The sequence below is a fragment of the Strongylocentrotus purpuratus genome, unplaced genomic scaffold (assembly GCF_000002235.5).
Source record: "Strongylocentrotus purpuratus isolate Spur 01 unplaced genomic scaffold, Spur_5.0 spur5_scaffold_6, whole genome shotgun sequence".
NCBI classification, from domain to species: Eukaryota; Metazoa; Echinodermata; class Echinoidea; order Camarodonta; family Strongylocentrotidae; genus Strongylocentrotus; species Strongylocentrotus purpuratus.
In genome coordinates, this window is record NW_022145612.1 from 51,228,545 (window position 1) to 51,372,723 (window position 144,179).

Consider the following 144,179-nt stretch of genomic DNA (forward strand, 5'->3'; position numbering starts at 1 on the left):
TTTGTGGGACTGTCATAAGAGACGAAACATAATTTAGTTTTGAAAATACATATATCTTCAACAATTTAATTTTGCCAAACATCGTTAAATCTCGTTGCTTCCACCAACCGATTAGTCTTTTGATTTTGCTCAAAATTTCCTTATAGTTCAAATCATCTTTTATTTTGGAATGACGTGCGAAATATACCCCTAGGATCTTTATATGTTGTACCCTATGTCCAAAAAAAGGTAAACCCGGCCTATCACTTTCCTCTCCTAACCACATAAAATTTGTCTTATCTATATTTATCTTCAATCCACTTATTTTTTCAAAGTTTTTGAAAACTTTCTTCACTTTATTAATTGAATCCATATCTTTTAAAAACAATGTAATATCATCTGCATACAAAACTTGCTTTATTTCTTTATTCCCGAATCCTACCCCTTTAATGCTCTCATCTTTCCTAATATAACGAGCTAGTAATTCGATAACTATTACAAATAAATATGGAGATAGGGGGTCGCCTTGTCTTACCCCTCTATTAATTCCAAAATATCCTGTTGAGTGTCCCCCGTTCATCACGCAACTGCTAACATTAGTGTAGAGGGTTTTAATCCAAGAACACAAAACTTTACCAAACCCAAACTGTTCCAAGGCTTTAAATAAAAGTTTATGGGAAATGCAATCGAAAGCCTTTTCAAAATCTACGGCAATTAAAAAGCCTACAGGCTGATACAAGGACTGAAAGAATGTATCATCAATTAACCGAACCGCTTCCCCAATATTCCGATCTTTAACATAGCCCACCTGATCGTAATGAATAATATCCTCCAATACCTCCTTTACCCTTGTAGCTAATACTTTCGACAATATTTTATAATCTACATTTAAGAGAGTAATTGGCCTATAGTTTTTCATGTACAAAGGGTCTTTGCCTTCTTTCTAAATTAGTGTAATTACCCCCTGTCTCTGTGAGTTTGATAACATTTTTGTTTCAAAACCTTCATTAAAAGCCTTCATTAAAAGCCTCCATTTTTCCCTAAAATTGGCCAGAACGTGAAATAAAACTCAGTCGAGAAGCCGTCATTGCCTGGTGATTTGTTCCATTTCATTTCCTTTACTGCCTGATAGCATTCTTCCAGTGTTATTTTGCCTTCCCAATACTCTTTATTTTCTTTACTTAATTTGGGTAATTCATTTAAGAACATATTTTCAATATCCTCTGTAATTTCACCATTTTTACATGCATATAAATTCTCGTAAAACTCCCTGATAATCTTCAAAATCCCTTTGCCATTCCTCACAGTTTCCTTATTTTCATTATATATCTCCTTAATCACACTTTTCCTTTTATTTGACTTTAGTAATTGTTCAAAAAACTTTGATTTTTTTTCTCCTTCTTCAGACCATTCTGTCCTTGAACGGACTTTTAGCCCTTGACGTGAATAGTCGAAAAGCTTCTCTAGTTCCATTTTTTTCATGTCAATTTCATCCTGAATACTTTTATGACAATTAATATTGATCGTCAATCGATATTCCAGGTCTTTAATTTCTTTTTCCAATTTTTCCATGTGGACTCTTCTGAGTTTTGCTCTTTCACGGGAGAATTTCATTATATATTCTCTTAATTTCAATTTCATAAAATCCCAAAATTTAATTTTGCTCGTTATTTGATTCCGCCAAGTTTCCTCTATTTCAGAAATCTTCTTTTTTACCCCATCTACAAAATCTTTTTCATTACATAGACTACTATTAAACTTTCTAATACGATTTCCCATAAACAAAACTATCGACTAAATTGTTAAATTCTATTCTAACTCCAGCATATAATCTAACTCCAGATTATATTGAAACCGGTAAATGTATTCTGCCCTCTTGAGTCTGGATGTGTTAAGACTTCAATCTGTTTGACAAGGAAACGACACTTGTATTGAAGTGGATCTACTGACTTTTCAAATACATGCGATCACTTAGAAGCATAACGAAACCGAAATTGTTTACATAGAAAGTTTCTTGTCAGCATTGTAATATGTATTTTGGAAGATGATTGGTTATGACTGTATTATGACCAACATTTACACTTTTTCACAGAAAGTAGGCGTGGCATAGATATTGTCAGTATCGTACAGAATATGTAGTATTTTTCTGTAATTATTTCCGTGTTAGGTACTTTACTAAATTTGATTCTCATAATTGTCATTAGCGATCAGGACTGTGGATTCATAGATTCATAGATGCCTCTATTGCGTCGTGTTTCCAAGGTCGCAAAAGGCGTAAATCCATAACATTGCGACGATATCGTCTCAAAAGTCATGATTGTAAAACGAATTAACTTTCATATGTAACTTGTAGGTTAATTTGCATTTGTGTCTTTTGTTGTTGTTGTTGTTTTTTGTTTAATATGTAATTGTTTATCATTGTCTTTTGTTTGTTATAGCGCTAAGAGACTTCGGTGGTAAGCGCTTTATTAAAGCACCATTTTTATTATTACTATTATTATCTGGATTAAGACGGATTTCTTACATTCCTGACGAAAGAACCAAATTAACCTATAATCTTTTTACATATAGTGCACACATTTACACAATCATTGTCACAACTTGAAACACGTTGTAATCCAAAGACTGAGTAAAAACTTGTTTTAAAATTTACATATACCAATGCATGATCAAAGATTAATGTTAACAGTTATTGAAAGAGTACCAGTGATTGGGGACAGGTACTTTAATAGAGCACATATACATATTCTTTTAAATGCAGATTATGCGTTTCTAATATATAAATCATTATTTTTTTATCTTGTGAAAGACGACTTAGCGCGTACTCAATAGTGCTGCGTACAAATACATATTATATTGTGCCGAATGCACAAATTGTCATTGGATATGAATATTGAGTACCTTCTAGCGAACTCAAAAGTAAGGCAAAGGATGTAGCATAATAGAACGGCGTGATATATGAACACCTATACAACTAAAACCATGATAGAGAAGATAGCTCGTTATTTGAGGCCATTACGTATTTATTCTTAGATGATATTGATGTTATTTTTGTGTTCATTTTACGGTCAATGAGAAAGAAGAGATTACTTATTTTTCTAGATTATAAAAGTAAACAGCGTATTACACCCTTTTCCAGAACAAATTTACAGAAAGCAGTTTCAATAGTCATGTGCGTCACCATTTGAATGGAGCGAACATTACAGTGACATGTTACATTATTCTAACAAGATTTCTGTAGGCAAACGATAGGCTACTGAAGTTACCCTTTAGCTGATTTCTTGAAAGTCTATACAATCGTGTTTTAGGTAAAAACTTTTAGTTTACCAGCAAGCTATCAATGACTACGACTTTGAAAGTAAGCAAAGGCAATCCACTTCGTTTTACCTTGTAGAAATATAGAAATAAAACCATTTCATCATATTACACCATTAAAATAAACAGAATTTTAAACAGAATCTTACGTACACGGCATCCAAAGAGTTCGGCTTATTATAAGAATTTAAAAAAAAAGGAACTTGATTTGGATCCAAATCTATTTTACATTAATGCTCTTTTTAACTTCGAAACCTAGTTTACTTTGAGTTTCATTACAACCAACATATCATATCGCCGTAAACACAGTTGTACCGTTTGTACACTCCAAACAATGGTATTATTTAGAGTCATTAAAAGATTCCTGAACTTGTCACCCCAGCAGATAACTTTAAGGTGTTCGTATAAACATGATTTGATATCTCCTTTAAAAGTGTTAGTTTTTACTTTTCAAAAAGATCTTAAAACTCATATAGCAGCCGATGTTGTGACAAGATTTAAACAACTTCTCGGAATCCCTTTATCCTATCACGTTTTATGTAAGATGTTTATTTTTTTCTTCTATTTATCCTCTTTCGAGGGACTTTATTTGTTCATATCATAAAATAACAGCTATTTACAACATTGTTTAAATACAGAATTCATGCAGTTGTAACATATCATACATAGTACAGAACATGAAACTAATGTGACATAATTACTAACTAAAATAATGAAAACATTTTTGTAACTTCGTTTGTATCGAATTTCTTTTGATTACATTTCATATTGAGATAGGTACGAATTTCCACCTTTAATTCTTTTATCAAATATACAGCATGTATCCTGTGCTTTTCACTTCCAACAAATAGTTTCTATAGATAAGATGTTTATGCTACACAACGTGGCTTCAATGTTGAGACGGTTAGAGCCTTCCCCAAATATCATCTTCAAGTTAATATTGTGTCAAAATATAACCGAGTAGTGTTCAGTATTTTTTCGGAAATCGGCTATAGCCTTTAGGAGACAAATCTTTAAGACTAAATATTAGGCAATAAACCCTTCAACAACAAGTAAATTCGAATTTGAAAAGTTTTGAACAAAATAATTATTTAATAAAATAGGTTTTTTTTTTCTTGGTCTAATAAACATCGACGTACAATGCATCAACACTGAAAACCTCATCCTTAGGCAAGGTTGGTGTCTGTCTTGCTTCTGGAGTGGCCTTCAAGGTATTCCTGGTGGGTCCTTCATCTGGCATTTCATAGAGTGGGATCTCCTCTGCATCATCTCCTGATCCTGACATCTTCACATCGTCATACTGGTCCCCTTTCTGAAGGGTACCCATGATCTGCTCGTGTTGAGTGATGATAGCATTGTTGCCATAGAGATGATCTGAATTGGAAAATCTATCAAGAACATTTGATGTTGACTTTGACTCACGATTAGCTCCACTCAATTCCATAATGGAAGTGGCATACTCTGAACCCTTCCCAGATCCACCTTTAACCGATTCGTCACGAACTTCAGGATTCTCCTGTTTAATCGATGCATTGCCAGTGTCTTTATTTTCTCTTCGATCTTTCGTTTTCTTACACCGCAGAACGATAATGATTACAATCAATATGAAACTGAAAACAGAACCAAGTATGGCGATAATCAGGGTTATATTGCCATATAGGAATGTCGATGGTCTTTTTTGCGTTGTTTGTTTCAAAGAAGTCGTTGGTAGCGTAGTCATGGGAGAGGAGGATGGCATGGGCTGAGTTGATAGCATGCAGGTGATCCTCGACTCGGTCTCAATTTGGAGATAGAATTCTGAATTAAGCCTGTTTAATTCAGTCACAGAAATCACCTTTATTTTATCTGGACTTGAATTGTTTGCTGTAATGCAGTTAGAACATCTAATGACATGTAAATAATACGTATGAAAGATAATTCGAGTATAATAGTCATAACATTCGAAGGTTGCCGAATCATTCTTTCTGATGTTAGAAATGTATATATTGTTAGAATCAACACGTTTATCGTTGGTAACACCTTGTGTAAAACGAGAATCATTGATGAAGACACCTTCCCAGTTGGCAATTAATGTTCCATTTCTGTACCAATTCTTGTAGTTATCATACAAACCATCAATTCGAGAGCAGCTTAGTGTGATTCTATCTCCGATGTTAGCTAGTATAATATCACCTTCCACTCTGCATGCAAGATCCACACAGAAAAGCACAACAATCACAGATACAAAAACACAACACACCTGCGATCTTGCTGCCAGGCTTGTAACACGCACACGTTCTTGTGAACACATCACCCCAGTACTTCGCGAATTGCATTGGTTGCCGGTGACGTACCGCATTATGTACAAAATCTTAGTTTTAACTTATAAATGCATTCATGAATTGGCACCAATTTATCTGCAAGAATTAATCGAGGAATACAAACCCTCACGCAATTTACGGTCATCTTCACAATTAAACCTCGTATCTACTTCTGTGTCAACTCTCTCTTATGGTAATCGCTCCTTTCGCAAAGCTTCTGCTGAACTTTGGAACAAATTACCTTTAAATGTAAAAAACTGTCAAACCATTAACCTATTCAAAACTAGTCTCAAGACACATTTATTCAAAATTGCGTTCGATGATTAATTATCTCTGTTCACTTTGATGTGTATTCCATATGTATTGTTATTTGTAGGTTTATTTGCATTTTTAGTTTTGTATAAGTTGTAATTGTATATCAGTCTATTTTGTGTGTATAGCGCTTAGAGACTTCGGTGGTAAGCGCTTTATAAGTAACGTTTTTATTATTATTATTATTATTATTGCAGCCAAGTTTACAAATAATAGTGAAAAATCCAAATCTAGGATGGGTTTTCATCGCTACGAAACAAAAATGTCAGATAGGTTTTCCTCTCAGTAGCTGAGAGTATTGCGTTGATTCGTTAAAGACGGTGAAGTATCACAAGGACTGTTTTGACCATTGTCTGCATTCGATGATAATAGTTCCTGAACTCGATGGTGTATAACGGAAATAATGTTTTGAAGCAGGTTGTGATGAAAAGTGCGTGCACATGATTGGGCCGATTTGAAGAAGGGAATATTTTCCTTCTTCCGATAATTTTGTCATATTAAAACATCGTCACGGCACATCATCGAAGTACCTATTTCTATTTTCCATCATGTTTTGTCACTTAAGTGGCGTAGTATTTCATTTCCTGTGCTAGTTTCACTATTATACATGTATTGTAAAATAAATTAAATTTTCACTTTGCTTGAATCGTACCTCCAGATATCAATGATCAGAGATAGCAGTGATCTTTTGTCAAGATCATTGCGATTCTCAGGATGTCGAATATATTTCTAACGATGACCTCAATACGAGTCCCAGGGGTCTCAGTCAAATACAATTAGTCTACTGTTAGCATACGTCACAAAGAAAATGCATATGAAGGGGTGTTTTTTTTTAATTGGACATTAAGGTGTTCGCAAACATCCATTTTCATTGGGCCATTTTCATGAAAAAGGGTACTTTTTCAAAATGATTCAAAATCCTGCTGTACGCGCCTGTATACGCGTTTAGGGTTATTTTCTAGCCCTCGGGGTTTGCTCCTGTGTGGCCGACAGCCACGGGAGAGTCATGTAGCGAATATCTAGCGCGAGTCGGTTTGAAACGATCTTAAGATCATCAGTAGATCAATATGGATGCCAACGATACCGATATATTTTTTTTCAAAGATAGGACTTAATATGATGGCTGTGCATTAAACCCATTTGGAAGTGTAGGCTACAGGTTGATTCTCTATTGAAATAAATGTTTACTTTGTTAATTTCACATCAGAAGCGCAATTTGATTTATTTTACGCTGCCAACAACTTAAATCGTAATCCCTATCGCACTTCAAAATGCTCAAGGGTTACAATTTTACAATAATTGTTTAGGAGTACACTTTTTTGAAATACCCTGTTAGGGTGTGAATTCGGAGAAAGACCACGCGAAATCCTCATTTAGGGTGTATTTTAGTTTAAGAAGAAATCCTCGTTTAGGGGGTGTCTGGAAAACCTATGGTCACGCATGCTTACAGTTTTTCTACATGACTGAGACCCCCGGGTACGAATCCCAGTCATGATCCTCTGTTAATCATCTTGGTGATTTATTAGTCTAAAAACACTTCTGTAATGCAACGAAAATCACGTTTCGTCATGCCTGAAGTTCCGCGGCAGAGCCCGGTTCCAAACATCTCGCAGAAAAAAATAAAGATACCCAAAATGCTGCAGAAAGCTAGAAATTCATATTTGTATCTCGTTTGTTATTAAAAAAACGATATGGCAACCAGTCAATATACCCTGCCCTCTTGAGACTAGATGTGTTAAGACTTCAACCTACTTGACAAGGAAATGATACTTGTATTGAAGTGGATTCATCGATGCCACCATACAACCACATACTATCACTTAGAAGCCTAACGAAGCCAAGATTGTATAGAAAGAACCTTGTCAATATTTTTATTTGTATCCGGCAAGATGCTTGGTTATATTATGACTCACATTGACACTTTCTCTCGTGTTTTTCTGTAAGTACTTCCTTTTTAGGTACTTTACTAAATAGTCTAAGGATTCATAGGTGTCTTTTTTAATATTTTCTCCGTTGCATCATGGTTCCAAGGTCACAAAAGACGTCAAACCATAATCAATTTTGGGGTATAAGGGCCTTCCAATGTCTAAACATAGTATACTTTTCGCTTGGAGGTTTCCCTTTTGAAGGTGCCCCCTTTTTTTCCTCCAGAAAGTACCTTTTTTTTTGTTGGAGCCTCCGCCCCTCCCTACTTTGAAAGACGCTCCGTTTATTTCCGTGGAATGCGCCTGCGCAGTTTTGGCCAAAGGACGGATCGCCTTATCAACAAATAGGAGGCATATTGCTCCAAACTAATGCAAGGTCTCCTTAGGTATACGAGTTCATGATATGGACCATATCATATGGTAGTCCATGTATCCCAATTTCATACTAATCTGAATTTACATCCTTTGAAAGAGATTCTAGGGGTAGCATAATCATTCTTTTTGAAGGCCAAAAGTACCCATATTACTGCAAATTCATGGACAGTCTTCTCACCTTTTGGAATCTCTCTATGTTTGTCCATGTCTTTAAATTGTATTTAAATTCAATTTCACAGCCTTTCAAGGAAATGTTTAGGGTAGGATAATCACTCTTAAAAGAATAGTCTTTGTGTTTTTATCTATGGCAGTTGAAATATTTACAAATTTTTGCAAATCATTGACCGAAGTTCTTGTACAATACAACATTCTTAGAAACAGAGACAAAGCATACTTATATTTTGTTTATAATATAGTTCTATTTTATTTTCAATAAATTAACATTCTATTGCCTATTTAAGATACCAAGTATCATTTTAAATTAAAAATGTATTATCAATTATCATATTTTCATTTCAAATGTAATAATTATCACTACTGATCAATATTTTTCAAGTTGAAAGCTGGTTTGACAGAGTGGTATGATATATAACAGTTCTACATTGCATATTCAACATATATTGTCGATACTTACTAAATTAAAACATACAAACATTAATGCGTAAGAAATGTGCCGCTTATTTAACTTAATCATCATCAAATTTTTCTGCGGGGTAATTTTTAATGGCAGGGTATTTTACCGTCATCGCTTCCCCGTACATAGAGCGATTTCCGAAATAAAAAAAATGTATAAAATCATCATCACGCGCGCACCATGCAGTTGGTGATGCATTGTGGGACATGGCTGTCGACACATAGGGACATTATGAATAGCAGATGGCATTATAGGTTAATATGAAGTAGTGTCAGTAGAATACCCTGCATGCCTTTAATCAAGAAATAAAGTTATATTGAAGAGCAGGAAGAGTAACAGCTACATCCTTGAATAATGAACAATTATCAAAATGTTGCAATTGTTGTCATATAGCATCGATAAACATAAACTGATTGTCTAAATTTCTTTCAAATAATGAAAATATACTTGTCATTGGCCTGTAGATATCTTCGCGAGATGATAACTATGAGGACCTAAAATACATTCGTGGTTTAATTAAAAATGTATAATGATTGCCTATAAATTAATCGGAAAGTAAATAAAATTATAATACAAATTGCGAAATCGAATAATGTCCGTAATTGATGATTATTAATATTCTGTATAAGTGTATAATGCTGTAATAAAACGATACGTTACAATACTTCATTTTTATTGAACATTTATCAGGTGTAATGTTAACTGTTAGAGTTAAACTCTAAGCATGTTTTAAATGTATTCATAAAACAGAATTGTCACGTACGCCAATTTGAAACCCAAGTCAAAAAGGTCTAAAAAATGTGCAATAAAACCACTGCTTTGTCCGAAATAACACTTACCATCAACAAATTAAATAGTCCGTGAAATAGTACCTGAAATAATGCAAACAAACATTAGCACCATTTCAAAATTTAATCAACCCGTTGAATACTAAGATAAAATTATAAACTGAATGAAATCCATATTTTTGAAGATAAAGGTTAAATAAAAACGTTATCGTCTCTAACGAGTAGAGGTGCAGATTTTTAATGAATCTTTGCATTTTTTCATACACAGCATAAGATCTGTACAGAACATTTTACACAAATACTCCACTTCGTTTAATGTGTTACATGTCCTTTTAGAGTTTAAACAAAATTGAACTGGTAAAGATGACAATTTTATTGATAGAAAAATAGAAAAAGGAATAAGAGATAGATTAAAAGAGGGGGAGAGAAAGTAGAAAGTAGAAAGTCTACAAAAGTAGAAAGACTTGCTGAGATGGTTTATACTGACAAACATTATCGTCAAATCACCTCACACATTAAAAATTAAACATTACAGTCGAAACTTGAATGAAATCAAGAACGTGATAACATATGCGTATTTATATGTGACAGTTATAACATATTCCTGAACCTACGACTTTCTCTCAATGATGCCACTGACAATGTATGGCACAGAAAGAGCTCAGGCTAAAAGGAAATCACATAACATGTGCAGTTCCAGCTATTGACCTTCTTTATACTTAATATAGTCTACTCTTGTGAAAGGTAGTCACTGAAAATAAAATGCATAGCTAAGAACAGGAGGACGTGGGTGTTTTTTTTTGGGGGGGGGGGGGGGCGGGATGGGGGGGGGGGGAGCAACATCATCATTTAAATCAAAATCTTTGTCGGGCAATGTAGTTGTATGCAAATTTGTAAATCAGCCGACCTAAAACCTCCCCTCCCTGTCCAATATGTAAATAACACCCTGGCCTACAGAGTGTAAATGAAGTCTGTTAATTTCTATATCTATATTCATATGCAATTATATTTGTTAAGTATATATGTTGAGCTTCATTCGTAGGATTGTGTATTTCTTTTTCTTTGTTCATGTATCGATATATCCTAGGACAATAATGAACTGACAAAGGACATTTCGTCTGTTGCGAGCCAGAAGGATATTGGGTCATATGCTGTTAGAAAGCAGTAACGCCCTTCTGGCTTCCAGAAGCCAATCTTGCGGTATATGACTCTTCTTAGAACCTGTCATTATCATACATCCGACTCCCTAGATTTTTTTCCGTCGTCGAAGTCGGTACCGAATTGGGGTTGAACTTGGAGATGGTGTTCAAGCCCTTTTTGGAGGGTTGGTTGTTGGGTTTCCACGTCGTGGTCGTACGGGTATTCATCGTCGACGAGAAGCGAGACGTCGAAGAATCAAGAGAGACCCGCAGAGACTCGGGGAGGCAGCAGCTGAATTGGGCCCGCCATTGGCGTCGAACTTGGGGTTGACGCACGCAGTAGAGCATGAAGATGAAATAACCCTGAAGGGAGTTGAGCACGGTGAAGATTCCCTGGACGACCACGCTAGTTGCTTGGATCAACGACAGGTATCCTACTGACCACGTTAATCCTGTACAAAAAGACAGACACAATGAGAAAATGCGTAGTAATTAAAAAAAAATGAGAATCATCCAATATCTCGTAAGTTCAGCGGCTCAACAGTAGAAAAATGGCATTTACAATCATAATCATTTCATCGGTCTATGCACTTAACTTATGGAAAAGTTTACCTAACTTTATATCAATGGGTATTTTAAAAGTTGATTTTAAAAAGGACACCTGTTAAATTTAAGAGAAAAACCCCAACTATTTATTGCAGCAAGTTCTCTTCTAAATCAGGACTTGTGCAAAGTACTTACATTTACATTAACACAAATATTAAATTACATACTTTCACTACGTGATTTGTGAAATGTTTAAAGAGAATTCGCTTCAAGCGTTGTGATAATGAAATATGAATATGACAACTAATCATTTAAATTTATGTACATTCCATACAGAACAGAGAGGTGGTTATGGACTTCTATTTTCAACGTATCTTTGTCGAGGATTAATTTCACCGGGTAAGTTAGAGTATTCCAATCGATTTGTATGAAAGAAAGATCACAACAATTGTTATTGTCTGCAATCGGGATAAAGCTATTCGATGAAGGTGTGCTTCTAACAATTCCTTGAACTCACCCATGAGGAGGAGAATGCATACGGCGTTTTGGAATCGTCGAACTCGTTGACGTCGCTCGGCCTTCTCATTCTGTTGCTTACCCCTGACCGTCTTAGTGAGTCGCTTCATGACCAGCACAAAGACAACCAAGTTGAAGAGGAGGATGAGACCAATTGGTATCAAGAGACCACCCACCTGGGGCCAGAGACTCACGAAACAGCTGGGAAAGAAGATGGTTCACAAATGTAAAGATGGTGGGATGTTTGTTTGCCATTCCGATGTCGATATATTTGTTGGGTATATGTAACGAAAATAGAATATGACGAGTACGATGATGATCATCATTATAACATCATCATTAATTATCATCATCATCATCATCATCACCACCACCACCATGATCATCACCACCACCATCCTCCTTCTCCTCCTCCTTCTCATCATCACCTCATCAGTGTTACCGTTATCATCTTCACAGGTAACATCATCATCTTCATCGTCACCATGTTCATCAACATCACGACCACCATCATCATCATCATTATTATCAGTCAGACTTACAAATCTGTCTGTGCGTATGTTTCCCTTGTGACTCCTGCTGTAATGAACACTACGATTGCAGGTAAACCTGAAAGAAAATAGTTTAAAAACGATGAGCACCAACAAAACTGTTTCAGCACATCAAGTATTTGGAGAAGGAATTGTCATCTTTTGCGGTGTAATGTATCGCAATTCATTGACAATTCGCACCTCTTCAAATCAAATGTTGTGAAAATTAACGAATTTAATTCAATTATGGACAAACATGGGAAGGCAATAGTAGGTAAATGACAACATGTCAGCATCACTTAAATACGTTATCAATAAAAAGAGAGAAAGAAAAAAGATTATGCAGGTAATGAATAATAAACGTTAACGATCAAATGGTATTTATTTAAATTCTAAATGCAAGGTTTAGTATAACATCAAATATCTTTAATTTGTTGATGAAAAATACAATGCATGATCGCTGATATTACTTTTTTGCAATTAAACCAACAAAAATATGGATCCTATTTCTGCTTACCCCATGCACAAAATGATGCCTTGAGGATGAAATTCGAGACGTAACTATCCACGACCCGCACAAACATGAGATACATGTTGAAACCCTCGACGCACATCCAAGCCAGCGACGACAGCGTGAAAAAGTGCAACAACCCTGCTACAATGCTACAAGGAACGACGTCGACCTCGACCACGCCACTCTCGGCGTCGAGAGCGATCATGGCCAGGAAGGTGACGTAGAGACCGAGTAAGGAGAAGCAGAGACAGAGTAGGATCTGGTTGGGATTCTTCATGCGAAATTTTCTAGAGGAGGAACAAGAACATTATGGTGAAACAGTGAGTAAAGGTTTGCATTTCTTGAATTCGTGATCTGTACATTGTGTGTATATGCTCAACAGAAAACAGATGAGAAACTTCCTGAAAAAAAAAACATCTCTGGGTTTATATGATCACACAGTCATAGTTTCAGAGAAATAGCAAATGCCTTAATTCAAATATTACATTTAGATCACCAACAAGATCTTTCTTCATATTATATTTGTACGAATATCATGCTGATTTAAATGAATGTCTCTTTTTCGTTCTGTTACATTTTATTCAATTTATTTTTTAGTTCACTTTAATACATAGAAAATTTGGTCCAGGTATGTAATAGGAACTGAATAAATTTGAAACGTTCGGATTTTCGACTCGGTTCTGGAGAAATAGGTAGAAATATCAATATGAAGATATGTCTTGAACTTCTAAAATTGAAAACTAGCGTTGAAGAGAGGCATACATCATCGGAGTAAATGCAGGAATGAAGTAACCGCTTGAACTGAAAGTTCGATTTCGGCTTGCAGTTTATTCTGAGAGGAAGGCAAAAAACTGAAATGCGTCCCAATGAATTCGGCTTTTTGATTACTATAGGGATATTTACTATTAATCAAACTTACTGAATTATGAAGAGAGAGAGTGAGAAAAGGAGAGGGAAATTAAAATAATTAGAAACTGAGTCAACTGACCTATTACTCAAATACGTTATGATGGTGATGACCAGTCCAACAACAGACATGGAACAACCGACATAGCTGAGAATCTCCAAGATGTAGTCCTCTTTATCAGACAACGTAGAACCACCGTAGATGTCCTATGGTAGAAAACAAGATGAAAGATATGCAGGTAGAGAGAGAGAGAGAAGTGAAAAGAACGGGAGAAAAAGAGGGGGAAGACGAAGGAAGAAAAGAGAGAGAGAAAGATGGAGACACAGAGAGAGAGAGAGAGAAGAGAGAGAGAGAGAGAGAGAGAGAGAGCGAGATAGGAGTAAAATGAGATATTATTTTTCAATACAAATTAACAGATTGTATAGCTTTTTATCATGCATCGACATACATCTAACATTTAACTTCCAAATCTGAAATTGTATTGGTTTCTGCATTGGCGAAATTCATCATCTTGCTGGCTCTCTTGTATTTTCAATCAATCACATTCTTAAAAAAAAGAAAGAAGAAAAACATCGTGCACACTAACATCACCATACTTCTAACTTGTTTACCCTTTATGTACGATATCTTCAAAACAATTTTAATTGTAGGCAAAGGTATATATGCATGAAAAACATGTGTAATGTTTCAAGTTTGTATATAAAAACCTGTCTGGTATGTATACAACTGTTCCAGGGAATAAAAACCAAAGACTGATCACACTAATCTTTACCATAAGAACAGCGAAGTTAGTGAGATGGTCGCATTGGCATACTGGTCTGGAATCGGTGCTTGTATTACTCAGACTACATCCTTCTGTTGACCAATCACCAGTCCCGTTATTGGCTTCAAAATCCCAGAACACACAGGTTGCATTTGTAGCGTTCTAGAATAGTAAGAGTAGAGGATCAGGATTGGTTAAAGTATATCTTAAGGCCTCTAACCTCTCAGGAGAAGGTACCAAATACCTTAGGTTGCTAGATGTTTACCTACAATGCGTGAATATTCACCTGCTCATACTTAAAATAAGGAAAGAGAATCATGAAATTATATATTTTTAAATGACAGGTTAAGGGAAGTCGCTGAATGGGAAGGAAGGGTTGCGGGGCGACTGTTTTGGCTATAACGTTATAAGATGTGATATTTGCTGACGTTGAGGGATATCATCCCTACACACCTCCCCTTAACGTTCGTCTACAACTCTACATTAAATTGTAAATCTTTGAAGATGACTCCTGGTAATAATTACCCTAAATATAGAAAGTGACTTGTAAGAATTGTATTTTTATCATTCAATTTGATAGTTTAGTTAAAGCCAAGTATTTCCTTACACTATTGAGCGGTTTGAATGAAACGATAACGGGTTCTGTTAATCCATTGATGACCGATCCTCCAACAGTGGCTGAGATTACCGGCGAGTTCGCTGCTCTGTATGAACCAGTGCTGTTCTCGTTCACAGCTAGGCTAGGAGACTGGAACAACGCGGGATCAGCGAACGTAGTGAATGAACACCTCACATTGTCACCGGTACTTATGATGTCGCCGATTTCAGACGGGAGTGCGATGAGGGCATCAGGTTCGTCATCGTCATCCTCGTCGACCACAGATTCCTTTCCAACAATCAGTTGGAAAGCGTCTGAGGCTAGTTTGTCGGAGCCCTCACTGACGGTTAACGAAGCAGAGAGGCCAGATCGAAGCGTATCGGGTGAAAGTTCTATTATCTGTTTAATTAAGTAGATATGAACTATTATTCAACTAATATGAAATATAGCATTTACAACATTATTCTTGTGAACATACTTTGTAGTTTGTACTGGAATACGACAAAAATTATTTAAATATTCCACGAACGACATCGACAGATTTCAACAGAATATTGGCTTTAATAGGGCAGATGAGTCAAATTCCGTCGAATTCATTCCATAACATTAAAACTAAACAATATGCAATCTGTGTTTGCTACGGTTCTTACGTTTTTCTCCGTTTTCTATGTGATCAGAATTTGATGTTCCATTTCTCACATGAATTGAAACACACTTGTTGTTAATAAATAATCACAGTAGTGGTGATAATTTAATACCTGGACAGCTAAATTATCTTCAACCCTAGTGAATGTGCCATTCGAAGCGGTGACGTCTACAAGGAAAAGCTGATCCTCTAGAGAGGCGATGGCACGGCTTGTCGCTCCACTATCAGTCTGCGCACCGGCAAGTTCATCTGGAGAAGCACTCAGAATGTTTTGTACGGTCTCAATCACAAAGACACAGACCTGTTGAAATGCAGGTTGATAAAGTAAAGCGATTTACAAAAGGAAACGAGCTAAAAGGGCTACATTCAATGCTGTCTAATCTGTCATGTTTCACTAGAGGGAAGGGAGTGGCAGGATGTTACTCCCCTCCTCAAAATTTGAATTGGCGAATCAGTAAGCATGTCGGCAAGTTGGTATATATTTTAGCTTGTATTAATATATGAAGACTTATGCTGATTCTGTCTTTGAGCAAAACTGAAAGTCACATTTCTCTTCAATTCGTCTGACGGAATTTACGACTTACCCTACCCGAGTGGAGTGACGTCAATCAAGCCAAATGAGGGACCTTTGTGCTATGGAGAGCATTGGTAAATACAAGGTATTACAAATGCGAGACCGTAGATGAGACTTTGACTTTCTCCTCTTTTTTGGAAATGTTATTAGGGACACTTGTCTCCGTACCCTTGTGACTGTAACACTATACTTATTCCAATTATGTTCATTACAGAAATCTTTTAGACACACTCGGGAACGCTTACCGCTGGCTCTGGTGATCCGGCTTCGGCGATGTCCTGAAGCAACCTCGATGCAGACGCAACGCCTTCAGATGTCAATGACTCGGTGGATGATGTCAGATCTGATGTGGCTTCAGCGATGTCGGCAACGTTGTCTATCGTTACCGGAGTCTAAAATGAAATCGCAATAGATTATCAAAGTGAGTCATGGGTAATGAGTTGTATGACACATTCGACAGTGACAATTTCGACTTCTATGGCTCAGATACATTCTTCAGTTTACCGGAAAACGTCTGAGGAAGGTGTCTGAACCATAGACATCGAGCTAAGCCTTAAAATAAGGTAGACCTGGGCAGCTTGTCTTAAAAACGTTTTCGCTGACGTCTTACTGAAACATGCAAACACGCTTTTGAATAGGATGTCGGCGAACATATACTTATGGCGGTTTTATGAAACGATGCTCTTATTAATATTTTCAATGTTTTGGCGTGAAACAAAGAATATTTTCCCATTCTGTACATAATTAAGTGGTGAAAAAGAATGCATGCTATTTGAATGCGGAATAATTTTGTTTACGGTGAGATGAAAGATTAATGAAATATGAGCATTGTATGTTTTGGCTCTAGAATGATAGATATAAATGTTGCATCAAACTCACATCTTCTAGTACAATCAGACGTTCATCAGCTGTCAGATTTCTTCCACAGTTATCTACAGGATCCCAGTAGCTCGGTGACAGACCGTCTCCTACACACCGAGCTCTGCCGATAGGCTGGCCATCTACATATAAAAACAGACCAGACATGATATTATAAAAACAAGGGTTTGAAATTACAACAGTAGCATGAAAACGAATGTATTGTTTATTTACTCAAGATTGCAGCTCGGTCACATCGTCCGCCAAACCGACTCAAAACCTAACCATAATGGACAAAATCTGGGCAGGTTATTTCACTAATTTAGATGAATTTGTTATGCATTAAAGCTCACAATTGTTACATTGTATTACCGATACTAGGAGAAATTAGGTCTGATACATACAATTAAGTTTATATGGCGAGCATAATCCAGTGGAGAAGGCTTCGGAGTCGACGGGTCCTGTCGTAAAGTTTTCAGCACCATAGGGAGACATCCAGGTGAGGTAAGGGCATGTCGCTGGGAAAGAGAAAAACAAGAATGGTTTTGTTATCTTCAAGACTAAGAGTTCCGATGTTTGCACAGAGTGAAATAATATATTTTGTGGTCCGAGTCATTTATGGTGATTGTTATCTATAAAGTCACTTCGTCACCCTATTGGTTATTGACCATTTATCATGTCACTTCGTCACCCTGTTGGTTGTTGACCATTTATAAAGTCACTTCGTCACCCTGTTGGTTGTTGAACATTTATCAAGTCTCTTCGTCGCCCTGTTAGCTGTTGACCATTTATAAAGTCACTTCGTCACACTGTTGGCTGGTGACCATTTATAAAGGCACTTCGTCACCCTGTTGGCTGGTGACCATTTATCAAGTTACTTCGTCACCCTGTTAGTAGTTGACCATTTATAAAGTCACTTCGTCACCCTGTTGGCTGGTGACCATTTATCAAGTCACTTCGTCACTCTGTTGGTTGTTGACCATTTATAAAGTCACTTCGATACCCTGTTGGTTGGTAACCATTTATAAAGTCACTTCGTCACCCTGTTGGTTGTTGACCATTTAATAAGTCACTTCGGTACTCTGTTAGTTGTTGACTATTTATCAAGTCACTTCGTCACCCTGTTGGTTGTTGACCATTTAATAAGTCACTTCGGTACTCTGTTGGTTGGTGACCATTTATAAAGTCACTTCGTCACCCTGTTGGTTGTTGACCATTTATCAAGTCACTTCGATACTCTGTTAGTTGTTGATTATTTATCAAGTCACTTTCATACCCTGTTGGTTGTTGACCATTTATCAAGTCACTTTCATACCCTGTTGGTTGTTGACCATTATCAAGTCACTTCGTCACCCTGTTGGCTGGTGACCATTTATCAAGTCACTTCGTCACCCTGTTGGTTGTTGACCATTTATAAAGTCACTTCGATACCCTGTTGGTTGGTGACCATTTAATAAGTCACTTCGTCACCCTGTTGGTTGTTGACCATTTATCAAGTCACTTCGGTACTCTGTTAGTTGTTGACTATTTATCAAGTCACTTTCATACCCTGTTGGTTGTTGACCATTATCAAGTCACTATCATGTTGGTTGTTGACCATTTATCAAGTCACTTTCATACCCTGTTGGTTGTTGACCATTTTATGGTCACTTCATCACCCTGTTGGTTGTTGACCATTTATCAAGTCATTCGATAACCCTTTGGTTATTGACTAGTTATCAAGACAATTGTTTCCCTGTTGTTTGCTATCCTTTTATCAAGTCACTTTGCCACGCCGTTAGTTGGTAACATTGTATTAAGTGTAAATCACTTACTTGTACTCATCACAGTCACTAGGTCTGGATCCATAAATCCATCTGAGTCCTCGGCTTGTGATAGAAGGGCATTCTGAATCAGGGACAGCTGTAGAAGTTCGTTGTCTGTTCCGTTAGTCACGAAGACAATGATCTCGGCGACGACGATGCCTGCAGTCAGCGCATCAACACGTGCTTCCGGCGGTGACGAAAACCCAGCAGTGTTCTGAAGACCGATATTAACCTGGGAAGGAAATTGGGTCATGTTACTTAACGTTATGTTCATTAATTGTATCCCTTACCTTTTTAATTGCTAATTTATATTTAGAATGCAGCATACGAACTTGATTTCATTTTCTCTCACATTAAAGACCCATTTTATTTACTTGCTTGCCAATAATAATTTTAGATCGGTTATTTGGAACATATTTTTAGTTCCAAATGTTATGCCTTTCATTCTTCACTTGAAGCACAGCTTTTTAAGGGGATCTATTTTCAGGAACTTTTCAGGAACTTAACAATGAAGATATCTGTAAATCTGCTCATTCAATAAATTAAATTTACTAGAGATCACCACAGTGAAGAAAATAGTGACACTTCATACTCACAAAATTCTGTATTATTGCTGCTGTTTCGATGAAATAAGCTGAATTGGGATCCGCCAAACTATCTTCATATATTAGGTCGAATGAAGCAGTAACTATGTAATTTGTTACACCTTTGAAGACATAATGAAAAGAAGTTGTTTAAGATCATTCACAGTATGAATTAATCAAAGTTTAATAAGATCAATGAACAAATTATGTTACTAGGATAAAATGCACTTCCAAAATTGGATATGCCTTTCAGAATTATGATCATGGTGTTTTTGAAGTATTTCGGAGCAGATTAGCACAATCGTATTCATCTGCTCATTTTTGGAACGCATGCTAAAAAGTACCACAATATCACACTCATTGCAATCAAAGAAGCAGAACTGCAGAAGTATCCTAACGAAAAATGAAATGTTTTCTGCTTTTAGAATTGTTAGATGGGTAAATGCTTGCGAAGAATTTGCCCGTAATCCAGCATGCGGGCATGACATAGTTTAAAATGCAGAGATTATGATGTTTTTACATAATGCATTCAAGTATAGCTGGCGAACATGGTATACATATATCGCTTAAGAAGATATTTCGATAGTGCTTGCAACTGTTTTAATCAATCTTAAAATAATATAAACAAATTACATGATTCAATTACCTGTCATCGTAACCACGGCTATATTCGTCTCCTCCTCATCCCCATCTGCCCCGTAACCAATGCAGGAGTAGTAGCCCTGGTCCAGGGGGAAGGCTGGGGAGATGACCAGTGGTGATCGGTCAGCATTGTCCAAGAGGATTTGGTCTTTCTTTTTCCATGTGAAGCTCTCGGCGTTCTGGAATGCACACGACAGACTGATACTGGCGCCGTATTCTATCTCTTGGGAAGCGGGATGCCCTATCACCTCGATGGGTTCTGAAATAAAATAGTGATTGAGATCATTTTCTCTTTTATTTTAGTAAGAATTGCCCTGTAGAGAGAAGAGACAGAGGGGATAGAGAGACAGAGAGACAGAGAGAGAGAGAGAGAGAGAGCGAGAGCGAGAGAGAAGGGGAAGGAGAGAGAGAGAGAGAAAGAGAGAGAGAGAGAGAGAGAGAGAGAGCGAGAAAGAGGGAGAGCGAAAGAGAACGAGAGAGATACCTACATGTAAAAAATAACTATTGTAGTCGACAGGAACTAAGGAACTATGATACAAAAAAGAGCAAAACACTGAAGTTAAAATCCTGTGACTGTACTTAAAATCATTAATTTGCAAATACTTACCATTCTGAACCACCTCTGTATTGCAATTGATACCGGTAAAAGTCGATGGACATTCACACTGGTATGCTCCGTCACCTGAGGTACAGACCCCTCCGTTCTGACAGGGTGATGAGAGGCAGGGGTCAACAGCTGGTGGGGAGAAATTTATGGAGTTACATTTTTAAAATGTGACATAACAGATCAAACCCATGCTTAATTTTAATTATACCCGTTGAAAATGAAGCGCCGTTTCAATTGCGTTACTAGGGTGCTTTCACAAACAAGACGAAAGCAAAGACGACGGGAGAATTCACTCAACCGACATCGTCCTGTACTATGCTCCCGTCTTCATTTGTAACCTGTATAAAGAGCGCTTTCGCAAACACGACGGAAGGCAAAGAAGAGGGTAACCGGTAAGCGAAACAATCAATATGCGCATGCGCGAACCAGAATTTTCTCCGTCTTGTTGATTTTCACGACCGTTCTAGTCCATAATAGCGTTCGTTCCCTAAACACGACGGAAGAGCTGTATCGCCGTACAATAGACCATTTTCGTAATGTAACCAAATTGAATGCACAAGTCTTTGTGAAGTGTCTTAATACATATTATTTTATTCACCTGATAAGAATAATAGTATTTCAATAGACAGAATCCGAACTGCACACATTAATTGATCTCGGTTGAGTGAATTCTCCCGTCGTCTCTGCTTCCGTCTTGTTTGCGAAAGCGCCCTATTGCCTATGCTAATACGCCTCTGAAGGTAAAAAACTCAGGCGTCAGTAATTCAACGCAAAGTTTGCACTGTTCTTGAGCTATGACTTTTAATATGACGTCACACTCACATGACACGTGCCACGCACCATTCACTGACGCAGTGTTTCGTCAAACAAAATGATGTCTCGTGCTGTTAATACAATCATGTTTGTTTATGCTCTAGTGAAAGTGTTCTCATACAATGATATCAATAGTGATAATACATGTAGAATAGTGTCACATATACTACGCAATGAATGGCAATTGATCATCCCGAGTGGTTATTTTGTAAATCATGTTATATATGTTTGCAGCACAACAAAATATTAAGATGTACTAAAGAAATCTAGGAAACAGTCACGAAGAGCAAACAAAAATGAAGAAAAAAATACGCATAGAATAACAAATAGCATATAAACACAATATCTGGGAATATAAATAGCTGAAATACAAAAGCAAAAAATGAATACGCGGCTTGCGATCTATTCTTCTACTTCATCTCACATACCTCGTGTAATGCTTTCATCTGATTGCAAAAAGTAAAAAGATTATGACGAGTAAGATGAATCATGTTCAATACTATAAAAACACATTTTTGAACGAATGTAATATACCAAATGGTATCCATGTAATGGTCTTTAAGAGTCGGCATAAATAGCACACATGTCAGTATCCTGTACTTAGCCATGAAACATCTATCAATACAATCCATATCATTTTTAGATTATTCATTCCAAATTAATTAATTTATTTTCATATTTATGTGAACCATAGTAACACATATCTCGAAAATGTAATACCCAAGTCACAACGCCACACAGATTCCATACGAACCGATGACCGACAAAAGCTCGGTTGTTTGGAATACTTTTTCGTTCGGTCTGTGTGATAAGTGTGACTGGCGTATAGTGAAGTACATATTTTGTTTGTCGTCAGGTAGTACTAGTTGTCACTGATTATTCATTCTGATTGCAATCCTCACCTTCACACGACATTCCATCTCCGGCATACCCGTCACCGCACACGCACTCGTAGCTCCCTATCGTGTTGATGCACACGGCATTGAGGTCGCACGCAGTGGTCGACGAACTGCATTCATCGACATCACTGCACACGACCGAGCCTGCGTCGCTCGCCGACACGGTCTCGTAGCCGGTACGACATTGGCAGGTATAACTGTCGATCTCGTTGATGCACTCGGCAACGCTTGGGCATGGACCAAGGGTCTCACAGATATCAAAGGCTAAAACGAAAATGGCGATTCAGAGAGAGAAAGAGAGAGAGAGAGAGAGAGAAATTTGTTTACACCTGTGCGAAATGATAATTGAATTCCGTCGGTCAAGTCGTATTGCTTATGTAGCAGTTATTGATAATTCAGTCAAACATTCCTAGCAAACTTTCTAGCACAATAAACGTTAACAGGCCATCATCTTCTCTGAACAGAAGTTGCCTAGGCCAACCGCTCATCTAGTCATTAGTTTGTTCAACCTAGCAACGACCTCCGTCTACATTCTTTATTTGTATTATTGGTATTCAACAACATAAGTTCAGGGGCGGATCCAGCCGGCGGCAAGGGAGTGGGCCCAATTCGTGAGGAAGAATATTTAGCGGCGACTAAGCCGGCCGGCCGAATAACCGAACACACACACAAAAAAATGACCATCTTTTCTAAAAACCTATTTTTCGGCTAGGGGCGGGGCCCGACCCCCCCCCCCCCGGCTCTCCTCGGTCCGCCCCTGTATAAATTACACCGCCAAACCATTTCTAAGCTGATCTAATCGGATACTGGAGGAAATATATAGTTCATTTTTGTTTGTGCTGACCTGACAGTCTGGTATAGGTCTCATCTGTGTTGTTTGTGTATTACTAGGCACAAGAGACAGAAAAGTATAATAATCTGAATATATTACGAAATGGCATTCTTCAAATGCTGCATATCAAAAAGGTTTGGCCTAATTAGGAAAGAGACATACCTCCACATGTAGTCCCATCGCCTGAGAATCCTGTTAGACATTGACAGACGAACGAACCAACGGTGTTGATACAATCTGCATTCTCATCACAATTATTACCTCCTGATGTGCACTCATTAATATCTGAAAAAACGAAGAAAAAAAAAGAAAAAATAAGGGAATGTGAGGAAATATATTCCTAATAAAAAGTCATGAATTGAAACTAAATATTATCTCTACTGCAAAGGAAAGCATTCACACATGTATCTTTTTAAAATCTATATATATATATATCTACCTTTCTATTTATTTATTCACCTATCTATCTATTTCTTCATCTATTCATCTATCCATCCATCTATTTTTCTATCTATTTATCTATCTCTCTATCCATTTATATATCTATCTAATCATTTATTCATCTATCTATTTATTCATCTATTCATCTATCCATCCATCTATTTTTCTATCTATTTATCTATCTCTTTATCCATTTATATATCTATCTAATCATTTATTCATCTATCTATCTATTTATTCGTCTATTCATCTATCCATCCATCTATTTTTCTATCTATTTATCTATCTCTCTATCCATTTATATATCTATCTAATCATTTATTCATCTATCTATCTATTTACTTATCTATCTCCTACTTACCTACCTATCTATTTATTTATGTATTCATTTATTTATTTATTATTTCATTCATATTTCTATCTACTTATCTATTTCGTGGATCATGTAAACAGAATTGTTTAAAAGACGTACCTCTGCATGTAGTCCCATCGCCTGAGAATCCTGTTTGACATTGACAGACGAACGAACCAGCGGTGTTGATACACTCTGCATTCTCATCACAATTATTAGCTCCTGATGTGCATTCATTAATATCTGAAAAAACGAAAAAAATACCAACAAAAAAGGAATGTGAGGAAATATATTCCCAATAAAAAGTCATGATTTGAAACTGAATATTATCTCTACTGCAAAGGATAGCATTCACACATGTATCTTCAAAAAAACCTATATATCTATCTATCTTTCCATTTATTTATTCATCTATCTATCTATTTATTCATCTATTCATCTATCAATCCATCTATTTTTCTATCTATTTATCTATCTCTCTATCCATTTATATATCTATCTAATCATCTATTTATCTATCTATCTATTTACTTATCTATCTCCTAATTACCTACTTATCAATTAATCTATGTATTTATTTATTTATTTATTTATCTATTTATTATTTTATCAATATATCTATCTAGCTATTTATTTCGTAGATCATATATTTAAAAAAAGACATACCTCCACATGTAGTCCCATCGCCTGAGAATCCTGTTAGACATTGACAGACGAACGAACCATCGGTGTTGATACACTCTGCATTCTCATCACAATTATTATCTCCTGTACACTCATTAATATCTGAAAAAACGAAGAAAAAAAAATAACAAAATAAGAATGTGAGGGAATATATTCCCAATAAAAAGTCATGATATGAAACTGAATATTATCTCTACTGGGAAGGAGAGCATTTACACATGATCTTTTAAAAATCTATATATCTATCTATCTTCCCTTTTGTCTATCTATCTAATTATCCATCTATCCATCTATCCATCTATTTATCTATTTATTTATCTATATATATCTATCTCTATATTCATTCATCTATCTATCTATCTACTTGTATCTCCCTACTTACCTACCTATCAATTAATCTTATTTATTCATTTATTCATTTATTACTTTACTCATATATATATCTACATCTTTTTCGTGAATCGTGTAAAATTAGAAACGTACCTCCACATGTAGTCCCATCGCCTGAGAATCCTGTTAGACATTGACAGACGAACGAACCATCGGTGTTGATACAATCTGCATTCTCATCACAATTATCATCTCCTGAAGTACATTCATTATTATCTGAAATACGAAAAAAAATATATATATATATATATATATATATTCATGAAATGAAACAGGATATTTTCTTCTCTGGATTTACTAACGCATGTGGAACTGTTAAAGAAAACATTTACGCATCTATCTATCTATCTATCTATCTATCCATCAATTAATAATTGCTTATTTTCAGTCATTTGAAAAAAAGGGTACATTTAAAATATCTCGAATTGAATGCATTGTACCCCCAAAAAATGATATTGATTTATTTTGGCAACGTCATTGATCAAAGATGTCATGTATACCTGTACACGTCTCTCCATTTCCCGAATAACCGTTTCGACATCGACATTCAAACGCCCCGTCGGAATCGACACAGTCGGCATTAATGTCACACCCGTTCTCGTCAGTCGTACATTCGTCAATATCTATGAGAAGGTGGGATGTGAGAAGGGGCGGGCAGGAAGCACAACAAAACGAAACGTGGTTATGCTTGTGAAATGCGTTTTTTGGAACATGAAGACAATTAAAAATATAGGTATAGTTTTTCTCCTCACAACCTTTCTCTTCCTCCCACACCTACTATTTTTGTCCCTGTCCCAACCCCCTCCCTCTCTCCCTCCCTCTCCCTCTCTCTCTCTCTCTCTCTCTCTCTCTCTCTCTCCATCATCAAACCTGAAGCACGAATGAAGGAATCAATCAATCAAGTAACTCACCAATCCATCAATCGATTAATCAATCAATCAACCACTCAATACATGCACCGATCATTCTCCATTCATTTATCTCTAACCCACTTGTACACTATCTACCATCACCCGTATACGATCCAAGTGTATCGGTGCATTCAACCATCAAATGATAATAAATTAACTAAAAATACAATCAATCAATAATCGATCAATCAATCACATTTTCCCAATCATATCAATTCCAATCATTTCTCCATAACTTACTTGAACACTGTGTACCATCTCCCATGAAACCTGGCCTGCAGGTACATGTATACGATCCTATTGTATTGGAACATTCAGCCAGTAAATGGCAATCTGAGCTGCCAGTATCACATTCATTGATATCTAAAATAAAGAGACAGAATATCATCATATTTTGGGGGTTTATCTAATTGTGTCATTCGGATTTCGTGTGTGTATGTTTTATTTTTTATTTGTACAAACCATTTTTTCTGCTCGGTTCGTGCTTCCACCAGGGTGTTCTATTTTTTACTTTGAAAAACGTTATATTTTACTATTAAGTTGATTTACTGTATTTCATTTGTTTATATTCTGCTTGACGAAAGAGGGCGCACACGAGTTTCTGACGACACAGTGCAAACCCAAGTCAAGCCACTATCGATAGATAATAATGATACACATGTATGTAGTGCAATACATTCACTTTCAAAAAATCAAATACACTTGATGAAGTTACTCACGAGCATGAAAATCCATAGACAAACTTCATTCGAAATTTCAGTAAGGCTATATTTCACAACGGGTAGTATGGTAATGATATTAAAATTAACAATAATCATAGTAATAGTAATAGTAATGTTAAAGATAATAGAATTAGTAATACACGTGGTAGTATTTATACCAATATTACCTCTTATTAATATGTTACATCGACATTTTAAGTGTCACTGATAGAAAAACAAACAAATACTAGGTGTTCTCTGTATGTTTCCATGGTGACGATTCAGAACTGCAGATATCTTTCAGTAATGTCGTAAACAGCCCTTCTAAAAAGACTGTTGTTACAGAAAGCTTTTGACTTGTGAAAGAATAACACAGTCCTATTATTTGCCGGGTGTTAGAGAGGTATGTATCTCACCTTCGCACGTAAATCCACCTCCTGAGTAACCGTTCTGACATTGGCATTCATAACTACCATCTGTATTGACGCAGTCGGCATTGATGTCACAGCCTTGATCATTCGCTGTGCATTCATCGATATCTTCATATGAAGAAGAAAACAAAATGTACTCATTGATATTTCTAATCGCCATTTGTTCTGGTTGTACAAGTAAATTATGAATTGTGAAGCTCGTCAAAAATGATAAGTCCAACCCTTGTCATAAGTTTATGTGCATAACAGAAAAAACATAAGAGAAACAGAAGGGCGAAAGTTTGAAGAAATCTGACCAATAATAAGAAGGTTATGTATGAAGTATACGATCACTAAAACAGTGCAAATCTTAAATTGGCAATTTAATATGTGGAGTGTGACGTAGACTCTGATAACTCCTCCGTTTGTCCTGTACAAAAATGTACTGAATTTATATTTTCTCCTAAGTGCCTTCTCATTTTGGACAATACTCTAAAATATATTATTATTAAAGAGAAAAGACCCTCCTGAGTCATACATTTGTGAAAATTGTAATTTTAGTCATTTTGTGTGCTGGAACAAATGGGGAAGTTGTCCGCGCTGTACATCAAATAGACATTACCGATTTAGCCAATTTGGACAGCCCATATCTATTGTTTCAAAATTCATAACTTTGTCAATTTTTGCCTGATTTCATTCAAACTCTTACCAGACTGTTTTTCTGATTCTTCTGCTTTCTTTCTGATATCCCTTAAAAATTTCCAATTCCGGCTATCCATTCTTTAATTTATCCCCCTGAACCCTTTATCCTCCCCTGCTTTTCTCTCTCTCTCTCTCTCTCTCTCTCTCTCTCTCTCTCTCTCTCTCTCCCTCCCTCCCTCTCTCTCTCTCTCCCCACCGCAACCCTCTATAATAATACTACTTTCAAATGACATCGATATATGATTTTCATGAATATCCCCGTAGATGAATTAAAACAAATATTAGAAACTTATGATCATGGGCAAAGGGTATTTATTAGACACGGTAAAAGGATTTTCATAAAGAATATGAAAAGAGGGAGACAACAATTGAAGTTATCAGATCTGGAACTCATTCTTTTCCCTCTCGATTTGAATTGTTGCTAGAGGGGAGGGTTGATGAGGTTTATCAATCCCACTAAAAAGTTGGGATACATTTATCGGGCCTGTTCTAAAAGTTCGGCCCATTTGGTGTGACCAATTAAACCTTTCAATGCAAATTGGTCTGGCGAGGCCCCTGTTTAAACATGTACTTATTTGTTAACAAAGAGCTACCAAAACAAATAACAGGAAAAAACATAAAAGAAACAAGAATTATCTACCTTCACATGTGAATCCGTCTCCACTATAACCTATGTCACACTGACACGTATAGCCCCCTGGAGTGTTGGAACACCCTGAATTCTCATCGCAGTTGTCAACACCTTCTTCGCACTCGTCATAATCTTGATTTGAAATAAATATATATTTAATCCATAAGCATCAAGGAATATATGTTACTGAAGCGATGCTACAATTCCTTGATTTAATATATCAAAGGAGTAATTTATAAAGACAGGATTTCAAGAGGCGTAGCCTATTCAGCATTGGGTAACATCGGTCGCACGTATTTCTCCCCTTGTAACCACATACAATTCGCCCTTTGACCTGGGGAAGATAAAAGCCTCCTGCCCCCTCTCGTTACCCCTGGATACCTTCCTGACTGATTGTTCCATCATCCCCAATTCAAACATTTCTATACCAACTGTGAATGTCATAAATCCAAACGCTAGTAATTTAAAGTAGTGTGGTTCACGGTGTATTAATATGCAATCTCCTTCACATGGTGCGTCAATAATACGACCAGTCGCTGACGCACTCCTACGCCAAGTAAATAACGCCTCTTTGGGAACGAGCACTACTTAGTAGAAGACTTACCTAGGACCGTCACCTGCAGCGTACAGCTCCCTTCATTCCCGTACACATCTGACGCTGTGAATGTAACAGATGATGTCCCCACCCAAAAGATCGATCCGGAGGTTGGATCGCTGATTGGTGTCGAGACGGGACTCTGAGAGTTGTCGGTCACGGTCGGTGGGGGCCACGAAACCGCCGTCGTATCTTGGTTGGGTTGGGCGTCGACCATGATGTCTTGCGGACATAGCAGCATCGGGGGCTCCTCGTCTGATCGAGGGAAGAAAAGGAAGTTAAGAATTGATTTAGCCGAACCACTTGAACTGAACCTGGTCATGATGAATGTAGTTGAAAGATTATGGCGAAACGGGAGGGGGGGGGGTAAATATCAAGGTGTTAATCTGACAGGATTTAGTTTTAACACATGACATTGATGCTGGGAATAGCTACAATATTATGGTAATATGACAAAGAGGACATTTTTTCATAAGTTCTCTTTCTCTATCTTCCACCCTATCTCGTTAAAAATAATAAGTAAAGCTTTTGAAATGTCATAGCGAATATTTCAAAAGAAATGCCTGACTTATCCACCTAACTCTCAAGAAAGGGTTTATCAATATAATTTTTAAAAAATATACTAATTGTCCCTTAAAATTACTTTCATGGGTTTAAAAATATCATTACACACTCACCTTCCTCTAAAGAAAAGGGTTCATAAATACCCATTTCCAAAAATATTCTTTAATGATTACAATGATAGTGATAAATTACACTGATAAATGGTATTAATATGGCACTTTTCCTACCTACAACTGTGATGATCACTGTACACTCCGCCGCGTTTCCCGCGCCATCCTTTGCGCTGAAGGTGATGGCAGAGGGACCTATCACCAGCCTGGCCGGGTAAGCCTCATTCTGGTTCATTGTAGGGTTAGAGTTATCCTGGACCATGGGAGGGGTGATCATGACATCGGCATACCAGACACCAGGATCAGTGGTGGTCGTGAAGTCTTCTGAGCAGATTAGAGTTGGAGGTTCGACGTCTGGGGAAGGAAGAGGTTGTTTAGGGGACTAAAATTATTATTATTATTATTATTTATTTATCTATTTATTTATTTATTTATTTAATTTATTTTTTTATTTTTTTTATTTTTTTTTTATTTATTTATTTATTTTTTATTTTTTTTTGGGGGGGGGGGTCTAGAGTTGAAATGATTTTCATTTGAACTGGATGCCAAGAAAGCTAGAGTGAGTATCATATTACAACCAGACAATATACTATACATTGATTTTGTTTTAATCACAGAATTTCCCCGACTTTTGGAAGATATCGCGCCTTGCTTCTTGATCATAATTTTGCTCAATTTGCATGCCTGTTAAATGGACGAGTCTTTGTCTGTCGTTTTCACTCAAGGTAATAAGGAGAAAAACCAATTATCAATGGAAGTTAAATGATTTACCAATGCATAACCGAGAATGACATAATCGTATACCATAGCCATACGAAATTTGATTTCGTCAACCTAAAACACTAACAGTTTCCATTGACAAAAGCCTAGAAAAAATGTCCCTCTGACCGATTTCCCAGAGGGAGCCGGGTCTCTTTTGAAGTACTACTTCTATAAATGAATCAGTTATCAAAAGCAAATCTAACTGCAGATCATTAAGGTTATAACAGAGGAGCTAAATATATAAACATTACCACGAACGACGATGACGAAGGAGCAGGTCCCGATGTTAGAACTCAAGTCGGAGGCAGAGACCTCTATCGTGTACTGCCCAATGGGAAACGTGGTCCCTGACGGGTAGGCGGGGCCGTCACTCAGGTACTGTCCGGAATTATCCACGATCTCAATATCATTCCATGTAACGACGGCGTTGTTCATTCCTGGATCGTTGGTCACGTTCAATGTTCCTGGACATGTGAGTCGTGGTGGTTCCGTGTCTAAAAGAAGAGCATCACCGAGATTTTTTAGAGCGTATTTAATGATTCTATACTTGAAGAAATGTCTGATACATAAATAGGTGTACGGTGCACTTAAAGTAGTTTTATTCTTAATTCCCAAGTCAATTATAAATGTGTTCCAATAATTACAGTGATATCTCTGAAGTCATATTCACTTACAAAAGTCGTATCATTAATTCATTTGTCAATTCTTATTTATTCAGGATCAATCCAAGTCTTTTAATATAATCTTCGCGACGCTGAGTTAAATACTACTTAATACAATTGAATAATAAGATAACATAAGGTTGGACAAAGTGTCATGTATGTAATATACATTATAAAGAGGTAAAATAACAATGCTGTATACGAAGAAGGCTTGCTCGTGCAAAAATAAAAGTTTTTTAGCAAAAAGAAGAAAAAAAAACACGGCACTCTAAAAGGTCAAAGCAAAAAAAAAGAGAACGGAAAGTAAGGTAATACATGTTGCAAACCTTCGCCTAAACACACTCAGAGCTAACGAAAATATGATAAAAACGAAAATCAAACAGGGTGTCATGCCAAACAGAGATTATGCCAGCTAATTTTTATTTGTTGTGTCCCCGTTTCTTCTCCTTTGAGTGAATGATTAATTATGTTTGTTAAAAGTGTGTTTGTTAAGCTGTAAGTCTCCGAAACACCGAAAGTACTTCAGATTTACATTTGTATTAATTATTTTGTTTTGTTTGCCTTTAGTGTTCGTGACAAGAAAAAGAATAGTTCCGTAATGTTTATTTTCATAAATTGTTCCCTTTTTGTTAAAGCCCTCTTTGTTCTGATTAAATCTCGTTGATATTATAAAAATAAAAACGACATCGTAATTTTAAAAAAGTATTAATAATAAATCAGAAAATATGTAAATTGGAATAGGAGATTCTATGAGATGTTCCGCAAGTAAAAAGAAAGGTAGAGAATTTATACATGTACGAATATCAGTGTATTTGCAAAAATTAATCTTGTTCATATAGATTTTTATCGTTCAAGTGTGACAAGATTATCTTGATCAATATCAATATGACCAGTGGCTTCATTGTCCGAATACCTTCAACAGTTACGAACACAGAGCATGCAGCACTATTCCCCTCCTCATCCACCGCCTCAAAGCGGACCGCGGAGACGCCAATGTAGACGCGATAGGAGTCTGGTAGGTTTAACTTGATGTCGCCTGAATTATCAGCGACTACGGGATCGTCGATGATCACGGTGGCGTAGTTCATCTCCGGGTCGGTCGACGTCGTGATGTTGCCCTGACACGAGACGGTAGGGCTTTCGATATCTGGATGATGACGATGATGATGAGGGTATTGAAAAATACACTACAGCAACTACGCATGCAAAACATCACATGACTATATTTAGGAAAAAGTAGCAAATTACTGATAGCAAAATTTCAAACTATATCAAATTGCGTAATTCACAAAGGCTATTAAGGCAAACTGCTATTGATACTATGGGAAACAGCAAACACAGTATCTCTCTTAAAAAACTGCAAAGCAAAGTATAAAACAGCATAGTTCCAAATACTATATTTTAGTCAAAAACATTGCTTACACTTTTGCGAAATCGTGAATTATATATCTTTAACATCAAACCCTTAAAAGTTACTGCTGAGACTTGATGTAGGAGTCTTGACGGCAATCAAACAAAGGAAACCAATGACAAAAAACTACAAACAAATTCTAATTACGGTTAGAAGAGGACTGGCACAACTCAAGTGTCAATCTGTAAATATCAAATTTCGCCTAATGAGAGCAATTACAAAATATCATTTTCTGTTGCTCGTAGAAAGATGATATATCACCCATGCCGGAATGGCCATTAGTTTTTTCTTGTCACCCGATTTGAAAATTCAGAACTCATTTTCACATAGTCTAAAATAAATTGTCAAACATGTCAGCAACTTTGGTGTGCTCCTCCCTCACTTCCAATATAGTCTAGCGATGCCTCTGAATGATATCGAGCTTCTTTAAAAAAAAAATGGCAAAACTGCTACTGCTCTATGCGAAAAGGATCATTTCTTTCATTTATTACGTCACTCTTCTAAGCAATAAGGCAAAAACATTTGAACCAATTTAAGCACTACTTTCAAGCTAGTGGTAATGGACATGCAAATGGACTACACTTGTTTTCACTGGGAGAAACGTGATAATTTTATGTTTCTCTTATATTCTCTAAACAAGTGGCGTATCGTGGGTCCAGCGAATGATGGGGCGTCACGAGGGGGGGGGGGGGCACTGGAAATACCAGATGGTTGACAGGCGACAGAACGAGAGTGTGTATAGAGTGAGGAAAGGGGAGGAGGGAGGGGGGGGTGGTCGTTTCTCATTCTTTTCAGATTGAATATCTCCTCTGTCTCTCTGTCTCTCTATCTCTCTCTGTCTCTCTCTCTCTCTCTCTCTCTCTCTCTATTTTCAATTTACGCAATTCCATTGAGGGGCCCCCGCCTACTGTGTCCCCGTAGAAACGTCACTGTAAAAAAAAATATTTAAAAACTATAAAAAAAAACTCGGAAAACCATACCTCGGCATGTCGGTGGATTCGATGAGAATGTCCCGTCACCCAAACACATCGTCGTTGCTGCACCTTCCAAACTATATCCCGTCTGACTGCAGATATACGTACATTCGGTTAGAGTTTCGACAACGGACGCAGATGGACAATAGTTAGGCGACGTCGTGTTGAATGGAAACCCATAGGATGGGACTACGCATGTTCCTGTAGAGTTAGGCAGAAAAACATAATTAGTGTAAATCAATAGGATTTTTTTTTTATTGAAATGAAATGAAGTTACAAAATAGTTATTCAACAGTTGCATAAGGGGAGTCATGCATAGGTACGTTTACACGAGAAAAAAATTAAAGCACTGCAGTCATTAGTATATGATAAACAAATATATATATATATATGTAATATTTATAAAATCTTATCATCGTTCATATTGTCACACATTTATCAAATATCTTGAGTCTACATGTATATCACAGTCATGGCAATTTTCGACTTTTAAACATGACTATTCATGTAAAGTAATTTCTCATTTTAGGTTTGTTTTATAATGTGATTTCGATACGAGTCTTTTTCAAATCGTTAACTTGAAAACCATGAAAGCTAAACTTTAAGTTCAACTTCAAGACAAATAAAAAGAAACGTAGACACTTTGTCCTATACTCGGTCAAGAAATTGAATGTACTTTTCTTCGTCCTTTATTTTTCAGCATGTGTGCTTAGTGTTGTGTACCTCAAGCGTCTTTCAAGACCTAACACGACACTCCCATCTGAATTCCAATGGAGACGTTTAAATACGGAGGTGAGAGCTGGCCCCCCTATGCTGTTATGGGGATCAGCATCGTTTTGGTGCTTGTGTATCCTAGATGTGGACTCTGTCTAGGGGACGGACCCAGCAGGTGGAGGGGAGGGGGCGGAATTACGAAGGTCATGACCCCCCCCCTTTTTTTTTTTTGTTGCTCGTCCGAGACTTTTGAGATTTGAATTCCTCTGTTTTATGCATGATAACCTCAATATTTGTTTGTTTTGTTTTGTTTTGCCTTACGTTGCTTTGTTTTGCCTTTTTTTTTCTTTGCTTTCAGATGTTGTTTTCTCCTGGGGGACAGGACCCCATCTTTTGTTCGATAACCCGTTTCATTTATTTTGGGCTCTCTAATAACAAAAATAATAATACAAAACTCTGGAGCCGCCCCTGCTGTATATGGCGTTGATTTAAAGTTAAAGCTGACTTTCTGTGAAACTGTGCGGTTAAATACGTCTACTTTCAGTCTTTAACAGACAACCTTGCGAAAGAAAAGAGAGCTAACGATGGTTGTTCTTACCCGTTGATGTAGGAATGTTTGGAATTCCTATCAGGGTGAATGTCAATCGATTGGAAAGTAATAATTCTATTTGACGTCTCAATCATTAAATCATGCTGCAGTAATTTCGATTGCGTGTAATTTATAATGTTACCAAAACAATATAATCAGGTGAGGTCTATGGAAGCTGAAAGCGAGTAATCCTTATTAGGTTTTGAGTTGGCTATATTATGTGCAGTTCGTATTTCGCAGGAGATTGGAGTTTGGATGTGACTGGAATTGAGAAGTGGGTACGTCGACGACGATATAGAATGTAACATGACCACCATATTTTATGTTTTATTGTTGAACCTGATTGTTGCAAGTTAATGTATTTTAGCGTGTGATTGCGTGGGCCGACAGGAAACAGTTCAGCTTACATCCTAAGCTGACGGAGGTCCCCCCCCCCTCTCCACCCCATCCGCCTCAACTGGGAGTTAACCCAGCTACGTATCGGATAGTGGTGAAGGGATAGGGATATGGGGGGGGGGGGTGGCGGAGCCTAGGAACTATAGGCTCTGGAGTTCGTAGAGTCAATGTGCCTCTTGGATACAGGAACGTTTATACTTTTCTCTATTTCGTAAACTGTGGAAATCAACTACCCGGTATTGTATCTATTGGCTGTATTAGAATGACAGGGAATTTGGTCCCGCCCCCCTAACAAAATATAGATAAGACATTAAAACAAAAATCAAATGTAGTATAAAGTGATCAATTAACGAGACAAGAGCAAAAGATCAGGTCAGACAGGTTTTTAATATACCAAACAGCGGAATCAAGCTTGACGATCCTGAAACATTACCCCCCCCCTTTGGGATCACTTTAAAAGTCCGCCCCTCCTGGATTTAACCCCACATTCCTGTGGCTACGCCTCTGCGTGTCAAGATGGAAAAGAGTCAATATGACCCGGATCTCCCCAGTCAACATGTTTGTTAAAATGTAAACTGACTTGAGGTTCGCTGTGTAGGTCTGGCCTTGGTGACATTAGAATTTTTGTCAATTTGTTTTTCCCCCTATACATTCTTGTGGTCTACAATATATTATTTTGTACATAAACCATTTATAAACGAATTTCAATAATAAGATTTTTTTTTAAATCGCTTTCATTTTATTCAAAGTAAGCCCGGTTCTTGAATAAAGGATAATGATGAAGGTCATATTTTTTGTTAAAGCAGGTGTATTTCAAGCACATGTTTGAAATACACCTGCTTTAACAACAAAAATATGATTTAAAAAAAATGTCTGATGTATTTTTTTGTTCGAGGAGGGGGATCATATTCGGCATACATTCGGCATAAATGTCTCGTTTGATGATTTTTAAAATTATTCCCTATAAATCTATAAACGAGAAGGACACCTCCCCCCCCCCCCCCCCCCCCCTCCTGAAAAAAACCTAAATTCCAGTTTGTATAAGAAAACGTAGCCTCATAGATACAAAGATATGTGGGTTTTACTAATACATAAAAAGTCTACTTAGACTTAGACACCCTCCCCCCCCCCCCCCTCCTGAAAAAAAAAACTAAATTCCCGTTTGTATAAGAAAACGTAGCCTAATACTATTAGAGACAAAGATATGTGGGTGTCACTATATAATACATAAAAAGTCTACTTAGAAGAAAATTATGTAATCTATAATTTTTACATTATCAATATAAATTATTTCACGGTATACGCCCAATAATCGTTAGTAAGGATTGTCTTCTGAATACAGCTTAGATTCCCTACGTTTTTACAATCGATTTGAAAAAACGCTAACTTAGTCATCATTATTGAATGGATATAGTGTTCTTTAATCAGAAAGACAACGTTTCGAGGTGAAATTCCAGGAATTGCTTATTAAACTTAATCGAAAAATACATTTAAATCAAAGAAGTGTGGGGCGCATGGCTTGTTTGGGTGTACACTCTTCAGAGCGAATCCCAAGTTGCAGAGAAAATGAAATATGAAACTCATAATGAATAAGTTTCTTCGTTTATTTTCTATTATTAATTGAAGAAAAAGAAAGTTCTATACCAAGCATAGAACCCTTTACACGCTGTACTCTGCATGCAGGGTTTGTTCATGAATCTTACACAGTACGATAAAAGACATTATAAATTCAGAGTTGCCATTTACATCGATAAAGAGATTACGTATAGACCTATATCTACGAAGAATTTTTTCTTCTTAAAGGATCAGAATTTTGTTAAATTATTTGTGTAACAATTATTATCATGTAATGTTTAAGATTTAAACAAAGAGGTATAGTGAAGAAAAATATGTTTGTCTTTTAAAAACGTAAATAACGACAACTCATTAACGGAAAGATGACGAACCCCGATGATGTCACTAATGAACAAAAAAATACTAAAAATAATCACATGTAAAAATGCATTTAATAGTGATATGATTGAAATGAATAGGTAATATCTTAAGAAGCATTTAGATCAATGATAGATGGACCTTTATTGAAAATATTATAATAAGTGCGGAGGGGGTGGAGGTGCTCGTAGATGAAGAGGTGTTGCAATAAGAGACGTGTATTGATAAGGTGTCTGAAGTCATGTTTAGACAGTGCTCGGCTGGGATGATTAGAACGATTGAATAATAACGATTGTTAACGATTTCATTTCCCCTGTCATAACAGTGCGGGGATGTATATGAAGGCAACACCAATGCGGAAATCACTTTTTAGGAACACAAACAATTTTTGATCAATTGTCTTTGATGTCGTATCATAGAAGAGATTCATCTGATCTGTAGAATTTATCAAAATGATCTTCTATTTGTATTATGTAATTAATCAAAACATAATTAGTTTATTATGTCTGTAGCCATTAGATCAACGGTAGATTAGAAATGCCATTTTATTGAGAAACATGAGAAGAGGAGGGGGGGGGGGTAGGGGAGGAAGGGAATGGGAAAAATTGAATACTTAAAACTACTGTAACGTACTAGTAAATCTTTAGTTTAAATTGCTCTTTTCGAAAGCTTTAAGTTCAGTCCAAATATTGATATAAGACGGTAGAGGGAATATAATATTATATATTGTAAAGTGGCACAGGCATGTTTGTAGATTAAATTATTTATCTTTAAATTATGGAATTTTGATGTATTTCTAAAACAACTAGCCATGGACCATTTGCACGATACAGCCTACATCACTATGGTACTGACTGTTCAGTTTTGACACAATGGTCGAATGATAATCGATTTGAAATGGAAGAAATTAAATATGATGTGTTACTTGAACAGGAAGAGGAAATTTGTGTATAGTTTTTGTGTCAATGCCCTTGAGCTTATGACCTTGCTTGTTGTTGTTGTTGGATTTTATGGCATTTTCCATCGTCGTTGGATGATGTTCGCCGATATTTTCGCAAATTTTCATCAACGTTTATATCGAGATACATGGCCTTAACTGGATAAAATAATAATAATAATCATAATCATCATCATATTAAATAATAACATTAATACCAATAGCAATGATAATAACAATAACAAAATTATTAATAATAATGATGATAATACCGATGTGATAATAATCTTAATCATACTTATTCTACTACTAATAATAATAATTATAAATGATGATAACAATTTGTCTGCGGGGCCTGCAATCAGTAATACCCCAGCTATAGCCAAGTACCTATTTACATCTGGATGGAGAGGGTCAAATGTGGTTTAATGCCTTGTCAAAAGACTTTAGTGCCGAGCTGGGATTCGAACCCTCAAACCTTGGATTAAGAGTCAAGTGATTGGCCCACTAACATGTATAAATTCAAGATGGGTTGATGAATTTTCAGGAAATTTTTTGAAATATCTGTGAACTCCAAGGTGCTCTTTTTTAGTAAAAAAAAAAGAAATTTCCAAAAGAACCTTGGAAATCTTGAAATCAAAATGAAAATGGATAAAATCATAAACTGTATTATACTTTCATACATTGTATCATAAACGTTTCATTTGTTTATATGTAAATGACTTTGTAATTAATTGTTGAAAGATTTTTTTTTGTTACGGGTTATTTTTCTGCTACATTATATCATGCTATAAACGAGTCTGATTCTCGATTTCACCTTCCGGGATTACTTTTAGATAAGTATTGCTGTTGTCCTTATCAAAGAAGGACACGAATAATCGAGTGCCACCATGATAAAAATATACAACCACTTGTATGCCAGGTGCCAATTTCCAAAATTCGTAATTAATGGTGATACAGTTATAAGTATCTAAAACATAATCTGTTGAGATATGAACGTGGCAGCCAGCAAAATTATACGAGTAATAGTGACAAATTAGTGTAAAACCCCCTCATACATTCTACATAAGCATGTAAGTCATGAAGAGTTCTCATTGAGTATGTCTATACTGGGCCTATGCGTGAGATTTCTATAGATGTCTGTAGTATTTCCTAGATTGTGTCTCTTGTTACATTCACAAACGGAGGAAGGCTTCTTCGGTTAACCATAGACCCGCATGTTCTTTCCTTACACTCAAAGGATGTCAACTTATTCAAATCGTTTCCAGTATACCTCTTGGATACCCTCCAACCGCTTCCTTGTCTTTTGTTCTCATGCATAACAAAGTATTAACAAGGAGCACTTAAAGACCACCATAACAAAAGCATTTTACCCCGTGTCTTACCTTGCACTGATGACGTCGTAATGACATAGGTGATAATCCATGACAAAGCGATTTGAGTGCGTAGCTTGGTGTCCATATTGATGAAGCCTGTTTATAATGCCAACAAAAAACAAATAAACAACTAAATCATTCATACCCCTTGTAATTTGATGAATTTGTGTTTATCGTAACTCATCAAGAAATATAAATAGGTACAAATCAATATTTCACATACTTACACAATTACAAAAATTGGTAAGGGTATAAATAATTTTGTTGCCGACTGTACACAATTATTCGAAATATTGTTCTGTGAAATATAGTTTTCTGAAGATATGTTTCAAACTGATGACATGGCACGATATCAGTCCAACATATTTGGGAATCCACGTAACAGAGAAAACAATTACCTAATAAAATGACCCATTTTCAAAATATAAAAATAAATTTGCTGAGTTAATTGACAGACACCATGTTTACTAAACCCGACTTACAAACAGTCGTAGCATATTTCAAAACATACACCTGTATACCCATAACCCATGAACATCGAACAGGCAAAAATCGAAATAATCATAATTTTGCTTGAAGATTTCCAATATATTTTCACTAAAAAATGTACATTTCGCGTCATTCACAGCAATGCGAATGCGACATTATTTTAAACGACCTATAGTATAAAGACTGTGTTTTGTTGTACACAGTTAGATTTATCCGAAAGAACATTAACAACAAAATTGAAATCAATCACAGGTTCGAATAAATCTGAAAAATTACTTACTTACAGTAAATGCCTAGATCCCACTTCTCTTTATTATTAAAAAAAAAAACTGTTTGAAGCTATTGGAGTAATCTGTTTCCGAATCAAAATATGAAAAGTGATGGCAGATGGGCTCGGGTCAATTAAGTTTACAATCTTATGATTATGAATTATGTGCATTCATGCATGCTCATACGTCAGAGTAGGAAATTTCCTCATCATATTAACTAGAGGCAAAATTCGGAATTCGGTATAAAGGTGAACTTTCACAATGGGTCCGATATTTTTACTTAATATACTAAGACTCCGTCAACATCGTAAAGGGACTTACTTTCAACTTTTGTCTAAAAGTGTCTGAAACGGGATTTCATTCACATGAAAATAAAACTAAAAACATATTTTAAAATATACTTTAACAAATCTTTGATTTGATTAATATCCAGTATAGAAAAGATATGCACGATTGGCATTCAAGACAGTATACGCATATTTTGCTTTATAAAATAACAATTTCTTTGGATGATTAGCGTTGATAAATTATCAGACCGTACTCAATGAATAACTTACCAGCACGCGGAAGCTCTCGGAGAACAAGTCTGTTGTTACTATCCTTCTGATGTTGACGTTCCTTTCACTTATAAATTCCTTTCAGTTAAAGGTTATTGCAATGACAGCTTTTCCTTGAAGAATACAGTCATCCGTATCCTAAGCAGAAAGCATATTGTCAGCAATCAAAGAAATGATATCTGTTTTTGATCCAAGGATAGTTGTTTGGCGATGGCTCCAAACCTCAAGACGCCGATTCCGAATTAAGTTGTCGTCAGCCGTTCTAATCGAAAGAATTACAACGTCTATTAACCCCAGCAGATTACTCCCGCTATCACTCAGTCGAAACCACTTAAATGATGATTAAAAATCAAAGAAGTTAACGACTGGTTTGCGAACAAAAATGTTAGAAAATGTGTACCATCGAAAGTGATCAACCCGAATGTTATACAAACATGTCTGCATGTGATATTGTCGGAGAAATGTTGTCTGAGTAATCAAAATCAATTGTTTACACAATCAGTCCGTCACGATAACGTTTTTTTAATATATTTTATTCACTTTTTCCCTGTAGTTTAATCTTCTTATTGACCGGTTCTACAGCCGTGATCGCTTGTCGATGTCGGTAGGTTGATGCTGATTTTCGTCGTAAAATTGTTCACGATCAAACGTGCTCGACGGACATTCTCTCATGTTATTGCTTGCTAAATCAGATTTGGGTTGGTTAACGTCGAGATGGGCACAGCGGGACCAGAACGTTCTCGCAACCTACGCAGATCAGATCTCTTCCGCTTGGGGATCGCTTTACGTTATTTTGACAACATTTCCTCGTCAATGTGATCTCATACTTTCCGCTGAAGTCTCCAGCTCACTTTCCAATTAGAGTCATTATGATATATTGTGTCTAGCAGTGGCATTTTCGTTTTTCTTCCCCACGTTTTCCCATGATAATAGTCCAAAACCAGAGTTTGTATGTTAAAGATGGATGCCCACACAGTGGAAAACCTCACATTGATAAACTTGCAGGAAAATCACTTCGTTATTTCCATGTGCGATTGTTATAGACGAAACACCGAGATAGAGCCAATTTATCTCTTTTCAGTTAATGACAATGGTACCTTCATAATGTCTTTAAGCGGTTTATTTACTTTACAAACAAACCGTTATTTGCGCTTTAAATAAAAAAATCAGTATGATGTTCGCAAACAGTCTCGATACCCACAAAGCGTCAAAAAGCAGCTTTATTAAAACTCGTCCCGATGTGTACTGAAAGCAAGACCGCTAAATCGGGGAACCGGTGACTGTGTATAATACGAGCGTTGGTTGAGCCCAGTTGTTGACATGGGCGTACACCCCAAAATTCTCTCCGTGACCTATCCCATTCATAACATGTTGAACTAATAAAGTCTCGTCAAATATACCCAGGACCTCTCTCCTATTTGATCCGATTGCTTTGTTTGCTAAAACGCTAGGTACAGAGTGGGTTAGGACTTTATATAGCCGAGTCTGAGGCTAAAGTGAAAGGGTTTTACCTCAGCCAGAATAAAGTATGTGGCGTAGGAATGCTAAACGTATAGACGTCCGATGAAAATGATGTTACGTAATCCCTGATGACGCATATGAAATCAATTTAAAAAATGTAGCGAATAAGCAGAATAAAAGCATTCACTAAAAATGTTAGAAATGTTAAAAATGAAAATGGTAGTTTTCGTAATCCAGAACTCAAAAGGTGTTTGATTACATTCAGATATAAACAAAATATTACTGTTCAGTTTTTTAAATTCATCCCGGCGTAATAATAGTGTCAAAATATGCCCTTGCTAGCAATAATTATTTAGTGTAAAAATGCATCCATGCTTTTCTCGGTTTCTAAAGGTATACCGGCGTACCCACCCCCTCCGCCATAAAACAAAGACAGACCTTGTATGTTACAGTGTAACAGAGAGGAAGATTACTTGAAAATGAGCTTTTGAGATTGTCTATATGCTTGAGTGCAGCTTCCGTCACTAGCGATAATTCATATGAATAGCTGAACCTTAAACCTTTTCTAACTTGACATTTGACAATCCTTTTTTTTTTGGGGGGGGGGGTAATATAGACATACACACTCTAACACTCGACACATTCACATTTTCTTAGGCGTGACTTATGTTCATATACTCGACAATAATTTAAAAACTTTAATAGGACATGTCATTTCGGTTTCGTTTGATATTCATGCAGGGAGGGGGGGGGGGGGGAGTATACGATATTAAAAATGTTGCCCTCCTTTCTATCCGTGTATGCGAGCGTTTGTGTGTGTGTTTGTGTCTGTGTTAGTTTGTAAGGAGAGGGAACAACCCCGTCCGACGGGATTTCCTCGCATGCGTATCGAAAATACATCCATTGTATTGTTGGAGGAGGCGGGCCGTGGCGAAACAGCAAAGGCAATTTGGTTATGACATGGAAGGACGTGATTACATTAAAATGATGATGATGTGATTATATATATAATAAAAGTAATAAACATAAAATACTACTAATAAAATACTAATACAACTACTGCTAGTAGGAGTACTACTACTATGACTGCTACTACTACTACTACTACTACTACTACTACTACTACTACTACTACTTCCACTACTACTACTTCTACTACTAATGATACAAAATATCACATTTCTTGGTATATTTCCGCTCAAAGATTTTACATTTTAAGGGGCACATTTTAAAAGTACGCAGGGTTTGAAGGGTCAAGTTTTAAAAGGGGCACGGGCCTCTTGTGCGCCCCCAGAAAAAAAAACTGCCATCGAACCACCATCCATCCAATCATAATTATTGTGTATCCTGCTCCGGCTGCTGCTTGTAATGCAGCTGACTTTGACATCACTGTTTCTCTCTCCCTCTCTCTCCCTTTCTCTCCGTCTATGTATGTCTGTCTCTCTGTCTGTCTCTCTCTCTCTCTCTCACACTCTCTTTCTCTCTTTCTCACTTTCTCTCCGTCTGTGTATGTCTGTCTGTCTGTATGTATGTCTGTTTGTCTCCCCCTCTCTTTCTCTATCGCATTATTGAACTCAGGAATCTGTCAAACTGTGCTAAAGTTCATTAGACTCACCAACGTTGAGTGGAAACGAGATATTGGAATATTGAGAGATAGAGAGAGAGAGAGGGGGAATGAGAGGGAGAGAGAGAGAGAGAGAGAGAGAGATCGGCAAAGGGAGGAAAAGAGCGAGCGGAAGAGGGTGACAGAGAATATGAGATAAGGAGTTAGAAATATGGAAAGAGACGGAGAGGAGAGAATAAAACAAGTCAACAGTGGATGGAGAGAGAACAGAGAGAGGGTGAGCAAGGGATACAGGCGGCAATGGCAGTAAGGGGTGGTAAGGGGAATTTGATAAACAAATTCCCGGTTCATAATTGAAAATACATTGACACAGAACAGCGAGAAGGAGAGGGGAAAGCGGGAGAAATTAGGATCGAGAAAGAGAGAGAAAGAGACAGACAGACATAAAGAGAGACATGCAGAGAGAGAGAGAGAGAGAGAGAGAGAGAGAGACGGATAAAGATAGACAAAGAGGCATACAGAGAGATATAGAGAGATACAGAGATATACAGACAAAGGCAGAGAGAGAGAGAGAGAGAGAGAGAGAGACGGATAAAGATTAGACAAAGAGGCATACAGAGAGATACAGAGAGATACAGAGATATACAGACAAAGGCACAGAGAGAGAGAGAGAGAAAGGCGGATAAAGATAGACAAAGAGGCATACAGAGAGATACAGAGAGATACAGAGATATACAGACAAAGGCAGAGAGAGAGAGAGAGAGAGAAAGGCGGATAAAGATAGACAAAGAGGCATACAGAGAGATACAGAGATATACAGACAAAGGCAGAGAGAGAGAGAGAGAAACAGAGACAGAGAGAGAGAGAGAGAGAGACAGAGAGACAGAGAGACAGAGACAGAGACAGAGACAGACAGACAGACAGAGATGTGGTTTGATTGCACAGGTTAAACCTGCTGAGGTCGTCCCAGAATCCCAGCATGGTAAGGATGATCTCACCGTGTCTCATTTCGTTTCGAAAGAAATTCTACCACATCAAGAGAACAAAGCCTCTGACAATGTGACAAATCGTGTTGAAAAATAAATGAAATTGTTGACATAAAACAAGTACGGAAGTTTGTGATACTTGTTTTTAATGTTTTAAGCAAAATAGTATCTTTAGTGGCATGATTGGTCTTGGAAGAAGATTTTATTTTATTTTGAAATTCATTTCTAGTGGGTGTAATGAGAGAGATCTCACGGGGTGTGTTTTCTTTTTCATCAGTCACGAAAGCGTAATGTACGATGACTATTGAGAACTTGTACACCTACTGTACTAAACTGGAACGGGGCTAAAGCGCATCACAATCACTGCGGACTGCCCCAGCCCCCCCCCCCCCCCACAAAATATATATAGGAAAAACACGATTAAAAAATAAAATTCATCATGATCAGCTACGCATGATTATTATTAAAACCACATGCCTAAAAAACGTGATATGATAAGAAATAAGTATTTTGTTATCTTATTAGTAACGATACTGTTGATGAACGTTTCACATTCTCTTTCGTATTTCCTATCTCGCCAATATTGCCCCCCCTCTCTCCTCTCTCTCTCTCTCTCTCTCTCTTATCTTTTTTTAAACAAAACTTCAACATCTAATCTTCAGTCTCCAACATGCTAACAAATAACATAGCTGGGATTCTTCAACTGACACTTTGGGGAAAAGAGTATTATCTTTCTTCATTTGGTTAAAAACCCACCATGATTTGAAGTGATCTAAATTAATTACTAAAAAAAACTTTCAATTGTGCCAAAATACTAAGCATACTTGCAACGTAAGTCTTATACCTTACAAAGTCATTTGCAGTCTCTGTACCATTGAAATAAATGCCACTCAGCAACGCATACAAGTAATCACATACATAGAATTGTTTATTCGATAAAATGTTCAATAAAATGCTCTATAAAATTCCACAACCAATATAATATTGCATGTATACGTTCTATTATACTCCAACTATCTATATCTGCACAATCTCACTAAACACTAACTACTTTCAATCATCTATAGACAAAGGAAAGGCTTAAAACTATGGCGTCTGCAGACTATTACAATTTTAAAACATCCTCCAGGGGTAGATCCAGGAAATCCAGGAAATTCTGTGAGCCAAACGGAGTTATTGACATTAGGTGTTGACTCTAGTGGTCTTAAATATCATTCTAAAAGATAGCAACCTTGTTGCATATGAATATATTCCAATCGTCCATATGATATAGCAATTGCATATGATAAAAGACGACAATTTCAGAAATCATGTTGTGCTGTAATCATGATTCTACACTCCTCTTTCTGAGCTTTACCATTCGTCGATATAATTATATTGTGAAGAAGATTGAAAAGACTTAAACAAATCAATATTTAGGTAACTTCCAGATCCTTAAGCGTCACCTTTTGAAATATACGAACGCTAAAATGCCATGTTACATGATGCGAACTTGATTGTGATAGGCAATACCACAGGGTATTAAAATTGCTTTTTGGGATGATTTCTCGAAAGTCTTTGCGATGTTGTCAAAGATGGCAGTATAATATTATATCTGTTTCCTGTTTATGAATAACATCACATGATTACATCATAATTGTGCGCTTAAAATGTGAAAGCGTCAGATTTGACAGAATAAAATACTTTAAGATGGATTCATGCTCTACAATACAGAAGGATACATGCACAAATCCACTTGCCTAGGTTTTACTGAATATATTATATGTCATTTGAATATATAATAATTAACATGTTTAAAACAGGGCCCGTTCACACTTCATCTACAATAGAGTATCATAATGCCTCTTGCACACGAATCGTCATTTGCCCGATGTACTGGACGGCGTCAGAGGCTGGTGCGGTCCGTGACGAACGGTGATAGAGTGAAATCACACAAACGGTGCTTGTAAAATGAATATAACAAACAAAGCGTCAATATTGGCGGACATGATATCGCAATCGTGCGCTACGGGATTTTCTCATCAGAAGTTCCGCCATATTAGTTGGACGATGAAATAAAAATGATTTCATCCATTAAATGGTGAGTTGACCCTGACATTACATTTACTTGAAAAAAACGCAGAGAAATAGAAAATCGGGTTCCAGTTTTTAAACAAGAATTATAAATAAACGTAAAGAAAGTTATAGACTGTCGCAGTCGTGAAGATTACTACACAAACTGAACCACAACAAAAGTCATGAGTTATTTTTCATGTGTCTGTACACACCATTTAACAATTTATGTTTTTTAATTTATGTTACGTGTTCCTTTAATGTATGATTTTAAACGCGTCTAATATGCCCCCTTCAAATCATCAATAGTCAAGAAGATTTGTATTTGTCGTATTGCCAAAACACGAAAAAGGAGGATCTTATTTTCGAAAACGTTGATAACTTTCTTTTTTTCCTCACGATTTCACTTTGATAATCAGAGTGGATTTACTCTTTGACCTCATAGCCTCTGCAATGTCAATGTCGGTCTGAAACAGCGTACTATACATGAGCATTTTCAAATAAATAATCCACGTAGTTAGATTATAGGCATTTTCCCGTCTTAACCGTGTCATAATACTAGCTACATATACTATATCACGCACACTTCCATCTTAGGGGATGCTCAAGGAGCCTAAATGTACTACAAGTACTACCTTTACCATGGCTTTAGCCCAGCTGCAATATGGCGCTAAAAGCATTTAGGGGATAACCTCCTACAGGTACCCATATACTACACCCGGGTGGAGAGTGGCAAAGTGACGCCACTTGAGCGAACCGCGAACCATGTGATTCACAGCCCGGTTACATAATCCAACAGACCACGACCCTTCTACCTATGAAGTTATGTAAAATGAATAAAATGTCTCACCTAACGGTGCAGTCTCATACTTTGACCCTGTAAATAACCGACAACGAAACTAAATACTATATCTAAAATTTCAAAAACAATCACATACGTTATCAATCTTTCCCCTAACACGGGCTAACCATCACGGATAACCGTGACAAACATCCCGACATGTTTTCTAAAAGCCTTAAATGTTAACTTAATGTAAAAATAAGAAAGTGAAGCGCCTAGATTGAATAAAAGCCCAAATATCAGCACCATAAATGAATACATATATTTTAAAAATGAAACTGAATACTATTAAACCTAAAGTCAATACACAACAATATCTAACTTCGTTAAAACGAAATACAGTACAACAAACAAACAGGGATATTTTTCTATCTTAATTTCCTTAATGTAAGACTAAATAGAATTGAACAAACAAGGAATATTTGAAATTAATCCTTTTCCCCCCTCCATCTTACTTGCAGGCCAATATAACTTCAGTACGTGACAAGGAAACAAATACCCATTTTGTTTTGTTTTTGGTAGATGTATAATTATCTTTGATATGGATATTTCAGTTCGTAGAAAATTACAAAGAACTGCAAAGTGATTTTTGTTCTGATTAGGATTAATAGCTACAGTATGATACATAGCCTATAAGCTGCAAACCCCTCTTCTTGAAGAGTCTTTTGTTCCATAACATTGTGTACGATAAACTGACAGTGCATAATGTAAAGTAGTTCAAAACAGGGGACGCTACTTTAACCCGAACGCAAAGACTTTCGAAAAATTAAACAAAGGCAGTTTCAATATCCTAATGTACGCCTATATCCCACATGAATCATTTTCGGATTACGTAATACCTCATGTTGTTCTTACATTCCATAAAGTGATGGGCAAGGATACTGAAATGACCTTAAATGAATATTCCGAAAGTCATTGTGATCGTCTTCTTTGCAATGTCATAGCTGACACTAAGCATAAACGTTAACATTACATTGACATTATATAATGACGAAGTAGGGAAAATATTGAATACATTACAGCCTCTTTTTTAACAAAGAACATAATTTATTCAACAGCTGCTCTTGAGTTTTGATGGATACACATGTACGAATCAACAGCGTATGCGTGGATTGATGCTTCGCATGTTTAGTTGATATCTTAATCGATGTACGTTTAAGTTTACTTCGACTTCAAGCGTGTGACTATTAGAATGAAGTTCTTAGATACATTTCAGGCTCGTATACTTCATTGAATGTTGTTCCTTACTACACCGTGTTCTAATACAAGCAATATTGCTATCTCGTTCCAACGAACATTTTACTTCCAAAATAAGTTACTACATACAAAGGAAAAATTCCGTCTCAATCAAGATCATCAATAATAAGGATGATAATGATTACCATGATATCTGTATACTGGTAGAGACTATTATAATATTACTCGATTAAATATTCATATCGGTCAGATCCGAAAATGGTGACTCCTAGTAGAGGTTCGGAAACTTCATTGGGCATCCATTTTGTTTTCTACTGCGCTGCTATCGGCTGAAGACGGAGTGAGCAACGTTTGCTCACTGCTTTTCGTTACCACTATGGCATCGAAGCTTAGCCGGACGGTGACCCTGCCGTCAGGGTGCTGCTCGCAGTGGTCCAGCAGCCGCTTCATAAGTCGGTCCCTGTCTGAGGTCGTTAAGGTCTGGTACACCTGGGCAGCGTTGGTGAGGCAGATGAAGTCCAGGAGAAGTTTTCCACTTTTTGAATCTTCCTTGAAGCACTCGGTGATATCTAGGTGGTAGATGACGTTCTCGATGTCGTACTTGAGTCCCAGACGTCGCAGGACACGCGTGACGTCGTCGCCGTAGCGCTTTTTATTCTTCGGGGTTTGCTTGTTCCGCTTTGGTTCCAGATCGAGGAAGGACTTGAATAGGTCGTTGTTCTCTGCAATCAATCAAATTTTAAACACAATATTTGAATATTTTTGGGGGAGCTAAACAACAAGCTGACAATTGTTTTTAATGCCAAAGAGGGTCTACTTCAGAACGCATGCCCATCATTAGGCCTATTCATGTACATCGAATTAAGACTTTGTATTATCAATGATGAATGTAATCAATGTTTGGTGTGGGACACATCAGCACAAAATTGATCTTTGTTTTACATCTTGATGTCACTTTCAACGAGCTTATCAACTTAGTTCGGATTTACAACCAAACAGGAGCAGTCACACGACCAAACAAGATTTTGGGAACAACAAGCTGGAACATTATATCAATAAATCATATTCTATGTAGCATAGAAATCCTCATTAATCCGAGTTGCATCTTTTGTGGGTGAAAATGTAATATATATGATAATTATGGAGCCACATCTTTTTCACATAATTATTCAGGCCACGTATAAGATATTTGAGAGTCACAGTCACTTTGATTTGATAGCAACTTGTCAAAAAGGGACAGTTGGCATTGAATTCTTGAAGAATGAAGGGGCACGAAGGCAAATGAAAAGTGCCTTAAAAAAATGTGTTGAAAATATATATATTGTGTGTGTGTGTGTGGTTTTGTTTTGTTTTTTGTTGTTTGTTTTTGTTGTTTGTTTGTTTGTTTGTTTGTTTGTTTGTTTGTTTGTTTGTTTTTTTTTTTTTTTGGGGGGGGGGTGTCTTCAGGCTGTAGACCTACCCTGAAGTTAGAAGAGTAAAGGGGCGGTATCCAATCAGTGATGCCGCGAGACCAGTTGCGGTCTTGTGTAAGTATTGGCCTTGATCCCAAACCCAAATGCGAAATCAATGTAATTAAATATCTTTCTTTCTCCTACTCAGGAGCCGCCAGGTCTGATGGCATTTAAAAAAATGTTTAAAAAAAAAAAATTCATCCACCGATTCTTTGTGCGTAATTTCATACTTCATGGTGATGCTGGGCCGTACAAACTAACCAAGTGTCCGGTGGCTTTGCGGGAACATCCCCACCCCCACACAACAAATATAAGAAGACCCCCCCCCCCCGCTTTTTTTTTAATTTTCAAAAATAAATTTTGTTTTCTTGCTTGTCAGGTCCCTGAGAGACCCCCCCCCCCAAAAAAAAAAAAAAAAAAAATAATAATAATAATAATAATAATAATAATAATAATAAATAAAAATAAATAAATAAAAATAAAAATAAAATAAATAAATAAATAAATAAATAAATAAATAAATAAATAAAAAACGGGTATTTAGGATACTAACTTTTTGAAGCTATCGTAATGAGCATCACCCCTCCATCAAGCAGTGCCCTGTAGTAGTTGCTGATGGTCGAGTCCACGTCTCTCGCGTGGTACAGCATCTGCAACATGTGGACGAAATGAACTTTAGGGAATGCGCCCTCCGCGATAAGTTGGTTCATGGTTGCCTGAAATTGAACAAAATAATTTAAATCGTGAATTCTCTTTTCCTTTCATGTTATTTTTCTGAAAAACAAACAAATATGGGCATGGGTATATATGCGAAGTCTAGTAGTCGAATGATTAATAAACAACAATGTAATAAACACAAAAATGACCGAAAGGGGAGAGTATTATCATAGTTAAATATTAAGGTATTTTAAGTTTTAAAGACCGCCAGTACTAGTTTGGCTAGCGGAGGGATTAGACCACACAGCGAGGTCGCTGACAGATGGCTATCTCATCAACTCAGCTCTCAAAAAACATAAGAAATAGAGGATCATGGGGGACCAACAGGTACCGATTGGGGAAGTTTTCTATATAGAGGGAGCAAGTAGCTACAAATAGGACAGTGGGGCTTTAAGTAATAATAATTGATCGAGAAACGGTGAGGAACGAGACATAGAAACGTATAAAGATGGATAAAATGGATAGGGGGAGCTCCGGAGGAAGAATGCGTGATTGAGAGAGAGAGAGAGAGAGAGAGAGAGAGAGAGAGGGGAGACATGTTTCAATAACACAACGTTACATTTATTATTGTTGGGGGTGAACAAAAAAAAATCCCGACCCATAATTGGCGTCACACGTACTTATCGGAACAAAGGGAGTGCCATTGATTTCTTTCTGTATTCAGAACGATCTGCAAATCCATTACTTCATCAATGCTGAACATTGATGGTTACGCTTGATAATTCCCCCAAAATATTTTATCCTTTTCATTTCGGTCTGAAGAGCGGAAAGACTTATAGTTACGAGGAGAAAAATCCCTTCACGATATCATCAGGTCTGCCAGTGAAAAAGCTATTCCTGTTTTCAAGTTCTTAAATTTGAATATTATTAAAAACACTTCATGCACAACTAAGTTCACTTTCCCTCACTCGAGATTTACATGGATTAAGTTTTCGAAAGAGTAACATTGTATAGTTTGTGCATATATTATATTGTAGTGATTTGCAAAATCTTTTCATACGCTGAGTTTCTACAGCTGATGAACTTTCAGAATCAGTATTTTGATACACTGGATTAAAAGTAAGATAAAATCGCATTAGTATAGGATTAACCTCAATTCATCGTTAAGATACTATCAGCTAACTTTGAAATAACAAACACACCATGGGTCAAACTTTGTCTGAATTCGGAAAAAGTCAAAAAAACAAATATCTACAAAAAGGTCTTGAAAAGACAGTGATGTTGGTATCAAACTTTGTCCGGCTAAAGGGGGCTAGGATTTACAAAAATACTTAATTGTTCGTTGTCAAACACGTCTATTCCAGTGGTTCATGCTTCTCATCAATTTGCGTCTCATGAAAGCTATTCCTGTATACTTTTTTCAACGCATTCATATTTTTTCCCCTTTGATTATGAAAGCAATGAAAACAGGGAAAACTGCACCACAATTATTCACCTTCCATCGCTGTTTGAAATACGTTTTGTGGATGACCGCACCCGTGTACCATACCAACTATAAGGGAAACGGGACCATGGTATTACGATTAAATCATTATCATGATGAATGTTATTTGGAGTCTTCACCAATTTGATTTGTAACACTCAGACTCCTTTTATGAATCATAAGGGATTCCGTCAATTTTATGTCGGTGCTTATATAAATAACAAATGAACATATCGGTTATTGGAACAGGCTTTTCCAAACATTCGCTCAACACAATACCTCACCATGTAATATAACTTGTTTTTCTTTTCTTCGACATCAATCCGTCTTTCTTGATAACAATCATAATCTAAATCCGTCCATAATTTGAGCAACATTGCTTCCGGTGCTTTTATGTTATTGCACCAATACCCGACGCTGTACATGAACATGCATATAGGGACATCGTTAAACCATTTTCTCTGGGGTTTGAAAAAATACTAACAATATTTCATGCAGTCTTCCCAAGCCCCCTCCTTAGCTGGTATTTCGTTGGTGAAACTGAATTTCGGAATTTGCGCACCTCCTTGAGTGAAACTCAATCGTCCGGCTGTTTGTGTTCCAAGTTAAGTAACTTTGCAAACAGATATCGCTGATGAAAAGAGGTTTCGTACCCTTAGTCCCTGAATACGGACCATCACTGTGTATTTAGGATAGGATAATGGCGAATAAATTCTACACTATTGAGCCTCGTTGATACCGGTATAAAAGAGTTGGGATCAGGAAAAGACATGAGCTCCAGAAATGCATAGGCCTAAATATTATGACAGGCATGAGTCCATTCCATTTTTAACCCCTCTTCCCCGTTTACATACCGAGTTCCCAACGATGCAGTCATGTTCCATTGTAGTACATTATCGGGAATGTAAGATGGGTGTTTGCAATTTGAAAACAAATCATTTTTATTTGTTCATAATACTTCTCAAACTGTTGCATAGAAAGTGTGAGATATTGCTTTTTATACATTTTACTCGTTCCTAACCTCAACATTTGCTGAAATGGTTTTATTTTTTGTTCCATCACCCATATTCATTCTCTATTTGAAAATGACGCACGAACACAATTAGATATATATATATATAAGAATGTTCATTTACATTATTAGGAATATTATACAGGCATTTGAAATTAGAAAATAGCAATGTTTTTTTTTTTTTGGGGGGGGGGTTTGGGGGGGGGGGGTCATGAGTTATCCCATTAGAAACGGTGGTATAGAGATATATATAGGTTTTACACATTAGTTACCTCAAAACCTTCTGTAGTTGCATGTATCCAGTCAAATGTGAACGATTTCAGTCTTTCGTCTTCTTCTATCCTCGCTTTAAATCGGAGAAGTTCGGAATCATTCGGCTCAACAGCGATCTGTTGCGTAAAGGCACTCAACGAACTCAGCTCGCGTAGAATTTGTACATCCATTATACCTGTCATGACAACAATATTCAGAGTAATATTATGCCGATTTTCATTACGAATATCAAGGTTAATCATGACAACGTGAGACAAGTTCCAACTCCCAATTAATGCAACAAGTAGTGACAAAACTCGTTTTGACCTTGTTAATACTTAATTTTGCCTTTCAGAACACCCTACATTGTTTTGGGTGTGGTTAATGTTATACTTGTTAGACCCAAAACCCTAATTACTTTAATGGTCACGTGAGTCTTGTATACCTACTCCGAGGAAAAAGCAGTGCCGCGATTCATTATCTATAAATCGTTCGTAGGTTAATGTTTTATGTATATCATTATAAAATTATGATATTTTCTCATGTATGTTATATTATTTTTATTTAAATTGATTTATACATCTAATCCAGAAGGATATTCACTCATGCACGAAAAGTAGCCCTTCTGGACATGGAGCTATGTCAGGCAAGGCTGTGCTGGGTATTTATACAACCGATATTCGTCCAATAACATTAAAGGGCAAGTCCACTCCAAAAATAGCTTACTTTCAATAGAAAGAAGAAAATTATTTTTGGAGAGGACTTAGCCTCTAAACGAAGCCGGTAGTTTTACTACAGTCGTGCCTATCTATGTGATTGTCATTGGAGCTTTTAAAGATAAACTCCAGTTCTGGTTAAAAAAAAAAGAAATTAATTCTCACAGAATCAAACGAAACTTACACTGAACGTTCAAGATTACAAATAAATGACATGTGCCAAACAATTTTGGAAGAAAATGTATACTGGCTGAGTAATGAGCATAGAAAGACAAGGAAATCACGGTAGTACTAGCCCCGACACCATGTGTGTTGTCCCATATATAGCTTTCTGTGTATAGTGCTTGTTACTTTACCAAGACTCGGTCAAATTTATTATAATTTTGATGACACCAGAACCTTGCAGTGCACACCAATACTTACATGCTACATGATCAACTGATTCTGATCCTTTCCACATCTTTTCTTTCACAATGCAATCGCATTACCAGTACTAAAGTTTATTTTTAAGGACAAGGTAGCCTCTATCTTGTAACAGTTTATACACATGTATGTAGAGATAATTGAACACGATATTGATTTTTTAAATTTGCTATCAGTGCAATTATATAGGAATAGTGATGTTATATACGCCCGCCCCCTCCCCACACTCAGTGTTATTTAGTGTACGCATAATGCTTGTCCCCTCTTTTTGAAAGCACCCCCTATCTGAGGACTGCCAACATTTCCGACCCCCCCCCCCTTTCGCGGGCGTTTCGCGGGCTTTTCCTGCCTTGGAGACCCCCCTAAATCATGAAAAATGCTTAATGTACCCCCCTAAATCATGAAAAATGCTCAATGTACCCCCCTAAATTCGGAATAATTTCTCAGTCCAAAAAGATGAGAGAAAAAAAAAAGATAAAACACCCCCTTTTTAGAGAAATCTCCGGGTGAAAAGTTAATACACCCTTTTTTTTTTACAATTCTCGGGCCGGACTTCGTCTCACGAAAAGTACCCCTTTACCGGACATTTTGGTAACACGCATGAGGTCCGTCCGTTCTAGGAGTGGGGGGGGGGGGGGGATATACGTTAGTTATCTCAATACATGAAAGTTTTGTTTAATAGCTTGACTTGGTTTGTGTTGCGTCTATACAGGCGGCTATACATATTTTGGGCGTGGCATTGATTAAGTCACGTTACATAATTATACGACTTTCGGAGCTTAATTCAGAGTGGATAATTACTGCTAGATAATAACACCGAATTCATTCAATATTTGTATCCAGCATTTTGTTGGTGATATTTAATCACCTGGAATGAGAAGTGTTGTGTTTATGATGTCGTAAAATACGATGCGGTTCAATAATATTATTCAATGAGATGTTTTATTCACCGTACGGTTAACCGTATGGTATAATGTTATTCTAAGAAGCAACTTCTTGGTTATTCTTGTTTTGAGATTTTTGGGGATTGATGAGTATGGTATATAAGTATCAGACTGAGTTTATGTATAATGCAGATATTACAACAAATATTGGTTTAGACTACTTTTCGTGCATGAGTGAATACCCTTCTGGATTAGATATATTAATTAATTTAAGTAAAAACAATATAACATACATGAATATATATCATAATTGTATAATGATATACATAAAACATTACCTTCTAACGATTTATAGATTGTGAATCGCGGGACTGCATTTTTCTTGGAGTAGGTATACAAGACCCACGTGACCATTAAAGTAATTAGGCTTTTGGGTCTAAAACGTATCCATTAACCATACCAAAAATGTTGTAGGGTGTTCTAAAAGGAAAAAAATAAATTTGAACAAGGTCAAAACGAGTTTGCTCACTACAATATATCCCTCTCCCCGGACATTTTCTTTTTTCCTTTCTTAATAAAGTTGAAAATTAGGGATTAGAGCCTTTGTATGCACCAACCATGCAGTCCTAAATACTTTTAGGTGCTGGTTACTTGACAATATACCACACAAAAGTCATGACAATGGACGTAAGCACACAAAATGTTGAAAGACGTCTTTAATACGGAGCCTTTGGCGAGATAACAAATTAAACAATATGTCCAAAATATTCAACTCAAGGCAAAAGCAGTTCCTCATTCACTAGAAATTCAATCATATTTCCGACTTTGATAGGTTGTGCACTGTATAAAGAAAGGTTTAAATTGTTCGAATACCATTTCAACAGACTTGAGTTTAAAAATATTTCCTTGTTTATCTGTCTGACACACCCTCACCTTCGGTCAATATCTTTGATTGACACAGGCAGGTTTTGTTCACATAATAGAAATACAAAATAAATCTTAATAAGTGGGAAGAAGGAGGAAAGACCGAATAATTCTGCATGTAGCCTATGGCAAATGTCCACACACCAGCCCACAATCTCAACACCGACTTTTAAGGGTCCTTCGGCTCTCTTTCATCATACACGCGCCTTGAAAAAATACTGGTCTAACCATTTTATGTAAACTGGTGCTCATTGGTTGGGGGGGGGGGGCAGGGGTAGCCTACATGTCATCGTATTGTAAAATCTCATAGTAGAAGTAAAGACAATATATTTAAAGCCCCATTACCTGAAAAGGGGTTCATTTTATCACGTTTTAATGTGCAGTCAAGTGTTCAAATTGCCATTGAATACAACAATTGTTCCGCGTTTAAACCTGAACGAAAAATTATTACTCACCCTTATTAAAACCATGTAAACCCAACCTAAACTCGAATTGATATCCTAGCTCTTTCACTAATATATTTGACGAAATAAAGCCCAGAGATCAAGTCACTGGATCAATTAAAATGGCGTATCCAGTATTTTCACGCGGAGGTGAGACACAAGTTAAAAAATCGAGTCATGAGCAAAAAGAAAACCATGTTCAGGTGTCTTTGGGTCTAAAATTGCTGCCTGCTGGGGCGCATTCATTTTATGGAGCTTGGTTAAAAAAGTATATATCTATTTGAAATATTTAACGTGTAGCATGCCAGAGATGATATGCAAAACAGGGCGACGGCGCACCTCGCGCACACCCCCCCCCCCCCATTTTTCCGCCACTGTGAATGAAAGGAACTCTACTCACCGTTACCGCAGCCCACACCGACCACCCTGACGGGGTTGAGTGGTGAGCTCTTTTCGATGGGAAGCACATTGAGGATGTTGAGACATCTATTCTTGATCCAAGCTAGCATCACCTCCTCCTGGTCACATCGACGTATAAACTCGGTCAAAGCATCCAGATAGTGGTACTCTTCGATCGTGGTCATACCGCTATCACGTCGGTTAGCCTAGAGAGACATGAATAAAGAACAATTAATAGAAATTTAGGGAATACCATATAGGATTATATTTGAGCTACTGTTCGACCAAAGCTGAGACCAGGCCACAATATTATGCTGTTTTGTTTGTCTGTTTCTATCGTCGCCGTCGTCATCATTAGGGAGTTTTCGCAAGCTCAACGCGGACGGAAAATCTGCGGTTCGTGTGCAAAATTGAGAAGCTACTATTCAGAATCAGTATTAAAACAAAATTTTAAAAAAAGTTTCCACCTAGAAAATGGCTAATTATTTTTAAAAAGCTCGTCGGCTCTTTTGGGTCGTTAATAGTCAAATGACACATCCCTATAGAATCCCTCACCTAAAATAGAGTTAAATACTGCAGATGACCAACTTTAACAATCTTAACTTCACTCTAAATGAGTACACGCTAACTAAACATTCATCGCCTGCATTAAAGCAATATTTCTATAGTAAGTTGACCATTAAATTTACACACCACAAAACAAAATCGTCTCTACAATTACCTGAAAAGTCTTTTTAACAATTGAGCATAATGTAATAAAAGATTAAAGCAGAGACAAATCACCATAGATATTTGACATGTATGTACCTGGCACGAAAAAACCGACTAGTATCGATCACATAACATTATAATTAAATCAAATAAAAGTACCAAGCATTACATTGTATGTATGTTTCTCATTACTATAATGTCATAACTTACCGTAGTCACACGTAGAAAATTATAATAAAACTACTTCGAGAGAAAATATTTTCTCAAGCGCATTCAAAAGATAACACAGATATTAATTCTCTATCAGAATGCTCGCTAACGATACAATTTAATTTCATGTCACATACCATCAAAACAATATATCAGAGACTATCAAAAACGTATATAAGTCTGAAACACAGAGGACCAGTACATCAAATAATTAAATGAAAAGCTGATATACATGCATGCTTTTGAGTATACATGTACCTTCAATTTTTATTTCAATATCCTTCCCTGTGTTTTTTTACCCATCTGTTTATAAGCAAATACATTTTCCGTTATTATTATGGGCTACACGATAATGCTATATCAAAACAACAAGAAAAGTATATTCAAAACTCAAAACCAGATCAAGATATCTGATAGATAGATGATATATAAATGGTATTTTATTGCATCTTTCATGAATGGCAGTTTCACAACTGAATTGCACATGAATTACACGAATTGGATATATACATTGTAAAAAACTTACATAACATTTAGTTACAAATTATTTAAAAGTGTCACGTTACTACTGCCTAAATACCATAACAATTAAAAAACACTCAATGAACATAATTTCTACCAAAGAAAAAGGTATAAACATGATTACATGCCAACATAATATGGACTAAGGCAAATTATACAACAGTTCGTCACGGTACAATATTGCAGTTGTGGGTATAATTGTCAAATAATCAAGGATAGCGGCAAGAGCAGGTGTATGAACATTTAGTAATATTTGAAATAATTATTCAAAATTAAAAGTAAAATGCAATTCAATATCATTAAAACATACCGGTACGATATACAAAATCATTACAAGAATGTACAGAAATCGAGACATTTCAATGATAAATCATTACAATAGATATTAACATGAGCATATTAACTGTTATTATACAGGCGAATCAAATTTGGAATAGGACTATTTTGCATGCGACTGGTTTTACATTTAAAATCCGGAATTTTCTTTGAATTTCTAAGTGTTTTAGTAAAATGTTTTTGTGGGAGAAATTGTTTAAATTGATCAGTGAGTGATAACGTTTTTTGAAAGAAAGTAACTCATAAATATTGGCGTCTTTCATCTAATCTTTGTAATTGAGATTGTGCAAGTGAAATTGCATAGTTATCATAATCCCTACGAAAAATTATCCGCAACGCTCTCTTTTGTATTCTCTCCAATCTCTCGTTTTGGTTTTGCGTGAGTCCTCCACTCCAAACAGGACTGGCATATTCAAGTAAAGGGCGAATATAACCCACAAAAACAGTAATAAGGTCTTCCTTTGGAAGACCATATTTCACCAGAGAACGTAGCATGTATAGTTTGGCACTTGCTCTTTTTTCGATGTCTTTTATGTGAGCATCCCACTTTAAATTATTCTGTATAGTAATTCCTAGCAATTTAACTCCACTCACTGTCTCCAATAAACAATTCTCTAAAATTATACTAGTTTGATTAACGGGTGCCCTGGAGAAACAGATATCCATTTTTAAACATTTTATAGGATTAAGTTTCATGTTATTAACATTAGCCCAGACAGATAGATTGTCAACAGCTTCCTGCATTTGAGAATCTTGGGCTAGTTTGCGGCACTCGATCATTGTAAGGTCATCAACATATTTAAAAATGTGAATGTTATTATCTACTTGAAAGTCATTAATCATAACTAAGAAAATTAAAGGACCTAGTTTCGTGCCCTGAGGGACACCAGCATTAATAGTACATGAATCAGACAAAACACCATGGTAACGAACACATTGTGTACGACAAGAAAGGAAGTCACATATCCAAGTTATTGCTGAGGATCGGACCCCTATTAGATGTAACTTGCTTAAAGCGACAGTGTGGTCAATGCGATCAAAAGCTTTCTTAAAGCCAGTTAAAAGAATTGTTGACGACGTTTTAGAGATTTCGGCATTTAAATACAAATGATGAAGAATATTAATTAAACAATGAGATGTTGATAGACATTTTCTATTTCCAAATTGAAATGGGTCAATTTGTTGTCCAATGTCCTGTGATATCCATTTTGCCATAAAACCTTCAATAACTTTAGCAAAATGATCGGTCAAAGATATCGGCCTTAATTTATCAATACTCGGTGGACTTGTTTTGGGGATTGGAACAACGATTGCATGTTTCCAAACATCAGGAACCTTCCCACAATTAAAGGAGGTGTTGACTAGACGAGTCAATGGCTCTGCAAGTTCCACAGAGAACTGGCGGATGAGCCGCGCAGAGATGTCATCTGGGCCACTTGAAGTCGAACTTTTAATTTGAGAAAGAGCTCTGTTTACTTGCCACGATTGGACTACCGGAAGACTTTGCGATGACGGCAAGTATGATGGTAGAGCTGAGAGATCAAGTTTTTTCAGATCAGAAGAGACAGATACAAAATGATTATTAAAGGCATTAGCGATTATGCCACTCTCGTCAGGGTTCACACCTGCAACTGGGATGTTAGGTGAACCTTTGCGCTGTCCTGTAAGAACGCGTATTTCGCGATACCAGCGAGAAGGGTTACTCTTTGTATGTCTCTGAACACGTGTGGCATGATAGAAAACTTTAGCATTTTCAATAGATGATTTAACTTTATTACGTAATCGTTTCCATAAGGTATGATTCCCCTGGTCATGTGCAACTTGTCTCCTATGAATTAGTGACTTTATTTCTCCAGTCATCCATGGCTTATCATCACAGTGTAGCTTAACTTTACAAATCGGGAAATATTTATCAATTGCATCATTTAAAGTTTTATAAAAAGCATTACATTGTACATTTACATCATCATCAGTTATAATTTCGGGCCATTCATAACACTAGAGCCATTGTCCAAATGCTCTTATAGAGCTATCCGGCATAGGTCTTTGAGATATATAACGTGTTGCCTTTTTTGGCACTTTAACAATTGTAATAGGAGACCACAATACTGAATTATGATCGGACATTCCAACAGGAGAGCAAATCTGAGGTTTGTTATAATGACAATATATATTAGTAATAATTTTATCTAGAATGTTATCCCCTCTGGTTGGAATTTTAACAACTTGGCGGAGGTTGTGATTCGTAAGTAATCCGTCAATATTCATCTGATTAAAATCACCAAGTATTACTAGACCTGCATCTGGGTGATTTGTTGTGAGGTCATCAATGGTCGCTATCAGGTGATCCGTTAGCTGTGCTTCAAGATGAACATCAGGCTGTGGATAATACACGACCGCACAGAAGATACAAGAGATGGATCTCGGCAGTCGAGGGGGCGGTGTTTGACCCAGGTAACCTCGAGGTTGTCTGGAACCTGGACAGCAACGGGCGAAGGATTGAGGGCTTCTTTCACGTAGATGGCTACACCTCCACCGATGCGGCTGGTTCGCGACTTTGAGAAGAGACAGTAACCTTGGATGGAGAATTGTTCAGGAGAACAGTCGTTCCTGAACCATGTCTCGGTTATGGCTGCAACATCAGTGTAATGGAAGGAGAAGACGGCAGATAGTTCGTCAAATTTATTGCAAGCTGAGCGCGCGTTGCACATGAAGAAAGTAGGCAGGTTACTTTGTTTCGGCTTAGCATTAATAGATTCTCTCTGGACTGGTGTCAAGCATCTCGGGAGACGAGTTTTGGTCGACCGGTTGTAGGCCCGGATCCGATATGGTGATTTGGGGATGGGGTGCTGAAAATGTTTTAGCTTCCGCACTCCAGCTCTGCAACCACGATGAGTGGGGGATGTTTCCTGATTTAGAGCTCTGAAATTGTTTGCCATGTTGGTTTCGAAAGTAGCGAACAAGCATTTGATGGGTTAAAACGAATATTCAAACACTCTTCACGACTGTATTGATAGCGTTTGTTTACCACTGTTTTAGTCAATAAGGGGACTGTTGGGCCTGGGTTAGGCTCGACATCACCACAACAAATGATGGGTATATTAAAGGTAGCACAAGAGTTTAAATAGTATATTGTAGGTGCCTTGCAGTAATGTCTTACACGAATCTGTTTCTGAGTTTTAGCAATCGGCCTGACATAACCGCCATGTTGAAAATGAGACTTACAGTACAAACGTTCACGCACACAAACACGTATACACAGTGTGAGAAGGAAGAGCACACAAACTTTGTGCATATCCATCAGAGCATATCAAGTCTTTTACTACCTTCGCTACTTGGTATTGTTCTGCCCAAATCGTCTTTTGTTCGCTTGGGTCGTACGGAGCTCGTACGGAGCTAGTACACGGTCAAAGCAATACTGGAGCATGTATGTGTTCATGTTCATGTACATACCCATTATTGACAGCAAATTCGGATGATTTGACCTCCAAAATACACCTTAATATCAGTTATTATCACTCCAAAAACGATTCCTCCGAGGTCACTATTGCAATTCACACAAGATTATAGGCAAATATGACAGCAATCAGATAGCTTGTCGGTCAAAATCACGAAAATCGCAGAGAAACCTAAAAAACAATGTGGCTGCCGGTTAAGCGCTCAAAAAGATCTGCTAACATATTCTAACATGTATAGAGCAAAGCAAGCATGATATTCCAAAACATTATCAGCCTTGCATTCATCCACCTAATAAGGGTAAAGTAAGCCTATATCTTATCTGAAAGGGCGAGTAACTTTCTGAGGGAACTCTCCTCCTTTTTCTTTTTGAGGCGCCCCTGCTGCTCGCAATCAGAATCTATCGGGAATAATGTAGCGGTGGTTCCAACTCTGGCCGGTGAGGGGTGAGTCACCAGACCAAAAATTAAATAAACTCCGAATTGAATGATAGGAAAAGGTAACTAATTAAACGCTGGGCATAATGAGTAATAAAGCGTTATATAAAATGATGTCATTAAGTCCATTTTGATTCAAACATTAAACAAAACAGCTTGATGACTGTGAACTGTGATTTTTTTCAATTCCTTAAAAAAAAAAATTATTGCTAACTTACCTCATCGCATAGGGCACAAGCATAACTTCCACATGCACAGCTGTGGAAAACATTCCCCATGGTTACCCTTACATGACTAATAAATAATTTGCCTTCGCCTAATCTGTCGTCTTGCTGACCATGTACAGCAACTGGCAGTCTTAAAACACTTGTTGTTCTTGCATAATCTGCACTCTTCTGGTTCCGCACATGTATTCGTTAAGTCTTATTATGCTTTACATTTTATACTTGAATAACAAGAATTACAATGTTTAGACTAGACCGAAGGAAGACAACATGACCTACATGCGTCACAATATACGCGCACTTATTGCATAACAATATAAATCAACTGAGCGCATGCGCAAATAGCTCGATAGGCTTTGCGCGCAATATGCATTCTGCGGAAAGAAAGTGTATGAATAAAAAGCCCGGATAAAAAGTCGGGATGATTTTTATCACTTTTCTCACTATTTTCCTGTTTTTTCTATATTCTCCGTTGATTCCCGACTTAATTCGGGGACTTTCTAAGTCCACATGGAAAGTCGGTGAACTATCAACAAGGTGTCGTCTTTCAAAGAAGGGTTATAGCAAGGGAGACTGGGGTATACAGCACCCATGATTGCCAGCAACACACGACAGTATCACTCAAAGAAGTTGCTGGCTATCCCATCCCGCACCCAGCTCTACCAGAACTCATTTTTCCCTCGGACAGTAACTGCGTGGAATGCACTTTCAAAGATCACCCTTGACGCTACTTCACTGGAGGGCTTCAAGGGAGCGCTTCCACCAAGCATCTAGACCAATAACTAGATAGTTTATTCCTCAGCACTACATCCTGACTTATGGATCCTGCTGAGTATCGTCGTAGAAGTAGAAGTAGACGTAGAAGTACTATTGTTATAGATAAAATCGCATGGTGACACTTCCTTCTTCATTTTCTATCACATTTATCATGAACCATCTTATACCGCGTTTTTTTTTTGGTGTGCTGAATTATAAATTTAGCTACAAGAGATTTGAGGGTTAGTAATACCTGTCGAAAAGGAAAAAGAAAAGAAGAACAACATGTAAAGTGAGATAGTTTTGCTATTTGGTATTGTGGCGGGGCACCAACATTTCATGCCACTATCCCCGGCTCCGCCATGGTTAAGACAAAAACAAAGGCCTTGACTACTGTATTCTGTTTTAGGCATACATTATTATAGTAGATCTATAGTGGATCCAGGGGGCATAAGATATATACATGGTTCCGGCTATAAACTCGATTTGCCATCGCTTATGGCAACTAAAAAGGATACCTCCTAATGTTTTGCAGAGCCCCTTTAAGATTGAGATCCATAAGCCGACTGAAAATGCAACGCTCCTTTCTTCTTCTGTGAGAGAATTTTTTGAAAATGTGCCCCCTTTCAATAGAACCCTGAATCCACCCCTTATAATGAGGTTGTAGGTGAAAATGAATCATAGTCAAATTACATAGTAAGCTATATATAGTTCCTCGCGTGCAAGACACATTTGAAATAAAACTCGGCTGTATTTTGCTCTTTTTTTTCTTCACGATAAAGACAAAGTTTATCCGTCAAGTCGTTTTCGCAAACACGACAAAAGCAAAGAGGACGGAGTGTTAACCAACTGTCTAGGTTCCCGCACTCAAACAATCCTGATTTTTTTAAGCGCTTTCGCTGTTTGCTAAAGGCGACGGCAACGCAAAGTCCATCCAAATCCCTCTATCGTCTACATTTTTGTCATGATCTTAACAATCATGGCGAATCTGCCTAAAATCAGAGAGACAGTTGTATAATTGTCTGTGCTTATGTTTTCGACATTTTGGACAATGAAGATTTCATGCTTTCATATGATCTGAGTGCTTCGAGCATTCCTGATTTCCAGTTCTCGAAGGCGCATATCGGTTCGATTTGGACAACTTCAACGATGACGAATGCAACATCTATTAGGAATAGAACAACAGATTTCCTAACTCCAAGCATGCCAGTGAGCTCCCTGGACTGCTAAAGTGACATATTTCCATGTGTGATTTTAGGTCTATAATCAATTTTTTGACAGGTTTCGATCTAACACTAATAATTTCAAGTTAGTCTAGATCTATTTAAAATTGAATTAGTCGTTAAGTTACTCGCCGAAGAGGAATTTGTAGAGTCTAACTTTGTTCACGTTAGAATCCATTTTGACAGTTATAATATTATAATTATAACCAGACACTCACACACATCCAGATACTAATAATTTTCAAGGGACCTTGAAAATTATGCACGCGATATGATAGATTCGATCAGTTTGTAGTAGGTCAATGGTTTTTATTTAGAATTTCTTGTGATAAACGTGAACAAAAAATGCTGGTATATGAGCACCGGATGTGAGTAGTATATCCACAAATCAATGTAGAGAATCAATACTGTTTTATGAGTCAAAAACATGCATGCAAGAGGAAAAATTAAAGTCCATAATTATTTTATCAAAATTGAAATGAAATATTTGAATGGTCAGACATGCAGCGAGCACGTTTACAACAAATTTTAAATTTAAGAATATTGCATGGGAATTAGACCTTAAACGGCAATAGAATTAGAATGGGCCTACACTTACTGAGTTTTTCACTTCCAAGTTAAATTCCTCTGCATTCTCGGAGCTCGTTCCCAAGTCAGCTTTTGGGCAGGGTAGACTTTCTTCTCTATCCATACATGCAACATTCATTATTCCACAACGCAACGATGTTAAGAAAATTATTAGGATATCAACAAAACACTAACAAATCAACATTCCTCCTAAAGTCAGTGATTCACATTTCCAAGTTTTTAAAAAGAATACACAATGTGATAATTTCTAGAACAAAATACTTCACTCTTGCTACGTTAAGATTTAGCAGTTCGGGTACACATATTTTGCTTTTTAGTCTCACTATATACCTCTGGATTAGGTGATACGAATCTTGGCGATACTGAAAAGGGACATTAATTGAGAAGAAACGGTTGTAAAAATATGGGCCGGTGATTTGTACAAGTGCAATTCGAACACAATTAATAGGGTTTTGTGGCTTTTGTGTTTGGGATTACGTCCCTCTTGTAGACTTGTTTGATATCTTTGAACTCACTCCTGACTGGCCCGAGGCCTTGAGGTGACGGATGCTTTCAATCAGATTAAAGATCTAGTTGATATCACCTCAGTGCAATTATGATTATTATTAAGGGCACCATGAATAATAGTCTACATTTGACTTTCAGTTTAAAACGATGCCCTTGCCAAAGCCTGTATTCACTGGCGTACTCATGATCGGGGGGAGGGGGGGGGGGGGGACAGTTGCCCCCGAAATAAAATTCAAAACGTGGTTTATTTCTAAATCAATACCGGTGATTTACAAATTAATGTTGGTGAAATGACATAATTTTCCGGGATTTTTCGTCACCTTCTAGTAAATTATACTTTTGTATGCGTTTGCTGGAAAATGACAAAACCCAAAATTTACAGTCAGGCAACAAAACGCCTATACACGTTAGGGCCTGCGGGCCGGCGGGGCTCGGTGGGCTCGGACCCCCCCCCCCTCCAATTGTTTTGAAAAAGTATATTAAAGAGAAATAGGACGAAAGAGAGAAAGAAAGAAAAAAATAGTGACCTACCAATGTCACATGATAATGAGGTTTCAGAATATGCTCATCTGACCGTGATTAAATGGCTACAAACCCCTGAACTTCTGTGAGCTCTTCCCCGTGGATGCTCATCTGACGGTTATTTAATGCCTAAACCCTCTGAGCTTCGGGGAGCTCCACCCCTGGACCCGACGCCAATTAGTGCCTGCCATTGTGCCAGTGTCACAAAATAATGTATCAAAATATGGTATATTGTGACCGTAATAAGCGCCTAAAACCCCTGAGCTTCCGGGAGCTCTGCCCCCTGGACTCGACCAAGGGCCCTAAGGCGGGCCATAATTATATGCTCATCTTACTGTAATTAAATTCCCTAAAATCCCCTGAGCTTTCGGGCCTCCGCACCCTTGACCCCATGCCCAATAGTGACCTGCCAGTGTCACAAATAAGTTATCAAAATAATTATGCTCATCTGACCGTAATCAAATGCCTAAACTGGCGCTGATAGACGGTTGGCCCGACGGGCCCGCCCCCTTTAAAAAAAGGGCGAAATGGAAAGGAAAGGAAAGATATGAAGAAAAGGAAAGGAAGAAGTGCTAAAATACGAGTTAGAAGTGGACCCAGGGCACTCACTTATCCGTATAAAATGTCAAGGCCCCGGTCCAGGCCATGCTCCGAGATTTGGGTAATTTTCAGGTCTGAACTAGCCCTAACTCGTGTTTTTAGGATTTAACAGCAATTGAATTTTTCCCAGGAAGCCTAACATTTGATACTTTTTCTTCATTCAAATAGCATTGTTAAGGCGGTGAAGAAAAAAAAATAATGATTCGTCCTTGATGGTGAGAATGTGCACTTGTATCTCAAGTAAGCTATAAATTCTTGCGAACAGTGGACTCAACCAAGCGCAATCAACTGTTAACAAATTTGTCATGAGTCCTGAAATTTCAATTTGTTACCGCATGTCATAGAAGTATTAATGGGCAGCCATGGCGAACAATTGTCGTTAAAATTCAACAATCGTTGCTTGCTTTTCCCTAAAAAATACAATGAGACATCAAGCTACATAGAACTTTGATCGACAAACATGAGAATTGTATTGAAAACAGTCAGCAAGAACATCAATGATAATAATTATAATAATAAATAATAATAATGATTATCATGATACTGCTGCAATTACTACTACTACTTCTCCTACTGGGAAGGAGAAGATGAAGAAGAAGGGGAAGGAGAAGAATAATTTCCGCGATATTAGTGATTTATATTCGCTATGATTGAGGCATACACATACACATTACATACTCCGTGGAGCGAGAGAAAAGCAAAGCAATGGCAAGAGAGAGAGAGAGAGAGAGAGAGAGAGAGAGAGCATAGCCTGAGTTCAAATTCAGTATTCGTTATACATAATTATAATGATTATTAAACCCGGTATACTGATGATCATTTATCTGCTATGTGATTGATTATGTGTAGCTACATAAAAATAGTACCGGAGTGCCGTTTGTTGACATCAAATATTGTTCAAATAGCATTGTAGAAACGATGAACAAATAAGTATAATAATGCAAGGTCGTTAGTCATGAGAATGTCAACTTCCTAAGCTTAATAGCCGAAAAATAGAATCAACCGAGCGGAATCAACTGAAATTTCTAAACAACAATTTAAACTTTTCCAAGGAAGCCTAAATTTTTATTTTCTCCCCATTCAAATAGCATTGTAAAGGCGGTGAAAAAAATAGAATAATATGAATTTTCACGTTTATCTCTCAGTTAATTCATGCGAACAATGGACTAAACCAAGCGCAATCAACTGTTAACGAATTTGTCATGAGTCCTGAAATTTCAATTTACTCAGTAACTGGATGTCATGGATGTATACGAGCAGCAATGGCGAACGATAATTGTCGCTAAAATTCAACAATTCTTGCTTAGTTTGCTTTTCCCTAAAAATTACCATGATACATCACGCTACAAAGAACTATGATCGACAAACATGATATTGTCTTGAAAAGAGTCAGAATACATTAGAACTAGAATGAATAAGAAATAATGCGATTCGGTGTATACTTTTTCTTCAGCTTCGGAGGGGGGCACATCCCCTCAGACTCCCCCTGTCCGCTCATGCGCGGATCGCGCCGCTAAATATTTTCTCACAAATTGCCCCCCCCCCCCCCCGCCGCCGGCAGGATCCGCACATGTGGCTAAAACCCCTGAGCCTCCGGGGGCTCTGCCCCTTGGACCCTACCTAGGGCCCTATAACGCGGGCCCCTAGATGCTCATCTGATGCCTAATACCCTGAACTTATGGGGTCTCCGCCCCTAGACCCCACATAAATGAGTGTCCTGCCAGTGTCTTAATAAGGTATTAAAATGCTCATCTGCCGATAATTTAATGCCTAAAACCCCTGAGCTTCTGAGGGCTCCGCGGCCCTGGACCCCACGTCACTGTGTCCTACCATGCAGTGTCACAAATAGGATATACAAATATGCTCATCTGACCCCTTAGCTTCCGGGGGCTCCGTCCCCTCGACCCCACCAGGGACCCTAGGAGGGCCCCTGAATGCTTGTCTGACCGTTATAAAATGCTTCAAATCCATGATTTTCATGGGACTCAGCTCCCTGCACTGTTAGTACAAGTATTACAATTTGTAATCAACTTGGTTAACATTTTAATCAACCATGGATTACCATATGAATCACACAACTGTTGGTTAAACTTTAACCAACAGCCTGTTGATTAAAATTTAACCTGTGGTTGATTACATTTTTTAATCGTTTATTGGTTAAAAAAAATTGCTCAATGTTGGTTAAAATGGTGTTGATTAAACTTTAACCTTTTGCTGATTAAAACTTTAACCTTTTGTTGGTTATTTATGCTTTGTTCGGGGCTGATTCACATGACGTTGGTTAAACTTACATGGGCCGTTGGTTAAAATTGTAACCATTGTTGGTTAATATTCTGTTTTGATTCACACGATGTTAGTTAAACTTTAGTGGGTTGTTGGTTACAGTTTTAACCACTGTTGGTTAAACTTACGGGGGTTTGGAGGTCTTATCCTCGTGTTTGCAGATAAGAAATTGTTTTAATATGATTATCATCAATGCTAAGATTGTAAGGAAGAAGTGAAATAAGGTTCTTGTTCAAATTAAAAACGTTTTGTGTCCCGGGCCGCGATTATTTTTTCCGTACCACTAACGCGTCACATCGGCCAATTTTATTCCGCAAAGCGACTTTGTCAAAGACCACTCTCGAAAACACATGGCATAGTAATCATGACAAACAAACATGATAGCAGACGACGTTGCAAATGTTTATTTACAGTTCAGTTCACTTTTAATAAAAAACACATGGCATAGTAATCATGACAAACAAACATGATAGCAGACGACGTTGCAAATGTTTATTTACAGTTCAGTTCAGTTCTAATAAAAAACACATGGCATAGTAATCATGACGAACAAACATGATAGCAGACGACGTTTCAAATGTTTATTTACAGTTCAGTTCAGTTTTATTAAAAAACACATGGCATAGTAATCATGACGAACAAACATGATAGCAGACGACGTTGCAAATGTTTATTTACAGTTCAGTTCAGTTTTATTAAAAAACACATGGCATAGTAATCATGACGAACAAACATGATAGCAGACGACGTTTAAAATGTTTATTTACAGTTCAGTTCAGTTTTATTAAAAAACACATGGCATAGTAATCATGACGAACAAACATGATCCAAATTGAGACATCAAAAAGCAATGCTTGTGAGTGGGGCCCCTGTGGGGGATGGGCCTCTCAATCCCAGCGGATTGGCAAAGAGACCAACGTGTTTCAAGGATCTGCGCAATTCAAATCATGAAAGATGGTAGGATACGATCATGGATACGATACAGTCTCACGCGCGCAGGGCCCCCAAAACAAGCAGGTCCCAGATCTAGAGTCCGCCAACCGAGATCAAGAAGTTCATTTACAACAACAAAAAACATGGTAATGTACAAACATGATTACAAGGAAATGGCAAGGTTGTGTAACTTTAAAAACATATTTACAAGGAAAAAAGCATGTATTAACAATAACTGATTACAAGGTTATATAAATTTAAAACATTTAGAAGGAAAAAAAATCACTGACAACATCAAGAACCCCCTTAACCCCCCCCCCCCCAGCAGACTCTTTACAGGTTTGTTCACTTTGTTGTGGACTACTCAGAGGTCCGATTGTAGCGATCTATAGTACAATATTGCAGGTGAAAACCTATAGCTTTGGTTTCCTTTACTTTAGGTCTATTTGGTCTACTTGACAAGGTTCGTCTCTACTATATAGATCTAGCTGTAATTTGAAAAATTAAAACGAAAGCACTAATTTCATCCCGTTAAAACGGGACTTTGATAAAAAAATGAGCTTTCAACACATCATCAAGAGTATATGCCTATGTTTCAACAAACATGAGGGTGAATTATGTTAATGATATATTATTATTTCATATGGGGATCAGTTCTCATAATCATTTCCGGCAACTTGTAAATGCTCATGGGAATCACGATAATGTTTTTAAAATGATATTTCATCCTTCACTTTGTTTTGTATGATTTGATTTTCTATGTAATTTTTTTGTATGCACTTTGTTTTACCGAATAACTTGATAATAATAGTAATAGTTCTAGTCAAAGTTAAAAGGTATAGGCATTGGCAGAGAAATTTGAGATATTTATTTGACAAGACCTTTTTTAAAAACGGGAACTTTTTATTGGGACACTATATTATGTCTGTATCCAGTTTTGTTTTCTTTATTTTTGATATACGTACTCAACAAAATATAAAGTGAAACTAATTCTAGTTTCAATTTGGAAATGTGTTATTCAATGTAAATTCAACTGCAATTAGATAATAAGGTTCTATGTCCCATTTGCAGGCCAAACAACGAAAAGTTTAAATACCAACGGCATTTGAAAGTAAATACTAAATAAGAACTTCCCTAAACAAAAAGGGGGGCTTGAAAATGTCTTTAAGTGGGACAGCAACGACTATTAGTTGTCGAATCGACTTAAGAGCTATCGAGCCAGTAAGTAATATTTCAGACCCGAATGGCTGCGCAAAGATTCAATCAGTTTAATTTTGGCCATTACAAGAAGTGGGTTATTGATGTAGACAAATGCTCATGCACCCTTAACAGCTCATGTTCTGTACGTTATTATACCAAAGAAGAAAAAAAGCCAGTCAGTCACTCAATAGTGTCTGACAGTGAAGTCTAGCAAATAAATGGGTTTCCTTGCATAATTTCAATATTAGGACACTGCAACGTTTAAATTTCACAGATAGGACATACGACACACTCATAATTCTTGCAAAGTTCTACAGAATTTGAATTTGGCTGAAAAAAGGGACATAGTATCTTTAAGACAGGAATTTGTTATACAAATTTGTTGTTTATTTTATTATTGGTGTGTTCTATCTCTTTTGAAGATTAGACAGATTAAAGTTATGCAGAATTTGTGAACTTTTATTTCAAAAATCATTTGTTTACTTATTTATCTTTAAACAAAACATAGCTTTACGACTTGCACTCATCGGTGAGTGTTTCTTTGTCTGAAGCTATTTTTTGATTTGTTGTACATCCACTTGTATACTAACCAGCGCTTTTTAATGCATTTATTTTAGATTTGGGTTTCATTACCGATGAAAATCTAAATTGAAATGTAGCCATCAAAGAACCTGCAAAGAGTCTGTAAATAAACATTTGCAATGTCGTCTGCTATCAAGGGGGCGACCACATTTACACAGTCACATGACAGTGTCACGTGACACCATCAAGAAGCACGCCAATTAGTGACCTGCCAGTATCATGAATAAGGGTTCAAAATATGCTCATCTGATCTCAATTAGATGCCCATAACCCCAGACCTAATTCCTCTACATGATCGTAAATACTTTAGCATCACCCAACTTACTTACTGGATTTCCCATTATGAAATCCAATTCCAATATTTCCAATATGTTTTACCAATGACAATAATCAACCCTTCGGCATGTCATATTCGTAATAGTAATGGTTTTAATGATTAATTTCAATAGTATATTTTTTAAATGTTTCAGTTACGAATTTCATGCTTATTAATTGAAATTAATAAAAGTTGCCATTATAATTGTCATTTGATCACTTTTATTTGAATTTAAATGTTGATTGCCTAGACCGTTTTAATATACTATTGTTTAATTGCTTTTATCATGTATATACATTGTAAACTTTTGTAACCATTGCAATTCAGTCTTTGGACTGCGAGAATGGATAATTATCAATAAAATCCTTCAATCAATCAAATTAAAATCCTTCAATCAAACGTTCAGCGGGGCCTAGGCTGAAGAGTCGGGTGGTGAAGCAGATAAATTGGCTCATTACCAATTAGCACTGCCTGTATTGATAATATTGATAGTATTGCTGTCTTCTTCGACACAGATGTCGGCCTAATTAATAATCCATATGCATGAAAGAAGACCACGGGCAAACAATTTACCCATACATAGGCGCCGGAAGTGGGGGGGGGGGGCAGGGGAGGCAGTTGCCCCCCCCCCCCCAGGTAAAAAAAAACAAAACAAAACTGTAAAGGAGTAAACATGGTTTGTATTTTTAATCCAAAAGAACGTAACAATAATAAAAGCCTGAATTAAATCACATATACAATTCCATTCAAAGAAAAAGGAAAGTTCACAGGAAATAAAAAATCGTATACATTGCGCATGCCACCTATACGGTATTTATCAATGGAGGTCTATATAATAGCGATTCGCGCATATCGTGGACATATTGTGCGAGAATGGGAAAGCGTGTACGTTTTGTTGTTATAGGGGTGAGAAGACATGAGCCCCTGAACGCTGGCGTACTGATATAGGGGCGGGGGGCAGGCGCGTACACAGGGGTGTTTTTATGGTATTTTTATGTATGTAAACCCCCTAAAACCCCCTAAAAGTGTTCCCCCCCCCCACTGAGCGACTTTTCGGCCGGCGCGATTTTCAAATTTTCGGGAGCAAAATAATAAAGCTGAGTCGTTGCGAAATTTTGGGCCCGATTTTAACCCCCCCCCCCTTGAAAAGATCCTGTGTACGCCCCTGGCGGGGGGGGGGTGATGTATTTCTTATTCGAAACAAGTGATTTACAAATGTTGATGTTGTGACATGATTTTCCGGCATTTTTCCTCCATTTTTTTTTGTAAGTCATACCTTTTTATGCGTTTGTTGGAAAATAAGAAATTCCCAAATTACAGTCAGACGAAATACGCTTATTTAGAAGCCTTTATGTCATGGTCTGCTAAGTGGCTGGGCTCACGCCCCCCCCCCTCCTTTTTGAAAAAGTATGTTAAAGAGAAAAAGAAAGAAAGACGAAGAAAAAAATAAGTGACCTGCCAATGTTACAAATAAGGTATAAAAAATGCTCATCTTACCGTAATTAAATGCTTAAAACCCCTCATCTTCCGGGGGCTCTGCCCCTGGACCCCAACAAGGACCCTAAGGCGGGCCCCTTGATGCTCATCTGACCGTAATTTAATACCTAAAACCCCTGAGCTTCCGGGTGCTCTGCCCCCTGGACCACACTAACGGCCCTAAGACGGCCCCTTAATGCTTCTCTGACCGTAGTTAAATATTAAAACCTCTGAGCTTCTGGGGGCTCTTCCTACCCCCCCCCCCCACGTCAATTGCCTTACAGAGGGCCCCTGGATGCTCATCTAACCGTAATTAAATACCTAAAACCCCTGATCTTCCGGGGGCTCAGCCCCTTGACCCCATGCCGAGGCTCATGCCCTGGACCCCACGCCAATTTACGCTCTACCTGATCGATAATACTCCACTTTGAAAAACGTTCCGCGGGACCTGGATGTAACATGCCCGGCCCCCCCACTCAGAGGTCGGAATGACCCCATGCGTGTTGCCAAAATGTCCGGTAAAGGGGTACTTTTCGTGCGACAAAGTCCGGCCCGAGAATTGTAAAAAAAGGGGTGTATTTGACTTTTCACCCAGAGATTTCTTTAAAAAGGGGTGTTTTTCTTTTTTTCTCTCATCTCTTTGGACTCCTGAGAAATTATTCCGAATTTAGGGGGGTAAAATGAGCATTTTTCCTGATTTAGGGGGGTCTCCAAGGCAGGAAAAGCCCGCGAAAAGCCCGCGAAAGGGGGGTTCGGAAATGTTGGCAGTCCTCAGATAGGGGGTGCTTTCAAAAATTGGGTACGAGCATATGCGTACCCTAAATAACACTGAGTGGGGGGGCCGGGGTAACATGTAAGACTGGTGGTGATGCAGATTTTCGTCTTCTGCCCCCCCCCCCTTCCGAACCTTTTTTTTCTCATTACGTCACTGCCCCTGGAATGTGAGCCCCCTGGGATGTTTGCCCCCCCCCCCCCCCCCCCCAATCCCAAATTGCTTCCGGCGCGCCTGTACCCATACAATATAGACCCACAGCCATAAACCTTTACTTGAAGTTGGATTATAACTTTAATATGACTATTATAACTTCTATATTCTATTAACCACCTCATCAATGACCCACTATTAAGAGCGAATAATCTGATGATTGCGCGATTCATATAACATAAGTATTTAGTCAGTATAGGCAAGTAAGCTCTAGGTAACAGTGCGAAGTATAATAGGGTAATCTGGGGCAAACTTTTAAACCTAACCTAGCCATCCTAACGCTGCATATTAATATATGAATATTTGCGTCAGTACGTGTGGTGGAGGGGGTGGAGATCTATGATAACGGACAAGTTACGACCTGGGTAGTCATTCGTTTACGGTAATAGCCTTCCAATTTTTTCGCAATGTCATTTATTTTAAGTAAACATAGCTTTGCACTTGAAATTTTTGAATGAAATCTCATTTTCGATGAGTTATCGGATCAGATTCTGTGCGCGTGTGTGTCATTGCAGGATGTATAGGTTCCTATTGAGCCAATCAAATGCAGCGCTAGGATAGCTAGCTTAGGTTAAAAAGCTGACTAGCTTGGGCCGGGCGCGTCTTTCGTTTAAACTTAACCGAGCCAAGCAAGGGCAAGCAAGGGCAAGCAAGGCCAAGAAAGAAAGAAAAAAACAAACAAACATCATTCATATGCAACTTAACTGGGAACCTGAAGATGTCAATGCCATTTAACTTCAAGCAACCTGCAGGGCGAAGCAGAGTTGAAAGGCGTTTCTGTCTTATGTTAGTGATCTTGGCGTTATCATTACTTTCAACCTTTGTGCTTTTGCAGTCTTTAAACATCACATGGGGCTCAGGCATAGTCAGGCCTAAGGGCAAGGCCAATGAACCTATCGACTTTGAATACTTTCCTGATGATGGTAGGAGATCAAAAGAAGGTATGTAGACGTAAAATCTACCCATAATTCGACGTTAATAGTGTCAGTCCCTTAGTTTTTTTGTTTATTAGATCCAACTAGGCCTAACTCTATTATTAGACACTGCATTTTTTTTGGTCAAAGGCTGGATCTAACAATAACATTAATTAAGACAGAAAAATTCGGCCTTTTGAAGGAGTTTAAGAATAAGAGCCCCCAAAACATTTGAGTGACGCTCTCTCTCTCGAACGAGTCGAAGCGGAGAGATTCGGTCTAACTGTTAGATTCTAGATAGATCTAATAGGGACTTTTATTTATATTTGCGTGGACTGATACATGTGACGTCCATTCAACAAGGCAGTGCATTAAAAGGACGTCGACCGTAGCACTAGCAATCCACATTGTCTTCGTGCAAATTTAAAAGTCCCTAGGCCTAATATTAGTCTAGATCTAGATCTCGTCGTCTTTAGCAGTATATATCTAGAATCTAGGTCTAGAGGGAGTAGACTATAGACTCTAGACATCTAGGTCTAGACCTCTAAAATCTAGACTAGTCTAGGCCTAGTCTAGACCTAGACCTCTAGAGTCTAGTTTTTCTAGAGAGAAATTATCGTCCCGTAGTGGTATAGCCTAAAAATAGAAACTATGGAAGTAGATCTATGGTCCATGGAGTAGACCTAGACTATGGGGAATTCTTTAATACAAGTTAAAACTGACATTTGTCAACTTTCCCAATGGCAATAGCCAATAGGCCTATGCCTACGACATGGGACTTTACACATGCCAGACGCAGTCTCAGCGGAACAACCGTCGGCGCTTGTTCAGAAACTTATCCAAATTTTGACCTGTAACTCCGGCGTGGAGATACCTTTGTACTAAAAAATAAAACATAGGCCTACCCAAAATGAACTTCAAGGGCGGATCCAGGAATTTCTTCCAAGGGGGGGGGGGGGCACAGGGATGACATAGACTCTATAGACCTATAGACTAGTTCTATATATATTTGTTGTGGTCCCAAAAAAATGTTTTGGTCCCCCCAAAATCGCAACGACTCATCCAGCCGCTGAATAAGCGGGGGGGGGGGGGGGGGGGGGGGGGGGGGGGGGGGGAGTGCGCACTAATTTTTTTTTGGGGGAGGGGGCCGGGGGGCACGTCCCTGTTTGCCAGTACATTTTTGGTGAATTTGGGGCTGATTTTAACATGTTTTGGGGGCCGGGGGGGGGGGGAGGACACATGCTCCCTGTGCCCCCCCCCCCCTGGATCCGCCACTGAATATTCATTAAATGTCCAAATAAAGATCATGAGTTAAAAGTAGTTGTTTATTACCTGTTTCGTGTCAATTTTCTTGTTATTTTTGGAGTATTTTTCGGTAAAACGTTGATATTAGTATACACTTTTTTACAGGTTTCACGGCAAACCGCTGCACAATAGTCTAGTGCATACCAACGAATTTCAATACCGATGGTTGGTTGTGGGCGGGTCCGCGCCTGTGTGAAGTTATCTACCGTAATAAGGATCTGAGGCATTTTTTTCACATCAATATGAAATTATGATTGATATATTTTGGGGAAAAGTGTTAAAAATGCCACATCTGGGCAATAAATTCATAGGGGCTACGCCCCCTGGACCCCGTTTTCGTATCGGTCGCTACGCCCCCTCGCAGCATGCACAGTCAAACATACCGTTGAGCACTTCAACTACCAATTCTTTTCGTTTTGGCACTTCTAATAAACTAGTCGAGAAGGCCTGCTAGTCTAAACTATTAAACGTTTAAACTATTCTATTCAATTAACATTTACTATGATGATTTACCCGTAGTCGTTACTGTTAGTGTGAGTGTTAAGTTAGATTTAATGTTAGACTGAGAGTGAGACTCGGTATAAGTATAACTCGTCTCGAGTCTAAAATGGTAAATTAAAAGTCCCTGCCCAATGTTACTGATATCGCCAATTATTAATATCGTGAGGCGACTACTACAGTTACGACCGTACTACTAGAAGTAGAAGTAGAAGTAGAAGTAGTATACTACAGTACTACTAGATCTAGTACTAGTAGTAGTACTAAAAAAATCTTTAAACGTTAACGTCTAACGTTAGTTCGACTGTGTCGTTTATTTTTATAGAATTATCTTCATCTATCCGGTCGACTCTCACTCTAGATTAAACCGTAGATCAACTTAGATCTAGATCCTCATCAACACAGATCTAAACTAAGTAAAGTTCTCACATTCGATCTTTAACCTCACTTCTGATCTAACTTTCTTAGACTTCCGATAGCTACAGAGTACAGTACCTGGGCCCTGGTTTTGACCTCCGGCACGGCCCCCATCCGGTTCCCCCGCGAGCGAATTCGGAATCCGACACTGACATTTTTACAAATAGATGTACTACTATTGTAGGAAAAAAGACCCCAAATTTAGATTTAGTAGTACACTATAGTAATAGTAGGTTTAATCGTTTACACTCGGCTAACACATGTGACAGGCCACACAACTTCATATCCCTTCACTTCTTACAACAAAATCATGCCATGGGCCATGGTTTCAACTGTCTGCACCAGCGGCGACTTAACAGGAGGAGCGGGTGGGGCCTGGTACCCCATTTTTGTTCACACAGTCAAGAAAAGTGCCCCTCCTGCAACAAGTGGGCATGTCAAGTAAACAAGCACCCTTCTCTTTTTTATCTCCTGAGTCTTAGTTTGTATCCATCTATCTAAATAGATCCTCTTTTTGAAGGTCTTTTCACATAAATGTATGTTTACGTGCTTTTTTCTATCCCTACATTTTGTTAACGAAAGTTCCCCTGAAGTTTAACCAAGACAAAGTCGACATTTGTTTGACTGTACCCCTCCTGTGTAAACACAAAATATGCTCCTTGCAATTAAAATAACGACCCTCTTGCAAAAGAAAATGCCCCTCTAAAGACAAATTGCCCCCTCTTTAAAAAAAAATGCACTCTCAGATTATAGATAGATAGATAGATAAATAGATAAATAAATGGTATTTATTGATTCATTTCATTTCATATCGCAGTTACTGAATTGCGTATGAATAAAACATTGATGCTAAAGACAGTTATACATTTCAAGAGATATCATAGTAACAAGTAACTGAATTGCACATGAGTAAATTTCTAGAAAAGACAAGTATACATTTTAAGATATCACACTTCAATCTACATAATTATGAAGAGCGTGAATATGTATACTATATTATACAATATTTTAATTTAAAATTTTGAGTTAAAAAAGAGAGATGAAAAAAATTCAGAGAGATGGGAAAACAGGAGGGAGAGAGAGAGAGAGGGTGATGGAAAGGGGACAGATAGAAAAAGAGAGGGAAAACGATTATGTATATACTGATAAAATACAAAGATACACTGTACATTGCAAAACAAATATGAATATTACTAGGTGAACACAAACAAACACCCTTCATTATTTGAATAACATGCTAGACAGAAATAACCGTCTGACATGGAAATTCTTTAATGAAACTGGCATTTGTCAACCTTCCCTAAACACAGACCGTAACCCTTGCCATATACGCACAAGTGGAGGCGGGGGGGGGGGGGGACTAACAAGCTGATTTATCTTTATCTAGGCTTAAAAGTTTGATGAAATAAATAAATGATTGGAACGAATAAATCTAACTTTCATGTTCTATCGAAATAACATCGAAAACAATTGTAAAACATCAAAATATAGGGACTTACTTTCAGCTGAACTGTCAATTTTCTTGAGAATTTTGTCAAAATGTGGTAATATGTGTAATTTAAATTGCGATCAAACACGATCAAACACAAATTCGCAATCTGTGACGCATCTTGCGAGCTACCCTCCCATTTGCTATGTACAAAAATAAAACATATATTTATTTTGTTTCACTCAATTTTTTCTTCTCAATCATTCATGCACCCTAAATATGATTAATGCAAATAAGTTTCTTATTTGGAAAAATGTATTCCGTTATCAATAACGAAGAAATGAAAGTTTATGAAATGTTTATGCACAGAACAAATTGCAGAGGAGCTCACAACATAACTTTCATTTACCTGTCTTCTCATTTTCTGCTTCTATTAAAACCAAATTAACATCAGGGTGGACTTTACCTTTTTACATAAAATAAAATGATTTCAATTTATTCAGGAGACGAGAAGAGTAGACCGGAAGGTTTCATGCTAGATGACTCGAAAGGACGATGGAACAACATGCCGAAAGGATTGTTTATATCAGTAAGTATTACACATGATGGCACGCGCATATTGTGATCATTTTGCATTGTCAATCATTTTTTTTCATAAAATGTTAGAGGTACATTTTATACCAACTGAAAAGAAATTTCTCATTACGCAAACTGACAACATTTCAGACATGCAGAAAAATGAATTCGCTCAAGTTTTAAAGCCTTTTTAACATTATGTCATCATTAGAGATACGATTGTATGGGCACACTGAAACGGGTCAGCTAGTAATTGAAAAAGTATGAAAGAAGTATGAAATACATTTACTTTGACAGAAAAAAAATAGAGAGACATGGAAGAGAGAGAGAGAGGGGTAGTCAGAAATGTGGTTGAATAACGTGATATAACTTACCGGAATTATCGTCAAATCATTTGAAGTAGGCATAGTAATAAATTCAATAAACCCTCCGCAAATTATACAAACTCACTGCTAAAAAGATGGGTCGTTGAGTAAATAAAATGGTTAGCTGCCGTAGTTGTTCCAAAGTCGAAAAGGATCAAATACTGAAGTGAGCTCTGCTTAGCTGACTCCACACCTTATATTTCTTCCATTTCATTCAAAAATGAGCGCTCTTGAAGTAATTGATTTGCTTGATCTTTCGAACAGTTCGATTCAGTGTGAATTTTCTTTGAGTTGACGCTCGCTCCGCCCACACACTGCTGTGGTCGTTTTCAGTAAGGGGCTCGTAAAAAAAAAAAAAAAAAAAAAAAAAAATCGGCGGATATAGTAGCCCGGTTGACATTTGGATAAATCATGCATACATGCGATGGTTGAGGGGCAACGAAAGATTTGTCAATATACGTACCAAGCCCTAAATAAAGCCTCTGTTTAAGGGACAAAGCACGTTCCAAACTTGATTGCTTCATGACTCCCCCCCCCCCCCCCCCCCAATCGCTTCTGGAGTTGAGGACTTCACGCCCGATTCCGGTTGGGCAGCGAGAGAAAGGAAGAGGAGATACTCTCTGTTCCCGCATGTCTGCGAGATTCCATATTGAACCCACTGACTTATAACATGGCCTGACAGGTACATGTCCCATTACTGCGAGACAAAGGTCGGTTCTTATCCAGTCATCACTCTCACGATAGAAGTCTTTTGTGTGATGTCACGGACGTTTTTATGTGCACACTTCCCATCAACTAAACCTCAACCACTAAATTACTAATCAAATAACTATGAACTGGAGTGACGCTTGTTATTATTAACGGTACAATCGAACCAAATCAGAAATTCGAACAATCAAGCAAAGAAAGGAAGACTAAAAGAGAAAACAAAAGATTTAAAAAAAATACAAATGCATATAAATTCGAAGTTTGAAATATTAAATTAATGGTGTCCTATTATGAATGTACTAAATTTCACTTTAAATGTATGGTAAATGCATACAAACACAATGTTGATTTGTAACTATTCGGTGTACATTTTACAAAGTAACAATTCGATAGGGGCTAATTTGTGACAACTAAAACAAATGTGCGTTTCTTTAAATGTTAGAGTCCTTAAACAAAAGTGCATACTTTATATATACATGATATAATGATAATAATAATATGTCTTGTTTACCCAGGGTAGCATCATCAGTATTCATACTGTTCTCCCTGTTAACTGACATAGGGAGCTATGTCCTACTCTAGTAGACAACGTACATCTATCTACACATGTGGCAAAACAGTGGTTGGGTGCTTTGAATGGCCTTGATCTGTCTAGTTCCATGTTCAAGTCCACTTTGTCACGCAACCGCTATGATTTAATTGCAGGTCTTTGTAATGAGAAATATGTGACGGCGCATCAAAGACAGGGTGGGATACTATGACTCAAAGTTGTTGGCAGATAAAACCATTCGAAACGTCTCGCAGTCATGAATATTCATATCAACATATTAACCTTTTATGTCACAGCTTCCAGTCTAAAAAGTCAGTCAACCGATGTTTACTTAACTTGAAGTCGGATTTTGTAAAAGAATTGACGTCATACTTTTGTCCAATGAGATTTTTATGCAGAGCATAAACCAATAGATATCCTGACCATAATCTATACTCTTAATGCCCCCCCCCTTTTTTTTTGTGGAAAAGCCTAGTTTAGTGACGAAATAAATGAAATTCCACAAATGAAGATAGAATCGCATTTGATACAACCAACACAGATTTACGCAATCACTCTACAGTTCTAAAAAAAAACAGGCCGATTGAACCCTTAATTATAGAATTTTCATTTCTTTCTCTCAGTAATTCATTCGGCAGATAGGCATACTCTCTTTGATACTGCTTGTCAAATTAATTCAAATTTCATATTTTGTAATGAGAAATGTAGGTGTTTTATGTTTTCATACATTTGTCTACTCTTCTACAATTCAATATAAGAAATATCACGCTATTACAATTCTCTGTAGTCTAATAATTGAAATATTTGCCGAAATAAAGTGACGAATCACAGTTTTGTGTTTTGGAAGAATGGCACTTTCGCCCTGGAGAAGAATCTCTTTTAAACATGAAAAACAATGAACGTACATGTATTATGTCTTAATGAAGAAGCCCTGTGGTCTTAGTCATGTAGAAATACTGTGAGCATGCGTGACCACAAGTTTTCCAGACACCTCCTAAACAAGGATGTGTTCTGAAGCCAAAATACACCCTAAATGAGGATTTCGCTTGTTTCTTTTTCCCGAATTCACACCTTAAACGGGTACTTCACAAAAGTGTACTCCTAAACAAGTACTGTAAAATTGTAACCCCTTGAGCATTTTGAAGGGCGATAGGGATTACCATTTAAGTTGTTGACAATGTAAAATAAATCAAACTGCGCTTCTGATGTAAAATTTACAATGGAAAATTATTTCAATAGAGATTCAATAACATCAACCTAGAAAAAAGAATTACGCTTCGTCGTCGTCTTCCTTTCCCGGCATCCATGTGAATCTTTTCCAAATGTACTCTTGTTTGTTTATTTTTTCGCTAATTTTCTTTGGTTTTACCGAATAAATAATAATAATAACAATAATAATAACGGAAACATGCAATTAACACGCTGGCACGCGAGGTATAGGGGCTTCTTTTTGTGTTTTTACAGTAAAAAATTATTTTTATAGAATCAATAACATCAACCTTGAAAAAAAGAATCACGTTTCGTGTTTGTTGTAAACCCCGGTCGTAGACATGCAATTCACATGCTGGCACGCGAGGTGTAGGGGCGTTTTTGTATGTGTTTTTACCAAAAAAAATGTGTTTCAATAAAGAATCAATAACATCAACCTTGACAAAAATGAATTACGTAATTCATAAACCCCGGTCGTTAACAAGCAACTCACATGCTGGTACAAGCAACTCACATGCTGGTACGCGAAGTATAGGGGCTTCTTAAATGTGCTTTTACATAATTAGCAAGCTGACGTAACTGAAAGTTATAGACAACCAGCTTCCCGACCAGTTTTCAATTCGGGGTCGGTATCTTTCATACCTTTTCAGCGCATGCACGCTATGGCCATCGGTTATGGATATAAATAGATTTGATTACCGATGGTAGGGTTGTACATGGTCGTTTTCTTTAGCTCGATGTAACACCCACATTCAATTAAAGATGCAATTTCTACACCTTCATGCATCAATAATACGGCTAATGGGCAACGGGCGCTCAAGAATGCAACTAATGGCCCATCTAGCGCTTGCTGAATCGAAGCGATAAAAATTCAACACTTTACAGGTTGTACAAAGTGATCGATGACTACGGTATGATGGTAACAAGTATGACGTCTGCAAATATTCTTTGAATAAATATTAAAATCACAAAGTCGTTCTTCTATTCCGACCATGACAGGGTGTGTGTGTGTGGGGGGGGGGGGGGTATTTATAATTACTGGCTGTATAACTCTATCAGCTATTGAGGCGGTATTCAGTTCTTTACATTTCTGTATTTGTTACAAAGTCTGTCACAATGCAGAGGGGTGTTTTCACACTTTGATTTTATAATTCAAAATTTCTCCTGGAAAGCTGGAATTTCGAAATATAGCTTATACGTCCTTTATGATGAGATCAATAAAAAAAAAAGCTATATCATTTAGTTTCACTACATTATTCTAGCAAGAAAATGAGCCCTTCGGTAGGCTAATATTTACGATTTAAACACGATCATGGACCCATATCACTTTGCTGGAAGGTGTAAGTGCCCGCGGTGTATAATTTGTTATTCTCATCTATCACCAATGGGTTCAATCACATCATGTAACATATGTTTTAATGTTCTACTCAGTAAAATACACGATTGTTTACGCAATTCCTATTTGGTTGTAATAAATATACATGTAGCTCCAGGGCTCCAGGGGGCCCTCGGGTGCCCCGAAAATGATGTATTAATATTTGAATTAACAAGTACCACTTATACACAATAATATTTATCATGTATGTAGAAAGAAGTTCTTACTATAATTTTATGCTCTTGAATTACATCTTCAAGTGCATTTGGGCCCTTAAAATCAGAAGTTGGGTACCTGGGAAATATTTGGCTATCACAGCCTCATACCCACAATGTATCATTGTATTTTGATACCGAAATAGAAATTTAATGTTATCCTATTACCCCAGAAAATAGTTTCAAGCAATGCTCTTGACTGTCTAGCGTTGCTGGTCATTTGAACCCTTTCTGGAGCAACTCCATGGACCCTGTGGTCTTCTCAACCCTCTTTTCACTGAATTTTTAATAATGGGATTTCTATCCAAAACAAAAGTTTTCAGCCAAAAATATTTGTTCTGAAATGCATAAAAACACTATTGGGCTCCTTAAACATAATTTGAGCACTTTGGATACTAATTAAAAATTTAAAAAACGGTCGGTGGCATCGTTTGTAGCATTTAATTTTTTCTTAGGAATCCGCAATAAAATTTAGGTGAACACCATTTCCCTGTTAAGGTCTTCTGTGTACCTAACTACTATATTTCATAGAGCGAACTAATCATTATTAATGCCGTTTGTAGAAATGTTATCTGTCATTTATTCAACATGCTGTAATCTTGAAATAGAGATAGATATTATTTTCTTACTCAAATTGAATTCGCAAACCAAATTTGATTTGATTATGACGATTGCATATTGGTCTATTTATAAAATGCTTATGTTTCGTAATAAGTATGGGATAACAGGGATTCGAAATTAATGTATTAATGAGAATGACACACAGACTAAAAATAAATAAACATTTGAAAGTACAAAATATGAAGTTTTCTGCAAATTTGTTAGTTATATCTGAACAAAAATTATGTGTATTATTAATATTCCATTGTTTTGGTAGTTGGTTGTGAAATTATGTTATTGTTGAATATTGAATAAACACCTGATTAGAGGCAAAGAGAGAAAAAAAGATCATTCATTTATTCATTTTTTGTTCATCATTGGACTGGAATAAATGGTGTTTCCCTCTGCAGACGTAATGACGAGACATTTTATACTGTCAATCGAAACCCTGCTATATTGATTGTCTGCTAGGTCCGACAAACCTCTGACAAGCTTCGTCCAATAGCACGAATGCATAGCTAAAATAGAAATTCCTAAATATTACACACTGAAAATGACTGATATGTTAATTAATTGCAATATTTCTCACATGACCACTTCACTGAGCTGAGAAATGCATGGCTCGTACTTGAGGAATAAAGCGACTCATGTCCTTTAAAATTGTTTATAGTTTACGTTTTTATTTCTCAAAAAGATAACAATAACATCTGTTTACATTTCAAGATTTACCTTTAACCCTCTGCAATTATATTTCTGTCGTTCTTGTTTCAAATATTAAAGTTTTCACCTGCGTTGACAGTAATACCCAATTAAATTATGCAAACAAGGTGCAAGAATCTGTATAAAAGCGATCGTGTCTTTACAAGAATTTACGATTAATTCCCAGCCTATGGAGCATGCAAAAAGTGCATCATCGTCTTATCAAAATGAAACAAAGTTAGAAAACACACATGAAATTCGTCCTCTTTTTTCAGTGCATGCAGCGATTTGTAGAAAGAAAGGAAAGGTGTCTATGTAAATTGTTATTTCAATCGCTAAAAAGTAAATATTAAACGAAAATGATACAAATGTTGCGATTGTTTATGTGAAGTAAATACTGAATAGAGGAAATGATTACACAGAAGAATTTTATGTATGATGCTGCGTGACTTTTCAAACAATCTAAAATCCATATTGGCATTTGATAGAGAAAAATCAACACGGTAATGCTATGTCAATGTTTACATGAAATTAGGGCAAAACTCGAGATAAGGGTAGGACAATACCAACCTAGTCCATGCAGTTTGTGGTCTATCAAGAATTTACAAAAAGTATAGCTGCATCAGACTATAAGAAAGAGAGAGAGAGAGATGGAAGGGGGGTAGAGCCCTGAAAAGAGAATAGAGAAGGAATGCCAGTCGAAGTTTGGATTACCATTTATATTTAACAATATAGAAAAAATAAACTCAATTTCAGGTTTGCATCATCTCCCACTAAAATATGAAAATAAAAAAATTGTGCCTTTACCGATTTGTTTCTTCTTCTCCCACAGGACCTTAGAGTTTGCAATCATTAAGAAAACGAGAGCAGAGCATTTTCAATACGTTGTTACATGTAAGTGTGACTCATAGTGACATAGTGACATTCTCAACATGTATGCGTTTATATCTAAAAAGTAGGACTTGACATAATGGGCAGGGCTATATTCTTTGTATATTTTCTAACATAGTGTGGATACATGGTAGTGATTAAATGAAATATCTCGCTGTTACATATGCGCATTTTAATTAGGCGGACTTAGTTATTTTCACAACTTTTTTTATATCTGCAGATTCGCAAAAATGGCAAAAATGACTTATTTTGTTGGCCTCTGTTTTCAAAACGGTAATAGATATATGAATTTTTTTTCTTTTTTGTATTTTTTTACCACAAAGATGATATTTTAGTGTCTGATAATTTGATTTATTATTTGTGTCCAAGAAAGTGATGAATTAAGTTGTCAACTTTGTTTTTGACAATTTGACCATTCCTGGCAGGTTTTTCGGTAATTTTGCGATATAAAAAAAAATGGTATAAAATCACAACGCATTGACCGATTTCAATTCAGTTTTTTTTTAAATCTTTCATAAAGCTTGATCATTTGCAACCATCAAATAACATGTGTTTGTTGTAATTATTTTTGGTGTGCTATATCAAATTTCATAGTAATAGTTATCCTGTAGTTACAGTTAGCAAATAATTACCGAGTATATTAATTACTGTGGCAATGGGGCAAACTATAATCGCAGAGGTGATCTCGGGGCTACTTTTTCCCCGAGCTGAAGACGAGAGAAGATGATATAGCCACCGTTGGCTCTTGGCGCGTTATGTCTATACGGTATCAGCGAAAAAGATTTGCATATGCATGTACATGCATGTAATAGCTTTAACTAGCATTCCAAACCGCCAAGATATGCAATCTACCATTTATTATGTGACCTCATTAATCTCAATCGTGTTGCAAGAATCTTGGTCTGTGGAATATTACTATATGGTTTTCGTTTTTGGTGATATATGAATGGCCCTTGACTTGGTAGAAGATGGTCTGTTCTAATTCGACATGATTGAATTATAATTATGTGCGATGAGTCAAGGAAACCACATGAATGGGTTAGTATGATGATACATTCGCCTACAAGGAAGTCTCCTTCAGCCTGTTATAATTTTGTCACACTTTTCCCCCACAGGTTCACGAACGGTCGAGCATGAATAATGCTCCGGTGGCCCCGTTTTTTCCCCAATATTCCACGCTCTAAATATGAATATGCTAGTAATCCTCGTTTGACAGTAACTATGGCAACGAAATTACCCATTATGGGGGTATAATTGCCATGGCCTTGAAATACCGTTTTGCATCTTAGTTTTGCAGCTAGGTGTAGATTGTTCTCTTGAGATAGCCGAGTGTTTAATACGCATTATTTTGTTTGCTCAAGTCACATTACTCAACGATGAGACTTCAATGATATTAGTTGTGCCTACACTTATTTCAATAGAGTCATTTACTTTAGTTAGATTTCTTTAAGCTGACTGCTAAGAAAGCACGTGTATGCTTGTAAGCGAACATTATTCATGCTCGACCGTTCGTGAACCTGAAAGGGAAAAGTGTGACAAAATTATAACCGGCTTAAGGAGACTTCATCATACGTGAATGGGTCATCATAATCTAACCATTTATGTTTTTTTTTTTTTAGTTTCCTGGACTCATGGGCACATATAATTCAATTATTTCGAATTAGAGTATCTCCTGTCAAAAGATGCTACCTAAATCGACTACAAAGATGCGTTGGTATGATAGATTAAAAAAAACACGTTTCATTTTTATGGATCAAAGGAACATGGGGATGCTTGAATATTTTGATTATTCACTAATAGGCCTACCGGATGCTTTATTTTTCTGAAATGCAAAATATGAAGGGTAGCTCATAATTAGAAACAACCACATCGTCTTAAAAGCTGGCGATATGTTGAATGTAATGTAATTGATTATCATTTTTATTTAATTTAAAAAAAAATGTTTATAGCAATAATGTGTTCTATCTTTCAATTGATGTATCCATGAATTAATTTATCTAGTTTCTACAAAGCTACGAACCAAACGTTAATATTTTTTAGATAAAACAGGAGACTGCAGTTTGAAGGTTGCATAATATATGAAACTTGTGTACAATGAGATAGTTGTTGAATTGTGACGGTGTGTGTGCGTGTGTGTGTGTGTGTGTGTGTGAGGGGGATACCTGTTGAACAACTGTCTAGATAGCTTCTGATTTGATAGAATATCGAAGCCTGTAATGATCATCTGCTCATATTAAACCGACAAGTACCCGGAGCTTAATTTCGTATTGTTTGATAGATTGAGTATTATATCGAAGCCTGCCAAATCAATCAACTTCAAATAATTGATTTATCATCGCTCTTTAATTAATTATTTCACCTTATAATGTACCTGTATTCCTATGCATATTAAATCCACGTAATACACTAACGCTGTTCACCGCTCCACCATATAGCCCATATGCCAATAGTACACGATATTGATCAAATATGGAAAGTTTCCAAATAAAATTTGAAGACAAAATAAAAAATTATTAAAAAAAAAAAAAAAAAAAAATCTAATTTACAATGCACTGACAGGCTTCGGTTGAAATCATAAATTATCTGTGACTGGCTTAGCACGAGTTTCTGAGGGATCAGTCACTGAAAATCCATAATTTTACAGGTGCCTCGAAAGAAATGCACTGTGCATTTGAATGATATCTTTCATCGACAAATGAAAAACTAAGCATGTAGGCAATAGATCAGAAATCAAGTATCATTTCACACCATTTACAAAATACGCACACACACAGTCACACTCACGCACACGCGCACACGCACACACACACACACACTTGTGGGTATAAGTTTTGATGGATATACAAGATTCCCTCTCATTTCGTTGCTGTGGCAACAATAAATCAGACCTTGCAGGAAAATTGTGTTAGACGTTTCCTTTTCATTGCTATGGATGGTGTGCACATTTGCAATGAAAATGAAAACACATCTGAGTAAACGACATGAAATACAAACAGATAGAGTGACATGAGCAGGCGCATTTAACATTTTGTTTTGTTTTGAGGAGGGCCTTGTGCCGTAGCCCCCTTCAAATCCCCCCTTATGAGCTACGGGGGGTTGTAGAGTGAAAATTCAGTGACATTTACGTGCCTCTTTTCATTCCTTCATCCCTTTTGTAATGAACAAAATGATCTTACGTATCCAGTTATGCCGTCGATTGTTAAGACACCTGAATGACATGAGTAATGTTGTAATAACATTGTTTTGTGAACTACGCTGTAGTGGAACACGTTTTTTTGTAAACTTCGCCAAGGGGACGATGATGACTTGCAGAACGAGAGTTATTTCTGTGAAAACAAGTGATAAAATGAATTTGTACTCTTTGTAATATTCGGTTAGCACATTAGTGTTACCGTGTTTATCATTCTACCTTCAGCGTACATCATTTCATGATTTTGAACATTTATTTTACCTAAAACATGAATAGAACCAGCAAAAGACTACAGATAATGTTATCAGAATTCACTTACCGGTCAGTAAACTGCTTTTGTCCTTCAAGTGCGTATCCTGATGACTTTGTCAGATCGCCGGTATTTTGTTCGTATGTTATGAGTAATCTCCCCCGTGTACAAGTTCTTTTATAATTTTCGTAGGCACGTCATTTCGTCTGGAAAAAATAATTGGCATAATTCTTAAGCAAAGAGCGTGGTTATAACGACAAGAAACGGTTGCCAATGTGGGTTGAGTAAATAGTGCTCTTGTAGTTCGTATTTGTTTATAGTCTTATCAGGTGAAGATTGTTTAACATGAATTCCATTTCGCCGTTCCATGGAAACCATTCAGAAATCTGGAGCCTGCTTCAAATTGATCATTACGACTTGACTACTTGGTGTGTGTGTGTGTGTGTGTGTGTGTGTGTGTGTATAGTAGTATGACTTAACTTGAACTTCATTTAGGTGATGAATAAGATAGGAATAACGGAATTTTGTTGTACGTGTAACGTGATGAACGTGCGATGCTTGAGAGTCTCTTCTTTGACAAACATCACGAACATAGCTCATCATGTGATCAAATTCTATGAATGGAAAGATTCTATCACCCCTCCCTCAAACACTTACCCCAGGCAATTTCACACGGACAACTACCTCCGGGTAGCTACACTCCGGAAAGCAGTCCATAATCAAAATAATCTCCCCTTTCGGCATGCTAGACTTCCGCACGTGGAAAGCTACAAATGTATTCCCCGGACAAGCGCCCTCCTGACATTTCACCTCCGATTAACTTTTAATGATAGTGTTAAAAATGAATAAAAAATAAATTAATTCAGTTCGTTCGTTTGTTTTCAGGACTACAGTGTGAGTCAAAAAAAAGTTTACACCTAGAAAATTGCTAATTGTTAAAAAAAAATCATCGATGAACATTAAACTGTTATATGTGTTATGAAAGAGTGTTTTATCCCAAATCATTTGGTACCATTTTGTGTGGTATGTGTTTACGCTTGGATGAACAGGAGACATTGTTTGCAAGAGTGCAAAAATCGAATTGCGCCAAAGTTGCCTATGTGATGTTTGAATAAAACAATTTGGATTTGGGTATTAATTCGGTCTTTGCAGATCCAAATAACACCCCCTAACAAAATTAATCATGCAACATATATCAAATATCAACGAACATTTGTGCGTGTGTGTGTGTGTGTGTGTGACTTTGCCCTTTGAAAAAACATATGCAATGCAATTCATTTGATACATTCAATCCATTCTCTCACTCCGCTAATCCCAACATAATACTGTACATACTGAAAGCATCACTTTGGCGCAAGTCGATTTTTGCACTCTCGCAAACAATGCCTCTTGTTCATCCAAGCGTGAACACATATCACACAAAAATGGTACCAAATGATTTGGGATAAAACACTCTTTCATAAGATGTATAATAATTTACTGTTCATAGATGATTTTAAAAATAATTAGCAATTTTCGAGGTGTAAACTTTTTTTTACTCACACGGTATAACAAAAAGAGTCTGAAATAAGGAAGAAGGAGTCTGAGCGTAAAAAAGTATGCATATGGTTCAAGTCATTCGTAAATTATAATCACTTGAAATATTTTATTGGAGGAGTGGATGGAAAGATTCAGCCTCTATACTATGAAATGGTAATCATTTGACAAAAGGAGAAATTATTTTTTAGCTGTTTTAATGTATAAATCTGTACATGGTATTGCACGAACACATCTGTGTAATGCTATAGAAATGGTCTGCGATAGACATAACTTAAATACTAGAGCCGCTGACAAAACAAATGTAATATTACCAAAACCTAATCTAGAATGCTTTAAGAAAAGTCTTATGTACTCAGGAGGAGTTATCTGGAACTCATTACCTATTAACTTACAGAATTCTATATCTATTTCTTCATTTAAATACCTTTATAAAATATTGTACTTTCATTAATGTTCGAAATAACCAATACCTCCATGGATGTGTGTATATATCTTTTTACCCACTTTAATAAATACAAGTTTGTTTGTTTTTTCTTATTTTGTTTCAAATCATTCTTTTTGCAATTCTGGGTAAATCTTTGAATGTAAATCCATGTGTCTAGTTGCTGGTTATTTTATGAAATGTTATGTTATTTAATATCCATGTAATCTATTCATATTTTGCATATTTCAATGGTATTTGTATTTCATTGATATTTTGTATTTCATTGTTTGTATTTTACCATGTATGTATATACAGGACCAATATGAAAAACAGCCTTGGTTGATATTGTCATCCTGTTTAAATATTTTTAAATAAATAAATAAATAAATAAATAAATGATACTATTTTGTTCTTGCAGAAACTTCGCCAGCAGCAGGCAAAGTTGATCCGGATGAATTACCATGCGATGATGTACCCGATGGACAAACCCATATTCCCCTTCGATGAAGCCCAGTCATTACGAAGGAACGTTGTAGCCAACGTATGCACCTCACTTGAAGTGAACGCCTATGGCGCCAAGCCTCCTATCCCCGGTCATCTCCTTGTTGATGATAACCATCATCTCATCTTTTGTCAGGTATTTTCAATCTCTTATCCTTTGTTAGAGTCAACAGTCTTTGCACTTTTGAATATGTGTGTGTGTCCATGGTAATGTCGTTCTGTATCACTCTGGATCATTGCTATAGCTAGTTCTAGCTAGAACTAGCCTTGCTTTGAGGGGGCACCATCGTCATGGGGAGAGGGTGGCACCGGGCATTTTTAGTGGATGAAATGCAAAAGACCAAGGTGATTGGAGGCTGTTGACTGGTCATTTATTCTGCCAAGTTGCATTGTCCTCTCCTGTTGTTCCCTCAAACCCATCTCCCGCCCTCTTCATGCCATTTTCTTTGTATGGGGCCATCTGACAAACTTTGGAGTGTTATATGTCCGATTGGGCACGAAAGATGCCGAGTTTCGGTTTGCCCTGGTGTAATCAATTATGAGGGCAAGATTTACGTACTCTAACCAATACTTTGTTAAAAAACGTTTTTTATTCTTTGTTTTGGGGTAAATACAGAATAAATACAGAACTACACGACAGAAAAATGATATGATATTACAACAATGGAGTCGGATGTGCCCAATCTAGTACCATTATTGAAGTTTATTCTAACGTTCGTGCTCGAAACTCTTCCACCACTAACTTCCAAATTGTTGTTCTTTTCCTCTCTTTTTTTTGGGGGGGGGGGGGTAGATTCGTAAAGTAGCATCTATCACTTGGCGTCAAGTCCTCGAAGAAGCTGCCAATACGCCGAGTAGTCATAAGATCAAACGTCTTATCACTTACACCAAAGCGGAGAGAGACTACAGACTGAAGCATTATACTAAGGTGAGGGTTTCTCTTGATCATTGCCAAGGTCATTTCATATCGTCCTCGTCAGATTTTGATTTGGCAAAGACATTCCAAGGATGAGAAAAGAGCAGGATAAACAGATGAGAAATAGACATACATGTATGCAAGCGGTATGCAAATCCAATGAAGTTCTGTTTTAAATACGGGATAAACTTTTTGTTTATATTCATTTATTCATTCAATCATTCATTCATTTATTCATTAATTCATTCATTCATGCATTCGTTCATTCAGTCATTCATTCATTTATTCATTTATTCATTAATTCATTAATTCATGCATTCATTCATTTATTCATTTATTCATTCATTTATTCATTAATTAATTAATTCATTCATTAATTAATTAATTCATTCATTCATTCATTCATTCAGTCAGTCATTCATTAATTTATTCATTCATCATTCATGCATTCGTTGATTTTTCCTCGCGTGGGATCGAACATCGCTACTGCAAAAGCAGATGTCCATAGGGGTTCACCATCATAAATTAAAAACGTATCATTAATACAAATGCATTTGAAATATTAATATCATATGAGAAAGTAAACATCAATTATCAAATAAGTAATAATACTGGTTAAATTTTTTTAAATTATTAAAACACGAATGAAAACAATAATGCAGTATCCATTGCTAGCTCATCCATACGTTGCCTAATTGTTTTAACTTGTATTTCCATATTTTGAGGGAGCTGGTAATATAAAACAAAAAGCTTATTAAGTGTAGTTCAAATCATGATGGATTCCCCCTTTCAGAAAATGTATTTTTAAGTTTTCTGATACACATCGCTTAATTTGGGATCAGGTAACCTTTTGAACGGCTCTGAAATCAATTCTTTGAATCACTTGAATAACCGTGTGATCGCTCTACGTGCAAAAGCTTCCTGTCACTCACAAATAGTAATAATGGTCGTCTTTTCTTTACATCATTTCCTTTTAAAAACGTTGAATCCCAAGATTTTTTCATGAAAAGAGAAATGTCATATAATTAAAAAGATCCTAGAGAATTTGGCCAAGAATCACGAAACTCGAAATTGGCCACACATGTGGGGGCGGGCAAATGTCAGGTATTTTCAATTGAGATTGTGTTTGTTTTCGTCTCGACTGCAAGGTGGATCATGGTTCCAAGTAGCTATACCCTCAGCAACCTAAGTACTTAAGGCGTCGATCCTTCATCGGGAAAGGGGGGGGGGGGGGGTGGTGATCAAATGATCGGAAGTACATTTACTCAATGCTTGGTTAGGGTCTTCTTCTGTTCCGGTAACCCCATCCGACGCGATGTCTATAATATGTTCCACCAAAGTCCTTTCGTTCTACATCTCAAGACCTCTTCGTAGCAAAGAGAGGCAGAACAAAGGTGATGGGGCTTTCAGTCATATAGCCATTTTTATGGAATTCTCTCCCCAACTCTCACGTTGTATATCCAATACTGAAACATTCATTTCCAAACTCAAAACTCATCTTTTCAAATTAGCTTATCTATATACTAAAGGATAAGTAATGTGGTAATGTTCTCTTTGTAAGAAGTTGATTGTTTTCTATATATGCTTCTGTTTACTCATCTTCATTTTATGATCTTGTTATATTTTGTGTAATTCATGTATATTGTAAAGCGCATTGAAATGTTAACCGACATGAAATGCGCCATAAAAGAACACAGTATTATTATTATTATCATTATTATATCCCTGAATAGATTCTCCCGTTTCACCCTTTGACAATATTGAGTCAATAGATACGTCGATCCTTCCTCAGAATTTGGAAGGGAGAGGGGGGGGGGGGGCGTTGGAATGATCGGGAGTAAAAAAAATACACTTGATGCACAGGGCACCTTGTTCATCATAGGTGGGGGTGGGCAACTGCCCCGGTACCCCACCCGAGATTGATTCCCCTGTCGCCTGATTGACATAATTTCACCCTTTGTGAAGTTGGACACATTTGCAAAGCCGTATAGTTACCTCATCCTGCTTCTGTATGACGTTGATCATTTGCAATGCGGTAAAAATGTCCCTTCTTATTTATCCATATGCTCTTCTGAGCTGGAAAGTGACTTTTGTCTCATTTCTTTGGTAACAAATTAATTTGTTTGCTGTATTTGCTATTTTTGCTTGTTTCACGTTGTATAATCATCTTATGTTAAGGCTTCTTGCCCACCTATTATTACTGTTACGTCCTCTACCATTACAACTACTTCAACCAAATGTTAGTTTTATTTATGGGAACCTATAATCTACAAGCTAAGCTTTTTAATAGGTTCCTCACATTTCACTCTGTATAACCTTCTATTCATTACAATTAATTTCGACGTCTTTTCAAAGAATTAATTATATAATGTGACACTTTTAGTATATTTCATATTGTGTTCTATTTTTGTCAATTATGTAAATTATTTTTATTTGTGAAATGTGAAATAAACTTGAACTTGGAAGAAAAAAAGGTTTCTTTGAACAATCAGTAAAAAATTCATTTCCACATCGGAGTAGTATTTATATATTACCCCCTCAATGGCTGCAGCCCACCCCAAAAGATAAAAGATTGTCAAAAACATACCAGCAATACGTCTTCGGGGCACATTTTACCCACCCCTGGTTATGTCAGGCCAGGGTATGCCACTCAAACGTCTAGATTTTCTGTCTTGACATTAGATCATGTTCGTCCGTGAACCCATTCTCCGGATAGTCTCCGGATGGTACGACAAATTCGTCAGAACGAACGACCGTGATCAACTCAACTATTTAACGCGCTTCGGATGCGACATTGCCCGTCGTTCTGGTAAGAACATGAGCGACTTCAAGCTTTGTCGACGCGACGAACTCAATGATGATGACGGCGAATTATCAGGACCCGACTTGTTTTCACGACTGAAAGAAGCTCGTAGGTTGAGGATATCTTTCGATGAATTTGCCCGGTACCTGATCAACGGACCTGTAGCCATTAAAAACGACATGCATTGGGAGACCTACCATTCTCGATGTCAGCCGTGCCAGGTAATATTGTCATTATATTGTAATAATGTCAGGGTTCAATCCTCGACTTCTTGCGAAAACCTATGATATGCCATTGGGTGGATGGCTTCAAAAACTTTTAATTTCCCTTGTTCGATGTGTTATCTTCCCTCAGCCCTAAGAATTAATCATCTTTTAAAGTGATGTATTGCTATATGGATTTAGTTGAAGTCACTGTCTCGATTTTAGCGAGTAGGGGTCGGAAAATTAGCTGACAGCGTGGAACAGGCCATGTTAAATGATAAATCTTAATTCCAACTTTCCCTTTCCATCCGCTTTTCTTCAGTATGAAAGGCCAGCCGCCCGTAAATGTAAATCTCGCATTTTTCGTTAATTTTACTTGACAAGTGTCCCCCCCCCCCCCCTCCCCCTATTTTGGAAAATCTGGCTGGCTATAAGTAAGAGAGGAATTGATTACAATGATGTAATACATTGTGCACATATTTATGGGCCAACATTTCTTTGATCCCTTTCATCAATTTTTCTAGGTTGATTACGATTTCATCGGACACTACGAGACGATAGCGAATGACGCCCACGAGATCATGCGTCGGGTCGGTCTTAGTAAGGACGTCTTCCCGTTCCCATCGAGTCGGTCCAATTCGGAGGACATCGCCCGTGAAGTCCTCAGTGCCCTGGACCCCCTTCTGCTCATGCGGCTATCGGAGCTCTATCACCTAGACTATCAGCTATTTGGCTACAACCTGAGGAAACTGCAAGAATGGCTTGATCAGGACCTGGATGCTACATTGTTCAACAAGAATTACTGATTTTGGTGTGTGTAATGTTAAGACTAGGGGCGTAGCTAAGGAGGGCACAGGGACCCCTTCCCCCCTGCAAATGGCAAAAAAAGGAAGAGAATGAAAACTACGGAGGACACATGAAAAGAAGATGGTAGACCCCGTCTGACACCTCGTTATCATTAGCATCTGTAATTCGCACTTCATCAGGCAAGACCAGTGTTCTTTTGTTCTCTTTCCATATCGTATTCAGTGACGGATGCGTGGGCACAAGCCCTCTCCCTCTAAGTTTATGTACACCAAAAATATGTGCCAACCTCCCCGCATCAAATTTAGACAAAGAGAGCTCCTGAAAACTGTTGTTTGTTTGCTTGCTTGGATAAATTCGAGGCGGAAATAAGTAGGAAACAATTAGTTCAGAAATGAATATATCGCTTGTCATCGTTATTAAAGGTAAAGACCAGTTATGGTCATGCGATTGCATTGTGAAAGAAACGTTGTGGAATCGATCAGAAAAGGTTAATCATCTAGCATCTAGCATCTGTAAGGTTCTGGAATCATCAAAATGATAAGAAATTTGGCCCATTCTTCGTAAAGTTACAAGCACTATACACAGAAAGATGTTTATGGGACTACCCTATATCTCTCACAGACTATGAGAGAAACAAATTTACCAAATATATGAATTAGTAGGCGGTTTCCCGGCAAATTTTTTATCATCATGTATTAGTCAAAACATATTCTTTCACATGATTGGTAATGAGAGCTTCCATTTCATTTTTTGAAATTGGGGCGTTTCCAATACTGGTCTTTACCTTTAATGTCTGATTAGTGATATAATGTAAAGAACACTAAAGATATTAAGATAACTGGCATATACTGACATAGAAATTTAGCAAGAGGTCAACAAAGAGATAGTTTGGAAAAAAATACATCGATTGCCCCTCTAATTTATCACCATGACAACGTCTTTCAGTTCCTCCTTTGGTTCTTTGTTTTATTAATGCCTTCACTCAATGCAACTTAATACAAGGAAGCAGGTTTACTTAACATCATTTCAGTTCATATCCGTCCTTGTTTTTTTAATTGTTTTTTAATGCAAGGTTGTTAACGTTACATGTAAAGTTGAAAATAAAATCTTAATTTTTGCCAAACCTTTCTGTATGTATTGTCTGTACTTCTGTTATACTTGTCCATATTTCCTATTACCTATTTCAATGTATGTTATTTTTAAAGAATAATGCCGATAGTAAATACTTGTACGATTATTTTTAAATGTTAATATATTTGAATGTATTTCACGACATTCGTGGAAAGTAGCTCTCGAGTCTCTACTGATAATAGGCTGCGACACCATGTGTATATAACACATTGAGTGAACCTTTAAAGAATACCAAGTAGTTCAACGAGGAATTGCTTTAATTTAATGTTTATCCTTGACCTTGACATGTACGAGAAAAGATTATCCATACGTATTTCAGATATTTTCAGCATTTTAATCATCATGATATGGACTACATCTGTGTCACATTTTGTTTACCTAGTCGATGACAGTTGTCTACCTTCAAATAAATCACGAACTTTCAGTATTTACGAAGAAAACTGTTTGAACAGCCTAGCATGTTCAATTGATTGTTTCGTTGTAGCATGCGGTGTTTTTCGTCACTGTCTCTCACACGTGCAATAAGGAACAGGATAAACATCGTATCACATCGTAAATGTAAACGCATTTGATATACACAATGATACTGAATGCAGTATGATTGTACTAAAAGTTCTTACATCTCTGCAAATAATTTACATATTGGAAATTATTTTGAACTATATAATTATTCATTGAACAATTTTTTTGTTTTTTGTTTTAGCTGTGTTTAAGTGAATGAATATCGTAAGTCATATTGTAAGTTTCCTACACTTAGCAAACCTATTCAGCATGATTTGGTTCCAGGGGGAGGGGGGTACTCACTTATTAAGACATACTGGGTGTGCCGCTCTAATGGGTAACTCTTTCACACACAAAATTCCTAAACATGGGTCCCACTTTTTTTAACAAAAACATTAAAAATGGGTCCGTTTTTTCAAAATTTGAAAAATTTGAAAAACACCAGAAAGTTCTGAAAAATGACCCCTAATAATGGGTATGGGTTTCGAGGCTTGAGCGGCACCAAACCAAACCAAAACATTATTACCATCTGGAATACTCTCCACAAATTTAAGTTGCTGATACAATAACGAATTAACAATTGCTTCGCAAAAAGGTAACATCATTCTGCTCTATATTGTAAAAATGTGGATAGAATGTTTAAAACACCGGTAGTATTAAAATGAGATTAAAATCGCTTCATTTATAATATTATAATATCATGATTAATTTAAATGAGTTTCCTTTTCTGTAAATAAAAACAAATAATATGGGTTTCAAAAGGAATGATAAGAAGAACTAGTTATAATTATGCAACGCCCATCATTTTGGAGGTACAACAAAAACAAACATGTTATTATCCTATAACGATTAATAGTTTCGATTGTCCAGTAATGTGTTTTGTATTTCATAAAGAACATGATATATGGATAGCGAGAACAATAAATTTTAAGTTTTATAAGTTGTTCCGAAACAAAAAGGGATAATGTCAATCATTACCATACTTTACTACACTGTGCGAAGTCGTTTGTGTTTATCGCCCTCTTGCGAGAGACATTGAGAAAGCGAGAGACATTGAGAAAGCAGCTATGACAATGAGGGATTATTTAACAAAAATGTGTATAAGTTGCATCATATTGTTGATAAGGAAGGTAATATAAAATCTAATGAGGAATTTCAAAGAAAAGGTTTAAATAGTTTAGAAATTAGTAAAATACAACATATTTTTCTTGGCATCCCGTCTTCATGGAAACAATTTTTAAATAAAAATACTCACTCAAATATAGATAGGGAATTAGATATGGATATTATTATGTTTGAAAAGGTATATATGTTAGATCAAATAACCTCAAAAATTATATACGCGTTTTTATTAAATAAGAGAGTAGAAAAATCGTATGCAGAACGACATTTAGAACAGACTTATAATATTCATGGAAAAGATATACAACTAATATTTTTAAGACTTAGAAAGTGCACATTGAATAGTAAGCTTAGAGAATTTCAATTTAAAATGCTTTATAATATTATATATACTAAATTACATTTATATACATTTAAAATGGTTGATAGTAATTTATGTTCTTTTTGTGGTAAATATGAAGAAACTTATGAGCATTTATTTTGTCTTTGTGAGAAAGTAAAACCAATTTGGGAAGAGTGTGGGAATTTATTTAATTTAGTAGAGATTACAAATATAAATTGGAAAGGTATCCATGTAGGGGTAGTTGAGTTTAACATAGGGAAGGAACAGTTATTAAATCATATCATAATTTTGATAAAATATATGATATTTATAGATAGTAAAAATTACGAAAGACCATTAGTGCCACGAAGAAAAAAAAACACACTTTCTACTAATCTGTTTAAACAGATTACGATATTTCTTCTAATCTGTTTAAACAGATTATAATCTGTTTAAACAGATTACGGTATTTCTACTAATCTGTTTAAACAGATTACGGTATTTCTACTAATCTGTTTAAACAGATTACGATATTTCTTCTAATCTGTTTAAACAGATTATAATCTGTTTAAACAGATTACGGTATTTCTACTAATCTGTTTAAACAGATTACGGTATTTCTACTAATCTGTTTAAACAGATTACAGTACTTCAACTAATCTGTTTAAACAGATTATAATCTGTTTAAACAGATTACGGTATTTCTACTAATCTGTTATAACAGATTACGATATTTCTTCTAATCTGTTTAAACAGATTATAATCTGTTATTACAGATTACCGTAGTCTGCATGTTACGTTCTATAATAGAAAATCACGTTGTTACAAATACATAACTGATGGCCGGTCAAGCGTGCAGGACAGGACATCTGGAGCTGCATTATAGCTATACCCTTTTACGTTTTCAATGTATCTCACGATCCTTTGGAACAGGACCTTCTTGTGGCAATGGAATGTGAAGGCTTGCTTCGGAATTACTTTAATTTAGGATATAATTACAACGAAATCATTGCTTCTCTTTTATTCAATCACAATGTAGCGATAAGCAAACGAACATTGAACAGAAAGTTGCGAGACCTTGGTCTTTATCGTCGTAAAAACCATACTGATGAGTTAGATGTAGCTTGCTTTATTCTACAGGAACTTCAGAGTTCAGGGTGCTTACATGGTTATCGATGGATGCACCTGAAATGCATCCAAAATGGTATCAACATTGACAAAGAAACTGTTCGGCATCTACTCGGAGTGTTAGACCCAATAGGTCTTGAATACCGATCACGTAGAAGGCTACGAAGGCGTTTATATCGAGGACGGGGACCAAACTTTATATGGCATCTAGACTCCTATGACAAATTAAAACCTTTTGGAATCTGCATCAATGGATGTGTAGATGGCTATTCAAGGAAGGTAGTTTGGCTAGAAGCTTACACGACAAACAATAATCCCAGAGTAATAGCTGGATACTACATGCAAACGGTTAGGAAAGAGATGGGATGTCCTCGTGTCATTCGATCAGATTTTGGAACAGAGAATAACACTGTCCGCCAAATGCAACAATTTCTGCGCAGAAATGGTGACGACCCACTTGCGTCTGAAAAGAGTTTTATGCAAGGAACGAGCCAGCATAACCAAAGAATAGAGAGTTGGTGGGGCGTCCTTAGAAAGCACTCTATACAGTTCTGGCTGAACATGTTTGGACAAGTGAAAGATCAAGGTCACTTTACTGGAGATCACCTGGACAAGTCACTGCTGCAGTTTTGTTTCATGAATCTAATTCAGGTAAATTGATATGTGTTCATGCTGTTAACCAGCTCTAGAAGTGTTGGTCGAGGTCGAGCGATCCCAATAGCTCACTTAAGCCTTTAATTTGGATGGGGGTATGTTCTGCTTTCATCCCAAAATAACAAAATAAAATAAATTTATTTTTCATGGCTCAACTTTTACCAACATTGTGCACTAAACATAAAATTTGAAAAGGGCCCCTTTTTAAACCAATCACAATCAATCTTATGTCACCGGATAGCTGGAAAATAGCGCCTTGTATCCTCTGGAAAAGACGCTATAAAATCCAGTTGTTGTTATCATTATTATTATTATTATTATTATTGTGATTATGATTATTATCATTATTATTATCATTACGTTGCTTAATTTAAAAACGCGAGAATTAACCCCCCTCCCTGCACCCTCCCCCCTAGGGCGCGCGCGGTATGTAATTTTTACGCTTCGCGTGCTCATCCTTACCGCCCCCCTGAAATGAAATCCTAGCTACGCCATTGGAGGGTTTTGATATTTTCTCAGTACTTCACCATGGATAACCCACTCCATAACTGAATACTTGTCAGCTGAAATCTCTTAAAATATGTTAGCGATAAATCCTTAAAGAAATGAAAAAAGTATATTTTTATCAAATGTATAATAATAATATTTATTTTCTTCTTCTTTGTATATGGAACAGGAAGAACTGGACAAGGTTGCTAAGGAATGGAACGCTCATAGAATCAGCAAATCAAGGAACCAGTGTGGACCATTTGGTCGCCCCAACGTGATGTACAGGACACCCCAGGTGTATGGAACACAAGATTTTCTTGTGCCGTTGGAAAACGATGAGGTTGAAGTATGCGAGGAAGAATGTACTTTCAAAAGTCAGTACCCTTGTGACAGAGACGTATTTGACCTTTGCTCGATCCTGATGACTGAAGAACAACTACCTGTACCGCAGAATAGCGAAGAAGGACTGAACCTATATCATACTTTGAGAATGCACTTGCTGAGGATGATTTAATCAGAGTATTTTGCATTAATTGCATGTGTATTTTGATATTAAATGAAAAACACAAGTAGATATTTTTCTACAATGCTTGGATCAGCAACCAAGACTTATTCATACCTTTCCCCACAATGACATCTTTCCTCTCTTCAAAGAAGACTAGAAGACTGAAGCGTCTGATCCGTTTTTTTTTAATTCACATATTCACCACATTGCTTAAAATGATCTGCATATGAACACAACAAAAATGTTTTTACCCCCTAAGGAAAGTGACATAACTTTTTAACTGGGAGGTGTCAAGTAACAAAATTTGCAGGTGATATTAATCAACTATATTGTTATCGTATGTGTAAAAATCAGCATAATCCTATATTCATGAATGAACAAAGGTCAAGAAAAAATGTCACTTTTCAAAAGTCACAAGGGTATTTTTATGAGCACCATATGTACCAAAAATTATGTAAATTATGGTTCTCGTGTACAATAAAAATAAATTTTTTGCTTTTATACCAATCTTCAGACTCCTATTCATCTGACCATTAGTTTTGCGCATGGATGGACATATTTTTCAAGAAAAACAACTCTTTTTAACGCCTTTTGGGGGTTAAGCTTGATTTTCGTGAAAATATTGGGAAGTGCATTTTTCGCCAAAAAAGGTCAATTTTGCAATCGGATCGTAAAAAGTGCCCAGATTAGTAGGATAGAGTGTGATAATTGATAACATAACAAAAAGACACTAATACACATCCATCCAAGTAAGGTTTTACCCATTATTTGTTCAGTTTTTATCCTAAAAATGGATTCATATGTGATTTTAAAAAAGTGACATTTTTTGTTTCATGTGTGACCATTCAGGCGTTACAATTAAAATCATGCTCATTTTTGCACACATGCTTTTATCTGCAAATTTTGTTACTAAACACCAACCCGTTCAAAAGTTATGCTACTTTCATTTGGGGGGGGGGGGGGTAAACTATTTTTGTTGTGTTTAGTATTATCCATATTTCTATTTCTTCATAACAGAGGGTAGCAATAAGTGTTCCTATATTTGTATAAAGGACTTTATAATAACTTTGATAAAAAGTGATATCATATCACAATGCCAAACTGATGCTAACGTTTTTACGGTAATGCTATTCGTTCATTATCCAGAGTTCTTGAATTAATTTCTTTCAAAGGCTAGTACTGTCTTACAATAAAAATATACTTTACTGAGACAGGAGTGTTCTTGCTTATTCGGTGTTAAATATGAACGACAGTTAATGACATAACAAGCTGAACGAAAACGAAAACAAGTTTTATTTGAAGTGTTTTGATTATTGTGGCAAGTTCATGTACATATGCTTATATTTGAGTCCGCATATCTCACCCAAACTTTATATAACACAGTCCAGCAGAAATATTATTAATTAATTGTTTTTTATTTTTCTGCTTTAAATACATGTGTATACAGTGGAAACTCAGTATAACGAGGTGCTTGGGACCATCAAAAATATATGTACCTTGTTATAGCAGTAATCTTGTTTATACAGCAGGTTTATTAAACAATAAGTTATAGAGAGCTGGGACCGGATTTTACCTCTTTATATCAGGAGTTTTGTTATATCAGATCTCTTTATACCGAGTTTCTACTGTATAAACTACATGTAGATGTTTTATGAACACATTTTATTGCTTACACTAATATTGTGGGAAATGGTTGGTACAACCCTACTGAAACAACAAAGGACACTAAAAGATGGTAATAATGACTTGTTGAGGATGAATCATTTCCTTTAATTATATGAGTGTTGCTGCTTCTAATTTTCCTTTAAAAGCACTGGTCTTAAATATATACGCCCTGAACAGTAATTGCTACAGAAATATTATACGACTATACAATAATGTATGTACATGTAACTTGCATACTGTGTGTCAACTATTTACAAGCTTTTTGAGCAATGTAAATATAATGTAAGGCCCTCATGTTTTTTTTCTGACTGTAAATAACCAAACAATTAAATAACAAAGAATAGTCAGACCATGTGTTCACAAAATATCCTCTTCGGGGTTTATAAATGTCTTATAACCATGCTGTGCCAGTGTTTTATTGCTTTCCATTAGCCATATTTATATTTTCAAGACCATACCTTTTAACCTCTATGACATTATATCAGTAAAACTAAATGAATTGGACAGTGTGGATAGACCATGTTACTGTAGCTACACAGCTAACTGTTGCTCAGCCATATCAGATATTTTCAAATCTTTGACCTCAACATAATAAATAAATCCTCGCTCTGATGGTAAAGTATGCAAAGAGTCTGTATGAAATGATTCTTTATGTGTGTTTGCAAAGTTACCACATAAAAAATAATATCATTACTTTAACGATGGATGACTGGATCATTAGACTTTTGTGTATTTTAGATCATTCTTTTGATACTGAGACACTGGCATATAAATCATTGATTATTCAAGATACCCTATTGACAACCCCCCCCCCCCCCCCCTCCTATGGTTGAATTGTGCAAAGTCATACATGTACATTAAAAACTACAGCTGCCTCCGCCTTCTGTGAAAACATAGTACCTGCACGTACATACATGTATGTGTTGCCAAGAACCTTGCCATCCCTAACGATTACACCAATACTGAAATAACCCCAAAATGTGTCATATCTATTGGTGTAAATTGACTTCTGTGACCTTTGACTTTGAATCTTGGATCAAAGAATTAAGTTTACCGGTAATTTATCATTCCATGATACTTAGATTAAAGTCCATTTCTGAGGTAATACTTAGACCCAGTATAAAAATGTAAAACTTTTCATTAAAAAATGAGCATTGATCTTTTAACTTTGACCCCTATATGGTAACAAAAGCTTCCTTTAAAATAACCACTATAACATTAACTCTGACCCCTATATGGTAACAAAAGCTTCCTTTAAAATAACCACTATAACATTAACTTTGGCAAACTGTTACAGCCAAAACCTTAGATAAAAATATAAACATCAACACAAACCAAATACACAACTAGAATGCTGATTTTAAACAATGGTATGTGCAACCACCATAAGATCAAACCTACGAAACCTTTCGAAAAATACACATCATTCCAAAACCTTTATTACCAAATCGTATACATACCATTCTGCTTGAAACATAAAATATGAAACATTGGCATATAAATCATTAATTTTTCAAAGTTGAATTGTGCAAAGTCAAACCCAGTATAAAAATGTTAAACTTTTCAATAAAAAATGAGCATTGATCTTTGAACTTTGACCCCTAAATGGTAATAAAACCTTCCTTTAAAATAACCACTACAACATTAACTTTGGCAAACTGTTACAGCCAAAACCTGCTACACAAACCAAATACACAACTAGAGCGCTGATCTTAAACAATGGTATGTTCAATCACCATAAGATGAAACCTACAAAGGCTTTGAAAAATACATATCATTCCAAAAGCCTTTATTACCATATCGTACATACGACTCTGCTTCTTTCTCAGGTCACACGTAAAATTATAGTCCCCACTTCGTCTCCGAGCACAGAAGAACTTTCAGATCACAAAGGTAAAATAATTGTAACCATAACCCTAAAAAGGAGTCTGATATGAATATACCCTGTTAATCAACAATGACCATGCAGTCTGATAAAAAAGTCAATCATATTCAAACATCATAAAACAAATATTACCCAGTAATAGGTTTTGTAAAACAATAAAAAGAATATTTCATTTAAGATTATGTGACTCTCTTCCACATTCAACCTAGCATTTTGTAATTCTGCACAACATTCTTGAGTATAGCTCCTTTCCTTGAAAAGTATTTAAAGAGCATCCATAACCCATAGACCACTTTCTAGAATGTGATTAAACTCTTGTCTAAACTCTATATAGTCATCATAGGTGGATGACAATTCTATCACGTTACCACAAGTGTGGCCAATGGGCCTCCTCTGGAGACCATCCAAGGAACAGAATGTAACCCTGATATCTGAGTTACAGAGAATATCTAATCCTGTACAGTACCTAAGGAATCTTCTCAGCATGCCTTGGTTTAATGACCGCAAGTACTTCTTCAGGTACGTTGATACCGCCCGCTCATTGGGTGAGAGATCCCTTGAGAACTCCAACTTGTCAATCACTTTTTTCGATGTCGGATGCAGTGAAGCATATATTTCACTTAAGCTTTCCTGGGTCAGCTCATTCTGAAGGTTTTGAAGGACTGGTCTCATGCAGTCAGCAATGTACATTGGCTTTTGGATGATTTCCTTATGGCCCAACTCTGAAAGGAGACAGCTGAAGTTTTCGTTTGTTGGTACCTTTCGACAATCATAGCCACTCAGGATATCAATGAGCTCTTCAATGTCTTCGGGGAAATTACTAAGTGCTGATTTCACGACTTCCTTTTCTGATTCTGGGAGCAAACTTAGGAAGGCCTCCACCATGTCACCATTACAGAACGTGGATCCCCAGATTGCATTAACCATAAAGTCTTGTGTCAACCTGATGGGAAAGTACTTGTGGTCCCACCAGCCTTTTGTGATGATGCGTCATAGAGGCTGTTCACACGGCAGAGATAGCGCGCGCTAGACCGCGCTATCTCCGCGGTTTGGAAGGTACAACGTCGTTTCGGTCCGCCCAACAGCGAGTCACGGCGAGCCAACACTGGAGCACCTCTTGGGGGTGGTCCACGAGAGATAGCGCGGGCTAGCGCGCGCTAGAAAAAAGGGGGTGCAACGATAGACCGCGCTATCTCATTGCGGTGTGAACAGCCTCCTAGTGTCTGCCATTCTTTCTCCCCATAATCATGTCTCAAGACAGGTATCCTTGAAGAGTCTCCACTTGTCATCTGTTCATACACCTCATCCCAAAATTGGGTTATGGCATCCTTATATACTCCGTTACCCTGGCCCTTCTCTAGATTCCCATCATGGAGAATCATATGGACAGCAATATTAGCCTTCAGTATGCTTTCGTCCGAAAAAGCATTCATCATATCTGTTATTAAATAACTTCTTCGAATGAGGAGAACTTCAAATTGTGTTTGGTTAGTTGGAAAGTCATTTGTCTGTCCTTCAACCAGCTCTACATATACAGTTGGAAAGTCATTCATCTGATCTTCAGCCATAGGAATCTGCTGGTCTGCTTGTTGTTCATGCTGATGTTCTTCATGCACAAAGGTTGATGGCTCATCAGTAATGACTTCAGCCAATATCTGTTCAGCTGGCAATGAGTTAACTGGGTCCCTAATCGTGACATCGAGCTGTTCCTGCGTTGGAGTAGAGTGCGATGGCCCAAATGAAATAGTTGGTGAGTCTGCAAGTTCCTTCACTCCCGAAAATAAGTTGCTGGACTTGGTACTGTCATCTTCCAGACAACATACAGATGAAGATGAAGAGTGGGTGCTTGTAGAATGTTCACCAGAATTTAGCAAAATTTCAGGCAAATCAGCTTCACTACTACTTGTATCATATTCATGATCCCTCACATGAACCGTCCTCCTCTTCTTGACCTTTGACTTGCCCTTTGACTTGCCCTTAGATTTGTCATGCTCCTGTACTTTGGACACTGTGCGCAGGTAAAACCTAAGGGTTGGCATTTTTGATCTGCTGTAGAGTTGTCCAACATCTCCTTCAAGAGGCTGCTGTCGAAAGTCCACTAAGGAGCATTCAAAGTTTTCTTTTTCCCCTTTAGCTGAAATGCCATCCGGGAAGAAGAGCTCTTCTACAATTTGTAGCAGTTCAGCAGGCTTGCATAGCTTAGACACAGACAGAGATCTGATGCCTCCTCCGTTCGTCTTACGTACCTGCTTGTATCTGCCTAACATATGATCAAAGTCCATCCATCCGACATCTATTCTTCTGTCCAATCTTTCAGCATTTTTGTTCCCTAGCATTTTATGAGTTCTCCCATAGGAACAACTTGCAGAATCTTCATACCCAATACTATTTTCACCATCCTCCCTATCTCTTTTCATCCCCAATTTCTGTCTAAGTTTACAGAGAAGCGAGTCTTTTTTGGAAGACTTTGATGAGCTGGTAGACACTTTCTGAGTGCTTTCTTCTGAAAATTTGCGCAGTGCTAGTCTATCCCCCAATAGTGGCACAAACTTCTTGAGCTCATCCTCATCCATCAATAGCAGAATGGAAGCAACAATCTGTAAATTACAAGAAGGTGAGAGAATACATATGAAAAAGAGCTAATTTTTTTCAGCAAAAAAGAGCAAAAGGCTAATTGAGGAAAGGCCAAAACAAAGAAGCATTCCATGTTAACCATGTGCAAAATGAACATCACTGACAAAGGTGGGCAAGATTTGTCCTGTGCTGTCTTTTATATTTACTTGATTGCTGCATGTGTTATACCGGTTAATAACTACACACTGTCTCAAGAAATGCATTCAAACTATGTATTCAAAGAAACATATTATAAAATTTAAACATCAAAAAAGCTTTACCTTTATGCTTTACAATTTCCTTAGCTATACCAGGGCTTGATATTAGCAGGCGCCCGGAACACATGGGCGCCTAAAATTCAGGTCTGGGAGCCCAAAAGTGAACAATTTCAATACAGAGCCCAATACAAGGGGAGCCTGGGATTTAGATCTGGACCCTTAACCAAAAGAGTTAGTGTGGAGCCCTGGCTATACAAATGCAAATGTTTCATGTTTATTTCATGGATAAGATATATCATACCACTCTGATAATAACTGCCCCCAATACAAGCCTTAGGACACTATTCCCGGGGGGGGGGGGGGGGGGGGGGGGGGGGCACTTCCATTACAAGGCGGACACCATGCTCGTACAGAAAAGAACATTAAAAAGGGGTTGTTTTTCACAGACAATGTATGCGCATACAATGAAAAGGGTATCAAAATTGACAAAATCAGGGAAAAGGGTATACTTTTACAACAGCTAATTTACTTGTTTAGAGTGGGAAAACCTGACAAAATACTTGTTTGGGTATTCTGAGATGAAGTCTAATTACTTGTTTAGGGTCCATTTTGAAAGTTCATTTACAAGCATGGTGTCCAACTTGTAATGACAGAGCCCCCCCCCCCCCCCCCTGTAACAGTCGGCACTCCATAGTTTTGGGGCGCTAGCGCTTCATAAAAACAAACCAAGCATGCACATAAATGTTCGATGATTTACGAACAATGCTCGCCAAGGAAGCCATCAAACCTTGAGCTTTTCATCAGTTTAACGATATGGGAACAGTATAAGGCTGTAACTGTAACAAGATGTGCATCAAGTTGAAAGTAAATCGGTCTGTCTTTGATGTCAGCACTCAGCAGGCACAGTGGTAAGCTTACATATAAGTGCCTCACTGTAATATGTTTATTCCATTATGATGTGTGGTTCATATTTTGAGCTGTGTTAAATTAATCTTATTATAAACCACAAACTTGTTATTCTCGGTGTGTGTCATCATCATTCTGGTGAAGTCACTTAACAGTATTATTATTTATACAATGTGCATGAAAGTTATTCCAAAGAAACAATACCTCAAGTACAGATACATAAATGGAAGTTTAGACGTTGTTCACGTTAAATGTCAATTTATTATACATGTATTTTGTACATCAAGAAGTTATTTTATTATACATGTATTTCGTACATCAAGTAGTTAATTGAACGATCATTGAAGTAATCGTTGAACACTGAAACGTTTATTTCTAAAAGATTGATACCAAATGTAAATACCGTTATACTTATTATATGTATGTTTTGACTTTGTCATTTTCAGTTCTTACGGCTTTTGACAAGAATAAACGTCTACAAGAAGCATAGACTATACAAGCCAGTACTAGAGAACGTGTGCGTCGTTTTTTGTTCTTCATCTAAGTAAATACATCGGGGCAGGCACACCCCCCCCCCCCCCCCGACTATTTCAAAAATTGATCTCACCTTTTCTTTTCTCATCTGTTCTATAACACTTCTGTCCATGCCTCTTTCCTCCATAAATGCATACAAATCCATCTTGATAAACCTACAATAAACAAAAAAAAGTGTTAATTAGACATTAATCTAATAGTCATGGAGGTGCTTGTAAAAATTAGATGATTATACATGTAGGCCTATGTTGCTAAGTTATTCTATCAAATTACATAGAAATGTGTATTTCCAAATCAAGGTAATATATATATATATATATATATGCGAAAGAATGAGATAAGGGAACTGACGTAGTGCTTAATTCCTTTCTTTATTTTATACAAGCTTTCGGCCCCTGGCCTTCATCAAGTCTGTACAATCAAGAAATGACAAAAATAGACACCAAATGGAAAATGATAAATAAACACAAACTAAGGTGAACAAGTGTTGTGTGGATGACAGCTGTAATGTCAAAAGAAACTAAGTACAGATATAGATAAACACAATAATAAACACAAACTAAGGTGAACAAGTGTTGTGTGGATGACAGCTGTAATGTCAAAAGAAACTAAGTACAGATATAGATAAACACAATAATAAACACAAACTAAGGTGAACAAGTGTTGTGTGGATGACAGCTGTTATGTCAAGAGAAACTAAGTACAGATATGTCTATATATCTATCTACATTGCTTGAGTGTACTTTGAGGACAAATAACATTTTTTTTATAGCTAGAAGATGGAGTTTTCAACTGGCTTGCTTCGCCCGCTCGCAAAATTTAAAAACGAAATATGGTTCATACTCTAAGTAAAGGTTCAAATCGCCTAAAGTTTTCATTCAAGTAATGAGGATGTACCTCTGTGATATTGTTTGAAAACATTTTTTTGTGGTTAACTGGCAGCAAAAAAAACAGGTCCTACACCCCCCCCCCCCCCCCCCCCCCCCCCCCCCCCCCCCCCCCGCTTATTTAGTCTATCCTTCACGTTGGAACCTCCAAACCCTTTCCCCGCTCGGTCCTTTACTCCGCGGCCGAAGATATTCGGCATCACTCAACCCCCCAAAATGAAATTTTGCCTAAATGGTTAGGCCTATTAAACAAAGTGATAAGTTGCCTAAGTGGATATTAGCCAAAGTGGGTATAGCCCAAATGTGAATTAGACATAAAGGTAATGAGAAAAAAATGAATAATAGACAAAATGATGATTAGACGAATCAAATATTAGACAAGCTGGTGACTAGACAAACTGGCAAACAGACTAAGTGGTGTTAGACCAAGTGTATTAGACAAAATGGGCTTAGCGTAATTGACAATTAGACGAAATGGTAAATAGGCTAAGTGGCAATTAGACCAAAGGGTTTTTAGACGAACTGGTTGTAGAAAAAATGGGATTGGACCATTTGAGATGAGACAGAACGGGCATCAGACAAACTGGGTGTAGAACAAGTGGCAATTAACCAGTGAAAGATACATGTCACGTGAGTCATACCATGTCATGATGGCAAAGAAATAGGGCAATTTACATAGACATAATATACGTACACCAGGAGATTAGGGCCTATACCATGCCCACCGAAAATGACAGGTACAAAATTTCAGGACATAGGGCAAAATGTTCTGATAGCCGACAAACAATAGTATGTGAATTAGACAAAATGGACATGAGACTAAATGGGGATTAGACAAAACGGGCATTGGAACAAATGGACATTAGACCAAATGATCATTAGATTCATTGGCATTAGATTGAATGGACAGACCAATTAGACGTTAGACTGAATGGTCATTAGACCAAATGGAAATCAGACCACATTAGACCAAATGGTCTTAGAGTTTAGACCAAATGGCCATTAGACCAAATGTACTTTAGACTAAATGGAACGTAGACTAACTGGTCAGTAGACTAATTGATAAGTAGCCTAACTGGTTATTACTTTAGACAAAATGAAACTTTGCCTAAATGGTTATTAGACAAAGTGATAAATTGCCTTTTTTGGATATTAGCCAAAGTTGGTAGGCCTAGGCCTATAGCCCAAATGTGAATTAGACATAAAGGTAATTAGACAAAATGATGATTAGACGAATCAAATATTAGACAAGCTGGTGACTAGACAAACTGGCAAACAGACTAAATGGTGTTAGACCAAGTGTATTAGACAAAATGGGCTTAGCGTAATTGACAATTAGACAAAATGGTAAATAGGCTAAGTGGCAATTATACCAAAGGGTTATTAGACAAACTGGTTGTACACAAAATGGGATTAGACCATGTGGGATGAGACCAAACGGGCATTAGACAAACTGGGTGTAGACCAATCGGCAATTTACCTGTGATACATATACAAACTATTACTAAGTTTGAAGACCATAATGTCAAACCCCATGCGTAATATAATAGCTGCTCCATTCATTAACCCTTAATACTAGTCCTAGCACGTTTTAGCCGACCCGGTTCTTAAAGACCAGACTTAAGCACCACATGCTTTGGCCTTGAAATATTGTGCCTAAGCCCCCCATATTGACGATGGAAGCTAGATTTTTAAATGTTGACATTGTTTTGGAATTTCACTACTGAACTTAGATCATATAGATGTGGTCACCGTCAGTGACTTTTTCTCTGTGTGTAATGCAGGCGCGCCGGAAGCAATTCTGGATTGGGGGGGGGGGGGCAAACATCCCAGGGGGCTCCTTTTTGAAGGGGAGGGGGCTCAGTGGCATACACAGGGGGGCGATACGACGCGTAAAAAATTTCAAAGAAACTCGAAAGCGAGGGAGCGAAGCGAATGAGCTGGTTACGAGCACAGGTATAAATTACACATAATTATAATCTTTTATTTTGTGAGCAAGCAAAGGGAGCGAGCGAAAATAAAACATTTTTCGAAGTTATATACATTTTCTTTCCAACTCTTCTCCTCTTTCTTCCTCTTCCCTTTTTTTTGGGGGAAGGGGCTTTTTTTTTTGGGGGGGGGGGTGAAAATGCATTTTGCCCCCCACTCCCCCCCCCCCCCTCCTCCGGTTCCGGCGCCTATGATGTGATGTGTTGATTTGCATATGTGTTTTGATACTTAAGTGCCCTCGCGTGTGAAAATGTGAAATTATTATTTGCGGTCGAATGACGTGCACTTTATCCAGTTTGATGGAAATATCGCTAAAAAATCAGAGTTATTTTGTTGTTTTTGTTGCTGTTCCTATTTTCTCAAGTCAAGAGGAGCAACAAAACTGAGTGATCCATTTGCTATTGTTGTTGTTGCTTTTTTTTTTTTTTTTTTTTAAGAGAGTAGATCTAGACCTAATAAAACTCGTTTGGTAAGGTTTTAGGGATTTTGTTTTGCAGTTGAAGAATAAATGAAGTAATATGCAGTTCCCAGACCCAGTGCGATCTGATAATTAAAATTTGCACGAAATAGCATTAGCAGCAGAGACCATCCAGAGTCATGAGACCCTCTAGCATAATAGGGCCCTATTCCACAAGGGGTGTCTTGCAATCGGACTAAGTTAGGTCTCCATACAGTCAGTACACACACAAAAAAAAATCAATATAGATCTAGAGCTAGACCCTGGCCTAGACTATATTTCATTCGGCGATAGTCTACAGTGTAGATCTAAAAGTAATAGACCTAGACTCTAACTATTAGAGCTACAGACTAGACCCTATATCTGCTCCACTGAGACTAGATTCTACATCTGGCTTCGCCGTATTCTTCTCGAAGAGAGCTAAAAAATAAAATGTTCAAAGACTCATCCAACCAGACGGATTTTTTTCTGATTAGGTCCAGATCTAATGAAGTTAGACCCCAGCCTAGGTCTAGTCTAGTCTATTTAGATCTAGAGTCTACATCTTAGTTGCTGTTACTAGTGTCACTGATAGTGTTAGACCCCAGTCCCCTATCTTATCTAATTCAGTAGACATAGACCTAGATCTAGTCTAGATTCTAGAGCTACAGTCCTACTCCTAGTTAGTCCTAACGTTAGTCCCCTAAAAGGCTAAAGTTTGGGGGACTAACTTTAAGTTTAGGGAACTAACGTTAGGACTAACGTTAGATCATCTAGGTCTAGAATCTAGACTAGATCTAGACCTCTCTAGGTCTATTTCTACGCCTGAATTAGATAAGAATTAAGATAGGTCTAGGGTCTAGATCTAACGTTAACTGTTAGGGGACCGGGGTCTAACACTAACAGTAGGCCCTAACTTGTTAGATCGAACTGTTTTGAAAAAATACATTTTAAAGAGGGAACAGGTAGACCCTAATTCCGTTTGTATTATTCCAATGTCAACTAGCCTAGGTCTTTCTACATGCAGTTGAATTTGATTGAAATGTAAACTAACTGTTAGTGTTAGACTAACTCACACTCACAGTAGATCTAGATAGATAGGCTACTAGCCTACTAGACTAGTAGGGGTCTACTAGATTTCTAGTAGAAGTCTAGATCTAGATCTAGCCTGGCTAGAAAAGTCCTAGATTCTAATTTCTAGACAGAAAATCATGTCTCTATTTCGTCGCTAGCCTCTTAATAGCCTTTTATTTGGGTAGGCCTAGATCTAGGGCCGACCCTACCCAAATAAGAGGCTAACAACGAAATTAAAGACAGAGTTTTCGGTCTAGAAAAGTCCTCACTTGGTCTTGGCTTGGATTTATCATTTGATTGATGAATTGCAAACCGTAGCGTAGGCCTAGGCCTACGTTAATGGCAATGCTAATGTTAAAGTTACTCTTGGCCTACTTTAAATTACATAGACTAGGTCTAGGTCTAGGTCTAGTCTAGGCCTACTAGACCTATAGATCTAGATCTGTAGGTTAGGTCTAACATAATAGGTCTAAGTAGAGGTCTAGGCCTATCCCTAGACTATACGTGCCTTCACGGTTGTTTCATCGCAAAGCATGCCGGGACATAATTCTAGTCCATTTTCACCTTCGCTGTGATCAGCTGTCCTGTTGCAAACAACGGGATTCTTATCGAATCAACATCATAATCTTGTACATAGTCCGCTATTCTGCAGTGATTTTCTTCCAATCCAGTATCATTTGTACGGTAAGAAAACCAAAGTTTGTGGTTATTCATTTTTATGACTAATAAAGCTGATAATACGACGTAATGAGAGTGGGCCGAGATCCAACTTTAGTAAATGTAGGCCTAGATCTAGTCCCGTATGTTCAAATGTGTGTGCATTTTAAGTAGACTGATTGTCTTTTAAGCTGCTTAAGTACACTCGTCTCGTGTTTTAGGTAGAAATGTACAGTAATATGAGATTTATGTCTCATGAAATATTAATAGACTTTCTAGATCCTATAATTGATAATGGAATAGGGTCTACTAGAATGGCTGACATTTAGATAGTGATTGCAATTAGTCTAGATCTAAGTGTAAAAAGTAAAAGAGGCCATGAAAATGATAGATTTGTCGATCTGGATCTGGATATAAATTCTGATATCGATGAGCTCAACTTGAGCATCTACGTGTTGAAGAAGTGATAAGGATTCTTTTGTTACAATCATTCTTGTGGTCACGAACTTAATATGATTGTCTTTTCCCTTATATTTATCAGTTGCAGCATCATCGAACACGGCCGATGAAACAGAAGATAACGTGCATGTAGATGTTACGAGAGAGCTCATTTCACAATGGACAACAGAAGTGTTACGTGACTTTCTACAAGGAGGGGACTCAAGCTTGGAAATCGAGTACCGGTAGTCTCTGCCTTGACGCGGTAGCTGTTCAGCCATCCGAGGTAGACACTGTGAGGAACTGGACAATGGATGGATTGGGGTGGGGGGTGGGGGTAGGCATGCAGAACTGGCCTACTATGTTTGTATGTACCTACTGGATAAGGACCCTCCATCACTAGAGGGAAAAATAATGAGAGACTACAAAGAGGGGAAGGCATATAGTTATTTTGCCTTGTGAAAAAATTAGATTTAGCCCCTAAAAAAGTGTTCCTTCGGGTATCAAATGACGACGGGTGAAACCTCACAGTTGTAGAATTATTATCTGTAATGTGATTTCCAAACCATGTGACAGCAAATGGTGTATGGTGTATGTTGTAAAGGTATTGTAAAATGCATTGTTTAACAATGTATAACAATGTTTAAACCGAGATGGACGTATGGCCCTACGTGCTACCAGTGTGTGTGATATGGTGTATTAATACTGAAGCCCTAACAAAATTGTGCTTCAAAATGATCAAGAAGTGCCTCTAAAAAGTAAAAATCTTTGTTTGACCCCTTTTACCATACTCGTTTTCCCAATAAACTGTAGTGTTATGAAAACCGTTTGGCAAACACAAAATTTGGTTTCGATTTCTAATCGTAAATATCTTGATAATCAGACAGGCGATCGGATTGTAAAAGTCATTGAGTTCCTGACTGACCTAAATTTATCATTGCAGCATGAGCTAAATCCAGGATTTTGTTTCAGAATCTGAGAGTAAGTTACCCGATCCCTTTAAATGTGTTTGCATTAAAGGTGGTACCCCCCCCCCCCTTCTCAGCAAAAGTCCAGTGTGTAAAGTCAATACGGGCAGATCTTTTTCTTTGTTACGAGCCAGAGATTTTGGGAACACGCATGCGGTACCTCCGTTCCCATTCCTGGAGGGGGGGGGGGGGGGCGGGGGTGGTACTACTTCTTCATAAGATGTCAACTTATATGCATTGCATTAAACCTGTTGATATTGATCTAACTTGTATTCATTTCATGGTTATATTTATTTTATCAATAAAATAAAACAACACAGAGAAGGTTGTAGATGAGTACTAAGCAATCATTACTGTATGTAGGACGCCGAGTTGAAGTTATTCATGATTTATTCAAGAGAGGAAGGTCAGACAGACCTGATGTTTTAAATATTTAACGAGAGAAAAATCATAGAAACAGAGAGAGGCATCGAGAGAGATGTCGACGCTTAATGAAAGAGAAAGAGTGATAATAAGGAGAGAGGAGAGAGAAAGAGACAGAGAGGGGAGGGAGAGATAGAGAGGGAGAGCAAGAATTAGGTGTGAAGAGGAAGATCTAAGAGAACAAGAGATTAAATTTTACAAATGTACACGTTTCCATGTACCTTTACTTAATTTATATTATAATGTAAACGATATTGTGATGGTCTTTGCTTAATTTTAGTTTGCATTCTTTCCTTTAGCTTTATCTTCTAATTTACTATTCTAATTTAGTAAATGTTAGTATAAATATAATTTTGATTTCTATCTCTTCCCCTATGTCATAGCCTCCATTCTTGCTCTCCCTTCCTCATGTTAGTCCATCTCTCTTTCTCTCTCTCTGTAATGATAACCCCTCTATCAATCTTTTCTCCATCAACTCAAGATATGTTCCTCCTCTTCTCCTTCTCGTTCATCATCACAATCATCATCATCATCTCAAAACTGTATTAATCAATCTATAAGACTCTTTAGATTGATCAATACAGTTCTTATAACATATGACCTTTATGTACAAACAATAAACCAAATGGTCACAATCATTTAATAAAAAGTGGTAAGAACAATTATTCCAACTCTATGGGCAACAACGTAATCTCCATTTTCTCCTCCTCGTTCAAATATTAGCTTCTTTTTCATTCTTTACTCGTGTTACTTCTCTATCTCTCTGACTATACTCACAAGAAAGTAGAATCAACGGTTTGACATGAAACAGTCTAGAAAATGAACTAAATTTATTCAAGTATCAAATGATTTTGAATTACAGACAGCTTTCTCCCACGAGATGAAAAAAATATCTCCCTAACCAGAAACTGGCAAAATAACTAAATGCCTTTCCCTCTTTGTAGTCTCTCATTCTTCCCTCTAGTGATGGAGGGTCCTTATCTACTAGGTACACACAAATGTCTCTATACATAGTAGACGACCAGCTCTGCAGTCTGCATGCCTTTCCCCCCCCCCCCCCCCCCCCGCCCCCTCTCCATCCATCGTCCAGTTTATCTCTACCTCGGATGGCTGAACAGTACCCCCAGAGTACTCGATTTCCAAGCTTGAGTCCCCTCCTTGTAGAAAGTCACGTAACACTTCTGTTGTCCATTGTGAAATGAGCTCTCTCGTAGCATCTACGTTATCTTCTGATTCATGGGTCATAGTGTTTGATGATGCTGCAACTGATAAATAAAAGGGAAAAGAAAATCAAATTTAAGTTTGTGACCAAAGAACCCTCATCACTTCTTCAACACTAGATCATGTAGCAGACGTGTATGCAGGGGGGAGGGAGTTTCGGGGGTTGAACCCCCCCCCCCCCCCTCCTCCAATTTTGTTTAGACTATGTGTGTGTGTGTTTTTGAGGAAACCCCCCCCCCCCTCACTTTTTTAATAACAAAAATAAATTAAACATTTTTTGTGCTAAAGGGTGACCCAAAAAAGGTGACCTTACCCCCCACCAACTTAACAAAATATCGGTCTCCCAAATTTCATATTTTCGGGGAAAAAAAGAAGGAAAAAAAAAGGTGCTCTTACCACCCCCGGCCTATTCACCCGCTGGCCGAGTCGTTGTGAAATTGACTGCGTGATTTTCAAATTTTACCCCCCGGCCCCCCCCCCCCCCCCCCCCCCCCCTCGAAAAAATCCTCCGTACGCCTCCGTCATGTAGATCCTCAAGTAGAGCTCATTGATATCAGACTATTATATTCAGATCCAGATCGAAAAAATCTATCGTTTTCATGGCCTCTTTTACTTTCTTACATTTATAATTTCTAATTGCAATCACTTTCTAGGCCTAACTGTCGGCCATTCTAGTAGACCCTATTCCATTATCAATTATAGGATCTAGAAAGTCTATTCATATTTCATGAGACATAAATCTCATATTACTGTACATTTCTACCTAAAACACGAGACGAGTGTACTTAAGCAGCTTAAAAGACAATCAGTCTACTTAAAATGCACACACATTTGAACATACGGGACTAGATCTAGGCCTACATTTACTAAAGTTGGATCTCGGCCCACTCTCATTACGTCGTATTATCAGCTTTATTAGTCATAAAAATGAATAACCACAAACTTTGGTTTTCTTACCGTACAAATGATACTGGATTGGAAGAAAATCACTGCAGAATAGCGGACTATGTACAAGATTATGATGTTGATTCGATACGAATCCCGTTGTTTGCAACAGGACAGCTGATCACGGCGAAGGTGAAAATGGACTAGAATTATGTCCCGGCATGCTTTGCGATGAAACAACCGTGAACCGGTAACTTTTACACCAACCAGTTCCACACAGTCACAGACAGTGTCACAGACCAGTAGATTTCTAGACCTCTAGACTAGACTAGTAGATCTAGACTAGATCTAGACCTAGTCTAGATCTAGTCTAGACCTAGTCTAGATCTAGTCTAGATCTAGATCTAGACCTAACTTAAACAGCCTGCTCTTTCAAGACAAGTTTTATCAAAACCAATAAGCAGATTGCTTCTATCCAACAAGTTTAGCAGTGAATGTGAAATATTATTGTTATCATTCAATCATTGATTGATTGATTGATTGGGGGGGGGGGGGGGGGGAGTAATTTCACACAATGAAAAGCAGGCAGATCTACGATATGACAGACTACGAATTTTCCGATGATGTCCTACCCGAAACTCGGGGCAAGCTGTCAAGTCCAAATTCTCACGAGACATGAGCCATGCCACGGCATTGACGGGCACGGCAAATCAAGCCGAAAAATAATGACGATGGAAAATGTATTGAATTTGAAAGTTTGCCTAATTAACTTCTCAAAACCTTAGAAATACTAGTAGGTTTGGATCACTCAAAATATTACGATTTCTTTTGAAATAAAAATGAATTCAAGAAATTCAAGCATAAATTACTCACCGACAAACTCCTCCCTCTCGCCAGCTAAAATCATTCTGTGCGGGTGACGTCATCACAGCCACTAAAACGCGCAGCGCAGGCCAGGGGAAGTGACAAAAGTAGGATCCGTAATCTGTTTAAACAGATTAGTTGAAGTAATGTAATCTGTTTAAACAGATTAGAAGAAATATCGTAATCTGTTATAACAGATTAGTGGAAATACCGTAATCTGTTTAAACAGATTATAATCTGTTTAAACAGATTAGAAGAAATATCGTAATCTGTTATAACAGATTAGTGGAAATACCGTAATCTGTTTAAACAGATTATAATCTGTTTAAACAGATTATAAGAAATATCGTAATCTGTTATAACAGATTAGTAGAAATACCGTAATCTGTTTAAACAGATTATAATCTGTTTAAACAGATTAGTTGAAGTACTGTAATCTGTTTAAACAGATTAGTAGAAATACCGTAATCTGTTTAAACAGATTAGTAGAAATACCGTAATCTGTTTAAACAGATTAGAAGAAATATCGTAATCTGTTTAAACAGATTAGTAGAAATACCGTAATCTGTTTAAACAGATTAGTAGAAATACCGTAATCTGTTTAAACAGATTATAATCTGTTTAAACAGATTAGAAGAAATATCGTAATCTGTTTAAACAGATTAGTAGAAAGTGTGTTTTTTTTCTTCGTGGCACTAATGGTCTTTCGTAAAAAATAGACAAAAACCACCAACTTATTTGGAGATTAAGAAAAGATTATTAGAAAATAGAAAGGAGGAGAAGAAATTAGCTGGGGACCGAGGTACACTCACATATCATTTTAGAAAGTGGGACAATTTAGAATAGCTTCGTGCAGAATAGATAAAATAAGGAAAGCGAATAGAAGCAATGAAATGGACATGGCTGATATAATGGTCGAGATTCCCACAAAATGTAGGCATGTTTTAAGTGGGTGTCTGTGCACGTGTGTGTATGTGTGTATGTAAGTATTTTTCTTTTTTTCATTTTTTTTCTTCTCTTAAATGTCTTTTTATGTTCATGCCTTTTTCATGCATGCATGTTTCATCCTTTATTTGATGTAAATAGCAAAAGTTCATTTGTATTATTTAGATGTGAATGTAAAATCATATTCTATATAATAATATTAACATGCAGATTTTTTTATGTATTGATTTTGTTATTGTTTGTGAAAAGCAATGGAGAAAATGAAATATCATTGGGGAGAGGAAGAAAAGGAAAAAAACTTGTCAAATGCGGTCTAGCGCCATCTTTTGTTTAAAACATTATAGGAGTGTCTTGAACACTGGTGTAAGTATCGATGTAAATAGTAAAAGTTCTTTTGTATTATTTAGCTGTGAATGTTAAATCATATTCTATGGAATAATATTAACATGCAGATTATTTTATGTATTGATTTTGTTATTGTTTGTTATTATAAATTTTGTTCTTGTTTGTGAAAAGCAGAAAATAAAATATCATTGAAAAAAAAAAAAAAATCGCGAAAGAAAAAGAGTGTTCACAAACTTCATGACGATTGTATATAACTTGTAAATATGTTGTAAATGTAGATTTTATATACATGTATTTGTTTGTTTGTTTTTTTAATCGTAGGATGGCAAGTGAAAGTCACATGTTAGGTAGGTCTATGCAGCAACACATTGTCGCAAGCCTCAAAATTATTCATGCGCTTTTAATGAATACACGTTATTAGATAACAAAGTTGATCAGTAGACCTACACATGTTATTTAGGAGTAACGTTTAAGGTTTAGGATTTAGGGTTAAGGTTTCTTGATAATAAAGTATCCCACACAAGAAATGGCTTGATGTGTTCTTGAATGCAGCTAAAGTTAACACGTTTTTTTTCTTCACACAGGGCCTCTTGCAATACCAGCATTTTGTTGAAAGAACACCCTGTTTAAATATTTTTAAAATAAATATAAATATGTCTACATATTTTGATTAATGGTGATCATAATACAGTAATTGGACAATAAATATATTTGTTGCGAGATATTAAGCGTCATTGTTCGAAAATGCACTCTTCCATGAGTTATTGTAGGATCACTACGTCCCGGAGTGGAAATTCTAGGTTAAAATGGAATCCACTCTCTAAAGAGCGATTCCAACCATTCACTCGGAGTGCAATCCACTATGATTTGGAGTGGATTCAACTCCAAAAACAAAGTGGTCCTCAATATGACGAATTAAAGAGTAGATTTTATTTTCTCTGCATTATGAGAGTATAATGAAATGGAATATGAAAAAAAAAACTTGCGTCACCCTAGATGAAGCACTCCACACTGTAGCGTAGCGACTGGGCATGAGAAGGCACAAGTACCTTATCGTATGGTACAAGAGGGGAAGAGAGAGTGGGAAAGAAGGCAGCGAAGAGAGAGAAGGTGACAAAGGAATAGAGAGATAGAATAGAGATGGAGAAAGCGAGAAAGTCAAAAGAGAGAGAGAGAGAGAGAGAAACAGACGATAATTACAGAAGTATAGAAACATAGATAGTCGAATTTATTTCATTCATCATAAAAAACATTTAGATAAAGTACCATACAATATCGTATACATATAAAGTCACAATAACATACATTACAAAGATAATCCTGAAATAAAATAAACACCATAAAGATAATCTGGACAAAATATAGGGAAAGTGAGTATTTGTGAGAATGAGGAGACAGCTAGAAAGGAAATGCCTTATTAGTGCTGCCACCTACACAAAAAATGAAACTTAAAATAGGATAAGATAAGAGTATATATATAACAGGACCAGATTGAAAATTTACAGCTTAGTTATAAGCATAGTTATTCATAAGGTTAACAACAAACTGAGACCGTAGAAATACTGGCTGGGTTACAGCGGGGTGCTAGTCTGATCCCGGTGTGCTTACATGTACCAGATGAGAGGAGCTAATAGGCGACGCTGTTAGCTCTAGAAAAACTCTCATAACGCACAACATTGCGGGGCCGGGCCAGGCCCGGCCCCGCCATTTTCTCACTGTAAACGGGGTCTAAGACTGAAAGCTAAGAAATGTGATTCAGCTCCCACAAGGTATGATGTTGAAAATATCCCTTCTCAATTCTCAGTGGAAGAGAAGAACAAGTGTGAGCTGCTGTTGAGAAACGATGAAGCAGAGCAAACACCAAATGAGCTGTGGGAAGACATGAAAGAAACAGTTTAAAATGCAGCAAAGAATCACATCCCAAAGAAAAGGAAGCGGAAACAACCATGGATCTCAAATCAAACTTTCGACATTGCTGATGACAGGAAAAGGGTAAAAGCAAAACGCAATAGAGGAGAATGGACGACACTCAATAAGGCGGTTACAAGTAGTGTGAAAGAGGACAAAAGGAAATACATCGAGAGGAAGTGTGAAGACCTAGAGCGTCACAAGAACAACTTCAAGGCAGCATTTGCAAATGTGAAAGAAATCACAAAGAAAAGAATCCCAAGACTGGATGTAATTGATGATGAAAATGGCAAAACACTGACGTGGAATGAAGATATCAAGGAAAGATGGGTGCAGTAGAGTACCAAGCTGTTTGCTGCACAGGAACAAGTTGACACTCAGTGGGAGGAAAGTGATGAAATGGAGCCCCCTCCATTAAGATCAGAAGAGGAGCTTGCAATGAAACAACTGAAGGATGGCAAGTCCCCTGGCTTTGACAACTTGACTTCCGAGATGTGGAAGGCTACAGGTGAAGAAAGTACTGACTTGATGTGGCGTCTCTGTTGCAATATCTGGAATAGCAGGGAGTGACCTAAGGACTGGTGTAGAGCCATTTTTATACCATTGCCAAAGAAGGGAGATCTGAAAGAATGTGCAAATCACCGAACGATCAGCCTGATTTGTCATGCAAGCAAAATACTTCTGAAGGTGATTAGCAGAAGAATGAAAATCAAAGTGCAAGCCGAGATCTCAAATGAGCAAGCATGTTTCCGTGTAGGTAGAGGGACAAGAGAACAGATTGTCAACATTCGAAACATATTAGAGAAATGCAGAGAACACAAACATCCCCTCTATTTGTGCTTTATAGATTATAGCAAAACATTTGACTGTGTAAGCCACTAAGTCACATCATCGAACTGATCAAAAAACCTCTATCATGACCAAGAAGCAACAGTGAGAACCAGTAACGGCAATACTGAGTGGTTTGGAATTGGCAGGGAAGTACGTCAAGGCTGTATAATGTCTCCTAACCTTTTTAATATTTACTCTGAGAACATTATGAGAAATGCTCTGGAAGGATTCAAGGGGGGAGTTAAGTTTGGAGGTAAAAAGATCACGAACCTAAGGTATGCTGATGACACCACTCTCGTTTGCAGCAGAGAAGAGCTGATTGATTTGTCGAATCACATCAAACAGGCAAGTGAAGAGAAAGACCTTCTTCTAAACATCAAAAAGACAAAAATTATGGTTGTCGATAGAGATAATAATAACACTGACTTCACCGTAGCTGGAAATAAGATTGAAGTAGTAAATCGGTTTGAGTACTTGGGTTCAATTATCACTAACAAAGGAGAGAGCACCACGTAGATAAGAAGAGGGATGGCAATGGCGAGATCAACAGTACAGAATATGTCTCACATCTGAAAGAGCCGAGGCCTATCCTTCAGTCTGAAGGTTCGTTTGCTTCAAGCAACTTCTTTCTATATTGCTACTTACGGAAGTGAGTCCTGGGCCATGACAAAGAATGACAGAAAGAGAGTTGATGCCTTTGAAATGCGGTGCTACAGGAGGCTGTTTCAGGTGTCATTGAAAGATAAAAAGACAAATGTGTGGGTCCTGGAAAAGATTGGAACAGACTTTACCATCAGAAGGGGAATCATGGAAAGAAAACTAAACTATTTTGGGCATATTGTTAGGAGATCTGAAGTTGTTGGGAAGCAAATACTGCAAGGAACAGTCGAAGGAAAACGGGGTAGAGGTCGTCCACCAATATCTTGGACTGATGATATCAAGAAAGTGTCTGGACAAGGAATGAAAGGTGCAACACAAATGGCAGGTGAAAGAGTTGCATGGCGTGCTCTCGTGAAGGCCACAGCAGCGCTTTACTGAAGTTGATGATGATGAACAACAAATAAGACAAAAACAAGATATCTTTTTTTTACTAACATTAACAAACACAAGGACAGAAAACTAAAACCTAATCAAATATATATATTGAGTAATAAGATTTTAAATCTCCTTTTAAAAACATTTAGTGATGGACTAGATTTGATACATAATGGTAAAGTGTTCCAGATTTTGGGCCCTTTGAAAAAATACAATTTTTAGCCATTGAGGTGCGTATTTTGGTAAATGGAAGTTTGAAGATCCACATGCATATATCGATCCCGCTCTCATAACATGACTAACAGCATACTTCGTAGTATCTACGCCCAGCCCCAGGTTTATCTATTTCTAGATACGCCCTTGCGCAGGCATTTTATTGAAATGAAAGTGGCTGAGTTGGTTCCCCACAACAATCAAGTTACTTCTATTTTTGCATGGATACTTATATAATATTGACTGGCCTTGAGGGGTATATCAGATATATTGACCAAGCTCAGATCATATTGCCCCGAGTCGAAAGACGAGGGCAATATGGTCTTAGCGCGGTCAATATTTCTGATATCCCCCGAAAGTAAAGCCAGTCAATATTTTTATTGTTATCCAAATCAGACATCTAGAGCAAATACAGACATCCACCATGACAATCTCAAGAACTGAACAAACTTTGTCAAACCAACACTGTGCATCCAGTGCTTGACAAAATTTTCAATACACTACAAACAGTGTGTATTTGGTGTGATTATTACGTCACAATAGAGTGCGCGCAAAGTGCGCAGGTTCTCGTACGCATAATATTAATAGATGCGCAATGAAAATGCGAGACCGTGGAAAATACCAAGGTATATTTTCACTCGTCTCTACACGCAAAGTCAATACGCGCAGGGAGGCCAAGGAAAATACAAAGAATATACCCCTCCGTTCCCACTGCTAGTGAAAACTAGGGCAATACGGTTTTGTAAATGACCAGCTCAGATGTCTGATACGGGTAATAAATAATATTCAACCTTTATAACATTTCTCACACACATCTCTTAAGTGAGGTGCTCAATCTCTTCCGTGTGTCATCAAGTGATAAATACCTTTGCGTGTTTAGAAACTATCAACTATTTGGATTGACGACTTTCGTCTATTGCTCCTCCAATGCAATGCCCACTTGAAAGTTTCAATACGCCTCCCTTTTAAAAATTCATATAATTATCAATCAGAGACAGAAAACGAAAATGAAAGCAAACAATAAATTTGCAACGATCTACAACCTGGATAAGAGCACAATCAAGCAGATTTACTACTCATCAATTATTAATTTCTTTCAAACTACTTCGGCCTCCCAGGCACCTCGTTGGGAAATCATCTTGTAATTCTTGAAGAAAAGGTTTAAGTTAATGATTTTCTTACATTACGGAACAACTTTAGAAAAAAATACTTTACCATGTTCGCACAATAATTCATGGTCTCTGTCAAATACTGATGGTACCAGTACTTAAATTGAATGATATTGGTCAAACATTGGAATCGCAGTCGCTGTTAAATTAACATCTCTTAGCTCGACCGTGCGAGCATTGAATAGTATACAAATATACACTGCCTTGAGAGGTTCTGGTTAAAACTATGCGCAAGAGGTGACTCCAATAGTACTATTTGCTGAGGGGCGCAGCCCCGAAGCAAATGGTACTTTTGGAGTCACCGAGGTCCATAGTTTAACCAGTACCTCGAATAGAAGGCAAGGTATATTTGTTTTATATCCTGCATCAAAAATTTATTTAAAAAAAAAAAAAAAAAAAAAAAACATTTTTGGGAAAAAAAAATTTAGAACAAAAAAAATGTCAATTTTTATCTAAAAAGATTTAAAATATTTTGTTTTCATTAAATTAAGATTTAGACTTAGAATCATCAATGGAACGAGAACAGGAAAATAAGGTGTTGTAACGTAAATACATTTTGCCACTGGTTCGGCTGATCATATCAATTGGATATATAAACACACACACGTCATAATTAACTTCTTGCTAGACTAGAACAGAAAACTACGATACAGGTATTTTCCAATTATATTTGGTTTGAGATTTTTACTTTTGACATGGCACTTTCTAACGCTTTTTCGATTGTTCTTTTTTGTTTAGCATTACCTACAGACTTCTGTATTGGGTCAGTATCCGTGACGAGAGTACTGAACGTTGGGGATAACATGACCCTAGATTGCATTACGGACTGGGATCCAGATATTGATATGCATTGAATTCAGAGGAAGAATGGATCACCCCAATACGTAACGGTAAAATTTACGAGAATATTCGTCATGATCCGCGAATTTCCGTCAGTTACTACAGCTTTGTAAATTTTTCGTCTGATAAAAAGAGAATTAATCTTGCGCTAAGCATTTCAAACATTACAGAGCATGATTCAGCCGAGTACATCTGTACTTCAACAAACGTTCCGAACAGCAAAACAATATATCTGTATCTTTATAACATCCGTGTTGTAACTTGCAATTGTTCAATTGATATAAACGTGAGGTGTGATATCATCGGTTTCAATAGTCCTATGTGGCAACCTGTGACGATTATCTTTAGTGGAGAAACTGTTAGAACTGTGTTGAATGGAAATCGTCTGACATTTGGCCCTAATAATCTTGATAAGTTAGCACTAGAACATTCTATCCATCTTTTTTCCGATGATGGTCTCCTGTCTGATATAACATGCATTCTTCCCGCCCAGTCGAACCCGTCATCTACACAGAGGACGACGACCACTGTCTTGCCAAGCCAACCTAGACAGTCATCTGCACAAGACACGACAAGGATCATTGAACGCACCTTTTCTCTTCTTTTCTCTAATCCAATCCCTTTGCCGCCACGAACCACAGAAAATGTAAACATCCAATCGACTTCATCGACCAAAATGCAGGAACAAACGGTTTCCACGAGAATAAAAAGAATTTCAAATGCTATATCTCAATCACCCCTGGCTGTAAATGAGTCAAAGACTACACATTCAGTTTCTAATTCATCACCATCTCAACCAACATCAACGGTACGAACGTCCAATCCACTGATGGAAGCGCAACCGCGTTCTACACATTCACGACAAACTAAATCTCCCTCTACTTTAACAGTAACAGCATTGGAAACATCAAAAAGAGACAAGTCTTCAACAACAGATATGAACACACAACTAAATATCAAGAGAACGTCGGAATTGTCGCTCCCACAGACAAAAAAAATATCTACGTCATCTCAGGCAACGTTATCTACTCTTTGGACAACTAACCCAAAGACATTTAAGGAAGAGAGTGACTCTAACAACAAAATAATTGCGCTTTTTGTTAGTATTTCAGCAGGGGTCATTTTTATGGCAGTCCTCGCTTTGATGAAGTTTCGGAGACGATATTACAAGTCAAACAACTTGGACACAATTGAAGACTGTTCGGATTCCACTGATGAGGTAGGTAGTTTATCATAATAAGTGAGTTTAATAATATACTGCACACACAACCCCGATAAATTATTTTTTCTAGTAAAGCTCAGCTAATTAAATACGCAATAACCCATTTTGATAGCATGTGGAAATCTGCAATAAATCTAAGACAACTAGAAATTAGAAACAAATGTCTATATAGATTATATACTCTACATTATTATTTGTGAGAAAAAAAAGACATTTCATTCTTTAGGCGAACTAATTCCAAACGAGTATCGAAGTGATTTCATAGCTTCAACTTAATCCTACTCAATTTTCATCCTTTTATCTTCTTAAAAACAATAGAATTTCTCCACACACGCCATACACCTTAACCACGAGTACGAGAGCACAATACTCATAGTGCAAACTTCTATTTCTACTGAAGTTGAAAACAACGCCCTGGCCTATCCGAGCAGCTTCTTGCCTCTCACAGATACCTCACCAAGCTCACATAATTACGAAGAAGTGGGCAACAATCTGCGGGAGGACACAGATCCAGACGACTACACCTTAAGAGGTGAGGATACTGGGGGTTACGTTGTCATGGTATCCAACGTTAAAGATGAGGATGCGTACGGTTATACCGTTCCAAATGTCACGTTCCACAACGTCATTCGAACCACATCTATAGATAAGACAGATGAAAGCGGCTACCTCGTCCCCAATGTAAGGTGTTGCAAGGGTAGGACGATGAGCTCCACTTTGGTTCAAGATACACACTCTTATGACGGTAAGGAAGGAGAAGGGTACATCGTTCCAACTCCAAATCGAGCCACGATCGTTGACGACAAAGATGAAAATGACTACCTAGTTCCTAATTTCAGGCTTTGCAAGGATAAGATGATGGTGTCTACTTCAGACGAGGGTGGGCGTACTGAAACCACTACTGATAATCAGACGACTCCACCTTTCCTAACGTAAGAGATGAGAATCCTGAGGGTTACGTTGTCAGGATACCGTTCCAAATGTCACGTTCCACAACGTCATTCGAACCACATCTATAGATAACACAGATGAAAACGGCTACCTCGTCCCAAAATGTTGCAAGGGTAGGACGGTGAGCTCTACTTTGGTTAAGAATACACACAATTATGACGACCAGAATAATATGATAGTGTCTACTTCAGACGAAGGTAGGCGTACTGAAACCACTGCTGATAATCAAAAGAAGACTAAGATCGTCCCCACTTTTCACAACGTAGATGAGGACGACGATCACGACAACGATCACAGATGCATGGATAAAAGAGTGACCAATGAGGAAAGGCCTATGTCGTTCTAATTGCCACTAGAGCCACTACCACTGAAAAGTAAAATTGACCTGGCTATACCTAGTTCCTAGCTAGGACTTTGCAAGAGTTAGCAGTTCCTGCGGACCATCGACAAAGATTTAGAATGGATATCATGCAAAACGATAGCTGATCTACTGAATCATATATATTCCCTATAAACGTAGTATTGGCCGTATGTTCACACGTTGGTGTTCTTCTCAATAAGCAGACTATTAAGAAGATATCGAAAATATTAATGCAGAGGAAACCCACCCGTATTTTCTTCTAGAAAATGACAATATGACAATATTTATATTTGTATAACACCGAGTAAATGAGTTTGTAATAGCTGTTGTAATTGTTGTATTATCTGTTTTGTGATTTAAAATTGAACGTATTGTATTTTGTCAATTTTGAGGAGGCCAGGCTCGGCTAGACAATTTTCTGGCACCATTTACCATCCTTTGACATAACAATTTGATTCTGTAACATTTCTTTACAATGGAAATGGCATATTTTGCTCACATATTGTTACTGTTGTTGGTGACGAAATTATAGATAAAGGTGAGTTCTGGTCATCCGATTGCATTGTGAAAGAAAAGGTGTGGAATGGATCAGAAAAAGTTGATCATGTAGCATGAAAGTATTGGTGTGTACTGCAAAGTTCTGGAGTAATCAAAATCATAATAAATTTGGCCCATTCTTTGTAAAGTAACAAGCACCTGTACACAGAAGGATGTATATTGGACTACACAGATGTTGTCGGGGCTACTAAATTTGATTTCCTAATCGCTCTATGCTCATTACTCAGCCAGTATACATTTTCTACCAAAATTGTTTGACAAATGACATTTGTTTGTAATCTTGAACATTCAGTGTAAGTTTCGTTTGATTCTGTGAGAATTAATTTTCTTTCTTTTTTTAAAACCAGAACTCACCTTTATCTTTAAATAAATAAAACAACTTATATTAAATGCTTATTTTCATAGGACGTATTTATTATCATGAAATTTTCAGGAACTTATAGCGAGTTCAATCCCTGGCATGGGTAATATTATTGAAGAAGTAGTCTTTAAATGTACCTATGTTACTTTGCCAACACGCTCTTTTTTTAGATTGGACTAAAGCTATGAGACCTAAGAAGTATTTTCTGACCAAGCTGGTTGGTTTCTTAAAGCCTTCTTCTATTTTTAGTATTTGTATCTAGGCATATTAATCATTTTGAAGTACATGTACATTGAAAAAGAAGTCGTACTTAATGGTGTGGAAATGCTTTAATGGGTTTCGATATATGCTGTCCAATCTGTTAAGGCACCTGCATGACGATACTATAGATCTAAACAAATATTTTCCTGCATCATGTCGCAATTGGTCGGAAATCTGTGAAGAGGGGCAAAAAGCCTTTCCCCCCCCCCTTCCTCTTCCTTCAAATACGTCAGTGCCATGTAACCAATCAGCTGCCTTGACTACTTATAAATCATGGTTGTCTTTTGGTTTCACTACGTTTAGAAAGTGTGTGGGTAATAGTTGGATTTCGACATTCTCTATTGCTTAACTTCAACAATAGAAGTGATATTTCCTTAATAGCAATGTAAGATTGGTTGAATACAGACTCTGGAAAGCAAAGGTGCTGTAACCCTTCAGCAGTGGCCGTCAATTGTACAGCTCTTGCTTATAGACATGTTGATCGTATGTGCTTTGAGCTCTGTCTCTTGAAAGTGGACTGTACGCTAATTGAATATAACTTACTAGATAGGCCTCGGTATTTTTTGTGAGCTCATTCATGGGTCACTTGGATGTTTTAGGGACAAGGTAAATGCAATGATATCAAAGGAGAGTGAAAAATGAGGCGTCGAGATAAAGCATATTCTAGTAAAATCCAAGGACGAGGACTATATCTATGTGAGCTATTGGTGTTAATGTTGTTAATTCTCCCAACGACATAGATGCTACTATAATTTCACTATTGAAGGAGTATATGCATACTGGATGTCTATATCCTGGATTAATAGAGGTCTATTACATAGGTGCTTTAAATGATGTCTGCAGACATGAAAATCTGTAATGCCTTCATAGGTGTTCTTTGGACTGTAGCTATTTGCATGGAATTCTCCAATGGGTCAGTTACACCCGAGACGAGAGTACTGAACGTCGGAGATAACATGACCCTAGATTGCGTTACGGACTGGGATCCATATATCAATATGTATTGGGTTCGGCGGAAGAATGAACGAGCCGAATACTTAGCAAAGGCTGGTTCATTATTTCCCAACGGTGAAATTTATGAAGAATCCCGCAGTGATTCGCGTATTTCCGTCAGTTACCACAGCGTTTCGTATGATAACATGCGTATGAATTTTACGCTTATCATTTCAAACATTACCGAGTCAGATTCAGCCGAGTACACCTGTACTTCATTTAACTTTCTGAACAACAAAACCACATATCTGTATTTTTATGACATCGGTGTTGTAACTTGCAACTGTTCGATTGACATAAACGTTAGGTGTGATCTCATCGGTTTCAATATCACTCAGTGGTTACCTGTGACGACCATCGTTAACGGAAGATCTGTTAAAAATGGGGTGATTGAAAATCGTCTGACATTTAGGCCTAATCATCTTGATGAAATGGCACATGAACATTCCATCCATTTATTTTCAGATGATGGTCTCAGGTCGAATATAACATGCATTCTTCCCGTCCAGTCGATCCCATCATCCACACAAAGGACGACGACCACTGTCTTGCCAAGCCAACCTAGACAGTCATCCGCACAAGGCACTACAGGGATCATTGACCGCACCAAGGAACCATCTTCATCTCATGAATTCTTAAGCACACTGGGAATACCCTTACAATACACGCAATCAACAACGATGAGTCCCCGATCAGGATCGCAACGGTCATTGCAGTCTCTTTCAACGCCACCACAGCCGGCCCTTTCTTCTTCTTCGGAAAGGGTTCCACTTGAAATATCCTCTAGAACGATCCCTTCGCCGCCACGAACCACGGAGAATGGAGAATTCCAAGCGCCTTTAACGACCAAAATGCAGGAACAAACGGATTCCACGAGAATAAAAGCAATTTCAAGTGCTATACCTCACTCACCCCTGGCTGTAAATGAGGAAACATCATCAAAAAGAGACGAGTCTTCAACAACAGATATCACCACAAAACCAAATACCAAGAGGCCGTCAGAATTCTCGCCTCAACAGCCAGAACAGACATCTAAGTCATCTCTGGCAACGTTATCTACTACTTTGCCAACTAACCAAAAGACATTTAAGAAAAAAATTATTACGCTTTGTGTTAGTATTTCAGCAGTGTTCATTTTTATGGCAGTCCTCATTGTGATGAAGTTTCGGATACGATATTACAAATCAAGCAACTTGGGCACAATTGAAGACTGTTCGGATTCCACTGATCGGGTAGGTAGTTTATCATAGTAATTGACTTTAATAATATACTGCACACGCAGCCCCGATAAATCGTTTTTTCTTGTAAAGTTCAGCTAAATTAATACGCATTTCGATAGCATTGGAAATCTGCCATAAATCCAAGAAAAAAAAATGGGTAGGGAAGTTAGATACAAATGTTATTATAGATTATATACTCTGCTACACTATCACTATTATTTTACAATGCACCGTGATTAATTTGTAAGGAAAACGACATTTTTTCTTTAGGCAAACTGATTCCAAACGAGTAAAAAAGTAATGTCATAGCTCCAACTTAATCCTACTCAATTTTCATCCTTTTATCTTCTTTAAAAACAATAGAATTTCTCCACACAAGCCATACACCTTAACCACGAGTATGAGAGCACAATACCCATAGTGCAAACTACTATTTCTACTGAAGTTGAAAACAACGCCCTGGCCTATCCGAGCAGCTTCTTGCCTCTCACAGATACCTCACCAAGCTCACATGATTACGAAGAAGTGAGCACCAATATGCAGGAAGACATAGATCCAGACGGCTACACCTTACCTAACGTAAGAGGTGAGCATACTGAGGGTTACGTTGTCATGGTATCCAACGTTAAAGATGAGGATGCGTACGGTTATACCGTTCCAAATGTAACATTCCACAACGTCATTCGAACCCCATCTATAGATAACACGGATGAAAACGGCTACCTCGTCCCCAATGTAAGATGTTGCAAGGGTAGAATGGTGAGCTCTACTCTGCTTCAGAATACACACACTTATGACGATAAGGAAGGAGAAGGGTACATCGTTCCAACTGCAAATCGAGCCACGATCATTGACGACAAAGGTGAAAATGACTACCTTGTTCCCAATTTCAAGGATAAGCTGATGGTGTCTACTTCAGACGAGGATGGGCGTACTAAAACCACTGCTGATAATCTGACGACTACACCTTTCCTAACGTAAGAGATGAGGATCATGAGGGTTACGTTGTCAGGATACCGTTCCACAACGCCATTCGAACCACATCTATAGATAACACAGATGAAAACGGCTACCTCGTCCAAAATGTAAAATGTTGCAAGGGAAGAACGGTAAGGAAGGAGAAGGGTACATCGTTTCAACTGCAAATCGAGCCACGATCATTGACGACAAAGATGAAAATGACTACCTTGTTCCCAATTTCAAGGATAAGCTGATGGTGTCTACTTCAGACGAGGATGGGCGTACTAAAACCACTGCTGATAATCTGACGACTATACCTTTCCTAACGTAAGAGATGAGGATCATGAGGGTTACGTTGTCATTGTACCGTTCCACAACGCCATTCGAACCACATCTATAGATAACACAGATGAAAACGGCTACCTCGTCCCAAATGTAAAATGTTGCAAGGGAAGAATGGTGAGCTCTACTCTGGTTCAGGATACACACAATTATGACGACCAGGATAAGCTGATGGTGTCTACTTCAGACGAGGGTGGGCGTACTGAAACCACTGCTGATAATCAAAAGAAGACTAAGATCGTCCCCACTTTTCACAAGGTAGATGAGGACGACGATCACGACGATCACAGATGCACTGATAAAAGAGTGACCTATGAGGAAAGGCCTATGTCGTTCTAATTGCCACTAGAGCCACTACCACTTAAAGTAAAATTGACCTGGCTATACCTAGTTCCTAGCTAGGACTTTGCAAGAGTTAGCAGTTCCTGCGGACCATCGACAAAGATTTAGAATGGATATCATGCAAAACGATAGCTGATCTACTGAATCATATATATTCCCTATAAACGTAGTATTGGCCGTATGTTCACACGTTGGTGTTCTTCTCAATAAGCAGACTATTAAGAAGATATCGAAAATATTAATGCAGAGGAAACCCACCTGTATTTTCTTCTAGAAAATGACAATATGACAATATTTATATTTATATAACACCGAGTAACTGAGTTTGTAATCGCTGTTGTAATTGTTGTATTATCTGTTTTGTGATTTAAAATTGAACGTATTGTATTTTGTCAATTTTGAGGAGGCCAGGCTCGGCTAGACAATTTTCTGGCACCATTTACCATCCTTTGGCATAAAATTTGATTCTGTAACATTTCTTTACAATAGAAATGGCATATTTTGCTCGCATATTGTTACTGTTGTTGGTGACTAAATTAAAGATAAAGGTGAGTTCTGGTCATCCGATTGCATTGTGAAAGAAAAGGTGTGGAATGGATCAGAAAAAGTTGATCATGTAGCATGTAAGTATTGGTGTGTACTGCAAAGTTCTGGAGTAATCAAAATCATAATAAATTTGGCCCAGTCTTTGTAAAGTAACAAGCACCTGCACACAGAAGGATGTATATTGGACTACACAAATGTTGTCGGGGCTACTAAGTTTGATTTCCTAATCTTTCTATGCTCATTACTCAGCCATTATAAATTTTCTACCAAAATTATTTGACAAATGACATTTGTTTGTAATCTTGAACATTCAGTGTAAGTTTCGTTTGATTCTGTGAGAATTAGTTTTCTTTCTTTTTTAAAACCAGAACTCACCTTTATCTTTAAATAAATAAAACAACTTATATTAAATGCTTATTTTCATAGGACGTATTTATTATCATGACATTTTCAGGAACTTATAGCGAGTTCAATCACTGGCATGGGTAATATTATTGAAGAAGTAGTCTTTAAATGTACCTATGTTACTTTGCCAACACGCTCTTTTGTAAGATTGGACTAAATCGAAAGCTATGAGATATAAGAAGTAGTTCTGACCAAGCTGGTTGGTTTCGTAAAGCCTTCTTCTATTTTTAGTATGTGTATCTAGGCATATTAATCATTTTGAAGTACATGTACATTGAAAAAGAAGCCGTACTTAATGGTGTGGAAATGCCTTAATTGGTTTCGATATATGCTGTCCAATCGGTTAAAGCACTTGCATGACGATACTATAGATCTAAACAAATATTTTCCTGCATCATGTCGCAATTGGTCGAAAATCTGTCAGGAAGAGCAGAAAGTCCGCCCCCTCATTCCTCTTCCTTCAAATACGTCAGTGCCATGTAACCAATCAGCTGCCTTGACTACTTATAAATCATGGTTGTCTTTTGGTTTCACTACGTTTAGAAAGTGTGTGGGTAATAGTTGGATTTCGACATTCACTTGTGCTTAACCTTAACAGTAGAAGTGATATTTCCTTCATAGCAATGTAAGATTGGTTGAATGCAGACCCGGCAAGTAAAGGTGCTGTAACCCTTCAGCAATGGCCGTCAATTGTACAGCTCTTGCTTATAGACATGTTGATCGTATGTGCTTGTCTCTTGAAAGTGGACTGTACGCCAATTGAATATAACTTACTAGATAGGCCTCGGTATTTTTTTTGTTAGCTCATTCATGGGTCACTTGGATGTTTTAGGGACAAGGTAAATGCAATGATATCAAAGGAGAGTGAAAAATGAGGCGTCGAGATAAAGCATATTCTAGTAAAATCCAAGGACGACGACTACATCTATGTGAACTATTGGTGTTAATGTTGTTAATTCTCCCAACGACATAGATGCTACTATAATTTCACTATTGAAGGAGTATATGCATACTGGATGTCTATATCCTGGATTAATAGAGGTCTATTACATAGGTGCTTTAAATGATGTCTGCAGACATGAAAATCTGTAATGCCTTCGTAGCTGTTCTTTGGACTGTAGCTATTTGCATGGAATTCTCCAATGGGTCAGTTACACCCGAGACGAGAGTACTGAACGTCGGAGATAACATGACCCTAGATTGCGTTACGGACTGGGATCCATATATCAATATGTATTGGGTTCGGCGGAAGAATGAACGAGCCCAATACTTAGCAAAGGCTGGTTCATTATTTCCCAACGGTGAAATTTATGAAGAATCCCGCAATGATTCACGTATTTCCGTCAGTTACCACAACGTTTCGTATGATAACATGCGTATGAATTTTACGCTTATCATTTCAAACATTACCGAGTCAGATTCAGCCGAGTACACCTGTACTTCATTTAACTTTCTGAACAACGAAACCCCATATCTGTATTTTTATGACATCAGTGTTGTAACTTGCAATTGTTCGATTGACATAAACGTAAGGTGTGATCTCATCGGTTTCAATATCACTCAGTGGTTACCTGTGACGACCATCGTTAACGGAAGATCTGTTAAAAATGGGGTGATTGAAAATCGTCTGACATTTAGGCCTAATCATCTTGATGAAATGGCACATGAACATTCCATCCATTTATTTTCAGATGATGGTCTCAGGTCGAATATAACATGCATTCTTCCCGTCCAGTCGATCCCATCATCCACACAAAGGACGACGACCACTGTCTTGCCAAGCCAACCTAGACAGTCATCCGCACAAGGCACTACAGGGATCATTGACCGCACCAAGGAACCATCTTCATCTCATGGATTCTTAAGCACACTGGGAATACCCTTACAATACACGCAATCAACAACGATGAGTCCCCGATCAGGATCGCAACGGTCATTGCAGTCTCCTTCAACGCCACCACAGCCGGCCCTTTCTTCTTCTTCGGAAAGGGTTCCACTTGAAATATCCTCTAGTCTGATCCCTTCGCCGCCACGAACCACGGAGAATGGAGAATTCCAAGCGCCTTTAACGACCAAAATGCAGGAACAAACGGATTCCACGAGAATAAAAGCAATTTCAAGTGCTATACCTCACTCACCCCTGGCTGTAAATGAGGAAACATCATCAAAAAGAGACGAGTCTTCAACAACAGATATCACCACAAAACCAAATACCAAGAGGCCGTCAGAATTCTCGACTCAACAGCCAGAACAGACATCTAAGTCATCTCTGGCAACGTTATCTACTACTTTGCCAACTAACCAAAAGACATTTAAGAACAAAATAATTGCGCTTTGTGTTAGTATTTCAGCAGGGGTCATTTTTATGGCAGTCATCATTGTGATGAAGTTTCGGAGACGATGTTACAAATCAAGCAATGTTCGAGGTAGCAATAAATCCCGAAAAGGTCGGGCCAAATCCACAGGAAAAAAACTTCAAACACTCTCCACTACGATCCCAGACTTCAATTTTCAGCCAAATGTGATGAGAAGTTGTCGTTTGAACGATGAGGAATCTAGCCATGGTCACTATCATGTGGACTTCCAAGCCAAACAGGCTATGCCGCCCGATACTTTGAATTCGCGTGAGGTTGAACGATCTGATTCTAGGATGGCTCTCTCTGATAAAGGGTCTACTCGAAATGTAATTCATTCGAGTGCGGTAATTCCAATGAAAGAGTTGAAAGACTCCCACGGCCAGGATACCCCTGATGATAACCTTTATTTTGTCCTCGAAAATGACAGCACAAATTACTCTCCTAATGGAAATCCCTGTACCCCTTCTTGCGTTAAACCTCATCAAATGAAGGGTGCTGGTTATGAGCCTTCAAATAACAAATGTGAAGCCCCGGATGAAAGCATGTTTGTGGATAACATCCTCTACGAATCCAGTGATGCAGTAACCATGGCGATGAAATGGAAGCAAGGACAGAATGCAGATGAAGCCAACCTGTATTTTGTTCTAGAAAATGAAAATCTTTACTCTGCACCACCACCATTTGACTCTCATCTGGAGGAGGATTCTGATGCCGGGCCTTCGGGACACCAATACGAGGACGTCGATTCTACAAGAAAACTTGTTAAAGGGGGTGCCCGGTGTAGTACACCTATCTACGCTTTGCCCGACGAACTCTCAAAGACATCCGATTCAAGAAAGAATGCGTGTGGCAAAGGATACCCATACCCATTGGATACTATGAAGGGTGTCAACGACACTTCATCAGCAAGTATGGCTTCCGAGTCCACTGTAGATGTGGGTCCAATTTATGCTCAAATCGATTGATTAGTTGTTGAATGAAAAAGTAATGTACAGTGCCACCATGCACATGAGATATCACCGAGGTTCTTATAAAGTCGTGTATTAAGGGTATTACCAGTCACTATTTCTCCGTACTACAGAAAACCTTGTCTTGAAAAGTTGTTGACATACAAAATACATGTAAAGTATAGATGATTGAAATACACTGACTTTGAAGCAGTGAATCTGCGGCATACAGTGAGGATCCTCACAACAATAAACCATCCAAATTTGTATACAAGAAAGAAAAAAAACTTCTTTTGAGAACGGACGAATACTAATATAAAAATAAATCAAATTTCACATCGGTTACAATGTCAAATGAACATACAAGACTTTGTGAATGTGAACTCTTTTTTATTTGTAATTCACACGTAGACAAAAATTGAGGCTTTAACCGTGATCCAAACACCTATTTGAACGAAAAACCTCACTAATGCCTAGGTCATATTTGCCGCGGCGGCCGTGCGGTCTAAAATATATAAGGCCAATACCGATTATAGGACCGCCGCAGCATTCCCACGGTCACATACGGTAGCGGTCACATAATGTTAGAGTGGCCGCACGACGTATTTTGAAATTTGGGAGCTAAACAATCTGCGGCTGCCGTACGGCCTTTGAAGTGATGATGCACGGTCGTCTTAGGGCGTATCTGTTGCGGCCGTAAGTTTTTGACATAGGCCTATACTAAGTCAGATGCAATGTAAGGCACGGTACCCGCATGGCTGCCGAAGGGGGACCATACGGCGACCGTGCGGCCAGACTGATGCGGCCACCGTATCCTAGCCGTAGAGCTAATGTGACCTAGCCATGAAGCGGAATTTGAACAGCGGTCCCCTCGCTTTTGTTCGCTTGCGAGATCGCCGACTGCCCGAATGCCACCATAGAAGTGGTAGCAAAACAAATTCATACCAAAACTATATGTAAAATGTCGATGTTTAAACCCCACTTCGTTAGCACGTACAGCGCTTGCTGAAAATCCGGTGGTTATTTTTTTTTTTAAACGCGCAATTTGTCAGATTGCAACCACGGTTAAAACCTTACTTATCATAGCGTTTTTTGTTATTTAAGGGGGGGTCAGACGTATGAAACATGGATGTTTGGACCAGGGCTAAACCTTACTTTTTGGCGTACGTGTGAACGAGCCTACGAATTGCATCTGTAACGATTCAAGACTCACAATACGATCTTGCATGGTATAAGGCGCATTATATTAATGTGAGCTATTATTATTATTATTATTATTATTATTATTATGTTTTTACAATGAAAATTATTAGAATGTCCAATTTTAATGCCTGAGGTGAACATCACCTTATATTAATGCATGATCTTTGTTTCATGTTGATAATTATACAAGGCTGGCATTGTTCTTATCTTTAGTGTAATTTCATTTTGAAAAAAAAGTAAACTGTGAGACACCGCTCTTAATGATTATAAATAGCACTGAGAATTTATAATTTTAAAAAAATGCTGCTTATAATGAAATTGATTAACTTGTTCACAAATCAAAGGTTGAAAGCTTTTACATCCCCGTCAAGATAGCCATACAGGAGGGCAAGAAGAGTTGTAATTGATTTTTAAAATGTAAACAAATATCTGAAAAATCTTATGTCTTCAAAACAACACTGAATACGTCATACGTTTTTTCTTTTGCAACCAAGTTTAAATAATATTGAAGCTCCATTAGTCACCTTTTACACTGTTTATTTCCAGTTTTAACCTAATTCAAAATCGTCTTTCACTGTGCCATGGTAAAGTTGAGTCACTTAATCTGCACTAAGGAAAAATGAAATACATTTAATCACTTATAACAAATGTTTCAACATTATATACATTTGAAAGTTCCCGAATTCATTCAAAGTAGCCTATGTATTGTTTAATAGGCTACTTAGCTCTAGAATTTTGAACGTTTAGTACTGTAATAGGTTATTGTAGTCAACGAAATCTGTCTGTTGATTTTATATTTATATATATATATTGTCCATATGGAATGATTTATACCCCACCCTGATAAAGAAAGAGACCAACAGCTACATGATGCAAACATATTTTAACATCATTCAAGGCGCCGTAAATGTCGCATCATGGTACATTGGCTTTAGTTGAGCTGTCGTGAGGCTCAAAAGGATTAATGATTTATTTTCTACCAATGCTTTAAAAACCCAGCAACAGTGCACGAACGCACAATTTTTAGTAAGGGGGGGGGGGTGAAACTTCTGAAGTAATGAGCTATCTTCGAAAACAGTGAACATTTATCCCGACGTACACGCACACGTCAACTGTAATGTGTAGTTGCTTGTTGATCTAATCAAATAATGGTAGAACTTTCGAATGCTTTTGATTGAACGGTTGCCTCCATCCGTTCCTTTCAGGGAGTTTACATGACATAAGTTCTCATTATCGGCACCTGGGTTGAGAGTGGCAAATGTTGAATGGTGTCGAATCTAAAGGGATAAGTGCCTCGGCTTGTACTCGAACCCCCATTCTGTGCCCAATAAACAGAACACTAAAGAGTAACCTCTTTTGGGAGTGTATTTTAAGTGATTTTAAAGTATAGTGCCTTTTGAACTAGATTTAAACGTTATTGACACGTGCCTTCATTTAAACAAAAAAGGTACTCCTGTTCACGTTTTCATCTAACCTAAAAACCACCACTTTATCACGCGACTGGAGTAACGTGATTCCACTTACCTCTGTAAATCAAGTGTTTATGACCAAATAACCACTTGACCAAGCAACGAGTTTTTTGTCAGTTAACCGATGGTGGCGATAAATACGTAATTATTTGGTCTTGTAAGCACCTTTATTGATTGGTTTCACAGGTTATCCCAGGTTGAATGTAATAATCACGTTACTTACACCGGCTAATCGTCTTATTGTTCTGTCCGTGAATCTCTGGTTATATTCAACTAGTAATTCTGAGGTGTCTTACACACCTCTTTAAAAGGTTTCAAAGTTACCATAAATTTCTTGGTTATGATCACGTGGCTCAAGCTGATTACTAATCTAAGCTGTGAAAACGTGATATGTAGGGGTGAAAATTAGTAATTATTAACTGTTTTAAAACACCTTTTTAAATGGTAGTCAAAGTTGCCATAAGTTCCGCGGTGATGATCTCGTGACTCAAACGGATTATTGATCTAAGCTGGTCATACGTGACTTTTAGGTGTGAAAAATTAGTCATTATTAGGTGTCTTAAAACACCTATTTAAATGGTTTCAAAGTTACCATAACTTTCTTGGTGATGATCACGTAGTTAAAACTGATTACTAATCTAAGCTGTGAATCCGTGATATTTAGGTGTGAAAAATTAGTTATTATTAGGTGTCTTAAAACACCTATTTAAATGGTAGTCAAAGTTGCCTGCAGTTCCGCGGTGATGATCTCGTGACTCAAACGGAATATTAATCTAAGCAGGGCATACGTGACTTTTAGGTGTGAAAAATTAGTCATTATTAGGTGTCTTAAAACACCTATTTAAATGGAAGTCAAAGTTGCCATAAGTTCCGCGGTGATGATCTCGTGACTCAAACGGATTATTAATCTAAGCTGGGCATACG

The 144,179-nt window shown here is 37.3% G+C and overlaps 5 protein-coding genes and 2 long non-coding RNA genes across 18 annotated transcripts; 3 read left to right on the forward strand and 4 right to left on the reverse strand.

Annotated features, from left to right (window-relative positions):
- Positions 1 to 8,605: 8,605 nt before the first annotated feature.
- Positions 8,606 to 42,438, reverse strand: LOC583016. 9 transcript variants are annotated; one of them, XM_782944.5, is made up of 31 exons: positions 40,961 to 42,437; positions 39,655 to 39,741; positions 33,708 to 33,902; positions 32,230 to 32,463; positions 30,906 to 31,148; positions 30,010 to 30,246; positions 29,228 to 29,473; positions 28,633 to 28,755; positions 27,297 to 27,419; positions 26,420 to 26,542; positions 25,769 to 25,891; positions 25,362 to 25,484; positions 24,861 to 24,980; positions 24,315 to 24,437; positions 23,564 to 23,686; positions 22,573 to 22,833; positions 20,858 to 20,986; positions 20,255 to 20,509; positions 19,621 to 19,730; positions 19,034 to 19,256; positions 17,624 to 17,737; positions 17,241 to 17,362; positions 16,607 to 16,753; positions 15,900 to 16,088; positions 15,151 to 15,540; positions 14,553 to 14,705; positions 13,862 to 13,986; positions 12,877 to 13,160; positions 12,372 to 12,438; positions 11,831 to 12,030; positions 8,606 to 11,219 (listed from the first exon to the last, which is right to left on the reverse strand). In XM_782944.5, the coding sequence occupies exons 2-31, from the start codon at positions 39,728 to 39,730 to the stop codon at positions 10,843 to 10,845; spliced, it is 5,358 nt and encodes a 1,785-aa protein (XP_788037.4). In that variant the 5' UTR covers positions 39,731 to 39,741; positions 40,961 to 42,437; the 3' UTR covers positions 8,606 to 10,842. The 9 variants fall into 9 exon arrangements, with proteins under 9 accessions (XP_788037.4, XP_030856234.1, XP_011682395.2 ...); XM_031000374.1 differs by lacking the exon at positions 28,633 to 28,755 and having other exon boundaries at positions 40,961 to 42,438; XM_011684093.2 differs by lacking the exon at positions 24,861 to 24,980 and having other exon boundaries at positions 40,961 to 42,438.
- Positions 42,439 to 45,878: 3,440 nt separating this feature from the next.
- LOC100889014 (histamine N-methyltransferase B) lies at positions 45,879 to 81,588 on the reverse strand. 4 transcript variants are annotated; one of them, XM_011684102.2, is made up of 5 exons: positions 81,540 to 81,588; positions 57,707 to 57,911; positions 53,937 to 54,112; positions 51,066 to 51,228; positions 45,879 to 49,783 (listed from the first exon to the last, which is right to left on the reverse strand). In XM_011684102.2, the coding sequence occupies exons 2-5, from the start codon at positions 57,888 to 57,890 to the stop codon at positions 49,350 to 49,352; spliced, it is 957 nt and encodes a 318-aa protein (XP_011682404.2). In that variant the 5' UTR covers positions 57,891 to 57,911; positions 81,540 to 81,588; the 3' UTR covers positions 45,879 to 49,349. The 4 variants fall into 4 exon arrangements, with proteins under 4 accessions (XP_011682404.2, XP_011682401.2, XP_003724116.2 ...); XM_011684099.2 differs by lacking the exon at positions 81,540 to 81,588 and adding an exon at positions 63,596 to 63,695; XM_003724068.3 differs by lacking the exon at positions 81,540 to 81,588 and adding an exon at positions 62,938 to 63,167.
- LOC100890569 (carbohydrate sulfotransferase 11) lies at positions 76,291 to 98,370 on the forward strand. Its single transcript, XM_031000055.1, has 6 exons — positions 76,291 to 76,513; positions 80,639 to 80,724; positions 93,145 to 93,363; positions 94,021 to 94,155; positions 96,826 to 97,167; positions 97,674 to 98,370. Exons 1-6 carry the CDS (start codon positions 76,291 to 76,293, stop codon positions 97,953 to 97,955), a joined length of 1,287 nt encoding a protein of 428 aa, XP_030855915.1. The 3' UTR covers positions 97,956 to 98,370.
- A 3,637-nt stretch (positions 98,371 to 102,007) lies between these two features.
- Positions 102,008 to 104,014, forward strand: LOC115919379. The gene is made up of 2 exons (XM_030973011.1): positions 102,008 to 102,811; positions 103,491 to 104,014. The coding sequence occupies exons 1-2, from the start codon at positions 102,212 to 102,214 to the stop codon at positions 103,815 to 103,817; spliced, it is 927 nt and encodes a 308-aa protein (XP_030828871.1). The 5' UTR covers positions 102,008 to 102,211; the 3' UTR covers positions 103,818 to 104,014.
- A 3,608-nt stretch (positions 104,015 to 107,622) lies between these two features.
- Positions 107,623 to 111,858, reverse strand: LOC115929918. The gene is made up of 3 exons (XM_031000056.1): positions 111,703 to 111,858; positions 108,569 to 109,955; positions 107,623 to 108,332 (listed from the first exon to the last, which is right to left on the reverse strand). The coding sequence occupies exons 1-3, from the start codon at positions 111,772 to 111,774 to the stop codon at positions 107,623 to 107,625; spliced, it is 2,169 nt and encodes a 722-aa protein (XP_030855916.1). The 5' UTR covers positions 111,775 to 111,858.
- On the forward strand, positions 110,553 to 111,598 carry LOC115919473. The gene is made up of 2 exons (XR_004061867.1): positions 110,553 to 111,097; positions 111,542 to 111,598. It is a non-coding gene; the product is annotated as an uncharacterized LOC115919473 (long non-coding RNA).
- Positions 111,859 to 119,238: 7,380 nt separating the features above from the next.
- LOC115929971 lies at positions 119,239 to 120,728 on the reverse strand. Its single transcript, XR_004066774.1, has 2 exons — positions 120,680 to 120,728; positions 119,239 to 119,766 (listed from the first exon to the last, which is right to left on the reverse strand). It is a non-coding gene; the product is annotated as an uncharacterized LOC115929971 (long non-coding RNA).
- Positions 120,729 to 144,179: the final 23,451 nt, after the last annotated feature.

Coding starts and splice junctions, on each gene's coding strand:
- LOC583016 (XM_782944.5), bottom strand. CDS start 39,730: ATGGACACCAAGCTACGCACTCAAATCGCTTTGTCATGGATTATCACC. Junction 20,510..20,857: donor TACAGAGGTGGTTCAGAATG/GTAAGTATTTGC, acceptor ATTTTATTTCAG/AACCCATCGAGGTGATAGGG. Junction 16,754..17,240: donor GTCTGATTGTACTAGAAGAT/GTGAGTTTGATG, acceptor ATTTCATTTTAG/ACTCCGGTAACGATAGACAA.
- LOC115929918 (XM_031000056.1), bottom strand. CDS start 111,774: ATGGATTTGTATGCATTTATGGAGGAAAGAGGCATGGACAGAAGTGTT. Junction 109,956..111,702: donor AACAGATGAGAAAAGAAAAG/GTGAGATCAATT, acceptor TGTAATTTACAG/ATTGTTGCTTCCATTCTGCT. Junction 108,333..108,568: donor ATGGCAGACACTAGGAGGCT/GTTCACACCGCA, acceptor TCATCACAAAAG/GCTGGTGGGACCACAAGTAC.
- LOC115919379 (XM_030973011.1), top strand. CDS start 102,212: ATGCACCTGAAATGCATCCAAAATGGTATCAACATTGACAAAGAAACT. Junction 102,812..103,490: donor GTTTCATGAATCTAATTCAG/GTAAATTGATAT, acceptor TATATGGAACAG/GAAGAACTGGACAAGGTTGC.
- LOC100890569 (XM_031000055.1), top strand. CDS start 76,291: ATGTCAATGCCATTTAACTTCAAGCAACCTGCAGGGCGAAGCAGAGTT. Junction 76,514..80,638: donor TGGTAGGAGATCAAAAGAAG/GTATGTAGACGT, acceptor CAATTTATTCAG/GAGACGAGAAGAGTAGACCG. Junction 97,168..97,673: donor CTCGATGTCAGCCGTGCCAG/GTAATATTGTCA, acceptor CAATTTTTCTAG/GTTGATTACGATTTCATCGG.
- LOC100889014 (XM_011684099.2), bottom strand. CDS start 63,655: ATGGGGAATGTTTTCCACAGCTGTGCATGTGGAAGTTATGCTTGTGCC. Junction 54,113..57,706: donor CGGTGTGGGCTGCGGTAACG/GTGAGTAGAGTT, acceptor TTGTCATGACAG/GTATAATGGATGTACAAATT. Junction 49,784..51,065: donor CATTACGATAGCTTCAAAAA/GTTAGTATCCTA, acceptor GATTGATTGCAG/AGAACAACGACCTATTCAAG.